Source organism: Homalodisca vitripennis, chromosome 7 (assembly GCF_021130785.1).
Source record: "Homalodisca vitripennis isolate AUS2020 chromosome 7, UT_GWSS_2.1, whole genome shotgun sequence".
NCBI classification, from domain to species: domain Eukaryota; kingdom Metazoa; phylum Arthropoda; class Insecta; order Hemiptera; family Cicadellidae; genus Homalodisca; species Homalodisca vitripennis.
The window spans coordinates 136,100,555-136,239,767 of NC_060213.1; the positions used below are offsets into that span (position 1 = coordinate 136,100,555).

Sequence of the window (139,213 nt, forward strand, 5' to 3'; positions counted from 1 at the left end):
AATGTATGATATCCTGTGTTTTCATGCTGTTTTTATTGTTATCTTAGTTTAAAAATTTAGCAGCCACTTTGGTTATTTTGTTAATATCTCATTATTTTCAAATACCATTAATGTTTTAAATCTACCATAACTTTAATAAAAACTTTTTACACTAAAAAGTTTTATAATTTTACAATTAGAACCCCAATGTAGTGTCACAGCAAATATTAGAAAAGGCAAGAAAATATACTACTATTTCATAAATAAACTTCATTGAGCCAGTTTTTAAACTGCTTATATCTTTTTAGTTTTAATATTTTTACTTTTTGTTTCTGTCAGTCTTTGAATGTACTTCTGATTTCAAATAGTCTTATTTATTTCAAAACTAAGCATCAAACGTTTTCTCATAAACTTACTTTGCTACAAATAATTCTAATATGAGCACCATCAGAAAGGTGATTAGCTTACAAGTTAATGCCACTTGAACATCTCATTAAACAGGGAGTACTTTTTTATTGGCCACAACAATTTGATTTATTACTAATAACTTTGTATATTTTGAGAGATAAAAATGGTTTGTAATATTGTAATGTTTGCTCTGAAATCCTTTAATGTGCAAATGCACAATTGTGAAAATTCACGTATTTATTCAAAATAACTATTTGACTTGTTTTTTTTTTCAGGTAAGCTGAACACGGTTTTACTACAAGGTGAGTATTTTGTCAACTAGTATTTCTCATTAACAGTTAATATTTTGTTTGTTTTTGCTACAGTTTCGTTATCGTTCGAAAGTTTGATAATGATGTCAAATTGTCAAATTATCGTTGAGCACATTTTTTGTTTGACAAAATTTCTGTACTTTCAATAATAAGTAGATTAGTATGAGTTTACAGAATGAAAATACAAATAGTAACATATCATGTTTTGATATATTTTTGTTTTTTTTTTCAATTATATCCATATCAACTATAATTGACATTTGAATTTGATTAACTCAACAATTTGCTGTTAACAGTTAACACAAGCTATATTTTGTTGTCCTTTTTTTATTTGTACAATGCAGTTTTTATTTACTGTAATCTTAAACCAACCTAAAAACATAAAAAATGTCATATTTCCAAATGAACGTAATCTTCTTAATGATGTTAACCGATGTCGAATTTTTTGGCTGTATTGTTAATATTTTGTAAAACACACTATGCATTCAAGAGTTATTAAAAAAAATTGTCATATTATTGTAAGAAAAGTTTGATGGGACATTTTATTACTTCATATTTCTCCACAATTTCTTACAAAACAAGTTTTATAGAGGAAATGTGCTTTGTATAGATAACTTAAATGTTCAAAGTACTTAAAGCGATTATAGCTGGTTAGTCTTAAAATAATTCACGTTTTTAACATGGTGTTTTAATGTATTTTTGTGTGTGAAAACTACCACAAAATTTTTTTACTTAGTCTAAGTTCTTGATTTTGTTGCGATGGAGTGAATTTTATATATGGACATTGTCTTTACACTTCATGTAGAATATGTTAGAATTATTTTATACCTTAGCTTTACTAGCTAGAGTTTATAATTTTAAATAAAAACCGATCTCACAAATATTAAATGTAATACCAGTTTTGAGACCCTGTCAGAAAACATTAGGTTTGTCTATATTGGATATATATTATTATATAATTAATATATTTGTACTTATTTAACTATTTATTATTTTTTTTACTATAACACTCAATACATGTTAATGTGTAAAGCTGTCTGCACGTAGCTGAAACTCTCAAAAATGTTATTATTTTTCATGAATTATAATATTACAGTATCAATATACCTAAAATAGAGTAAACAACTTTAATAACTTATGAGACTTTTGGATAAGTTCATGAAAGGAATTTTTTGGATTAATACGTAAAATGGAATTTTTTGGATTAGTACGTAAAAGGACTTTTTGGATTATTTGTGTAAAAAGATTTTTTTGGATTAGTACGTAAAAAGAATTTTTATTATTGCGTAAAAAGGAAATTTTTCGTATTAGTACGTAAAAGGAATTTTTGATTCACTAGTTGTTAAAGTGGTGGTATTATAATGTATTTTAGGATTATAGGACAAAAAAATTTAATTTATTTTATCTCATTTAAATTATTTTTAAAACAATTAAGAGTGTGCTCCACTGTATAATTTATTTAAAATACTGTTTAATTTTTCATTTAATAAAGAACTAACTCATGTATACGGAGAAAGGTATTTGACAGACGGGAGGATGTTGACCACTGGTTGACCAACAAACTGACCTCACTGTTTCTAGTCAATGTCGCTAGGTTTGCCACAATTATTCACAACACGTGTTGTTTGTTATATCGTGTTACCACCCCGAGAGTGGTGACGACGACGGTGAGACAGTAGTAGTCTGTGAAATGAGTCAGCCGTTGGAGGTGTGCTTGTATTAATACTCTTGTCGCGTTTTGCTCGGTGACGGTGTATTTCTGTGTGTTGTGTCCCACGAGAGGGTATCCCCGCATTCCAACCACGTGTCCCCGTCCTGCTGCAGTCTCTCTGTCGGCTTCGGATCTAGGAGGCAGTGGTGGTGGTGCCCGCGAGTGTCCGTGTGTTGCGTGCAGCGGACAGACAGTCTTAGAGGTTCACCGTTTCTCTCTCTGTCCTGTTGTTTGAATCAGTATTATAAAATCATTCAAAGTTTTGTTTTATTTCGTACTATTTTATAAAAAATAATGTTTAATTGAATTATTTTTCACTAAAACAACATAAATTTGTCTAGTTTTAAAATTGAATAATAACTTTTAATGTACTTTTTTCCTAATTAATATGAACTAATTCGAGTTTTAGTTGACTTTAAATAGACACAAAACGCTAATAGTAATTTCAAAATATACACTTTTAAATCTGAAGAACATTTTTTTTTAACTAAATATTAACTATCAAACAGAAGGCGTCCTGTATGGTTTAATGTGTCAATTTTTAATTTTCTGAGCTTTTTTGAACAAACAAAAATTCAAAGTTTTATAACAATCTTACAATTGAATGATCAGATTAAAATTAATGATTATTATTATTTAAATGTTTAGTCAGTTTTAGGTTTAGTACTTATCCTATGCATACTTTTTAAACATCGTGTTTTTCAAGGTGTGTCATTTACAGTTCAAAGTTTACAACCTCTTTATTCATTATAATATAAGGTCACAATGCACCCTGCAAGGTGTGTGCGGGACACCAAATCAGTATTGTACAGTTTAATTGCAATGATTTTGACATTTACATTTTTACTTTCTTTTTCTTTTTTTTTAATTTGACTTTACATTTGGCTACTGAAACAAAAAAACTGTATTTAATTTGAATTTATATAACACAAACCGCATGACGTATACACATACATTATACATATAAGCATACATATACATATGACACTAACAACTATAATCTGTATAAACTATAAAATGTATAACAATATAATATAATTAGTGTTGTAATTATAAGTGTTACTGAATTAGCAAGCAGTTTTAACATTTTACAGCTCAATACAATACTACTGATTAATATTTGAATAATGTATGTACCACTTACTATTCATTTTTATAATCACATACTGCTTTATACAAAATCTAACTTACATAATTTTTAAACAACAGACATATACACAATTATAACACTTGTAACAAAAAAAACATTGATATTCCCAGTCACGGACTCAGTAAAACCGCAAATTCTGTTCAAATTAATTCAATTTGGTTTTTTTTAATAAACTTCCTCTTTCAGCAGGAACCGTTTCTTAAAAAAAATTTTAAATAGTTTTTATATGATTGACTAGTAGAAAAATTCAATTCCAAAGCTTATGGATAGAAATGTGCATATAAAATATGATCTTTATATGATGTATGTGTAATTAGTTTTAAAGTTCTTACTTTGTGTACGATGCCTATTTCAACATTTAAATATGTGATCAATTGCAATAAAAGCATTTGATTTGAATAATAATCATTTTAGTAACTAGTATAACTGTGACTAACATAATCTTCTCACAAAAACACATTATTTATTACGGCAGTGTAGTAGTGTTTAAATGGCATGATGATAGTTTTGTGTACATGATTTTCGATAGATAGAGTGCAACCACAGCACAATTAAAACTACTGACTAGTCAAAGAAAACAAATCACTTAAGTTAAACTTAAATATATGTGTCATAAAATGAACCAAAATATCAAAATAATTTAATAAAACGTTTAAAAACTACATTCTGAGACTTTTGGATGACCCCAAAGAATTTTTCGGGACAACTGCTGTCAAGAAAAAACATAAATAGGACAATCTCGGGTTTTTCCAGGGACATTTCATCATCCTAGTATACAGGGTGTCCTGTAAATTTTCTCTGGACAAAGGTATACCACGTAATTGCTCAGGCCAAGACAAACATATTTCACCATATGAACATGGGTCTCTGATACTTAGTTTCGCATCTGTCTGTCTGTAATGGGTTTTTATGGAAACAATTAATGTCTAATATACCAATAAATTAAATTTTACCAAATTTGGCTCAAAAGTTTATGATAACAAAGGCCAATTACTGAAAAATATCATTATAATTACATTAATAATAATTTTTTTTAGTAATTGGCCATGTTATCATAAACATTTTAAACCAATTTGGTAAAATTAAACCTATTAGTTTTTTAAGATATTAATTTATTTTAAATAAAAAAACACATACAGACAGACAGATGAGAAACTAAGCATCAGAGACTTCATTTTCATACGGTGAAATATGTTTATCTTGGCCTGAGCAATAACGTGGTTTGTCCCAGAGAGAGTTACGTGGACACACCCTGTATATTAACATGGTGGTAGTGTTGGTAAATGAGGTAGGGTTGTCTGGTAGTGTTGGTAAATGAGGTAGGGTTGTCTGTAGAGTTGTTATATCATCAACTACTGCTATCAAACTTGTGGACAGGGTATTAGGCTACTTGGGCAGAGCCAGCCTAATCCTAAGGTACCTTTGGGCCATCAAGAGAGCTAGTACTAGTGGATGAACTTATTTAGTTTATGCAGAATTCTTGGTGATTACTGCATACAAAATAAGTGGAAGTTTTTGGCAGTCATAATGATGGGACCGTTTATTTGCTTACTTAACATTTTCATTGGCATTGGTACCTTCGGAGGTGGGATAAGAAGGTTGCTATGTACGGTTTTGTCTCGTATAGTTCCGACGGTCGACTTGCACTGTTACTGTCGATGCTGTCGTCTCACAGGTCTGGATCCTCGGCAGGCTGCTCTGGAGTCTCAGTGCATCCAACAATATCAGACAGAAATAACTCTTTCTCTCCGTCCACATCTGTCTGCTCTAGGGCTGGAACGCTTCTCTACGGCTCTGCATTTAACTCTACATTATGGTTGCTCTTTGTTCGTATCCGCAGCGCATCCAGTCCAAGTCGGACTCTCCATTAATCTTTCAACACAATAGGTTCTGCTTTTGTCGATTAATTTTTAAATTCAATGCCTACGTGGTGCTTTAGTTTCCCCTGGTGCAATTAATCGTTTTAAATTTTATTAGAGTCTTCTTAATCCCGGTTTCCTCTGAGAACGTTTTAAAAGTTTTTCGCCAAATCAGAATAATACAAATACACTCAATCCACCAGCTGGTGAAGTTTCTAATTGATGATGTATTTGCTGTCAATCCCATTTTGATTGTATTAAAAAGAAAGATGTCATTTACTTAATTAAAAATATTTTTTATCTGTTAAAGTATTGATACTTTATTTAAAACCATTTTACGGTATATATATTGTTAGCAAAGAATTCCCAACCTGAGTAAAAACAGGATTAAATATTGTTTTTGTAACATTAAACCTTTCACTTAATAGTACAATAATTTACTCGTTTTCCTTGGTGTTGATAACAAATGTATAAATATGAAGCTTGTATTACCACTATAGTATGTATTTTGCAGAAAAATGAAGATTTTAATAATCATAAACACACATTTTTAGTGTTTTTTTATATTTACTGTTAATAATTGTAATATTTATTTTTATTTTGTATACAATCTAAGCTTACCACTAATGTATACTTGCTTATTATGCAATATTCGTTTCTGGATGAAAAAGAACTGCTAGGCTGATTTTCATCTTTTGAGGAAGGGTTACAGGTTGAAATATTTAGGTAAAGCTGAAGAACATAAAATTCAAAAATTTTATAATTCAGTTTTTTCTGTAGGATAGAAATTATTTTCCTAAAGGAATGAGAAATTAAATAAGTCAAATGACACAATTAAGTTATCATGAAATTATTCAATTTTATTTTACTAAATAACTGTTGTACAATTACAACAATCAGACTAGTTATTTATAAAGAATTTTAAATTAATAAAATGTGATGAAATGTTATTAACTGTATATTGCAAGAAATCAAGTGAGAAATCATTTCAACCAGTTTCAAGTCAATTGGATGACTGTAAAACTTTCCTGAATGCGTAGTCGAGGTTTTGAAATATGATGGTTTTTCCAAGAATAGCTTAATCATTACATTTTTGCTTCCTCCATGAATTAGAATAAAATTGGGATTTTAAGCTCAAATAACTGCTAACAGAGCTAATTAAAATTCACACTGTGTAGTTGTAATTCTATATGCTGGGTAATAATTGCACTTAAAAACCGAACTGCTACAACTTACAGTGACTTAACTGGTGTAACAGCTGGTGATCGTTAAACTCTCACATTCTGTAATTGTCCTGTAACAAGGTCAGGGACACGAAACACAGTGCATAGCCTCATAAATCAATGTGTCTAATGTACTTTCACACTTCATCGAGTAAATCACAAAAATACAATCAAGTGAACAATTTATGTTTCGGTACTTTGGTATCATATGGAGCCATTTTGTAACTATCTATTACTTGTTACTATGCGATATAAGTAGGTAAATACATACAGACGTATTAGAAATAGAAAAAGTTAAACTTTATGAACGCTCATGTGATTTGAGCTTGAAGTTGGGTGCTATCTCGAGGATGTTTTGTTTTTTACACCGTTGGTCAGGGGCATTTCCAATCGGTACTTTCCCAGTGTCAAATCATGTGCCAGATCGTCCAATGTGGGCTTATGTCAGAAAAGTACCCCACATCAGTGCGGGCTTCAGTGGCGCTTTCTCGCGCATCTGGCAAAAAAAAGGAAAAATCCCTCGAGATAGTACCAAAATTCATGTGCAGATCACGTGAGTAAAGGTGAATAAAAGGTTAACTTTAACTTCTTCTATTTCTAATACGTACTTATGTATGTTCCTTTAAGTACAATATTTTTTAACTTTTTCATGACATGGTGCCTACTTCATTTACAGTTTATTAATGTAAAAATAATGCTCTTAATCAGCAATTTACTTCTACACTTGCAGTAATTTTGCTCAATTGTTCATTGCAGATGCATTGGTACCCTACTGTAATTATGGGGGGTGTCAAATTTACTTGATGTTTTAATACTCTGTAAAACAGAAAAGACACTGACTTGGAATGATATGTTTGTTAACTCGTAAAGATTAAACGTTTAGTTTTTAAAACCCAGCATACATTGCCCATGTTTTGCGGTTTAAAAAGTAATATTATATACCATTATTAGTTTCTAAATTTTGTATGTTAAAAGATATACTCATTTTTTTAAATTATTCCAGTCAAATTATTACATCTTTTAGGTTTTGTTTAATTTACTGTAACTGCAACTATATCCCATGACTTTTAAGTCTCTAATTGGTGTATTTCTTAAATATCTTTTACTTAGTAGTAAAATTTAAATTCAGTTAAAATTTTACTTATTTAAAAAATAATCATATGAACTGAACTGGATAGTTTGTAAAGAGTGTATTTTTGTTTTTAAAGTAGTTTTTTATCCATACAAGGTTTGCAGATATAAATTGTGTATGTCTTTCCATATTATTCTTGAAATTAGTTCAAACCGTTATAGCATAAAAATTTAAAAATTGTAGATGACACTAAAGTAGACTTTGTGAGTTTAATTTCTTTAAATTAATTCAAATAATAGTGTTTCCGTAATTTATCTTAGTAAGGAAATTTTTTTTATCTATGGATGTGAATGCTGTTACAGCTATGGATGTCTTGAATCAAAGTTTTCAACTCTTTCGTTAGAATTCTCCATGTTCATCCTGGATTACTAGTAGTGTATAATCTGCTGAGGTTGAATAGTTCTTTGAGGTTTTTATAAATTCTTAGAGTTCTGATAAAGTTCTTTTAGAAAAGTTAAAATATTACCTGAGATGGATCAAAGATCTAAATATGAAAATTGATATTTTTTAATACTTCCATTGATCGATCACAAATAATATTGAAGGTGCATAAGCTGCAAGTTACAGATTCATTGTGAATATCAAATCAGACTGAAGAAAAATAAAATAATATTAAATTTACTGAATCAAAGCTTGGAAATCAAAACTTTTTTTAAGGTTCTTTGACCAACCTTCAGTTATAATTAAGAACAACATCGATCCAAAGGCAATAAATGTGAACAAATGCCATTAAAAGAGGGCCAATGGCTTGGCAGTTGCGTTTCAAGTTCAGTTTTTACATTTTGTCAACCACCGCTAGTTGTACTTTCAGCATTCTTTGATCAAAGACTCGTATTAATCAATCTTTCTTTGTGTTATTGTTCTAAACGAAGAAAAGAGCTGTAAGATGTGGGAGGGGTTGGACAAAGTTCACAAGAATTGTTTGATTCTGGACCTGAATTCGGTAAACAGTTTTGTGGCCTTCGTCTTTTCAATATTTGTTATATTCATTTGTTAGTTTTCCAAAAGGTATTTTGAAGGGTTAAAAATAATTATAGATTTTAATCTTTATAATTAATGGTTTTATTTTATGCATTACAAGAAATATTGACATCAAGTTTTAAAAATTAATGAAAGAAGGGCGTTTTTAATGTTTATTGCTTAAGATCCTCCAAATTTTGTGTTTTAAGGATAGTTTAAACTCCGCCTGTATAGTCGTATCATTTTTTTTTTTTTATTGGACAGAAGTGGATAAAATTAAAAAAAAAATATATATATATACTTATGCAGTTCAGAATGTTTTTGTAATGGTGGTAATTTTGATAGTCCAAAATCGAATCGTTGACAGGTATTTCTTGTATTAATTGCGTTGTGAATGAACAAGCCAGGTATCAGGCTACAGCAGAGACGGAGCAGAACCAAAACAATACAACGCAATACTTGCGGATAAAATGTTGGACTTGAGCCATGATGTGCATTCCACACCTCCACTCTAGTGACCATGTCCGAGTTTAGTGGAGCACCTGTAGGCTACAACTGCAACTGCACGGATTTCGTCTCATACAATTCCTTTCTGTGTGCAAATTCAGGTGTCGACGTTAAATCCGATGATAAACGTTTGTCTATTATTTTATCTTCCGTAGTGAACTCAATTGTTTTATATTACATGAGTTGGTTCTGAATTTATTGTCTCTTTCAATCCAAAACACCAGCTGAATTTTATTTTTCCCTTTCCTCTTGACTAAGGGGTTAAAAGCAGAACATATCTGTGGGCAAGACCTTCTTGATTTCAAGTCGAAATTCACAATTTATTTTAATCGATTAATGGTATTTGTTTACAAGAAAATGGTACTGGATGTACAACACACTTTTTTGGGGGTGTAATTAATAAATTCCCATAAGGAAAATGAGTATTGCGGTTTTTCCTCGTAATAATACCAAAATCCGGGATGGTTAAATAATATTTTGTACTAATTGTAACCTTTGGTACATTTTTAATGTTTTAAACATTTTTTTTCTATGTGTACAATATATATATATATATATATATATATATATATATATTCAAAGCTAACTTCTGTAAATTTTTATTTCTTATAGAATAAAAAATTACAATTTCATACTAGATTAAAAGAAGAAAAAGTAACAACAGTTTTAGCTCCTAAGTCTTTCTGCCTTAAATGGTGTTGAAAAACATTGACATTGATTTTAGAATTGATAAAACTAATATCAAAGAACACGCTTAATGTTTGGAATTGTAATTTGCACCACTAAGCATGTAATTGTTACATTCCTGATCAGATAACAAAGAACTTAACACCTTTAAAAAAATGTATATCACAAAAGATTATGTAAGGTACAAATTGATTGAACAAAGATTGATTGATCTTATTTATTATTATTACCAATCTGTTTCACACACCTAGACATTTAACCTTTTAAGCGACAAGATCCTGTAACAAGGTTTTTTAAATTATATTCAGGTCCAATTTGAAGGGGATAGATCACACCCGATTTCTTTGAGTGCATAGGCCCACAGTGATGTTTCAACAGAGATGCAAGAATGTGGAATTCTGAACAAAATACAACACAGTAAAAATAAACCGTGTCCTACTTCTTTTGTAGTCTGACTCAAGACGCAGATGTTTTGCAAACAAAATTCATAACTCAGAAATTCAATGTTTTGGCACTCTGCTTTAAATGATTAACATCTTGTTTTTAATGATTTTAAATACCTATATCAAAAACATATGGACTCTTTCCGAACCATCAATTAAAGCTATAAGTTACCAACCAGTTATTCTGAGATAAAGTTAGGCCTTGATACTGAATTTCAACATTCAGCTCCGATGGTTTTTCCAAGTATTGTGACAGACAAAGCTATTAAACCCTTAATGAAGAATAAAAAAAAACACCTTACCTCAAAAGATTTTTGTCACTATTTTTTAACATCCAGAGTGTAGCATTGGCTAAGGATGGCTCGTGGTTTGATGTAATTGGACAAACGTCTCATAATAATAATCAACCTGTTTCATAATAATCTACCTGTCTCATAATAATCTACCTGTCTCATAATAATCTACCTGTCTCATAATAATCTACCTGTCTCATAATAATCTACCTGTCTCATAATAATCTACCTGTCTCATAATAATCTACCTGTCTCATAATAATCTACCTTCTCATAATAATCTCTCTTCTCATAATAATCTACATGTTTCATAATAATCTACCTGTCTCAATAATCTACCTGTCTCATAATAATCTACCTGTCTCATAATAATCTACCTGCCTAATAATAATGTACCTGTCTCATAATAATCTACCGGCTCAAATCTACCAGTAGGTAATTTTAACACTTTTTCTGACACACACCATAGCCTTCATTCTTGATAATCTCTGGTTTCCTACAGAACAAGGCAAATTGAACACCGCCTATGAACACTTGTTGAACTGATCGAACCTGCAATCAGGTGCCAATTCTGTGAATCGCGTTACCGAAGCACATGTGTGTAGAGTGATGGTGACAGTGTCGTGAGAAGTGACAGGACAGCAGTGATGTTTGCGCTGGTAGTGAACGCGATACACTATGTGTGGAACTACCATGAGTGGGACCGCCAGCACGACCGCCTGCGCCAGTCCATGCGGGACCGCCAGACCTGGGCTTGTATACTGGACGCTGACCTCAGGGTACACCCTAGGAAACGTTATCATGTGAGTAGTTACCCCCTATGGTTGCAAATATTTTGTGGCAAAATCTTGATGTGGATTAACAGCAGCAGCTTGGGGAGTCGGACACTGAATTTAATGTTTTAGGTGTATAAAAATAAATATTGGAAAGACTCAATTTGAGATTGACTCCTCTCCTCCTCCTTCATAACCAATATCTGTCTTTTAGTGCAGCTCCATAGCTCAGTCTATTGAAACATACATATATACAGGGTAGATTAAGTCCTGATACACCTGGATATATTCCAAACAGATAGAGGTAGCGATGTAAAATCTTCACCATACCTATTAAAATGCATAAAAATATTTCCCTTTTGCTAGGATCGTCGTAGAGATGTTTTGTTCATGCCATTGTGTTTTCCATTGAATAGACCTTTAAAATGACATGTCACAAGATAGGGGTTGCAATTTGACAAATTTAAAGTTACCCCCTTCTACCCTCCCTTTTGAAAAGGGGATGACTTTTTTGTTACCCTTAAACAAATCCAAAAAAAGTTGAATAAGTATGGTGAATCCGTTTCTAATATATCCAGGTGTATCCTGGCTTAATTTACACCCTTAGATGTAAGGGATTGTTTGCCCATAACTTTTTCTAGGATCGTCGTAGAGAAGTTTTGTTCGTTTCATTGTGTTTTTATTTTGAGTTTACCTTTCAAATGACATGTCACAAGATAGGGGTTCTATTTGAAAATTTAAAGTGATCCCCTCTTTGAAAAGGGGATAAATATTTTTATCCTTCGTAAAGTCCAAAAAATATTTTAATAGGTAGTATGGAGAAGATTTTTTTATGTATGAACATTTTTAACTGGTCCCCAAATGGGTGACCCTAGCAAGTTACACCTCATTTTAAAGATATTATTAAAAGAAGAATTAAATTAAAATTGAGAATTTACAACACCAAATTATAAAACAAGTTATTAAAAGAATCAACAACCATGAATAACATGGCATTTTATTAGGTTTTGTTTCGTCTGACCAAAGTCCAGTAGGCAGTCCTGGGAATACCAATAACTAACTGGTTTTGCCATGTCATATCTCTATTGGTTATCAGTTAGTATGTGAGACACATTCAGTCAATTTTGATACATTAACTGGACTGAATGTCTCTTACATTACTAAGTGTCACTTGCTAGGGGTTACTATTAGAAATTTTGACTTGCCCCTAAAATACCCTATTTTGGAGGAGTCAAAAATGATCTTACATATAAAAAAACTCTTCAGTTGGTCATATAAACATCCCCCAAAGTAAATCCACTGTATCTCTATTCATAAGAAAGTTAATAGGGGGAGGGGGGGACTTTAAGACGCATGGTATATATAAATCGTTATTAATTTTGATATAGTGTTTGGTTTTTTTATTTCATCCAGTTTGGAAAGCAAATAACTGAATGTTGATATAATTTTATAGTGTTATAGATATAAATGCAGATGCCAAGTTTTCTGGTGTATTTTGAGAACTCACGTGTTATTGAATTTACTATTTATTAAATGAAGGGACCATTTTTTGGTTGAAAGGATAATAGGGTTTTATACATTTCCCATTGTTTATGTTGCAAAAGTAGAAAGTCTGCAATCTGGCCTTTCTTCAGGTTTAAAAACCTAGTCATAAAGCTATGCATATATATATATATATATATATATATATATATATATATATTGTATTTTTATATACAGGGTGTCCTGTAACTTTCTGGACAAAGGTATACCACGTTATTGCTCAGGTCAAGACAAACATATTTCACCATATGATCATGGGTCTCCGATGCTTAGTTTTCCCATCTGTCTGTCTATATTAGTTTTTTTATAAAAAAAATTAATATCTTAAAAAACTAATAAATTAAATATTACCCAATTTGGCTGGAATGTTTATGATAACAAGGCCGGTTACTGGAAAAATCATCATGAAATTATCTTTAGTATTTTCAAAATGGAGGCCATTAAAACTTTTAAATATCTTAAAACCTGCAATTTTTATCAAGAATTACAGGAATTATAGTTTGTAGTGGATTTCATCACAAATCTAATGACACCAATATTATTGAAATAGAATAATAATTCACTGATTTAGAACAGATTTACTGTGACAAAAATGGCCCATATTGAGGTTCTAATTGAATAGCCAACTTATACAAGAACTCACCAAAGTCAAACTTGATCATGGCAAAAATATGTTGAAAGATGTATCCATCACAGATAAGAGAAACAAGCCATGCTACTACACACATTGTACAATGCTGATTCATTGTACAGCATCAGTATGTTGTATTGTAAAGGCCATTTTTTTTTCAGTAGTGATGTATGTCGGTCCTTTTGTGTTTTATGTTTTGACGCAGCATTTTAGTCAACGCTAGTTCTTATTATAATTTTATTTCATATTTCCATTCTAACAACTTTTTACTGAAGCGTACTGTGTGTGACTTGTAATTGAATTAAGTTTTTGTCAGAGATTCTCGAGATCGGGCCAGGAACCCGAATGGTCGGTAAGTTGGGATTGAGGCTCAGCTTCCCGCTTGTGGACAGGCCTTCTGTAATAAGATGCCGTTTGGTAGCATATAATCAATGGCGAGTGCCCGCAGCCTCTGCCCGCATTCTTACTAGACTCCCGGTGTAATTATTGTATAACCTGTAATCTGTGGGAGATGTGCCAGCCATTCATGCGTTACGGGGGTCTCAGACGTAATATTCCGCTCACGTACTTATAAGTCGTCATATCTGTCGATCATGTACTTATAAATGGTCGTATCTTTTGATTATGTACTTATAAGTGGTCGTACCTTACTATTATGTACTTATAAGTGGTCATATCTTTCTAACATGTACTTATTTGTGGTCATATCTTTCGAACATGTACTTATAAGTCGTCATATCTGTCGATCATGTACTTATAAGTGGCCATATCTTTCTATAATGTACTTATAAGTCGTCATATCTGTCGATCATGTACTTATAAGTGGTCATATCTGTCGATCATGTACTTATAAGTGGTCATATCTTTCGATCATGCACTTATAAATGGTCGTACCTTTCGAACGTGTACTTATAAGTGGTCATATCTGTCGATCATGTACTTATAAGGGGTCATATCTTTCGATCATGTACTTATAAGTGGTTATATCTTTCGATCATAAATCGTAGGCATCCTCCTCTGACCTTAATTCTTGTATTATTACCAATTGTGTTATTTTTGTTGGGTTAATATATTGATACATATTACTTTTGTAAAATATTTTAATTGTAAGTTTAGAAATAAAATAATTTTTTGCAACTATAAATCAATAAAAAGGATAGCAGGATAACGAACATTCGCCATCGTTATATATGTTACAAAAAAATAAAACACTACGTTTCGTGATTGCAAATTATCTTCTTCAGTCGTCCAAAACTAAGCCACATAATATTAAGTATACAAAAAAAATTAAAAACTAATTAACGTGTGGCGATGAACCAAACCGTGACACGGCACAGAAACAGGGTCACTACACAACGCATGGCACACGCACCACCAGGCAAGACGAGATACTGGGGAAATCAATGTCGGCACTTCCTGCGTTTTATCCGTGGCACATCATATAAACAAAGAGTTGAAGACAATGGTCGGAAAGGGTGTTAAAAAACACTTACGTTGTTGTAATATGTAAAAACGAAAAATGCATAAGTCTTATCATTCTTTCAACTCATTCATCGTCGATAAAACTTGAAACAAAGTATACATCAGCGTATTACGAAAATTCTTCATTTACACGCAGATCCCGGGGATTACGTAAGTATTGACTTTTAATTGTGATATCGCAGTGATCTAAGTTCCATAAATTATGTGTGGGGATGAATTTACATGATTGTTGATTAAGCGGCATTTCTGCATTGACTAGATATGCCCATCTCTCCTTTAGGTAGGAACGATATCTAGGTTGCCTTGGTGAGGCGGATTTAATTGAAGCTTGACCCAACAACGTAAGAGTTAAAGAGTCGTGTTATCATTAATAAATAATAAGTACTTGTATAATCAAGACCGAGCGTAATCAATGGCAACTGTTGCTACTTCCGTAGCCCCTTGTGCTATTTATTTATGGGGCTTCCATTAATCAAAATTTAAATTGCAAAGACTACAAAATGGAATCACCCATCTTTACAAATGCCTTGTCGCTTTAGAACTTATTTATTGAACAAGTCTTATAATTGTTTGTATCCATCCATCTACAATCGAAAGTTCTTTTTCACTCCAGTTATGCCTTTTGTGAATTTGGTACACATTCGACAATATGGCTCTGCCCCACGTTCTTCCTGAGTTCCAGCGTTTATCTCGTTGTTCCAATACACATTGTATAAGCACACAACCTGGGTTTTCATGAGATCGATAGACTCCTCGGAAATTAATCGATCGCTATCCGCGCCAATTTTATAGGGGTTAATTTGGGATGGTACCAAAAGGGGTTAAATTATAATTTATTCTCGTCATGTTTTTCTTGGCTTGAGACACTTAAAACCAGCCGTTCGAGACACAAATAATTGTTAAATCAGCATCAGATGACCGTATACAGATTTTTAAAGTAGCGAATTTTACTCTATTTATCTAGTTGTGTGGCAATAATACGAGGTCTGTTCAAAAAATATTGCTTTTTTTAATTTCTGCGAGTTACGTAAATCCTTTTTTTTTATTTTTGTGGCGTTATGTTGGTTTAAATGTCTCTGACGTATGCCAACAAGTTCGGCCATTTTTAATGTCCAGTTGACAGCTGATTTGTTGTACTATTGAGAAAGTAAAAAAAAAAACTGCAAAAGGATATTTCTATTAAATATGTTAAACAGTATCAGTCATCTTACTAATGGACTATTTATTTACAACAGCACGGGTGCTGTGATGAGAGAGGAAGGTTTAATAAATAAACTATATAATAAGCACTCTTGGTAAAGTATTGTACGGAATATCTCTGCCGTTATGCAATAAAAGAGCATTGTGACCCATATCGAAGAAACATTATCAGTATCAAGAAAGATAGCGAATCGACCGCAGTTGGGACTCTAGGCTGTGTGAGAAGGAACGATGGAATCGGGTTGTAATCACCTCACCCGGTGGCCGGAATGTGACCTGATCTGGTGCTGTGTGGGGGGAGTGGGGGGGGGGCTGGCAAGGGAGAAGGGTGAGAAGGGGGAACCTTGTGTATGCATCTTTTCATCTTCCTGTCGATGCGGTAATCTTCCAATCCTGACCTTCTCTGGCAATACTGGCTGGTAATCCGACTCATTCCGCGGTTCCCTGTGCGGAATGAGTATCGACCGATGGAACGATGGAATGAACCACCAGACGGAAAACGAGTCATCCTGACTACATTTATTTTACGTGATGCCTGCCAATCTTCTGGGCTATTTGCGTATCTTTCTTTTTCCGCGCGATTTCGGTTCTGTTTTCGGACCTCCCTCCTCTGATGGTGAATAATTTAAAATCTAATTCTGTTGTGTCAATGAACTGATTATGTCGATAAATTAAAATTTTTGTTATGATTCGCCTACCTCAAAGTGTTCGTTACCGTTTTATTTTTTCAAACTTCAGATTATATGATTATATTTTAACATAAAAGGCATTTGTATTTCTCCCACAATTTTTTAATTTATTTTAAAAGCGCTTTCGCCGGTTGAGGCATCATCAGTTGTTGCTGTTTACATTAAAACATGTATAGGCTATAAAATAAAAACATGATAAAATAGTTAGAATACAATTTTGAACCAATTGTAAAGACCAAAAACTAATAAATTATAAAAGTATATGTAGAAAAATATGGATGGCAATTCATAGTTTTTGAGTGGATTTCCTATTTTACTAATGATAGTGAAATTTACATAAGGTTGGGAAATCTTTTAAAACCGTCATATATGCACTTTCAATTTTGTTTCTTTTCGCCCAGGAAGATTCTTTAAAAACTACACTTGATGATTAAAAATTGATATGGTGATTTTCCTTTGTAGCATGTTAAACTAATTTAGATTGTTCAATGTTTTTTTTTTTTATAATTGTAAATATGTTCTTTTAGCCTCGTTTCCACAGGTGATGTTTGGCCGATATAAGTCTTTTTGCATCCACAGTCAATTTTACATATTACATTCTTGGTTTCCTGTTGTTTGTTTTTTTGTTTTTAATTTTGTTTAGTAACTTCTTAGATTATTTTGTGACTTAAAAACAGTACGGATGTTAAATTTAGAATTTATCTTACGATTTTTTCTCGTGTTCTTTTTACATAAAGAATAGTTACAGTAGTGATATAATTAGGATTGTCTTTTTTGTTAATTTGCTTGCAACTTTTGTTTTTAGTTTTAGCTCCTTCAATAATTGACCTAGGATGGTTATATTTTTAATCAAAAGTTCTGTAGTATCATTTTCCTTTAAAATTTTTTCTTTGCCACCAGTCACCAAATTATCAATCTTTTGGAACAAACTTTTTACCAATTCAATTTTTACACGTTGATGATGACGTGAATTATAATTAAGGTACTGTCCACTGAAAGTCTTCTTGTAAAACAAAAAAGGGAAGAAATAAACTTTTATATTAAAACCTGATGACTTCCATACAAAGCAGAAATAACGCGATACAGTTATAAAGTATATTTATGTGTCCTGTTCTTATATTATTATCGTCCATTTGAAATTGTATTCTTGAACTCGAAAATGTAGCATAGAAGAATGATGAAGGTTGCTCAACAATCAACGTGACGACTCGCTTTCGAAACAATGCGACATTCCTCGGCCGGCAATAAATTCATTGGAAGTATTGGCACTGTTGTCCGAATAAAATTTATGGATACCACATTCTGGAGTGTGGTGTATTACTAGTAATAAAAACAATTACAGGCCAAGTTCAGTTATTCATTGATAACGGTTGGAAATTACATGCTTGAACCAGGATTCAAACCCAAGACTGAGAAATTGTAGCTGTTTAGATGTATATAACGAAATTGCTGGATCTGGAATAATTTTTCGAAGCTTACTATTTGCCAAACTAGGTAGGATCATTTCTGGATCCGAATGGATAAGTAATCGACAGAGTACCGTTATAGAACGTTATCAGTTAAAATTCCTCGAATGTTAGTCAAAAATGTGATTTCCTGGGTTCCAGTTTATTCTAAAGATGGATCACCCATCCGCTGGTATCTATTTTTTATATTTCCGTATCAAATATGTCATTATAAGCGTTTTTAAGACCGTTGACACAATATAAAATTTCCATAGCTATTTCGCATTATATTATTATTGTGATTGTATTAGATTTAGAGGTATTATCAATGTTATTGGTGTAGGCCTAAGCAAGGTAAATATTTTAGCTAATAATTGTTTGGTGTAACCAAAATATCAACAGAGGGACAAATAAAGTTTTGGAAATTTTAGCTTGCTCAGAAATATTGGTAGAATTTTACAATGTATCTATTATTAATAATTGGTATTATTCATGTTATTATTTTTATATATCTATTATTATTGTTATTATATATATATATATATATATATATATATATATATATATATATATAATAATAATTTCTTTGGTTGTTTTTGACGATGGAAGGATTGTGAAGGAAACAGGATTTTTCCGAACATTTGCCATCGTTCAGTGAAACAAGAAATCAGTAACACCATCAGTGATTTCTTGTTTCACTGAACGATGGCAAATGTCAGGAAAATCCTATTATAATTTATTATTAGCTATTAATTTTGTTCTGTTTTTTATCACATTCAGAGTAACTTTCAGTATTATTAAATTAATGTATTCCATTCTTCGTATCAAATTAAACTAAAAATTAAAATTCTAACATCTGAGAGAGAAACTAATTTGGACCAAATGTTTTATAAAACGATAGAAAATGTGGAAGCAATGGGTGACACGTGACAGCGGCAGACCACGGAAGTAGAGGGTCGTGTTGACGGAAACGTTTTAAGCAATATCTGGAACGCACTCGGCTATTTTCGACGCCTCTGTTTTGGCGTCCGTTGGACAAATTGGATTCGACTCATTTAACTTCGACTTCCGGGCAAGGAGTGCGGGCTGTCTGAAGTGGGTAAAGCCTTTTGATGAAAATGAGTTACACATATGAGTGTCATAAAGAAATAAGCTGATCGTAAGTTGGTTAGTGGATAGAGAATAACTGTCTGATCAACACGTGTGTTATCAGCTGCTTTAACATAGCCGAGAGTCTAGGAGTCTAGAGCAACTTATCAACTTTATTTATCAATCTCAATTTTGTTCCCTTAAAAGTAATCCCCAATAGATGTTTTACGCTTGTGCGAACGTTTATTCCAGTCCTCGAAACTCTTCAAAAATTCATTTTGTTATCTTGTTCAGCTCCTCCTTCGATGCCGTCTTTATCTCGTCAATCGTAGCGTAGCGTCGTCCTTTCAGTTTTGGGAACAAGATAAAATGACAGGGGGCCAGATCTGGGGAATACGGTGGCTGCGGCATCATTAGTGTGTTTGTTTTGGCCGAAACGTCGCACACAAAGTAACGATGTGTGAGCAGGGGCGTTATAGTGGTGCAAAAGCCAATTTTTGTTCTTCCACAAATCCAGGGCATTTCTGGCGAATCCCATCGCGCCAATTGCGCACAACTTGTATATAATATTCCGTATTGACAGTTCTACCCTGTGGCAAGAACTCGTAATGCACCACGCCCATGCAATCGAAAAAAATCTAAGCAAAAACTTTCACATTCGACCGAACTTGGCGCGCTTTTTTCGGTCATGGCTTGTGCGGCCGCTTCCAGTGAGATGATTGACCTTTGGGTCCTACGTCATAACCATAAACCCATGATTCGTCACCAGTTATGACCCTCTTCTAAAACTTGCGCGGATAGAGACTAATTAATTTCCGAAAGGAAATTACTCTATCGATTTCATGAAAACCCAGGTTGTGCGCTTATACAATTCAAATTGGAACGAAGAGATAAACACTGCCACTTTGGAAGCCCGTAAGGTAGATCCATGTTGTCGGCTGTGCATCAAATTCACAAATAGAACAAATAGAGTGAAAGAGCTTTACGAAATCTGTTCGTAAAATAATAGTTTTCCTGGACCGACACCAGAAAAGATAAAGAAACTCCAATATCAAGCTGTATTACCACACTTCACGTGCCTCGTTTCGGTAACTAAATTGATAAGTACAGTCAGCCAATACAACGTAGCGTCCAGATATCTTATCTTATAAGACAAGACGAGATAAGGTACGTCCAGCACGCCAAGTCGTTCACCGCACTTCCTCGTGCTTTTGGTCCACTTCATGCAGGGACGTGCGAAGCACGTCTATGATCCGCAGGGGGGGAGAACTCAACTCAATTATTCGTATTCTATATTTAGTCCAACAAGTGCAAATACATAAATAATCGAAATACAAAGCTAAATAAGTATACATTTTTAGTGCGGTAGTGTTAAATTGCCATAAATACCAAGAAAGGTTGTAAGCAAGCAATATTTCTATGATGTATATGGACGATAATATAACAACAGAACACAGAAACATACTTTTCAACTGTATCGCGTTATTTTGAAAACACATAATCTGAAATTTTGAAAAAGAAAACAGTAGCGAAACCCTTGAGGTTGGCGAATCACATTAAAATTTTAAATTTGTCGATATAATCTACTAAGAATGCGGACAGAGGCCGCGGGCACTCGCCATTGATTATATGCTACCAAACGGCAACTTATTACAGAAGGCCTGTTCAGACAAGATCTTCACAAAATATTTATAATCTCGCGATTGCATGATTAAGTTTAGATAAGGTGTCTACAATTTAAATGCTTCAATATAATCAGACATATCTAGTTCTACTGACACAACGCGTAGGGACTATGTATCAGGTACAGTATCTAAAGATTTTTAATAGCTTACTCTGCTACCAACTCTGTGAACGTAATATCTTCGTCAACTAAAAATAAAAAGCCAGGGAGCCTTGACAGTCAAATTACACTTTCAAACATTATATAGATAATAATAATAGTATAGTTTCTGTGGAAAAGGCAATATAAATATTGTATCACAACCGTCCTACATCTAACCGAACCATGCTCGCTGACAATGATCCACTCAAACACACATGACCTCATTCAAACTTCTCTCTTACAGTTTACAGGTCTGGCAATAAGATTTTGTGAACTTTTGTGCTCTTAATTATTGTTCCAGCGATTCATAATAAACTCGTCAACAGAGTGAAAATGCCTTTGACGAGACACATTCGTATTTAATTAATTACTATACAAGATATCTCGTAATCTGTTGGAATACGCCTAATTTGTAGGTCTCATAAAAATATTTCTCTGAGTTATTTTCCTTACGCTCAGAGCTATAATTAGAACATTCGGAGAGGAGAGGAATTGTTATCGCTCTGATTTCATTGGAATTGATTAACTGATAAGTGCGTCACGTAGCCGCTGCAATTGTACTGTAAGATAGCAGGAAATCTAGGGCTAATCATCGTACAATCGTTGCATCCTGTGTTACGATCAAGACGCCGAGTGATCGTTTACGATGCTATGACGTCACTGGAGCCTCACTTGAAGTACAGTACAGATGGTCAAGTGGCGGAGACCTCACCAAGACGAGGTTTCACTCTCGCCCCCCCCCCTCCGGTGTCCGGTCATCGTGACGGGGCGAGGTCGGGCGAGTGTTGATGACGTCACGCGACCTTGTGTCCGTCCGTCTGTCCGCTTGTGGCTGATGTCATCGCTCCATTCATCCTGGCCGGGTCGGGACTACTCGAGCGTGTCTCTAGCCGCAACTTCTGTGATTGTCCGGAGGCTTTCCTTCCTTCAGTTGCAGACTTCGCGCGTCCCAAGCAACACAAGGGTAGGATCATTTCTCTCAGTGACCAATGATACCGCAATCAAAAGTAGAACAAGTGCATTTCAAACAAGCCGAGTGACCTCGAATGCCTGTCTTACGCTTCGTAATACTTTCAAAAAAGTCGTAATATTTAAAGTGTACATTTTTAAAAGTATCTGTTACGCTAGTAAATTTAATTTCCGAAATGCAACTTCGAAACAGAGATTAACGATAGATACGCTCGTATGAAAGGTGAACTCCGAAGTTCAAAAACCTGTACAGTATTTTCTTTTCTGGTGGCAGGGACGTAGCTAGCGAGGGATCCAAGGGGTCCGAAGCTCCCCCCTAAATTTTCAATTTTTATTTTTAATTATTTATTTAGTAAACGATTATTATTACTTAAATAATTCAGTATTACAGAAATATACTGCTGAAAGATCGTTCTCAACAAAGAAAAGGGTCAAGAACTTTTTAAAGAACAAAATGGGGCTTTACTCTCCGTCCACTACGGGAAAATATCAGTTGTCTGAGCCCCCCCCCCCCCCCAAATGTTTCCTGGCTACGTTCTTGTCTGATGCATGATGACAGTGGCGATAAGATGGTGCAAAATTTGAGTTTGGGGGGGGGGCAAAAACCTACCAACTTAGATTTTATTTAATAATATAATTACATATATAGGATGCTTGAATCGGAAACTTCAGAAATAGTTTTATGGGTTTGGTTAAGTAAAGGAGTTTCTTCTGCCATTATAAATTGCATCGAAGTAGCGAATCATTTTCTTTCCATATTCCTGTGTACGTGGCATATGGCTTTACCCTTCCGGTATATTTTCGAATCTGGTTCTAGCTGTAATACCTAACACGTGTGTGGTATTAGACTTGAATATTTTCATAAAAGGAGAAATTCTGACTGAATAATACATTTACGAATGCAAAATACAACTATCCTGGTAATAAGACCGACAGTATCACAGTTTGGCGGGGCAACCCCTTCGAAACCACTTGGGAGATTTTTATTTTTATTCCTGTCTTCATTTAGTTGAAAATAACTCAGCAAACATATCACGCAAAAGTCATTATTTAAGTTTTTTAGTTACAGAATTAACCATTCATTTAGTGTATAATGTGATGTGATTATGTGTTTAATGTGATCTATTATCTCGTGTATTATTCAAAGAATTACTTGATCTTCGTACGTTAGTTTTAGGCATTCAAAACTGTTACTTTACATACTTATTTGGTATCAATCGAAAGCTCTTGCACTCTAGATGCGCCTCTTCTGGGTTTTTAAAATAACTCCGTCTAAAGGGCTCTGCCCTACTGGGTTCGAAAGTTCCAATGTCAATAAAATGGAAAGTACTAGCAGTTATCCGCGGCTTCTTATGCAATTTTCGTAGGTTTGGGATCTGTATGAGCATTTCTGGTTCGATTGAATTATATATCCGTCGCCAATGTTGAATTTATCTTGGTTTCTTCTTTCAAAAGAAGACTAAGATGGGTTTTATGTCTTTTATATCCAATACTTAAAATTTGTTCAAAATTTACAGTTAAAAGTACATCAACAATGACACAATTTACGCGATTGTTTCTGTACAAACTGAAAAATAATTTAGTATTTTAGAAAACGTATAGCTGGATTTGTTACATTAGTTCAAAAGCACAGTCCAGCGAACTTTCGTCTAGCACAGTTCGTGCCAATTGCATGTAACACGTTATGGGACATTCTCAAAGATACATGAGTACTTACCTACTCGCTGAAATAACAGAAAAACTGCGTGAAAACTAATGGTTACGCCTTAGAGAATTTACACCACTTTAAATGCAAAATTGAAAATAATGGTTAAATTAATCAAATATATCGTTGTGCTGTCATGAAACAATGTAGACGCAGAACAGTTTATTGCATTTGACAGGCTCTTTCAATTGATATTTAGCAACTTTAGAGACCAAGATGGATTGGTGCTTTATAGACCAGTGGGGCGTAGCTCTACGGGATTTTCGAAATAAGTATAGAGATTCATCTCAGGTACCGTAAGGATGTCCATTAAAATTTCAGTACAATCGGTTGAATAGTTTATGCGTGAAAGCAAAACAAAGACAACACAAAAACTACTAATATCTACAGTTTTATATTGGATTTTTCGACTTTACAAAGATTGAGCTGCCGCCCCTACAGAGTGGTTTCTCTCTACAGTAAATACTTGCTAATTGATAACCATTTGGTATATACAAATCAGATTCTTCATAAAATAACCAGTGTTCATTAAGAGTTTAGGATATCACAGTCATAGCTATCTAAAAATAAGTCTAAAAAACATCTACCTTATTTTTTATAGATTGAATGTTAAGATGAAAAAGAGTTAGGGGTTTGGATGAGTGCTGTCTGTTTTTGTTCTTCTATTCGATGACCGTGAAGAGGAGGCTGCACATTTCCCGTCAAGGTTTTCGACAGTAGGTTGTAAACATGTCTTCCGTACTGGGTTCTCCTGCGCTGCTCGGGTCCATGGCCGAAGGGAGGTCGAGTGCTGTAACTTTTCACGGCCTCATCAATTTTACCAGCCAGCCAGTCCTTACCTTTGGCATTGAAATGGCATACCGTGCTTCGTGTGCATGTCCTTTGTAGCAACACTTGCTTCCACCAAAGACACATTGCCAAAACCATTGCTCAGTTCTTTTAGCACTAAATTGGTTTTTTCTTGTTTCCTTATTCACAAAAGACCACTCAGCAAAGATCGTACCTATTTGGTAGATCAACGAGAATTACCTTTTTTTCTTTCACACTTTCTAATGTATTTGTTATGTTGTTAATTAAAACCTCCGCTTCGTTCCGTGCCTCATCATTTGTTCCACACATAATAACTAGAAAATCTTCTTTGGAAACCACTTCACCATTGATATTGTCCATGTTTAAAATTTGTTCAGCTCGGCCGACCTGGTCTTACAAAGCCAACAGAATTTAGAGAGTGTTTTGTTATTTAAGACCCGTGATCTCTAACCGAGAGATCACGGGTTTAAAATCCCGGAGAGGTCCAATCATGTACTTAAATAAACCAGTGCACTTCGAAGCCGGCATAGCTGACGCTGAGGGTTAACTTAGTATCAGCTGATGTCTTTATGGTTTTTTTATACTCTTGCCGAAGTATATTGTCTCTATCTCAAAGGTTTTATTGTTATTTTTAGCGAGTGGTTGTTGAGGGTCCTTCCCCCCAAATCCCCCTCCTCGAATACGCCTCTGGATCGTGACATGCAGGGTTTTACAGAGATACAGTTAGTGTATCATAATACGACAAGATGAAACATCAGGAAGTTGGAGCTCCTTTCGCAATCTGCTGCAACCAGATTTGGAAACTTGCAGACCGTGGAAGGAATTTCCTGTGCGTAGCCTCGACAGCCACGTGAGTGCAACACAGACTCCTATTCCAGACAACGGTGACTCAAGTATTAACAGAGATGAACCTTTGTTGTTGAAAAATCACCAGTGTTGCCAATGGCGTAGTTTGCGATAGCCGGATCAAGCAACGTCGAGCGTGGCTGCTGCTGGGATGGGTGACCGCTGAGCGATCCTGTCCTTGCAAGCAGCCCGCCTGCCCGGCCATTGGTGGTGGTTCGGAAGTCACCTTTAACCCGTTGGCCCCCAGGTTAAGTGTTAGAGAGGGCTTCTAAGCCCCAACTTCGCCTGGTAAAATAAGACTACTTTACTTGTACTTTTAGTGTTTGGGAGGAAGTTTAAATGGAACAAATAAAGTTTTTTTTTGTACTCTTGGATAGGCTGTAACATGGGCGTACATAAGTAGGGGGCTTAAACCCCCCCCCCCAAGACATTTTTAGACAAACATTAAAACTGCACCTAGTCGTTTGTGTTAAGCTAGAACACATTTATGAGGTCTTAAAGCAATTATTATGTAGGAATATTTCTACATCTAAATTGCCCGGTCACACCCCCCCCCCCCCCCGAGATAATTCTAGATACGCCACTGCAATGTGAGCTCATACAGATTCTGTATTTAAGCATGGAAGAGCGGGAAAGGATGTTTAAATATTCGCTATTTCAAGAACAGTCAGGTAGATGTGTGTAATGTACCATCCACCACACCTCCACTGACTCAGTTTACGACGCTGTGACTCAGTGTTGGTCGTAAACCACGGCCGGCAGTCCTGGCGCAGTCGTAACCGCAGCCGTAAACAGTTAGCAAAATGTGAATGCTTCCGTTGTCTTTTCACGCTGGCTTGTTAATGATAGCAAAGCGAATTGGAGAAGAACTTTGTAATCCTTGTGTTATTGGGAATTCAAGGTTGGAGGCATGCTCATCGGAAGTTGGCGTGGTTGATTCAAAATGTTCAATTACCACCTCCCTTCCCTGTGCTGAACCATTTAAAGGGGGCAAGAAACCAATCGTCTTTATACGCGTTTTATATACAGGGTGTAAATTAAGTCCTGATACGTCTGGATGTATTTTAAGCGAATTGATACATCGGTGTGGAATATTCACCGTACTTATTACAATACTTTTATGGAGGATAAAATAGTTCCCCTCCTCCTTTCAAAAGGAAATAGAAGGGATCAACTTTAAATTTTCAAACCCCTATCTTGTGACATGCCATTTTAAAGGTCCATTCAATACAAACACAATGACACTAAGAAACAACTCTACGCCGTTTCTAGCAAAAGTTATGGGAAAATAACGGGGAGGGGGGGAATTATAACCTGTAGGGACAATGCCAAGGTCGAGCATATCAACACAATGCATGCGTGATATCTTTCAGTTAGACTTTGAGGTGCCCAGCTTATCCCTTTACGTAGTATCTAATTTTTGTAGTGTGGATAGTTTTGGTAAGAGGTGTCTTTTTCTAGGCGGTATTACAATGTAAGGGTTGTTTTATCTATAACTTTGCTAGGAACGTCGTAGAGAAGTTTTCTTCGTGTCATTCATTGTCTTTCTACTGAATAGACCTTTAACATGACATGTTACAAGATACGGACTCACAAACGGACTCACAATTTGTGAAGTTATCCCCTTCTGCCACCCTTTGAAAAAGAAAGGGGAACATTTTTTTATACTCCATAAATTCAAAAAAATACTTTAATAAGTATGGTAAAGGTTGTACATCGATACATTTGGAATATATTCATGTATTTGGCGTAAAATGTACACTTCAGAAGGACGTGTGGAGCTGGGTCCCTTGTGAAGCAGTCTAGAGAGCAGAGCTGAAGTGTTACACTGTGTGCAACACAATTATAGTCCCACACTCTCAGTCCAGATTTGAGAGTACTACAGTGTCTGGTGATACCGCCCCTAGGGTTTGTTAGGACCCCGATGTTTTCCGATGATTCAGGTCTTAATCATGACTATCCTTCTCTCTTAATAGCCTTACTTTTTATTATAATATTTTTTATTGCATAAACGATCATACAATTATATAGCATGCGTTAATACTAATATAGGTAAATAAGACTATTATACTAGTTATACTGGCGCCTTTGACACCAGGGGAAGTTTTAATTCACATTTGCAAGTTTTAGGTTTATTTAGAGAAAATACTCTCAGGCAGCTCATTAATAAGTGTTTCGCCAATTTCAGCCGGCCTAATGATCATTGTATCATTATCCAATTTACGATGGCGTGTGTAGTCATACAATTTAGGACGGCGTGTATTATCATTGTATCGTCATGCAATTTGAGATGGCGTGTATCATCCATCGTTCTGTCGTCATGCAAGTTTGAGACGACGTGTATCATCATTCAATTTGAGGCGGCGTGTATCTTCATTGTATCGTCATACAATTTGTGATGGCGTGTATCATCGTTCTGTCGTCATGCAAGTTTGAGACGACGTGTATCATCGTTCTGTCGCCATGCCAGTTCGAGACGACCTGTATCATAGTTCTGTCGTCATGCAAGTTCGAGACGACGTGTATCATCGTTCTGTCGTCATGCAAGTTCGAGACGACGTGTATCATCGTTCTGTCGTCATGCAAGTTCGAGACGACGTGTATCATCGTTCTGTCGTCATGCAAGTTCGAGACGACGTGTATCATTGTTCTGTCGCCATGCAAGTTCGAGACGACGTGTATCATCGTTCTGTCGTCATGCAAGTTCGAGACGACGTGTATCATCGTTCTGTCGTCATGCCAGTTCGAGACGACATGTATCATCGTTCTGTCGCCATGCCAGTTCGAGACGACATGTATCATAGTTCTGTCGTCATGCAAGTTCGAGACGACGTGTATCATCGTTCTGTCGTCATGCAAGTTCGAGACGACCTGTATCATCGTTCTGTCGTCATGCAAGTTCGGGACGATGTGTATCATCATACAATTTGAGGCGGCGTGTATCTTCATTGTATCATCATCCAATTTGAGGCGGCGTGTATCGTCATGCAATTTGAGATGGCGTGTATCATCCATCGCTCTGTCGTCATGCAAGTTCGAGACGACGTTTATCATCATCCAATTTGAGGCGGCGTGTATCTTCATTGTATCATCATCCAATTTGTGATAGCGTGTATCGTCATACAATTTAGGACGGCGTGTATTATCATTGTATCGTCATGCAATTTGAGATGGCGTGTATCGTCCATCGTTCTGTCGTCATGCAAGTTTGAGACGACTTGTATCATCATCCAATTTGAGGCGGCGTGTATCTTCATTGTATCGTCATACAACTTGGTACGGCGTGTATCATCGTTCTGTCGTCATGCAAGTTTGAGACGACGTGTATCATCGTTCTGTCGTCATGCCAGTTCGAGACGACATGTATCATCGTTCTGTCGTCATGCAAGTTCGAGACGACGTATATCATCGTTCTGTCTTCATGCAAGTTTGAGACGACGTGTATCATCATACAATTTGAGGCGGCGTGTATCTTCATTGTATCGTCATACAACTTGGGACTGCTTGTATTATCATTGTATCGTCATACAATTTGTGATGGCGTGTATCATAAGTGTATCGTCATACAATTTGAGATGGCGTGTATCATCGTTCTGTCGTCATGCAAGTTTGAGTCGACGTGTATCATCATCCAATTTGAGGCGGCGTGTATCTTCATTGTATCGTCTTACATCTTGGGACGGCGTGTATCATAAGTGTATCGTCATACAATTACCTTTCGAAATTATACAAAATCTTTGAAGTAATGCATTTCGAGACTGCTGTTGTGTTTGAATTGTAAAAATGGCATCTGCTTTAAAAACATAGGAATGCGGTTTTTTTATATAATGCACCCTAATGAATGATGAATGACCAGTCCAAAATTGTAACAAGTCAAAATTAATATTTCGAAGTTTTTGGAACACCACTCAGAAAACTTAGGCATTTCGAAGCTTCAAACCTAGGTTTACATTTATTGCGCGTATTTGTGGTGCATTGAAATTTTAACTCTCCACATTTAAAACACACAAACTTAGTAGCCTACTCTATAACAATTAGTTATTGGTTTTTTGTTCCCTTTTCAAATGGTTGTCCACAAATTAGTGCTAATATAAAAAAGATTTTTAATTAGGATGCAAAAGATCGGCATAATGAACCTATGCATAATACTTTATGAGTTTCGTTAATTTAATCAATTGTAGGCAAGATGGACATAGATTGATGGTCTGACAATAGCGAGTGACACAGAGCCAACACTGCAGCGTAGAGGACAAGTCAAGGTCAAATGGGAAAAAGGGGTGAGGTGTCATCAAGATGCCATCGCGTTTCCAATCACGGCAAGAGATACTGTCCGTTGTCATGACAACAACGCGTTGTCCGGTTGTAACTTTTCCAATCCCCCCTCCCCCCACTCCTCCAGAATTCATCACAAGACGCTACTGCCCATCGGCGTCGCGACGCTTTGTGACGTAGCTCTATAGGTAGCATAAGTGATTGCAGTGTTTGATTGCACGCAATCTGGTGCTTTTACCAAGATATTAATCGGACTGTCATTCTTTCAAATATTGAATTAGGTATGAAATGACAAATTAACGAATGGGTCAATCCATATGATGTTACTCAATGATGGTTGCTTGAACATTTTTAAATACGTTTATTTTTTACAGTACTCATAAGAGGTACAATAAAGTTTTTTAACGAATTTTATCTTTCACCGTTATTTTTGTTCGCGAGAATTTTTACATTAGCGTGAAATTGATTATCTCTAGATTGGATTACGCTAGGCCTGTGATACCAACACTGCTCTTTCCAGAAAGATCTATTCTACAATATTTGTTATCTTTATAGCTCTAAATGCAAAGTTTGCTGTTAAACATTGTGAAATCTAAATTTTGGAATCTTAAAAAATAAAGGGGTGATGATCATAGTTCAATTTTTTTCAGTTACATGGCATAGCTTATTCGTATGAAATAGAATTTTAGCCTTAAACACGTTTCCTTGATTTGTGTCACGTTTTTTTATATGAATTTTTCAATTTCTTTTACGTGTACTAAAGTAATGTAAGGATTGCAACTAATATTTGACTCAGAGCAAATTTATGAATTTTCAAAGGTAAGAAAAAAACATTTTCGTTAAATTTAATATAATGCGAATTACTTAAATGAAGGTGTTATTGGAAAGTATGTAAAGATGGAGTGTTGTGTTTAGTTAAAACATGAATTCCAATTTATTTTTTATTGCATCACTTCATATGGGTTGACATGAATAACAAAGTGGCTAAAGATGCAAGGAATTTGTTTAGTCCCTCAAACTAACCGTTCTACTTTTTCCTTCATGATAAGTAACAATAAATTGTCTATTTAGAGAGTGAATTAAAACAGCCGTTTTAGATTGCTGAGCGTAAGCGAAGCCTTTCACTCGAAGGGTTGAAAAACTTCTATTTCTGTCTGTCTGTCTCCAGCACAAACTCCCTTATAGACTTCAAATGTTGCCTGAAGCTCCATTTCTGTACAGGGAACATCAGTTTGATGATGGCCCATGTCACATTTTGCGAACATTTTGACATTGGTCTTATTGCCAACCGTGATGGCATCGAGGAAATCGCAGAATAAACTAATTCGTAAACTAACTGATTCATTTGATATTTAACATGTAATATAGTAACTACAAACGTGAATTTTGCATGCGACCTCAGCGAAGCTGGCTACGAGATACGTGATGTGGGTAACTCCTATCTCTTACAGGATTTGATTTACTGCTATTTAAATGATCTACTAATATTACGAGCGCTAACTTGAAACACAATTGTAAGGTCTCCTCTAACGCGCTATGCTTCGCATGTTGGTCTAGCCTTGTCTGTAGGTAGAAGCAAAAGAGTGGCACGCAACGTCATTTCAACTTTACCGTTTCTGCTAGGGTTACACAAGTCGGGCTAGAAACTTCCTGGAAGTTGAGCAAGAAACCCTTCCCGCCATGCCGCGTGGCTTTGCAACACATTCCGCTGCATTATCTGCAGTTCCAATCGCGATCTCTAACGACTGCAAGAGGACAGGAGGATTGTAAAATTACTGGACTCTTCCCCAACTTCCCATTACTTATTGTGTTATCCAGCTGTCAAGACGGTAGCACGGCCCAAGGCTTTGGGAGGATTTGTGGTTTAGCTATATTACCGAAACTCTTTTCACCTTCCTCTCAGTACATTGTCTGAAATATGACACTGTCACAGACTTGACTCCAGGAAAGTCCACGTCCGCCTGGACAGACCCAGAGAAGTTGGCAATGGAGACGTTAAAATTAACTCTGCATCGTTTCCATACAGAGAAACCTAGACTACAAAGAAAGACTTTCTTGTTTTACCCGACAGCCGTCCAGTGTAATCTAGATAAAGGCGATCTCATTGTCTCGTCAGGCGCACAATGGAAATTAATGGCCTGTTGCCATCAGTTGTGCAGTGGAAATTGGCTTAAGCTCAACATTCACTCTAGATAAAGATGTGTTCCCATTGTCTTATCAGGTACACAGTGGAAATTGGTGTAAGCTCAACATTCACTCTAGATAGAGATGTGTTCCGATTGTCTTATCAGGTGCGCAGTGGAAATTGATCTAAGCTCAACATTCACTCTAGATAAAGATGTGTTCCCATTGTGCTATCAGGTGCACAATGGAAATTGACCTATACTCAACATTAGTATAGAATGGATGATTTATTTTAATTTTCTTAAGGAGAGAGAGTTTGTGTATTGTCTTTCGAGCATTGTTTAGGGGCAGTACACGGCATATTTGTGTAAGGGGCAAGAGAAAAATCATCAGTCCTATGATAAAATTACGTTACAAACAGTAAAAGTGTAACCTGTGTACCGAATGGACAATACACATGGGGTTGGATACCGCTGAGGTTGTAGTAATGAATACTCGAATTTCAAAATTTACGTACATGTTTAATATTGGCAAATAAACATAAAAGCACCACTTCTAGTTGGTAAAATAAAATAAAGTAATGCCACGTTGCTGCTAGTAGTATGCTAGAGTAGTATGAGTGAATTAAAATATTATGATACCATGGGATAGGCCTAAATATTTCAATGTTCTAGTGATTGTACCTTCGAAATTAATAATTACTAAAACTTTAAAAATAACTTCCCTTTACGATGAAATGAACTCACAACCGCGGGCGTCAGCATTCTTGGCTCGACAATGCAGCTGTAGTCGGTAAAGGGGAAGATTAGTAGACTCGAAGTCTAAACATGAAGTAATTAGGCTTGAACTCAAGAAGTGAGCTTGAACTCAAGTGAAAATCGCGACTGTATTAGCCATGTATCGAGACAACTTATAATCACGACAACGTGGTCTCGTCAGAAGGACATATATATTATTGGCCACAAATATTATCCAATTTGATTTGGAAAATAAAATGCATTCAATGCATCCACCATGTTGTGTTTCAGTAACTTTAAAACATGCACTTAATACAAAACTAAACACAAACTAGTTTAGTTTTTACCTGAAGAAGAGATCAGACTGATTTTTTGTATCACTGAACGACGGCAAATGTCTCGGAAAATCCTTCAACATTTTGCAGTGTACTTGTACATAAGCTACGTATAATGACATGGACATTTTGTGTATTAAATACCTATGTTGGTTTTTTATGGACTCTTAACTTGGTTTTCAATTTTAAGTTTGCTATTCAACTTTAGATTCCTGCTCAGGATACGAAACATTCGAATGCAGTTTTCTTCTTAGAATAGCGGGAAAGATTGTACAACAGGATCTGACATTACGTACTGTACAGCATTCCGTTATGACTAATCTTATACCTAGAAGTTGCAATGTTCTTAGGATGTGTATTCACCAGTACTCTTAATAGCTGATACTAATATTAATAAGTGCGAAGAAATTTCAGTTTTCCTAGGAATTTACAGTTTGTGGTTTATTGGTATTTATTTAGTTAGTAGCTTAAACAAATAACTGTATTAAAGTAAACATTGTTGATAGCCTGTAGTCGCTTGTGCTTTACGAGTAAGCCAGCGCCTGCAAAGTCGTGACTGCAATCTATGTCCAGTATTGCTTTGTTTGCCGCTTACGAATTGCAGGCGCTCCGGATTTCAGACTCGTAATGTCACTTGTAAAACTAGTAACTTTAGTGTTTTTCTTCTAAAATTGCGACATATTACACCGAAAACGAATAAAAATAAACTTGTTTGCTTTATTTCCAATTTTGGGATCGGCTGATCCAAAAAGTAATGATTCAATATCAGCTTCAGTGTAATCTAGTCAGCGTGTAGATTGTTACAGATGTAACAAACGCTAGTTCTTGTTTAGTGGCTGCATTGCTATCTCAGAAAAATAAGTATTTCCGTAAATTCACCCCGCTCGCTCAACACCAGTTAAAAAGGGTTAAAACAGCTTTCGAAGTAATTATCCTGGGTACCTTAAGAATAGATTTGTATATGTTTATGACATTTTATTATCAATTTTAATCTGGCTACTTGACTTCAAAACATTTCAGTTTGGCTTTTCTTATCATTTTAGTAAGAGAAATAAGTAAAACTAATAAAGGTCCACAACTGAGTTTTGCACGTATTATGATGGTGACACTCTGGTATTTTTTTGTTTTAATCAACTTTAGCTTTGAAGTTAAAAAGAAAAACTGTTCAAACTAATGTTATTAGGTTTATTTTAATTTTACTTCAACTTTTACTTAGGCCTTTTTAAATATGACGCGGGAGTTTACAGAGCACATATTTATTTACAATTCGTCACTGTATAGGTTTATTTATTACTTTTCAAGACATGTAAATTTAATAGCATAATCTGTAATAATATATTATCTTTATATCTCCTCAAAGTTTGAAGAAGATTTCTGTATTGGAATTGTCAGGTGAGAATTTCAAATTTAAGTGGAATGAGAAACATTATTTACGAGTGTATGTAATGTCAAGATTTTTATTGGTTCTTCTTACAGTGTTTAGTTAAATGAACTGTGGGTTGTTTGGTGAGCGTCTCGCTTGAATGATGATGGTGCGGCGTCTACATAGAGTGGGAATGTTATCTGGTTAGTCAAGGTCATTCAAGGACGTTTCCGCTCCTTCCAAAATACTCGAGGCCAGAAATGCGCTATCTCTGGTTGGTTATCTCTTTAAATACTATCGCATGCCGTCTGAGATTTCGTTTATGACCTCCTTAAAATGTGTTTTTCTGTTTCAGGTAAGAGGAAGTGTTGGCGCTGCTGTGCCATCCGAACGTGTGGTATGTTGGTACTTGTGATTAGCTTTATTTTGATAACGTTAATTTTTGTCCGCCATGTTTTAAGAAATATGACGGTTCGTCAGAGTTATTAGACGATTTGCTTCGAAATGATTCAATCGACGTGTAAGTCTATCGCGGTACATGGAGAGTTACGATTTGTACACACTTTATGCTTTCATGTTTTCCTGTATCTTATTACGTACTCTCTCTCTCTCTCTCTATATATATATATATATATATATATATATATATATATATATATTGTATAGGTGTGTGATATTTTTATGGAGTTATTATCGACAGTGTATTGAAACTCCCACTTACGGAGATTGTCGCGTCTCAAACATTAGTACACCTTAAATGGTCTTTCAGGCCTAAACAGTGTTCGCTCCAGATATACACAAGGTCCTCGTATAAACCTTGAGAGTAACAAACAAATTTCTAGTAGTGGTTGGTATATCTGAATCATTTTGATAGCCGTTCCCGGCCTAGAGATTCAGATGGTCTTCTGTAAAAAAATTGTTTGCATAGAAATATTCAGTTTATTTACTATTCCTTGCACTAAATCATTGATTGTGTTATTGTGCCCTCTGGTCTTCACAAACTTTACTGATAAAGGTGAGATCGTCTCGAACTGGCTTGATTGCAAATGATATTGTCAGAAACCACTGTGAGACCGAATTCTATTAGTGTCAACAATCGATTGTGTTATCGAATTATATTCGTGTTGATTTGAAGAGTTCCAACAACGTACATAAACACGTTTCTTTAGTCGGCTGTTGGTCAGGCCACATCTGTAGACTTTATTAGCGGAGCAAATCCTCAATATTATTTAGTAATTTTATTAACACCTTTGTACGATAATTTCCCCTATCCACTCGTGTGTCTATGATCAGCGATAATTGCAGGTCGACCGGGCACATTGTGGACACGGCCGGATATGACTTGTCATATAAATCCTGCTGCGTAGGACGGAACTGTTATGTGCGAATGATAAGTGCGGCCATCTACCGGCGGACGGGGTGTAGTGACCTTGGCAACCGGTTGGGGGCCGGCCGCCACAAGCGCTAGCGTGTACCATCAGCTGTGTTCGCCGTCAGTCTGTGTGGCGACGCTGCGGTTCTAGCTTCTAGCACGAGCAGCTGTGCTTTCGGGTGGAATTGTGCTGTGCTTGTGCCTACCTGTGCGGTCGCGAGTGGACGGTGCTCAGTGAGTGAGTGGTTGTTGGCGGATTTGATGTTTTTGTGATTTTGCTTGTGGAGTTTGTAAGTAGAGCCCGTAGTGTCTGTTTTCTTTCCACCGGCTTTTAAACGGTTCTTGAAATTATTTGTGAGGTTGTTTAAATTTTTTTTACGAAGATATAATTGTATGTTTTTGTTTTTATAATAATTACACAATTAATTGTAATATTCTCATTAAAAAATGTTTATTGGGCATAGATTGAGTCTTTACTTGTTTTACTAATAACATTTATAAGGTTATTGAGTTGCATGGAAATGCAAAAAAATAGTTTCCATCTTATTTTGGATTTTTTTAAATTTTGTATTTAGAACACAAATAAATAAGTAAATATTTAAGATTTATATATGATTAATTTAATGAGTTATGTTGTGTGATGATTTTTATAATAGCTTTATCATGATTGAAGCAGTAAATCGTATTAAGATATTGGACCAAAATACTGTACCGCCTTATAGGAATATATCCGTTCCCTGATCAGCAGTATGTTGAGTTACCTGGGAACGAAGTCTGAAACAACTTTAGATGTAGGCTTAAATGTTCACGTTTCGATTACTGATAAGTAGTAAGGTGCATTGGTGAAAAGGGGTCCACGGGGGGTGGGGGGTGGGATTGGGAGACACTTTGTGAAGGAACTAAAGGCAAAAACGGGTGAAAAAACTGACCCGGCCGCATAAGTGACGTTCATTCGTGGTGGAACAGTCAAGGAATTAGGTTACGCTTTTTGTAATGTGGGCATTGCTTACTAGTATATTCTCAATATTGGTAGACACGGTAAATAAATGTATTACGTTTTACACATCTCATATGTTTTGATGATTTAGTGGTCTTAATCGAACATTTCGGATGACAAGCGCTAAATTTGCACTTTGAATTCACCATTTGACAACGTAGTGTCTGTTACGTAAATTTCATTGAACAACGATTGTTTAATGGGAAGCCTACCAGATAGTGGAATACGGAAATGTTATTACAATTACATCACTATCTTAAACTAATGCAAAGATCGACGGGGCTGTCAGTAAACTACGTTTTATATAATTTTGTATTTAATTTGTATAGGAAACGTTCAAAAGTGCAACAAAAATATTTAAGACCTTTCTGAAGAAACTTAAAATTGTTCCGATTTCATCCAAATAGCCCTACAATATTAACAGTATCAGTAGAGTAGTACCAATCGTTGAAATCAGTAATAATACTCGCGAGTTGTAATACTGGCCATTAGAAGAAGAATTCTTGTTTTGAAGTTTTTTTGACGATTAAGGGCTGTAGTGGAAACAGGACTTATCCGAACATTTATTATCGTTCAGTGATACAATATCAGTACGTTTCGAGATCTGCAATCCGATCTCTTCTTCAGGTAAATTACCACGCTATTGCACTACTGCAATGTAGGTTGAAGTAACAACACATACCAGAGCATTGTGACACGCATAAGCCAGAAACCACAACAGCTATCTTTGTGTGTCTATTCCGTGCACACTAACTATAAAACGTGCACTTATAAAAACTTTACTTTAACGTAGATTGTAGTCATGCAGTAGTTTACATGAAGAAGAGATCGGATTGCAGCTCTCAAAACGTAGTGTTATGGATGGTATTGTATCACTGATCAATAGCGAATGTCCGGAGAATTCTGTTTCTTTCAGAAGAAGAATGTCATACGATAGTTCACGATTTTATCAACTAATTACAGTGGTGTCATCGTAATTTTTTGCAGCATTAAAATTCGGGGGTCTTGGAAATCATCTTGGAAACAGGAGGTGGATAGCATATAGGAGTAGAAAATGTAAGCATTGTAGATCCTCCAACACAATCACTATCATTTAGTGTCATTACTTAATATGATTGGCAAGCGAGGGTAATCCCATTTTTTTTTCGGTAGATTATTTATTTTTCCGTGCAGTATAATGTATAATGTATTCTCGACGGTGTTAGGGTGGTAGTCTTTTGTTAAAAATCTCCACCATCCCCAACTACTGCGGTATTTAATGGGGTTTTTGTCTTGAAACTTGTTTCAAAATTATAATATTATATTGATTTATGAATAGGAGATGACAGGTAACGTGGACGCCACTTAATTAGGTATTATGTGCCAAATTTCACGCCTTTCTCGAGCCCTCACTGTACTATCAGTTTGTAATTCGGAAACATCTAATTACCCACTCGGCAGGGTTCGCAGGAAATATAGAACTGAGTGTATGAGCTTTTAACACATGAATACAAAAGGATGTATAGAGAAGTTCCTTGAGGGATTTGTTTAATAGTGGAGGGTTCTACTGTAAAAAGGGATTTACCAGTGAAAACCAGTACCGAAACGACGATTTGGCCTAATGAAACCCACTTAATTGATATTTATTTAATCCCATTACAATTCGTAGGTACGTTCTCATGATGTTGTAGAGTGTGGATGGATTTTTTTCAGTTCAGTTATTAAAGTTTCCTATTAGAGAAAGTTTCGCCGTACGAAAAGCTTGTTCTTAGGGTTTATGACCATTTTATTTGAAATCATATAAACGTTAGAAAGTGGTAGAGTTCTAATTAAAAAAAGGTTCTTCAAATCTTAGGCACACAGGGAAAATTTCAACGAGAAACCCTCTATTTTCATTTTATGGGTGTCGGCTTCAAATAGTATTTCAATACGTCCATACAGGAAATAATATTATGTATAATTGGCCCATTAAAACGTTTTCATTCTTGTAAAGAATGATGATTGGCGTATTAATACGTGTCGGGAATTAACAAGAGAGTATTAATACAGACATTAGAATTAAAAATGTGAGTTAAACTAGGTGCTTGTTTACTGTAATGGGCTGCACTTCCAGTGGCGCAGGCTTATGACCAGTCTTTTTCTTTTGTTGCATGCGAGCTTACGTGCGTGAATGAAGGGCGTTAATCGTCCACCTTCTTCCTCCTTCGCTGGGCGGACAGAGTGCACGTGTAGGAGTCCCCTCCCCTTCAGCGGCCGTAGGATAACGAAGCGCTTCTTCGCGTGCACGCAAGGTCCTTGGCGAATTTACCCCTCTTCAGACAGCAGCATATAGTCCAGAATGATGAAATGTGGGCCGGGAATATTGCCAGTGGGAGGAAACTTTTGAAATGGGAATATTGCCGCGAATATTTCTTTGGCCCGGGAAAATACCCAAAAATTGAGAATTTATGAAATGTTCTAATATTGAATGTTTTAACAGTTAAAGAACCGTAAACTAGGTCAAATAAGTGAATTTACAAATTTTAATCCGAGAATTATCATTCCATGCATTAATTTCCTTTATACACGATATCCTGGAAACTTATAGAACTTAATCGATTTCGATTCCAAAACATTATTACAACTCATGCATTTTTTGAAGAAGTAATTTCATCTTGAAACTCATGTTCAGACATCCTAGACCTAAAATATTTAAAAAAAACTAGTTTTTTTTATAAATTTATTGTTATTTTTTTCAGCTTAACAATTTACAATTGTTGAGGCAATAATTGCCAATATTCCCATTTTTATATTATTAGTTTTACTTAAAAATATATTTCAATTTTAGAGTTTGATGTAAACATATAATTACTTACCTTTTACCTATTATTTCCGTTTTTGAGCTCCTTTTCATCAATTTGCAGGCAATATTCCCTGGGAATATTTCCTCCATTTTAAATTCCCGAGAAGTTTACATCACTACGGCTTCCTGATGCAAGATGTGCGAACAAAATAAGACCCTCACAAGCCAGCTTTGCCTTTAAGGTTGTACTTGTTTAGTACTTCGATTGTATCAGGTAGGCTACACAAGAGATAACTGATCCAGAGATATGTACTTCGATTGTACCAGGTACACAAAAGATAACTCATCCAGTGATAAGCACTTTTATTGTATCAGGTGCACAAGAGATAACTCATCCAGTGATAAGCACTTTGATTGTATCAGGTGCACAAGAAATCACTGATCCAGTGATAAGCACTTCGATTGTATCAGGTGCATAAGAGATAACTCATCCAGAGATGAGCACTCTGTTGATTCGTGATCTAGAGTCAACAGTTTGCAAGTTTGAAGACTGGTCGGCACGACTCTCTGAAATTCATGTTAGCAATGACTCGAATCGCTTTCTTTTGAAGTTTGAAGTCTCTCAAAAATTGATTGCTTGCACTAGAGCCCCACAACAGCGATCCGTAGGTAAGATGTGGGTAAATCGGACCATCTTTTACCTGTACTTCTTGTACAGTACAGACTTTTTTTAATTGTCTCCGTAAAAGGGATTGTTTTGCTAGTTTACGCCGTCTAGCTGAACAATTCTATTGTCTAAGTGGCCGTGTTCCGTTGGCCACTTAGATCGATTAATTAAGAGCGTACACAGTCCAGATTACGTGTGCGGCGTTGGCGGTAAATCGTGAGACGTCCGTGGGATGTTTAGAAATGAAACGCTCGTTTAGTAACGGGTCTGGGAACAGGGTCTAGAGTCCGAGGCAGTTGTCAGCTCCTTCACCGACATGATCCTCACGCTTGCAGAACACATCGTATATAGGGCGTATGTCACGCGGCAGCTGCAGTATTTGCTCTATTATAACAAGCCTGACTAATTAGTCAAACTATAACTTCAACAGAAGATTTTTAAGACGCAAAAATAACACGGCATTTAGATAAATCAATAGTGCCGGTTTTCTAGTTGATTACATATTATAATGTACATTGAGAAATATAATCAATTCTGAATATTACGTCGTTTACACAGTAGAAACTCTGTACTGATGTGTATAAGTACCGCCCCAACATTTTATGGCGGAATTCCAAGTTATATGCGTATTGTATTTAATTACGATAATCCGGTTTTGTTCGAGTACGATAATCCGGTTTTGTTCGAGTACGATAATCCGGTTTTGTTTAGTTACGATAATCCGGGTTTGTTTAGTTACGATAATCCGGTTTTGTTTAGTTACGATAATCCGGGTTTGTTTAATTACGATAATCCGGTTTTGTTTAGTTACGATAATCCGGTTTAGTTTAGTTACTATAATCCGGTTTTATTTAGTTACTATAATCCGGGTTTGTTTAATTACGGTAATCCGGTTTTGTTTAGTTACGATAATCCGGGTTTGGTTAATTATGGTAATCCGGTTTTGTTTAGTTACGGTAATCCGGTTTTGTTTAGTTACGTTAATCCGGGTTTGTTTAGTTACGATAATCCGGGTTTGTTTAATTACGGTAATCCGGTTTTGTTTAGTTACAATAATCCGGTTTTGTTTAGTTACGATCGTCCGGTTTTTTTGTGTTCATTTTTATTCCCTGGTATATTTATGTGATCTAGTTTAGTTATTCATCTTGAAGGAACAGTAAACAATCGGGTATTCACATTAAATTTTATTTTACATTAAGTATAAGTGACGTAGTCGTTAAATACGGGCTATATCTATATATATAAAAATGAAACTGTTCGTGTGTAACAGCATCACTCACAAACGGCTGGACGGATTCGCCTAATTTTTTTTTTTAATTTGTTCGTCTTGATCTGTAGAAGGTTATAAGATACTTTTTATCCCTTTCCCGATTCAGGATTCCGCCCCACTGGTTACAGAAATACCCGTAAGAAATGCATTGCAGCAAACATATGTTATTAAGTGAAAGAGTCTTTTCAAATTTTTAATCAGCTGTTCTTTGTAAACATATATAATGCGACAAAAAATATATTTATATATAATTTAATTACTACACTTATAGTTTTAAAGCATAGAGTAAGCTTAAGAGAAACGACAAATTTTGTTTAAACTGTTTCTGCAATCACTGTTAAACATAGACTTTACTATCCAGATAATACAATTCAAATTTGACGTAAAAATTCACCTTTAACTGCAATATTTATTTAATATAAACCATGCTCATGCTTGATCAGAAGAGCAATGCAGATATCATAATTACTATCTTACGTTGGCTACAAATATAAAGAATGTTATAAAATCAACCTTAGTTTGTTTTTTTTGACAGAAGTATCAGGAATGTGGTACATACCTTCATAATGCGCCCAAGAAGCTCACGAAGGAACGACTATCAATTATCTCAGCAATGTTTAGAATGTGATAGAAAATGAATAAGTGAATATAGTGTACTGTTTTCAACGGGAAATTGCGTGCGAAGCCGCGGGAAACTTATTGAAATGCGCAGCGAAGCGCGCCGGGTCCGCTAGTACTGTACAATTGTAGCCTACTGACTTATTATACGTTAGAACTGTAGTTGTCTGTAGATTAATGATGCTAAAATTCTCCAAAGCAGCTTGTCATTGTTCGTGTACAGTAAACATAACAAGTTATAAAAGTACTTAAAATCCATAATTGTAGATTGTAACGTGTTTGGATTGAAACACCGTAACAACAAGAGGCTGAACCGTCACTCATTTCCCGTAACTGGGTAGTTACGTCAGTTATTCCCGGCCTGGGAATGTACGTGTAAAGATTCCCACCGTATGCAACTGGTTATTATATCACGTGGTGTACGTAGCTGCGTACCTATATACTTCCGCCTTCAAAATCGATCGTAGACGAAGGTGGAAAAGGTCATTACAAATGCAAATTTAGCGTATATAAAATATACTATCTGAAATGTTTGATTCAATCAAAATCATTTATTTCTCATGGACATTTACATTCATGAAGATCAGTCAGTACCGCTGTACATAACGCAACTAAATGTTCAACGTAATCTAGAAATGTGTTTATATTATCAGTTAATAATGACTTTTGGCTGACTAATTGAAACTAAGTAACAGATTGAAATGCCAGTACTCTAAGATATGTTTTACTTGTATGGGTGGGTGGGGCAAAAAATTCAGAAAGTGGATTAAAACTGTGTTTCACAAGGAAGTCTTTAAGGTTATTTCTTTAAGCTGGTTTTGAAATAATATAGCAATCTATTATAAACTTTAAATCCTAGATATTCTATTGATTTTCGGAACATGTTTTTATTATGCTGGGGTATAATCAAACTGTTAAAATAATATATGTGCTATGATTGTGGAAAGTAAAATCTGTTTAAAACACATACAGGGTAGATACAACTTGAGGGAAGGTTTACGATACTAAGGAAAACCAGTATTTAGAAAATTTGAGTAACGGCATCAGTGGTGAATTTAGATGGAACAAATCCAAATTGAGTGTCACTCAAAATTGGATTGCTGATCAAGAAGTCAGTGAATCTGTCAAGACGTTCGAACACTTTAATGAAGGTTGGTAAAATAGATATGGGACGGTACTGTTGAGGAGATGACTTTCTGCCTTTCTTGAATACCGGGATGACCTTTAGAGAGCTTCATATCCATCGGAAACTTTCCCTGAAGAACTGAGTTGTTGTTAAAAGAGCGCTTAGTGGTGAAGCAACCCGTTCAATTACTGAAGTAGTGATTTGAAAAACGTCAGGTTATGAACTAGTTTTAAAAGATGAAATTTTATACATTTCAAGAAAAGTTGTTGGTCTTATGAAGAAATGTGATGGACTTTTTTTATTTTTAAGAGCTGTTTGTGCAACGGTCGGTATATTCCACTTATATATATCTGTCCAGTGGGCACTTATGACAAATATTATTGAACATTTAAATTATTGAATATTTAGCTTAAGAAATATCTGAGTACATACTATTTATAAAACGTAATAGGTTAATTTGTGTGCCAACGTTGAAAATATACTACTAAGAAACATCCTCATTTGACCTAACGTAACTCAATTCCTAGACTGTGTTCCTCCATGACTGAACGTCACTTATGCAGGCGGGTTACTTTTTATACTAGTTTTTGCTTTTAGTCCCTTCACAGTCTGTTTCCCAATCCCAAACCCATCCCCCTGACTCCCTAGCGCACCTTGGACTTGGAACATGAACATTTCTTCCTCGTTTTGTGCTCGCGAACTAAAGATACTACAATATGTAACCTTCTTTCATAGTTCGTCTAAAATTTTTTTTCCAAAAACATATACCCAAGATATTACATTTATTAACAGTTGATAAATTGTAAATTACCCTTTCACTATACTTACTAAGCGGCGATAAAATAATACAGTTTAATTTTAAGTACAGTAGTTGAATAAATATTATTTATATAATTTAAGTATGAGTTATTAAACTATATACTATTACAGATTAACATATAGTCTACAATGGAGATTAGCCTACATGGGCAAGCAGCCTGTGCGTCGGCTAGAGTCGTACTAAAAAGTTAGATGTTATCTAAATGTCGAATAAAGTGTTACTGTTACGTGTCGGTGTGTTTTAAGGCATAAAATGTAGAAATATTCAGTTGTGTGATGAAGGAGATAAGAGATAATACTGTCGTATTAAACAAAACAATCGGTAGAAGTAAGACCACATACACAAGACCGCTTCGTAAGCTAAACTCCTTGTTTTATGCGAAATTCTCTTAAAAGCCCCACACATTAAACTTTCGGACCCCCCTGGATCATAATTCGATTTATGGTGTACTACTGAAGTCCTAGAGCCGATATCGTTTGTGTCACGTGTCCAATAGCGCAGCTGTGCAAATAAACTTTCTTTGTACGTTATCGTTTAATTACTCGAATTGTATAGATGTTGCTTGATAACTAAGTTTCCGTACGCATTATCTCTCACAATTCTACGACAAAAATAAGTACGTAATAGTGTTTTAAAACTCGAGGTCGATTCTTAACATCCGAAACGGCTTTTATCTAGATAATCGAATGACAATAGCGATAATGAATAGTCGATGATCAAAAGTCGATGAATATGTCAGACTCAACTTGTACTGCCTTGTTTTGCAGATAAAAGAAAACGATCCGAATATTCTAACGATCTGTATTTTGTGGTAGGAAATAGTTGAGGAGTTTGATACTGGCCTGATGTTTAAGATGGGTATTCGATTAAATAAAAATAGTTTTAGTGTAATCACTACTTTTGCCGGCAGTCTATGCCAAATTGTACAAGCAGCTGTTCTGCTGAGCCTAATTTTGCTACTTAAGCAACCGCTTTTAGTCTCGACGCAAGAAGTAGGCGTATACAAACAAGCATAAATACAGGGCGTTCTCAAACAGTTGTAAAACCTCTCGCGAGCGTATTCTACTGTCGAAACAAAAGGTCTTTCCCTCAAAGTGCTGGATTATATGCGCTTGTAGCGCTACAGGTCTTGCTAGCAAATGTTGAAAGTAAAAAGCAAGAACGTTTAATTAACTAAGCGTTACATTGAAGGAAGAGCTTTTCTTATTGGAAAACACTACTTTCTATTATTTGATAAAAGAAAAGTCAATAATTATCCAATAATATTATTTTTTCACCCGAGGCTTTCGACATCAAAGATGCCATCGTCAGGTGTGAATCAATAATTTGAAATAGTATAAATATTTTACAATTTAAAACAATTTTCAGCTGAATAATGCTTAATACAAGATTTGTTTAGCTCTAAGTAATATAAAATAAATATTTATATATGTATACAAGTTTCATTAAAAACAATTTAGTTATTTATTTCAAAGGAAGGGTGAATTTTGAATCGACAGAACTTCTGTTAATTTTTTATCTTTATGTTTTAATATGTATAATGTTTCACAAGCGTTGAGTTCTAATTTATGGACTTTATGTGAAGTTTTTAAAGGTGTGATTTGTATTTACATTATTTAAAATTCTTGATTCACACCTGACGATGGCATCTTTGATGTCGAAAGGCGTCGTGTGAAAAATTAAATTATTGGATAATTGTGACTTTTCTTTTATCAAATAATAGAAAAAAGTGTACCATGTTATATATTACTTCCTTCGGCAAAAACTACGGAATAAACTTGCAATTACTTAAGTAAGTGGAAGTTGAACTGGAGCTCCTTAATCGTATTATGTTAGAACAAAATTTCTCTTCTTACCCATAACACGTAAAATCGGAGGTTTAGTTTTAAATTTGACATTTTGTTCTATAAATTGACTATCCAAGACTTGTCACGGCTATGACAGGCATAATTTTGTGGATGGCATCCTTTATTAGTATTATAAAAAAATTGTGATTCGTCACAAATTAAAGGTTAGCTTTGTGATCATCGAAAGTTTGGGTGACTCTGAAGAATTTTTCATAATCGAAGTCGATTAGAAAGCGAACGATGTCCCAATGCTGTCAAGTGGCGATGGTTTATGGGAGATAATTAATGAAAATTGCGACACAAATGTTAATGCGTGGCTGAGCCAACACAGGCACTGCGCAGACTCTGCCGGCCTGGAATGTTGACATTTACCAGATGCAGGCAGACACACGCTCCTGTCCTCTTCCTCACAGTCGCCTACCTACACTAGTGGCATTGCAACATCGGTGTGGAACTATACGTGTGCAGTCTGGTCGTTATAGAAACTTATTTCGGGTGGGGGGGGGGGTCTGACACACTATAGGAGGTATAGAATATCCTCAGGGATCTTCCACGAAGAAATTGTAAATTTTAAGACCTTCTAAATGTGTTTTAGCTTAACCCTTTGAGTGCCACAGCATATTTTCCCAAGTCATACGCATAAATTGCCGGAGCATTTCCTTCTGTTTTGCAAGCTTGTGTGGAAAAAACTATATTAAAAAAATTATTCAACCGATTTGAATAATTTTTTTTTTAGTTTGTGTGTTATAAAACAAGGTATTTTTTCCATATAATATTATAATTTTATTTTTATTTACACAAAAAGAATATAGGTTATAACAAAAAACTAAAAAATGAAAAAAATAAATTTCAAGTTTGAACTAAAATTTTATTTATACAATATTTTTTTTAATTTTTTTTAGCTATACCATATGAAAGAGCATGAAAAACCGAACAAAAATCATGCATAATATGGTGTTTTACAGTAATATTTAACCAGATACTGCAATATATACAAAATACAACAAAAAAGCAATTTTTGTTCAAGTTTGTCAAAAGTTTAGAAACAATATTATAACTATCCTATTTCACTCAATGAAGTAAGACGACTGTAAAATACTAATTATATAAAAATATACACAGGCCTACAATATAACCTTACTTCTATAACCTTACTTCACCTAAAATCAATAGTTTGATTGGAACTTGCGTTTTACTTCATCACCAATCCAACAATAAAATATATGTCACTAAACACGAAAAAAGAAGTTTATAAATGCATTGTAAGTTTTACTGAACACAATTGCAGAATAGTAATAACAACAGTTTTCAGCATAAACACACGAAACTAGCACAATGTAAACACACAACAAACGAAACTGTGTAGTTAATGGCAACAAGTAGCAGCTGACCAACTATTGCGTCATCTGTTTTTTTTCTGATGGCAAATAACTACAAGGGGGCGGTGAACAATAAAAATCAATCACAATCGATTGTTCGAAACTTGTAGATTGCCGTGAAATAAGTTATTTGTCAAAACAAAAATGAATTATATGTGATATTAATTAAATACAAATCGTCTACTGGGTAGATGCCGGCAATTTATGCACATTTAACAACATCTACTATCTTCCCCGAAGAAATTGTAAATTTTAAGACCTTCTAAATGTGTTTTAGCTTAAAACAAACTGCTGGCTGCAATTTTAATGTTTGTCTTTCAGCATTTCGTGCCCCCCCCCCTTATATATTCCCATGAGTCTTGTCACTGTATTTATTTCTCATAGTCTTTACCCTTAACCCTTTATTTTGTAGGTTTCAATTTATGTTGAAAATGGAGCTTGTATTGGTTATTATTAACTTAATCACGACATTTAGATCGACTTTTTGTGTATTCACTTTTGTGATGTGTGTGATGAAAGATAGCCTTGTTATCGAAAGGCGTCGCAAACATAAAAAAGTTTTAAGTATTGGTTGATGTTTTCGAAATAAGTAAAGTAGTCTTATTTTACTCGCCAAAGTTCTAGTTTTTTTTTTATAAGTTTGGAGGGCAAATTTGTACATAACGCGGGACAACAATGTAGTTTGTAAGTGGATCTTTGGGGATTTAAAATATGTCAGATTTTGAACTGTACCATTATTTTATGCAAAAAGAAAGCCAAAGCGCGTCGAAGCATAAAACAATATAATTGACAATTGAATAATATCGGCGTTAAAAACAACATTTTATGTACGATAAGTACAGACCACATAAATTGACATCACCATTTGTGACTAATCACGGCGGTACATTGATTTTCCGCACTATAGAAGCAAATGTGCAACAGTAACAGTGGGACCAATCGAAATTTATCCGCCGATTACCAAAGTGAAAAGATTTCTAATCGACTGATTGTCACGGCCTCACTGAACCAATAATTGTATCGATTAATTATGCTGGGTCTCGATTTTCATGTTGAGACTCGGTGTATTGTAAGCATTCCTGAGTCGGAAATAGAGAAAGTGGAAATAGATTGGTCAGATCACATCTGCTTATCTCTTGACATTCCCCTGTATCTTTTTAGGCTAAATGCACCGCAATGCCTCTAATTGTCCTTACTTTTCTTTTTCGTGGTACTAATCCTTAAATTCTACATTGGTTTTTTTTTCTTCGCAGAGAAGAATTTGTTGAAATTAGGAATTGATCAGTCGTATAGGTGTTTTTAAATGCTATTGCAAGATTACTAAACAGCCATTTGTATATTGCTATTTTCTTTTAAGCTAGTTCGAGTACTCTTATAATCGGTGTTTTCTTGAGAAAATGTTTATGTTTTTTAATAGTTGCCTAAAAAATATTTCTTCGGAGTACAATACATATTATTTGAAACTAAAAATAAATAGTTTTGCCTTAAAAACATTGGAACATCTTTAGATTGTCTGCATTGGTCTTCACAGTTTTAACAGAGCCACGTATTCGTGTCCTCTACTAAACAAAATTATAACAAATGCCTTTAGCATTCAAAGTTTTGTAGGACCATAGAAATACATGTGCCGAAGAAGTATAACAGAAGATTGTTCTATGCCCATGAAAAGATAATACACATGGATCCAATAATTGCACTGGAATATTGCCCTTTACCCATGGGAAAGATACACGTAGATCCAAGAATTGTACTAGAAGATCGCCCTTTACCCATGGAAAGACAATACACATGGATCCAAGAATTGCACTAGAAGATCGCCCTTTACCCATGGAAAGATAATACACATGGCTCCAAGAATTGCACTAGAAGATCGCCCTTTACCCATGGAAATATAATGCACATGGATCCAAGAATTGCACTAGAAGATTGCCCTTTACCATTGGAAAGATAATACACATGGATCCAAGAATTGTACTAGAAGATCGCCCTTTACCCATGAAAAGATAATACACATGGATCCAATAATTGCACTGGAATATCGCCCTTTACCCATGGAAAGATAATACACATGGCTCCAAGAATTGCACTAGAAGATTGCCCTTTACCATTAGAAAGATAATACACATGGATCCAAGAATTACACTGGAAGAACGCATTTGTCCCATGGAAAATTTATACACGGGTCCAAGAATTACACTGGAGGTTCGCCTTTTGTCCATGGAAAGATGATACAAGTGATTTCGGAGGAGACATAGATTGAAGAAAGAGGGTGTGACTTTTGAAAGTCAGTTGAAAGCCATTCAAGATGTTGAGTGTATGCAAAATGTTCCAACAATAAATGTCAGGACTGGCAGAACAGAAGAGGGCGAATCCACGAAATCCACTTGTGTCAGTAGGCGGTCGTGACTGTAGAAAGTGGAGATGACAGTTAAGCGGGCGTGCACGACACCCGTCAGTTATCACAATGAGCAGTGACTACAGAAGTTTGTATACCGTCACTGGGTCTGAGTGGTCTAGCTTTTTCTCCTGCGTCCCCAAATTCAGCAGTCCTGAGGATAGCGGCCATTTGTGAATGGTTCAAGGCTATAGCCTGTCGTGTTTCCAGTGGGAGCCTATGGGATGCTGATGTCCATTTGGAATGATTTTGAACATTCTTGTGGGGTTGAACATTTTCTGAAAGTTCTGATACACACGGCTAATAAATGTCTTGGAAGATACCGAGTTGGGGTTTCTGGACGATGGAGGCTTTCTACAAATGGCATTCCTTCTCTGAAAGGCAATAAAGATATTCAAGGTCACATTCCGACAAGACGGCCAATCTTGGCGTATAGACAGATCTCTTGGTATGCCGATGAGCGTGTCTTTTGTAATGCACAATTTGTGATGCAAGCAGTGTTGCCCGTCGTTAGTCTATTGGGCTCGCTGACCTATACCAATCCCACCTTTTCCAAAATGGTCGCAACGCCCAGTTTTGTAAAGTAATGAATTTTCTATCTTTGGCTGCATAAAGTCTTTTTCTAGACGTTATTAGTACTAATCCTCCACAGGTTAACGTCTTTCGTGTGAGGAAACCAAACTCTTTGTGTTTTTTTGAGTTCTCAGTATCCTCGGGAGACGGAACCACGATTGTTTGACGTTAAATAGAACATCCTAACGATAAAGCGAGGGTTCACTTTGGAACCACTAGTCCTTGGTTTGTCACGACAGTTCAGCGAGAAAAGGTCGATCTCACCTAATGGCAAGGGCACTATTCAATCCTCCACCAAACTCCACAATTCACAATCTTCCAAGAATCTGACCAAACTCCACAATTCACAATCTTCCAAGAATCTGACCAAACTCCACAATTCACAATCTTCCAAGAATGTGACCAAACTCCACAATTCACAATCCTCCAAGAATGTGGCCAAACCCCATAATTCACAATCATCCAAGAATGTGACCAAACTCCATAATAATTCCTCAAAGAATGTGACCAAACCCCACAATTCACAATCCTCAACGAATGTGACCAAACTCCACAATTCACAATCTTCCAAGAATGTGATGACTGTTCCCCGCCAAACATATCTTTAGTTATCACCGTTGTGTAAGCCGAATAGTAACTTTATACCTAAATAACTTAGCATTAAAAAAAATAATAAAAGAACAGCGCATTTATATACTGGATGCGCTTCAGTAAAGTTTGATTTGAATTTCCTATTCAGGATCACTCAGGAAGTCTTGTGACCAGTTTGAATCGGCTATGTGATGTGTTCCAGAAAATTTCCCTCTCTTGTTCCATGTTGTTGGCGGATGCTTCAGAATAATATTTTCCAGAGTGTAGAGACATGGTAGTTAGCAGTTTAATGGTTTAATTCACGAAATTCTTGATGAATAATCTTAATTCGGCAAACGATTTTATTTCCAAATAGTGATGTTTTTTAATTGGTTTAATTTCTTCAGTACTAAGAATCGTACCGTCAGAATTTCGGATCACCACTCACTTTGGGGAATAACTGGATTCCCATGAACCGTAATTGACGTGAATAAAGAAAATAGTCGGCCGTGAATAAAGCATCGATCCCTGAGGGTGTCCATAGGACATTTCGAGTTCCTCTAATGTATTCGTGTCTTTTCTATTGGCTTTTGTAACTGATATATAGCTGTGTATCGCTGGCTGTAGGAGAAGCGAGGCAAGAGTGTTCTGTGACCGGCCCGGTATCGGGAGTTATCAGCGATACTGCGGCGCGGCGCGGCAGCGGTGAGCTGTGTATCGCTGGCTGTAGGAGAAGCGAGGCAAGAGTGTTCTGTGACCGGCCCGGTATCGGGAGTTATCAGCGATACTGCGGCGCGGCGCGGCAGCGGTCAGCACCACCAGTAGCGGTCAGGGTGCCGTTAGCCGCCATTAGCAGATCCCACTCTCTCCTCTACCTATCTTCTCTTACACATGGGCTACCCTACCATGTATCGTACAGGGGACAAATTATTAATCTAACTTTGATTTTCAGTAGAAACATATCGTTCATTCAGAAGAAAAGTGACACAACTCAAAAAAAGTAAATTTTACAGGAGAGCGATTTGAAAATTGTGCTTTTTGTAATTAGTTTTTCGTTTAACAGAACTGCAACCTTTTAATCCAAAAGTCATTTTATTATTTATATCAGTTTAAATATAGGGCATTTAAATTAGCTTAATATAAACCATGAAGTTTGTGTTTATTATTTTTTTAATTATTTATTAATTTAATTTGAGTTGTGTCAATTTTCCTGTAAAACCGCTTTTCATTAAAAGGTTAACTTTGAAGATGGTAATGACACAAAAATAAGTCAAACGGGTTTTTAATGACAGTTAACTTTAATTGAAACAAAAAAATCAGTTAGTTACTTAGAACTAAACCTCCAAACATCATTGGACCTATTTTAGATGTTTAGAAAAATAGTGTTTTCAAATATTAATAACAAAATACATTCATTTACTACCACTAGTTACTACCAATAGTTTGGTCTTATATAAAGTAACTAATGCAGCACTTTTTAATATTTAAAGAAGTATTTTCTAATGGAAATAAAAAATCATTACACAAACATAACATTGTTGCTAAACACAAACGTTTACTGCAAAAATTTAAAGTGAGTTATAAAAATGGTGCATAGCAACTTGGAATAACATGTTTTTCAAGTAAGTATTGTAAGTCTTTTTTTCTTGTTAACTGAAATTCCCAGTCTTTGCTCGTATAATTTTTTTAAAGCAACATCTGAACAATGCACAGGAAAAACCTGTTGTTTCTTCTTTGAACTTCTGGTTTTCTTCTTAGTGTGACTCTTCTTGTTGTCTCCGAATAAATCCTCGTTTTCTTCAATATCAATCTGCTGGATGAAAATTTCTTGAAAGTCAACTGTGTCATCATAAGTTGTCTTGTACTTGATTTTAAAGGGAGAATCTTTCTCAACTTTAATTATTTTTGATGTCATTCATTGCAACAGTACATCCTGAAATGAAAAGATAACTGTAAAATGTTTAATTATTATCTTTTTAGATAGAATAGGATAAAAAGTTGGATTTAAAAGTTTTAGTATGTTAACAAAGTGTAGGAAATTAAAAAATAATCCGTTCGAAGTAGTTAAATATGCGTTTAGGAAAAAATATTTAAAACGTAAGAAAATGCAATTCTTCCATCTTGATTGCCATATCTATGTGCCATAAATAACTACTCTTTAACATACATTTTTCAGATTAAATATGAAAAGGAAAGATGGTTTAAAAACGTAAAAGAAGATAGTAAGTTAAAAGATTCTTAAAAATTGTGTAAAAAGTATTAAAGTTAAATTATTGGTTTCACATGGTAAAGGCTGAGTAGGGTTAAACTATGTTTGAACCGGTTGAGATTGTTTTTGCAGTGAAATAATAGATGAAATCCCTTTATTGGTCTGCTCATCACTAGAATTATTTTATAACTCTCGTTTCATAAAAGTGTCTAAATTATATTATAACAGTAAGCAGCTTACCTGACACATTAAACTGTAGAGTTACATCCAATGTTTGCCCATAGGTCTTTAAAATCCAAGAAATCTTCATGACTTAGTTCATTGACTTTATACGGATTCCCAGTTTTTTTGCAGTTTTGATCAATGAAATGTATTGAGCCGGGTGGTAAATTGGTCCAGACTTCAGACATTTCTTAATCTGCTTCTCAATCATTGCATGTACATTGTCCCCCTCGTTTTGACTATGCCCTTTTATTAGGAAATTGTGAGTTATAGACTTAATTGGCAGTTTGTCCACTGCATATAAGTACATAGAAAACAAAATACTTGTTTTTTCTGTTGGCCGCTGCAATTATCAGAGTAAATATAATTTCAATATCGTTTTCGCAATTTTTAACTTTTTCACTGAGGTATTTGTAAATGCATGTTCCAATTTCGCACGAGCCTCTGGCTCCTTCCGCCTTCATGCCAAGTATAGCAGAATACGGCATCATTTTTCAGCTCACAGACAGTCAGGTTTAGCATATTTAATTTAGATTTATAATACATTAGGGACACTTCCCCCTTTGGACACTGTAATACAGCTTTGAAGGTCATAACAGGCAACAATGGTGTGTTGACACTCACTGAGTCTTTGTCAGAATTTTTTTTTCAATCGAGATAGATCTTTTTCCATAATATGCTTTTCATATTCCTCTTGCAAACTGGTCTTTCTCTCACCTTCAGCTGTCTCATATGCATGGCACAGCTCACAAAGGTCTTTTTTTGGAACAAAAAAAGAAATATTATACTCTTTGGTGAATATATCGTAATACTTTTTTATAATTTCCATGAGGTTTTTGCAAGCTTTTACAATGTTCAACATAATCACGATGTTAAATCACTAATTGTTTTACCACCTTCTATGAAATTCTCTGGTTGTGTTTGCCCGTAGATAGTGGCTCTCAATTTTTAGGAATAGATTTCTATATGACGCCTGATGCCTTCATTTATTAACTTGTCTTGATCAGTTTGATGCTTATCATGTTTACCCCTCAGATCACCAGCAAACAAAGCCACTTGAGGCGTCTTTCTTATCAATAACGGTTCTAATTGGTCTGGTCATTGATCCCTAGGGTGTTTCTGAAAAAATCTTTGCATACACGAACTCGCTTATCAGCAACATCAAAATAAAAGGCTTGGTTTGGTTTTCTCTTATTTCCCTCTCTCTTGTACTGGTAAGTTGGTTGTATGTTCTGAATATGTGATGCTATGAAATCTCTTTGGCGGGAAGGTCACCAAGTGCCCAATAGTTTTTGAAAATTGTTTGACGTTCATCAGGGTTTATTTTGGTTTTACACTGGATTCTACATCTATCATTGCATGGTGGTTTTATTTCCTTTTTCTCAATTAGTTTTCTGGACTTAGATGATGATTTATATTCCTCTCCAGAATTTCTCAGCTTTTTTGCTTTACATTTCAACCAGTTGTCTTTGTTTAGTGACCTTTTCTTTCCTTTTTTCTTTTGGAGATCAGTGTTATTTTGTTCCAAGAATTCAAAAACATTATCATTTTCTTCAAAGATCTCAGGCTCCTTTTCTTTAGTATTTACAACAACTTTGTTTCTTCTAGGTATGTTAAATATTTTGTTGGATATTGTTTGTTTTTTAGGGAAATTAAGGTCATTTTTTGGCTCGTAATTTGGATCCTCGTCAGAATCATCCACGTCATAATCATTTTCACTGTTAGGGTCATCTGAAAAAAGATCTCCAGTAGCTTCGTTATCGGTTTTACACTTTCGTTTGGGTCTCGAACATTTTCTTGGTTAGACTGAGCTGATGTCGTTGGCAAATTAAGTTTTTTAGGCACACATTCCCTGCTTTTGTTGGTATTTTGTGAAAATTCACTAACACACTGTTTTGATGTCGAAGGTTTATGATTTTCTTCACTGTGAACTTCTTTAGAAGTACATTCTTAGGAATGACATCAACATAACCCTGAGTTTTGTCTTCAGGTTCAGCTTCCCGGGTTTGTAGGATCGTTGAGATTGGCTGGGTTTCAATGTGTTCAGTTAAAAGTTCATTTGTAGTTTGAAATATGGCTTGAAACTCATTAATTTGGGGTTGTATTTGGAATTTCCTCTTCATTAACACTGTCCACTCATTACCACATACAACACTATTATGTGAATGAGGAGTAGGCCTATAGTCTGTAGAATTGCCTTTTTGTTTGGCTAATTTTAAAATCAGGGATGTTCTATTGCTCATTCCTGAGACTTAAACTGGCTGTTGTGATGCCTTCACTAGAAAAAAATGTGTAACCTAAAAAAGTTCATAAATGAATGGCACACACAGGCAAGGCATTTTGTCTGTATGTGGCATTCATTTATGAATAAAATGTAATATTGTTTACTGATAGTTTAACAAGAAAATAAATCGTAATAGTACTAACAGTGGAATATTTATAATAAATTATGAACTATTTTCGCAATACAAGTGTCACAACTCAAAATATTGCACTGTTGGTATAACATTGTGATTTAGTTTCTTGCAAAAGTTCAGAGTTGTAATGACACATCTCAAAGTCTGCCACTGTGGAGGTATAACAAAATGAAAAAAGTACAATGATTTTCAAGGAAAAAGTGACACATCTCAAAATTTGGACTTGTGGATGACAAACAAAATTGAAAGTCAAAGCTATATTCAAGGAAAAGTGACACAACTCAAAATCTGTCATTATTCTAGTAAACAATATAAACATGTACTTACAAAATATTACAACCAAACAGGCACAACTCAAAAAGTGTCACTTTTGCAGAGAAATTATAGCACTTCACTCCTAGACAGTCAAGTCACAACTGAAATGTGTCAGTTTTGCTAGAAAAACATAAACCTAGAATGTTCTAGAAGAAAAGTGACACTAGTGCACTCTAGTGGGAGCAAGCAGAGTTTGAGTTGTGACGTTTTTGCAGTGAAAAGAATAACTTATTTCAAGACTATTAAACCAATAAAACCCATTTAAAAAAATTTTGAGTTGTGACACTTTTCTTCTGAATGAACGATATAAAGACTCTCTTAGGTAAATAAACATTAGTTCTGGGTGATGTCAATCAGTATAAGTATCGGCCAAGGCCAAATGTGGCGTGTAGTGAACCGCCTTGGAATACCTTGGATACGTTTTTTTTTTAATGATAACCAATACCAGCACGTTTTACATGATATTGTAAACAAATACATGTTTCGGTTGATGTTTAAACTGTTGGATTTTGAATAAAAGATCGTTTATCATAGTAACTCCTTTAACTAGTTTAATACCATTTTTATTTGTAACTTTTTTACATGTCTCACACATGCTATGATGGTTTGAATGTAATTGTAAATTCAATTGCAAAATGTCCATCATAGAGATCACACAAAACGTCTGATGTAAGTATTATTAAGCATACAATTTTGCCCAGAGACGTTTGATATTTTTAAACAATTTCAAAATCCAATTCGTGAACTTTGTCTCAAAAATCGAGTTTTGGATCACAAAAACGTTGTTTTATCTGTGGCTATTTGTTTTTTTTTTTCAAGGTTTAAACTATTTATGGTTCATTAATCAGGGTGGCCACCATACCGGGAATTTAACTCACCTCTAAGAACTTATTGAATTAATAATTAATTTGCCAACTCCGAATACCTGTCGGATAGAATTAACCTGTATAACCGGTCATTTCACCGACTCAATTCCACTAATTGATCGGTCACAGACCCGACTTGCAGCAGCTGTGACGTCACGGCCGAGGAATGTGGAGAGACCTGAATATTTAGCACGGGCTGAAGTACAGCAAGGTATGTGTATTGTGTGCATTGTTCTATATCGGGCGTACGATCTAGCTCCGGGCCTCTGTGGACTGACATGCTGCATGAACTGGGTGCCGTGCTTGCGCTTCTCACTGCCATTCACCTCGCACTTCCGTTTCCGTTCTCCAATTGGAGCCTGACTTTGCATATCTGATCCCGGTGGTTACCGGCTGATACGCTTTCCCCGTACTGATAAGCTCTTGCGCTCTCGGTTGTTTTTGGCGACTTGGCCCTTTTTTGTTTGTTTATCACTCATTCCAAGTATTGCGATTGGAAACCGAAAGTCTGATAAGAATTCACAGTTCCTTTCTGCCTTTAGGTTAACCTCGTTAAAATGGTGAGTGTGCAGATAAATAATGTACAACATATTAGTTTCGATTTTTCACTCACACGTAGGTTATTCATCACTGTAGAAATATTGCAACGTGGGTCGAAACAAAACGTGACTCCTTTTGGGATCGAGTACATAGAGACCTGCCGGGGAAGTTGGATGACAGTCGGGTGACACTATCCATCTTGCCGCTGGCGAGAAGGGTCAGTGGCCGAGCAATTCGCGACGGCACATCACACACATTGCTGTCGCGGTGACACCTCCTGTACGCTCTTGCAGACTCATATTTCGCGTACGCCTGGGGATTTCATTCGGGTATGGTTTTTCCCGTACATAAATTTTCAATACATTCTTGAAAGCCGATGTTTGTACTGTTGATTGTCAATGTTATATAAGAATCATGTGTGTTATTCTTCCTTGACTTAAAACAAGAAATCAAATTTAACACCTGGCTATATGGGAATAAAAACGAACCATCAATAACAACAATCTTCAAGGAGAGGCTCCGTGAGCTCCTCATGGATGGCATGTTCTTCTCAGGAGGCAAATTTCTTCGATGACGCTGGTGGGGCTCTTGACTTTCCGATACATAAAATGTCATACCTAAAGTTTGTCGAAATCTGGAAAATATGTAAAATTTGTTAATTTTATTATTAAATTAATTATTATTGTTAAGTTTACCTGAAATTTATATTTATTATTTAATACCATATGATTCCATTACTTTTATCTGTTGCATATTCATTCAGTGTCACTAATAATAATATAATTTCTATACTAGTACTTAAATCGAATAATATTATATCGACGAATTCTACTTGTATGATTAATACAGTTTACAATAGTGGACAATATCACCTGTTACTATAGCACTGCTGTAATATGAACGTTTTGTGAAAAATAAAGATTTGAATTTGAAATTTGAATGGATTTACATCGATTGGAAGGGAATCGATACAAATACGCGATATTACAGACTCGATTTTAATTCAGAGCCCAAAGCGCATAGTGTGTTTTTTCTGAAACAAAGAGGGACAGTGAAAGAATACATTTTAAATTCTCAATGTGTACTTTGATTTTGTCGCCCATAAATGCGCCGTAGTCAAATTCAAATATTCCTTTGTCACAAAACGTTGCATATTACAGCAGTGCTATAGTAACAGGTGATATTATAAACCGTATTAATTATACAAGTAGTATTCGTCGATATAATATTATTCAATTTTAAGTGCTAGTATGAAAATTATATAATTATTAGTGATACTGAATAAATATGCAACAAATAAAAGTACCTAATGGAATACTATGATATTAAATAATAAAAATTCAGATAAACTTATAAATAATAATTAAATTTAACAATAAACTTAACAAATTATACATATTTGCCAGACTTTGACAAACTTTAGGCATGAAATTCTATGTACCGGAAAGTCAAGAGTCGAAATTGCCATTCATGATGAGCTCACGGAGCCTCTTTCTGAGATTGTTATTGATGGTTCGTTTTTAAGGTGTATTTGGGGTTTATTGTAAAGTTTACTTCCCATATAGCCGGTGTTTCTTTGTAAGAAGATGTGTTACGAAGTGGAAGGATTATATTATTTCTATGTCTTGTATGGTAGAATGATTTGGGGGAAGCTGAGAGAGTTCTGTTTTACAAATGATAGTGTTTGATAGATGCATGCATGGGAGCGGAAGTATGTTTAATTTTGAAAAAAGAGGTTTGCGTGATGATCTATTTGTGACATTAGCAATTACACGAATTATTCTTTTTTGAATTTAAAAAAATGGTCTGACTACGGTGTGAAGATCCCCAAAAATAATAATAAAAATGTGAGAAGATGTGTATACATGATAAAAGTTCTAAATATTGTTTCACTTCAGACTGGAATCTGAGGAAATCCTGCATTGCTTTTAGTGTTCAAAGGAACTTTCCGGTTACTTGTTTCCGGAGTGAAAGGATTTTCAAGAGGATAGGGGACTGCAGGATATCATTTAAGAGCTAGGCTTGCAGTTCGCTTGGACCATCTGTTACTGGACCAATCTGAGGGAGCAACGTGTGTTGCAAACCATTTATCGCTTTGTCACCTTTTGATTTATTGCAGTTCCCCCCTCCCCACCCCCCTACGGCCGCAGCCACGTGAAGATGAGGTCACCGGAGTGTTTAGATGTCGGAGAGACGCGTGGGGTACGGGCTTAGAGTCAGCCGTCATTGCCTGTCTGTTTTTATTGGCCAGAAGCGGTTTTGTAAGTCGTACTGCACGGTACAACCCGTTTATTTTGTTGTTGTCGTGTTTGCAGATTAGTTCTTTATAGATGGGAATGCGGTATATTCAGAGATTGAATCATTTTATAAAACATTTCAAGGTTTATTTTAAGGGTGTCAGGTAACTAAAAATTAAAAAAAAATCAGTTTCCAGATTATTTTTTTTTAATATTCTTGAATTATTACTGTGTATTTTACTGAAAACTTCATTCATTTATGACCATTACTTTTTTAGTTATACATTTTTGAAGTTGCGCTTGCTCAACAAGTGATTGTATAGTTCTTTTAGTTAAAAAAATAACCTAGATCAGTCGGTAAAGTATTCAAGAAGCTTAAAAGGGTGTATATTGGTACACCAAAATGTTGCGTAGTTAGACTAGAAGTGGAGGACAGTATAAACAACTCTACTTGTGAAGTTAGTCGTAGGCCCAGCATACCTAATTGTGAACCTAGTATTTCTAGCCCTACGCGTTTTTTTGCGTTTTCCGGAAGTTTACATTTTTAAGCTTTAATGCGCCTTTTCTCAGGAACCATATGAGGTATCTGAATGATTTTTTAAATTTTGTTTAGCTCATTGTGCTCTTCAATGTGTATGGAGAATATATTTTGCAACTATTTTATTTTATTTTTTAGAGAATTTAAATACTAATTTACATAAAATAAAAAAGTCAATAAAAAAATCATAAAAATACCAATATTAACTTAAACAGTAAACCATGCATGTAAATTATAGAGAAAGGAGTAGGCTTTCGTTTAAAACAAAAATTAGAATTATGGTATTTGTATTTATTTCAAAAAGGTACATCAAAGACAGTCAATTTAACATTGTAAGGATAGGTACACCCGACTCCCCTTAAGGGGACCCTTTCCCCCACCTACCGTACGAAGTAAATATTTACTCTCTCTGAACAAGGAGTAAAGAAAGGCATACACATGTTTTAATTTTAAAGAACCACTAAAAGATTTACAAGAAAAATAAAGTGCGTGTGCCAATGGAAAGTTATGGTAGAAATTAATGCTACTCGAAATTTGAAAAAATTATACCAAATGTGGATAAATGTTACTGATAACAAGGTCAGTTACTGAAAACAATATCATGACATTATCTTATATTTTCAAAATGGCGGCCGTAAGAACTATTAAACTTTGAATATTTTAAAAAACCAGCGGTGTTATCTTAAGAACTACAAGAATAACAGTTTGTAGAGGATATTATCATAAATCTAATGACAAGAAATATTTTAATGGAATAAATAAATAATTGGTTTAGAGCAGATTTACTGTGACAAGACATGGCCCACTTTGAGAGCTGCCTTTATTCAGTTTGTATTGTTGGCTGTACACTGAGAACCTCAATGTGGGCCATGTCTTGTCACAGTAAATCTGCTCTAAACCAATTATTTATTATTCGATTTAAATTATTTTGGTGTCATTAGATTTGCGATAATATCCTCTAAAAACTGTTATTCGTGTAATGTTTTAGAAGAACTGCTGGTTATTAAGATATTCAAAGTTTAAAAGTTTAATGGCCGCCATTTTAAAATACTATAGATAATTTCATGATAATTGTTTCGGTAATTGGCTTTGATATTAATAAATATTTCAACCAAATTTGGTATAATTAAACGTATTACTTTTTAAGATATTGATTGTTTTCTAAAAGACACATACAGACAGACAGATGGGAAAGTAAGCAACAGAGACCCATTTTCATATGGTGAAATATATTTGTATTGAAATGAGCAATAACGTGGTATACACCTTTGTCCAGGCAGTTACGGGATACCCTGTACAATTTGACGAGGGGTATTCCTAGATCCCTTTCTCCATCAATGTATTTTTACCTCTGGTCTGTAAATGGGCATTACTTAAATAACCCTGTATAAATAAACTCCTAAGTGAAATAGTAGTAGAGGTTCTAAAAATATGTTCAAATCTTCATTAAAATTTTTCTTTCATTACTTTGCAAAACTTACACAACTCATACCTCCGGACCTTACACCCTCCCCCCTCCCGGTCTACACCACTGATTATACTACCTCACACGCTTTGGGTCACAATAAAAATTACCGTTGTTCACGATATAGTTTGAAGAATTCGGTAATGTGGCCTTTTGCGGTATTTCAACTCATTTACAGCTCGGCTGTAACAAACCCATTGTTGTTGTGAATGTGCAGATCGTGCCTTATCAGTAACATTAAACCGAGGTTATCAGTTTCTGCAAGCCGAGCGAGCAGAATGTCTGCAGTGGTTCTCGGTAATACACCAGAGTGAGTCATCCAGTGTAACTCTTATTTCGAGATCATCGTGTTCTTTTATGGGTCAACAGAAAACTAGTGTAGCCCAGTGTCGTGCCCTATACGGATATATTATACACACTTTTCATATCCATTATGTATATATGATTTTTAGGATAACGGATTTTTTAATCGTATTAGTCTGCAAAATTCTAATTTATATGTATGTAGTAAACTTATGTTCCTATGGAGTTTAGTTTTATCCCTACTAATATTATAAATGCGAATGTAAGTTTGTTTGTTACGCTTTCACGTGAAAACTACTTAACCGATTTTACTGAAATTTAACATGGACATTTTTGCGGTTCCTGGAATGAATGTAGGCCTATTCTTATTTCAAAAACCCTCCGGGCTATGCCCCACTGGTCTTAAAACAAACAAAAAATAAATCGCATCTTGATTTCTACAGTTGTGTAATATTATTGAATGAGCCTGTAATATGAACCAACTGTTCTATGTAAACATTCTCAATTTGTTGTAATAGTTTGTAAATTTTCAGTAACAATATATTTTAACGCCGATTCAGATTTCAGCGATTATGCAAGTACTAATCTACCTTAGAAACTGTCCTAACACATAAGAAGGACAGGCTTTGACTCCGAAGTCACCCTTTGAAGCAGTCGACAAGATGAAATTTTGCTGGACCGTTCTTTTGAACTAATGTACCAATTCCAGCTCTAAATGTTCTATAATATTTAAAAACTTTTACTATAAATTTAAAGACTTATATAAAACCCTTCTTAGTTCTTTTTTGACAGAAGTAAGCTTCTCTGATCTGTGATATATTTTCTTGATCAGGAATCAAAACAAAACGAACTATGGAACAAAACATACTTAGAATGAAAGAAAATACAATGGTCGTAATTTTAAAATTTTTGACGTATTTTTTTGATTGTGGCAACAAGGCAAACTCAAAATTGGCGCCGGAAATATAATTCACCTAAACTAGCAGTAAGTGCAACGCCTACTAAATTGCGTGCAAAACAGCGGATAACTGCTAGCAATGCATATATAAGAGACAATGTCTAACCTTTACTTTTTATAGACTGTTATCGAACCTAAATTATTAGTTGTGTTTTGATAAAAGTAGGGTTTTTAGAGCATATATATATATATATATATATATATATATATATATATATATATATATATATATATATATATATATATATTATCAGCAATGGGACAAAAATTAATAACATCGAAGTAAATTGCAATCACCATAAATATACACTTTTAAAAACATTTTCTTGGTTTTGGCAACAAGGGAAACTCAACATTGGCGTCGGAAATATAATTCGCTCATACAGGTGCAAAAATTGTGTGCGAAGCCGCGGGTAACTGCCGGTTATACTACTTTTCAGTTAATTAATATCATATGTATTTTACCAGTGACAAACTTTATGTCATAGCGTTTTTTCATATTCTATGAGTTCAGATCCATGGGTATGTATGATTTTTAGGGTTACGGATTTCTTACTCGTAATAATTAGTCTACAAAATTTCATTTTATATGTATGTAGTAGTTCATATGAAATTTAGTTTGATCTATATATAAATAAAGGAATTCATAAAAGTACTTTTCACACAATCTCACAAATAACTTCAAGGGTTACTTGAATACCAATACATTTTGTAGAACTCCCTTGCCGGATTTCTCAAGAACAGTTCTCGCAGGTTGGCGACTCTAGCGACACTAATGGAATGTTTACCCGAGAAGAGACTATCCTAGCGTGAGTCGTGAAGGTGATTGATTGCGCAAGACGAGGCGAGGCTGATAACCACGAGTGTGTGTGACTGATAGCTGATAGCGATGGGTGACGAGCAAGGCAGTGAGGCGGAGATGGGCAACAGACACGGGCCGGGCAAGAAGAAGAAGAAGGCGTACGTGAGTAACGGCGACGGCGAGGTGAGCGACGCAGAGAGCGACTACAGGTACGTGTCGATCATCGACGTGAACCCGCCGCCGTCGCAGTACGGCAGCGCCGCGGAGGAGTCGCTGTACCGCTCCATAGAGGTCAACTCGCCGAACGGACACAACGGCGAGGTTTCGGTGAGCGCGAACAGCGGCGAAGTGCTCAAGTGCAGTGTGATCATAGGCGAGCAGCCGCTGGAGAACGGGCACTCAGTCAGTAGGATCTCGGTGAACGGTGATTTCGACAAGTTCATGATGGATCCGGCCGAACACTTCCGGACGCCCAACGGGTCCTCGTCGTTCATCGAGGGCGTGTCCGACGGCGAGCCGTCGGAGGAGATCAATGGGGTGCAGGAAAGACTCCCCGGACTGGACTCCGTGGACGGTTCGCTCCAGGAGGAGGTGGAACGGGTGGTCCGGGAGAAGCTCAAGAGACAGCGCAGCGGCAGCAGTGACTACTGGAATCACGACGACTCCGACGACCACTGCATCGTCGATTTCCTGGACAAGATAAACGACCACGTATGTATAAAAATTGTTGAATGTTTTAAAAATACGTTCTATCTTGCCTAGACGTAAACAGTATCGTTTTGTTGCTAAAATATCGTGAAGGAAACAGGATTCTTGCCGGACATTTGCCATCGTTCTGTGATACAAAATATCAGTAACACTACGTTTCGAGATATGCAATCTGATCTCTTCTTCGGGTAGTACTTGTTAATACAGAAGAGGTCAAATTGCAGATCTCGAAACGTAGTGTTCATGGCAAATGTCCGGAAAATCCTGTTTCCTTCCTTCACAATCCTTTCATCGTCAAAAACAAGCTTCGAACAAAGAAAAATACATTTGTATGCCAAAATAACATGAAAGTAAAAAAGCATCTAATAGGGCTGTAAATCGCGTTTCTTCCCCCCCCCCTCGCCCCCTTCTTTTATCTTTAAGTCTCAAACAATCTTAACAGTTAAACCTTTGTTGTCCTACCTCTGTTCAAATTATGTCTAAACAACTTGTCCAGCTCTTGATTCGTTCTAAAATTAGTCCTAGTTGCTTTAGAAATTTAATATAGCAGGCTTGCAACCTGCTCTTTTAATAAAGTATAATACTAAAGTCGAAATGGCTGTACGATGAAAAGGCGAAAGCTTTATTGATTGCAGAACAACCAGATTCCATATTTGTTTCTCTTTAATTAGTCATGCATTTAAACTTTAAAGTTAAGACTTTTCTGAAATGTAATTTTTTTGTGATTTGAAGCCCTGTAGCCCCAATCCGAAATTGTTGGACCACATTACTTCAGGCTTATTTCTTTGCTTGCAAAAAAGTCGTGCTTAAACCTCGGCTCCCCTGGGTACCCAGTTGAGAAGTACTGGTTTCTAACTTTCATTCATGAAAATGCCCGATTCCTTAAGTACTTGTTTTGCAACCTTTAAATGCAACTCGGTGCAAGTATTGAAGTATCTTAGATGAATGCAGGTGTAATCAAACCCCTATTCATGCCAGATGTGAAAAACAACCCAATGCTCCATGTAAGGTATGGAAATACACATTTCCATAATCGTTGTGCTGTGTTGTGCACACCTGTCGTAGTGAGCTGACGGCCGGACGAGGTTGTGCTAGTTTTGCAATGCAAAGCATAGTGAACGTGAACGTCATTGTCTCGAGACGTAGCGTAGGCGTCGAGAGTTGACGATAATTGGCTGCATGGTTCCGACTGCCTGCCTGCCCCATGACACGTAACAAACAGCTGTTTTTTGCTATCAGCTGATCGTCGCCATACGGTTGTGCAATCTTGACTCACAGCTGATCATTCTGCAGCTGCGTTAATATAGTTTCTGATAATAGATAAGCGTAATTCTATAGTCAATAGTTAATTATTTATTGCGGAAATAAAATACACATTTGTGTAGGAAACGTCAAACAATCGTGGACAAATCGTGTGTGACTTGCTGGGTAATAATCATCTTTAAAACACAAATAAAATAAAATTTATTTCAGAATTTACAAGCAAACATAGCGACGAGTTGATTTTTTTTGTTGCTTTGCACAGCGGTATTATAATAATGAACATATTAATAATAATAAACAATAATTTTGTATACTGTTAAAACAGTTACTGTATCTCAAATCTAAAATATAAAAAAACAACTGTATTTTGTTGGCCGCAGACCTCATAAATTATTCCACAATACTGAATAATCTGGTTATTTTAATATCAAATCGTTATAAAAACTAAATAAGGTATGTTATTTGCTATAGAATAAATCATTGAATTGAACATAATTAATTACTAACGTTAATTAAAAGTTAAATTTAGGTTATTAGTGGTGTTAAGAACCATCGGAGATAGGAGGTGAAACGGCATTAGGCAGTCATAGTATTAATTAATATGTAAATAATACGAAGCAAACTTAAAAAACTTAGTTTTTCGTCAGTTAAACAGTGCTATGGGCGACGTAATGTAACACTGTTACAGTTGTAATGAATAAGTAACAACGTCAGAATTCAAACTGAACTAATCATATTAGGAATATAGCTTAAAAATGTGTTTAAATGAAATGAAATGAAATATGCCTTTATTTAAGAGGCGGAGTTAGGGCTATTTAGCCCTCTCTACCACTCAACCTCCCCTTATGGTCTACCCTTATGGTCAACCTGTAATGGTTTTTGTTTTGTTTAATACAACTAATAAGAATAAGATAAGATCTTTAATGATCATTAGACATTACATGCAATAGATCACGTCAGAATAACAGCAAAATAATATCAAAACAATGTAAATTATACAGTCCATCGATAGAAGACACAATAGTCTACATGCAAAAGTTTATTATAATACAATATGTTAGTGAGACAAAAGTGTACTATTTTAGCAGAACAATACACTAAACAACTATCCCATTGATGTCAAATGAATAAAACTCTGATAAGTCATAAAATGGCCTTTCTACCGGCCACTTATAAATAACCGTTTTAAATTTACTCTATGTAACACTCTGAGCATTAAAAGGTAGTTTATTGAATAGATTAATTCAAACGGCCACATATGAAGTTTGAATTTTAGAAAGCCTTGTGAAAGGTTTGCTGATCAGGTTAGCGCCCCGAGTATTGTGAATATGAATGTGCTTATTTAGTGTGAGGTTTTGAAAATGATTTTTGACATGGATCAAGCTGTAAGAAATCTAAAGATTGATAACAGTTAAAATGGCTTCTGTTTTAAAAATCGGATTACAATGAGCTTTGAAATTAGCATCCGCTATAACTCTCATGGCTTTTAAAATTTGCGACATTAAAATTGTATCAATGCCAGATGCATTGCCCCACAAGAGCAGACCATAACTACTGTAATGATGCTCTGAAACAGTGCAAAGTAAACCATTCTTAACACCTTTAAACACTTTTGTATTTTTTTATTGGTACAATCTACATCTCTTCAGGTACTTGTAAAGGTTATGGTCTACAATTACCTGAGATGGATTCTTCAAATCTGAGATGAACGTTGTACCAAAAAAAGTGTTCAAAGGTGTATTCTTATTAGTTGAACGATTCAGGTTCACCTGTCTCTAAGCAAACAATGTTGGATTTGTGATGTACATAGATAGACACAATTATCTTGTTTCTAAAGATAGCAGGTTATTTTCAGCTCCGATTATCTCGTTGCGATAGCGGTCAGCTGATGGCGATTTGAACGGTATGGCGTCTCGCACTTGACCTACTTGTGGTTCCTTTGTCAGAGCTGTTGGTATTGTTGCTTGTAAGCGCTGATAAACGGCACAATGGTTCGACCGAAACGACAAATTATTATTGTTCGGACGGAAACTTTCAAAGACGACGTGACACTAGTCAGTGTTTAAATTGTGTTCGTTTTGATTCCGATCCATTCAGCCCCTAAGAAAGTGCTGAATTAACATTACCACATTTCTGTAAGCATACCTTTTTGAACTCAGTAGGTGGAAAGGTCCTGTCTCAAAATAAGTACTGGTGAGAAAAGAAAGAAAGAAATTCTTTATTTAAACAGTTATTAAAAGCCACATATTATTGTCAATTAAACGTTTATATTACTTTTTGCACGCGTAAAACTTTTGCATGTAGGTTTAAAATATATTGTAATTTCTCATATTCTAATTATTAATCTGAGATATTTTTCATGTTGTTAGTAAAGTTCGTTATTTGATTGGTTAGCACTCGATATTTACGACCTTGTTGCAGAGTGTTTTACGTATCAGCTTATCACCTTCGAGAGAGCCTGGGACGTACGTATTCATGATTATGACGCGAAATTTTTACAAATAACAATAACAGAATGTTTCCGAGCTAGAGTTTTGCGCCCAAAAAAATAATCCTATCTATACGTGCTTCATTGTTTGTTATTAAAAGTTGACCACGTATTCAAGAATTATCCTAAACTTGACGTATAGGTAGGTACTGAGTAGACTAATTGTGATTTGTTCTTCAGTCTGAAATAAATTTAATATTTTTATTTTTCACATATTTCGACATATTGGAACTGTTTTCTGATTGAATGTAGCAGTGGTACAGAGTTATAATTATTACAAGTATCTTGTAAACTTATTTTGAAAAAATAAGCTTTTAACGAATGGGAACGTTTTTATAGGAGAAAACTCTGCGACTTTAAAAGCATTTAAAATTGCAATAAGCTGTTGATTTACCATTATTGACGTAGCAGGTAAAGTGCACGCGAACATCTTGTTGTTGCCATATCTGCATCGTAATCGTGTGCAGTAAACCCAGTTACGGGGCTTTGTGACCTCAGGTGCCAGATGGGACATGAAACAGTAGTCACTTGTTTATGGAGCTCCTGGCGTAACCCGTCTCTATGACTATAGTAGTACGGCCCTGACCATCCTTTGGATGGAGCAAGATTTGGCAACACTGGGCATTGTTAGTGTAGATACGTTTAAAGTATAGAATTAGTTACATTTATATCTAATCGGTGTTTACAAATTGTGAGTCCAAATTCAACATTATTTCAAAAATCAAGAGTGCGTTTCATACCAGTCACCTGTGTTGAAGTTGAATTTAACGACTATTCATTTGATTGTAGAACGTATTCGAACTTTGATTTCGATACTCCGGTATCATCGATACAAGTTTTACTATCGATGCTGAGGTGGTAATCGAATAATGCGTATTTTATAGTTCTCCGATTAGATTATTATTGCATTAAATATCGATACAGAGAGTCCAATTTTCGAACTATATGACTTCGTGTTCAGTAAGGCATCAATGTAAACGTATTTTTGCGTAGTTTTTGACGCGTAGACGTAATTTGTACAAACTAGCTGAGTATTGAGTATTCTGTAAGGCTTGTGTACGGCATGTTATGAGACGGTGACAAACTAATGCGCAGGCCTGTGATATGCAGTCGCTGCGCAGTGCGTTAATGACGTCATCTGCGCACGCGCAGCGCGCCTGACGGTCCGCGTAAATTTTGCAACACTTAGTACAAATTTTTAATTGGCTCGAGCATGGACGATACTGACACGACTGTGGTTTTAAGTGCGTTATTGTTAATTTTGGCTGAGGATTCTAAACGTTAAAGAAAGCTCCATAAATGGTGAATAATTAACCTATATAAGAAACAGGGCGGCTCAGAACTGTTACTTGATATGAAATCTACGGAAATTATCAGACAATGCAAGAACTTTACACGAATGTCTAAGTCTTACACGAATGGGGAAAGATACTTATGGAACCGCTCTTGCTGGTCTATTCCCAGCAGCGGCTAAGAAAGTCTGGATAATTAGAGGGATGACTTCCTAAGTGACTTCGAATATCATCTTACGAAGAGCAAATTGAGTACGAGAAGAGCAAATTAAACTTTGCTTCTGCAACACTCCTCTGTTTCTATCTCCGACCACGCGTCATCTTTTAATTCTTTTCTAAAATAATTAACGTCACCTGAATTTCACAATACTGAATAATTTTGCTATCAAATCTTCTATTGGTCGTACAATTTCACGTATCATGGAAAACGTCATAATTTATTCTAAAATTTTGAACACTCGCACTGCATTTCCCCCAATTCCAAACCTACAACATTGGTCATTTATCCCTCCCCAATATCAACCCACTTCCAGCGCTGGAGTCAGTCATCGAATTGGGCGGTCTCCCAGTTAAACGCCAGAAACTCGTCAACGCTGTAGAATTCATTTGACACCAGAAAGCGTTTCAAACGAGCTTTTGACGCCTTGGGCGTTCGGGAAGTTTTCATAGAATTGGGCAATCTGTTCATGAAATGAACACTTGCTCCTAAACCACCGTTCTGTGTCTTCCAATACGGTAGCTATCTCTGCCTCGAGTCTCATACCTGTTTACGTCATAGCACATTTAGACATACTGAACTACAAAGTTGTTTCCGAAATGTAGATACTGGGCAAAGTCAACAGTTGCAATTTGTTGAATAACGTCTTGCACGAGCCTCTGAAATTCAATTTTGCGATAACGCAAATAGCTTTTTTTGGCTAGTCTAGCGCCGGCTTTAGAGTCAAGTCCGTCCTGACTTTGTATGAGTGAACTATGACTAACTAGACAGGGTCGTGCGTTGTTGCCGAGGTTGCAAATAACAGTGATCTCCGTGTAGAGATATACCGGCCTTACTGTGGCTACACTCGCCTTGGGTATTTATCACAGGCACTTTCACCCCACACTCCCTTATACGGCGATGCCCTCAGTGAGTGTACTGAGTGATATATCACACTCGCCGTTTAGAGTCTGGGTGTACCTGCTTTCATAGTCTTAAACATTGTTCGACTCATAAAAGAAGTTATTAGCCTTCCACGAATGGCTGTACATCAGTACGTAGATATAGTATACATACAGTGGTGGCCAGAGGCGTAACTAGTGGGGGGGGATGAAAGGGATAGAACCTCCTCCCCCATAGTTAAAAAATTGCATCATTATTTGTACTGCATCAGTGAAATTTGTTTGGAAAAAACACACCACCAAAGACAAGACCTAGCTACACTACTGATAATGGAAATATCCTGTACCACTTCTCTCTTGGAATTCCACACCAAGTATTTGGTAAGGATTGCTTTTTTTAGTTTTTAAGGCTGAAATTCTGGTTAGGCATAGTTAAAATTTGCTTATTGTATCCAGCAAATAAAAGTAGGAACATTCATCAGCGGCAACCACTTTTACTTTTTTATATAACACTAAATATTGGCAGCAAAGAAAAGCCAACATTGAACAGTGGTAGCTTCTTTAAAGGTTAACAAATCCAAATGATTCTGGAAGTATGGGAGTGCCGATGGCCGAGTGGTCTGACGTTGGGGACTTTGGGTCTGAGTTAGAGATAGCGTAGGTTGAATCCTGTATGTGACCCTTGCACTTTTTATCAGTACCATGTACTGTATCGACTCTTCCCCTTGTTCTGTTTGATAAGATCCTCGCACAGGCCAGTGGCCTATGAGGACGGGCAGAATAAGGCTTAAGGCTTAAAAGGGGATCGGCTTCTCCTTAAAATAAATTGCTGTAACAGCAAAATTAATAAACTGGAATAACATGTTAATATTCCAATGATTCATATTATTGTCAGTGAAGCAAACTTACATTTTTGCATTTTAATTCAACAACAAAATAGAGTTTTATAGATTATGTTCTCTCTCTCTCTCTCTCTCTGTAGTTTTATTTCATCTTGTGTTTAGTTTTGGTTGATGTCCTCTTTAGTTGTCTTGGGCTGAAATCATGTTACAGAATGAAATCTAGGAGTTCGGTTAGCACTAATTTAGTATTACTAATAGTAATAAAGTATGCTCTCAGAAATTGATAGGTTGGTTATCATGAGTCAGATAAAGGCCTAGGAGAATTAATTCAGAGGAATTAATACTGATCATTGACCTACCTTATGAATCAAGTTAAAAACCTTTGAACCTATTCTGCAGGTCAATCCTCTAATTTACCACATACAGTGGGAGGAGCCAATTGAAGTTTGCAATGACAAATTCAAGAATGACATGTTCAAGCATTGACCCACAGATGTCTAAACTTAAAAGTGTTAGATATTTCATTGAATGACACAACTTTCATTGTCCAACCATGTTGGCTCAGAGGAAATCTCAGGTCATTGAAAACTGACTGATTTTACTAAAATTATGTCTATGAGTAAAATATGTTCCATGTTAAACATTTCCATGAAAGGTAGGCCACCCACCCCCAGTCTGTCTACTGGATTTTTACAGTGCCTCATCACTTGAATAGATTTAGGTGCTCGTTCCAACCTGAAATTCTTTTCTGGATTCAATTCTAAAAGTTAGCTGTGATTTAACATTTGAGGCTAGTTATTTTGATGATATTGCCTTCTTTAAATACAAATTCACTGTGATTTTTAAACAATCAAAATCCATTTGACCAACTGATTGTTCTGAAAAAGGTAACGCCTATGAAATATTGCTTAGTCCGAACAGCACTTGTGAACCTCTTTGTGAATTCAGTTGATACTTTGGTATTTGCAATGAGGCCTGTTGGTTTCACTTGGCACATCAGTACTAGGCTCAGCTGCGTATTTGTGTCTTGGCACCCACATTGTCGAAAAAAAAACCTGGAAGACTCAATCATTGTGAGGGCTTTCAGCGTAAGTCACTCAAAGCTCAATTCTGTCCGGTTCTAAAGTCAATAAAATATTAAGTTTTGGACCTTGATTTTGGTGTGTATCAACTTTAACTGTTGCAGAAATTTTAAATGCAGATATTTAATTAACAGTATTGTAATAAACAATCTAATTAATTGGCTGTGAATTGTGTTACTAGTTACAGCCAAGGGCTATCCTGGGATTTTAAGTTTACAAGTCCATGAGACTCTTTGAATAACTAAGGCCAGAAAGAAATCCAAACCTCAGCAAAATCATTTTAAGCTTCTCAGAATGTAGCAAGTTCCTTCTTACAACAATCAGAAACATTAATAGAAACAAGGATCCACTATCATTTAGTATAGTTATAATGACACAATACTTTATTAGTTGGTTTATTTGTGAGTTGACAGAGTGAAATGGCTAAATCCTGGTATTGTGTTCAGTTTTATTAGAAATCCATTTGTGTGTTCATCCAGATGTTAATTGATGGGTCAGTTGTCAATTGTGATTTTCAAAAAGCAAAGGAATTCTGTGGGAAAAGTAGAGTAGTATATGGTGACAGATAGGTGAAGGTGCCAGTTTGAGTGTTTATAAGTAGGTCTGCCAAGCTGATAGAAGTGGGTTGAGTGGGTAGGTGGGGTCAGATAACAGCTGATAGCTGAAACATTCTGCCTCTCTGACTCTGACCCTCACAGTCTGTCACTCCCTCTCCTCTAAGGGTGTCCTGCAAGGTTAGTTTAGTTTACACTTCACTTTTAAGCTGATGATTTAAGTTATATTACTTGTGTAGAGCTGATTTTGTGAAATTATTTTTCCTCTGAAAGTGATTTGATTTGTTCTATCCGAGCAGGAATGATCCCGTTTAGGTTTACCCAATATTGCAATAAGTTAAAACCAAAACGTTGAGTTATGAACAAACTGTCTCGTTCAAATAATGTTAAAAGAAACTAATATTATTATTGTTCTTTGTATAACAGCTTTTAAAATTATTTATTGTTTATACCACCTAAATGGTTTTGTTCTCGATAACGTTTTGACTTTCTATAATTGTGTAAGAAGCGTTCGTAATTTTTTCAAGATTTATATGATAGGCTATATAATACTTCCTTTGAGTATATACATACAATGTATACTTATCGTGGTAGATATAATTCTTCTATGATAGATTAATCAAAGAAAATAAATAAGGAAATAACTAATAAATATATTTTTTAATGCTTATAATTGGTACGAACTAAAAAAATTATTGTTTTTTAAATGTCAACAATAAAAAGCGTTTCTTGTTAAATTACTTGTCTAAACATGTTAACATACCAATAACAGTAATGTTGATGTAAAAGACATTATTTACTTATTATCAATTATCTGTATTTTTTATAACATTAGTTTCTATTTTAAAGTCCAAAAACAAATTTGACTTCCATTCATACAGTGTTTTTTACAATATCTTTGGAGGTTCAGGTCAGTTTTAGTAGAAACCCAGTGTATAATTCATTTCTCAATTTTTCAAATTCATTGGCACTATTTACATGTGATTTGTTTCAAAAGCTAAAACAATAAAATTTTCCTCAGTATCAAACATTTTCAAATGTTTTCAACTTCTGGAAATTTTTAGTCTCAAGTGTATTGAAGTTAGTTATATGATTGTATAGTTTAAACAAAAAAGACAGTATGCTGTAGATGGAGCTTATATTGGTCACTGTTACATGAATATTTATATTGATAGGGTGTGATTGGGTTCATATTTCTGTTTAAACACTATGCAGCCCATTAAACAGTATTGAATATTATTAGTACAATTTTATAATTATAATATTTTGTGTCAATAATTAAAAAAAGTATAAGGAATTGGTTTTATTATATTTTTACTAGTTGAGTTAATTATTGTTAACCACTCTAGTACAAGATGTGGCAGTGAAATGCTAATCACTACAGTACAAAATGTGCCAGTGAAATGCTAACCACTCCAGTACAAGATGTGCCAGTGAAATGCTAATCACTCCAGTACAAGATGTGGTAGTGAAATGCTAACCACTCCAGTACAAGTTGTGGCAGTGAAATGTTGACCACTCTGGTACAACATGTGGCAGTGAAATGCTAACCACTCCAGTACAAGATGTGCCAGTGAAATGCTAACCACTCCAGTACAAGATGTGCCAGTGAAATGCTAATTACTCCAGTACAAGATGTGCCAGTGAAATGCTAACCACTCCAGTACAAGATGTGGTAGTGAAATGCTAACCACTCCAGTACAAGTTGTGGCAGTGAAATGTTGACCACTCTGGTACAACATGTGGCAGTGAAATGCTAACCACTCTGGTACAACATGTGCCAGTGATATGCTAACCACTCCAGTACAAGATGTGACCGCAACTAAGTCTAAATCAGTGGAGAGACTTCCATGTGATGGCCAGATGAGCAGATTCTGCCATCAGATGTTTGCCATGTGGAGGTACACAAATCTCCAGTCCAGCTGGTTTAGATATGTGTGTGTGGTCCGAGTCCTTTGATGTTTCTTGGCCGACAACTTCTGCAGTGGTGTTATTGGGCCTTGCTTCACCTCCTGGGCAGGTTAATTTTCTTTAGGGCGAAGGAAAATAACCTTAGTTTAACTCTGCAGCAGGATCAAACAGGCAACATCTTGCTACTTCCTGATGTGAATCAGCTGGACACAAGTTTAGCCTACTAATTCAACAGAGATATTTGTTATCAAAAGAACGTGTTTTTACTTTCTATTAAGAAATCAGTTTTAGAGCAAAATAGCTGATAATTTGGCCAAAGAGGATTTAAGGATATGGGCGGTGTCTTACTCATGTTGATTTTAAGAGCTGAAGAAAAAATCAGGAGTTTGCTTTCATATTTTAATTAATTTTAGAGTTAATAATTAGTTTATTTAGTGAAATTGCAGACAAACCCAATAGGGTTTTTGCATTTTTGAATACAATTATTTGTAATCGTTGTTATTTCAATGAATAAATAAAAAAAATATATTTAAAGATTCTAGAGTTACTAAGAAATTGTGATGAGGATATACTTCATGGTGTAAGAAACTTTGCAAAAAAATTTAACAAGAATATATTGAAGGATATTTAAATGTACATTCAGAGAAGAATGTAAGTATAACATGCCTTTTGGAATGCTTTGAAGTATTTAAAACTGACTAGAAGAATGCTTATAAAAGTAGGAGTGTGGTGTGATAACCTGTCCTAGATCGATTCTCTTCAAGTTATGGGAGAGTCAGGATTGGTTTAAATACTATTAAGCATAGCTGTAACAGAAGATACAACGGATTGTAAGGGTTGTATTGTGTGAAACACCTCAAATATTTAATAAATTCGTTCGATTCCTCTTCCTCCACAGTGAGTACAAAAATAATTGTCAAGTGAATACGTTTCTGTTTTGCTGTCCAACTTAAAACATTGATTTAAATTGTTGCTACATTGAAGTATTTCCCAAGGCTTTTTCTTCTATTGCAAGCAATTTTACCACTTTGTGGGTATGATAAGAAAAGAAATTGTTTAGAAATTCCATTAGAATTGTATCTTTACTCACCTGCACTGCCAAGAGCTACTCTATACCAAGTAAACTTAAGTAGTTTTAAAACTACAGCACACGCACTATGGTGTCTGCCTCAGTCAATGTTTTAAGGGTCATTTTCCACACAAAAAACATCTTAAGAAACTGAGTTTTCAAGTTAATTAGCTCGTATATATCGGTGCATAATATTGTCAATGACAGAGCTGTAAAGAGATTTTCTGAAACCGATGAGAGAGAATTATGACAAATTTTACTCATAAGTTATTCATGTTGAATAAAGTTAATGTCAGAGTTGGATGTACAACATCCAATCTGATGACTAAGAATAAATCACAGTGACACAGTTAGAGAGAGGGTTGGTTGGACTTTGTATGAATTGTTAGCAAACACTTAATCAATATGTCATACATGTAAGATTATACCATCTTATATACTCAAAATTAAAATGATTATTATCTTTATTAGATGATTTTTCATATTTGAGGTACGTTTACTGAAAATCTTTACTGTGAATGTGACATTAATGATGTTTTATACATGCTTCTTTTGGCCAGCTGTTGCATTGCAGCCTATGTTCTTGTACATTTCATAATGCTTTTTTTTTGTTGCTATGTCAACAACAGATATATGCACAGAATTATTGGGTCTACTATCAAAATAATATTCATATCCTCTCTGTTTACATACCAGGAATTGTATTTCTCTTTTTTCACGTTAACAGAGAGTTGCGGAGGACATAAATTCAGGTGTCAATTTGTGTTTACAAAGTTACAGGTTTTATCTTCTATATGAATTTTTACATGTAAGAAACATGCAGACGAACTGGAAATTAATATTTTTAGGACCGGTGTTTATTATTGAGCCTTGTTTCTTTTGTTGTTGTAAGTAATACTTTCTTAAAGGTTTCTTGGCTACATACAGGGACACCACTTGGTGTAATGCTGGCACCACTAAACTTGGTATAATGGTGGCACCACTTGGTATAATGGTGGCACATACCATCATTTTGGGCTTGTGAAATCTAATTAAGAGAAGGGAGTTTTTTTATTTGCAAAAGATTTGAGTTTTTTGAGCATTTTTCTTATAAGAGAATAAAAATATACTTAAGCCCTTGTTTAGCATATATAGGTAGCGTAGTTTTGAAAAAAATGTTAAATTTAATTTTCCCATAAAATTTCGATAAAGTTGTTTTGTATATATTTGTAAGACAAGTAGTTTTCTACTATGTATAAAATTACAAAAATGTTAATAGTCATTTTGTATATGTTTGAAAGAATTTGATACAGCATATTTCCACCAAATTTAGCAAGTAGTTTCTGAAAATTTTAATATTCAATGTCAGTTTTTCTTTTTAATTGTCATTAAGCCCCTTAAATAGTTAAACATCTGCGTAGAAAACTAAACAAAATGTTTAATATGTGTGAGGAAGTACCTTGTACTACATTTGGGCACAATTAGTTCTGTGATAGTAAACTGATAATACTACACAATAGCTATATTAGGTTTAATTTCATTTTAACTATTCTTATTTAAACTATTGAAACACAAATAATTCCCATTGTCTTTTATAAACTGCGAGTTTTTTATGCATACTTTATAACCCAGTTTATTCTTGCCCTAGTTGAGACAATGGACGAGATTGACAAAAGTAATTGTTTCCGGATGATAGTTATGTGGGTTGCTCACTCACACACATGAAAAACTTTGTTTGAGAACAAAGCACTTAACAGTTTGAAATGTTGCATATTACTTTGTTACTTTGAGATAAAACGTATCATCCTATTTCATTCTATACCACTGTGTAACATTGTTCCAACTAGTCGATACATTCTCTGACATTATTCCCGCCAGTCGATACATTCTCTGGCATTGTTCCCACCAGTTTATACATTCTCTGGCATTGTTCCCGCCAGTCGATGTCATTCTCTGGCATTGTTCCTGCCAGTCGATATCATTCTCTGGCATCGTTCCCACCAGTCTATACATTTTCTGGCATTGCTCCCACCAGTCGTTATCATTCTCTGGCATTGTTCTCACCAGTCGATACATTCTCTGGCATCGTTCCCACCAGTCGATACTTTCTCTGGCATTGTTCCTGCCAGTCGATATCATTCTCTGGCATTGCTCCCGCCAGTCATTATCATTCTCTGGCATTGTTCCCACCATTGTATATCATTCTCTTGTATTGTTCCCACCATTGGATATCATTCTCTAGCATTGCTCCTGCCAGTTGATATCAATTCTCTGGCATTGTCCCTGCCATTGGATATCATTCTCTGGCATTATTCCCGCCATTATATATCATTCTCTGGCATTGTTCCCACCATTGTATATCATTCTCTTGTATTGTTCCCACCATTGGATATCATTCTCTGGCATTGCTCCTGCCAGTTGATATCAATTCTCTGGTATAGTCCCTGCCATTGGATATCATTTTCTGGCATTATTCCCGCCATTATACATCATTCTCTGGCATTGTTCCCACCAGTCAATCCCAGTCTCTGGTATTGTTCCCACTAGTCAATATTATTCTCTGGCATTGTTCCCACCATCGGATATCATTCTCTGGCATTGTTCACACCTGTCAATACCATTCTCTGGTATTGTTCCCACTAGTCAATATTATTCTCTGGCATTGTTACCACAGAGCTATATACAAATACAGGGAACCTATTATTCAACATGAAGTTCAAACAATTCAAGAATTGTTAAGTAAACACCAGATGTAATGTTACCAGTATGTTTTATATGGTGTGAAGTCTTCTTGCTATGATTCGTTTTACTAAACAGCCATCATCAAAGCACAGGTAACACTTTGAAACCAAATGAGAGATAATTAGTATAGTAAAACATAACACATAAAATGTTTGTGTACATTGAAACCCCAAGGTGTCCAGAGATCACTATATACATGTTTTTAATTTAATAAATCTTGCAATGATAAATTTTTATTTCATTGTTTGCAAATGAGAGAGCACAGCAAGGCATGTGAGGTTAGGAGTATCAACCCTCTAAGTGCTGTTGTCGCACTGTGGTATCTTTTTGTTTTGTCTTGTTACAAATGAACATTCCAGTCAATATTTGTGTTTTCTGTCAAGTAAAACATAGTAAAGACTTCTTGGAATATTATGAGAAGTACGAGAAATACAAGCCATAGTGTTGTGTGTCAGCTGACTGTCAAATTTGTAGTTTGTTCAATAAGCTTTGTTACAACATTTAATCTTATACAGAATAAAATTTGAGATGTAGTGTATATATTGAAATTTGTATTTTTACAGTAGGCCTATATTATAACAAATTATACCTCATCAATTAAAATAAAAAAATATTTTTACTCTGTAAGTGAAAAAAACCATCTTTATTAAATAACAAATATTAGGCATTTAGCTTTTCTGGAAAAAAACTTGTATAATGCATGACATTTTAACTCATTTTTGTATTTAAAGCATAATAAAACATTTTTTTAACATGTCATACTACGCTTGAAAATGGGCCAACACTTTATTTAAATAGTACTTGTAGGGTTATGAACGTGGCAAATAATTGTGTTGTCTGTCTGTCCATCTGCGATTTTTCTTGGTTTAAGGAAGAACTCTTGATTTTGGGGTCAAAAGGTCAAAATGATATAGGTAAAAAGAAGTAAAATTGTAATATTTTTTCATTTGCCTTATGGGTAACCATTACGGCAATGAGAGAGCAAATTTGTAAACAAACTAGTATACTGTGGAAGTTAATCATATAACATTAACTGGATGGTGGTGTTTACTAACACATGCGATACAGTTACTTTATTCGATTGGTTCTTTTCCGGTTCGGAAAAGACTTTTGTTACGTTCTGTCGGGTCATTCGATACTCTGTTGTTTCGGAATATTCTTAATGTGAATGTTTTTAATAGTAACAAAACCAACGTGAGGTATTGTGTGACAACCTCATGTTATACAATCAGCTCCTGTCTGACTAGTTTTATTTATACACAGTAGTACCCACCCATCTCTGAGCAGTCTGGCCTTGGGATGTGTGACAACTTCATGTTATACAATCGGCTCCTGTCTGACTAGTTTTATTTATACACAGTAGTACCCACCCATCTCTGAGCAGTCTGGCCTTGGGATGTGTGACAACCTCATGTTATACAATCAGCTCCTGTCTGACTAGTTTTATTTATCCACAGTAGTACCCACCCATCTCTGAGCAGTCTGGCCTTGGGATGTGTGACAACCTCATGTTATACAATCGGCTCCTGTCTGACTAGTTTTATTTATACACAGTAGTACCCACCCATCTCTGAGCAGTCTGGCCTTGGGATGTGTGACAACATCATGTTATACAATCAGCTCCTGTCTGACTAGTTTTATTTATACACAGTAGTACCCACCCATCTCTGAGCAGTCTGGCCTTGGGATGTGTGACAACCTCATGTTATACAATCAGCTCCTGTCTGACTAGTTTTATTTATACACAGTAGTACCCACCCATCTCTGAGCAGTCTGGCCTTGGGATGTGTGACAACCTCATGTTATACAATCAGCTCCTGTCTGACTAGTTTTATTTATCCATAGTAGTACCCACCCATCTCTGAGCAGTCTGGCCTTGGGATGTGTGACAACCTCATGTTATACAATCAGCTCCTGTCTGACTAGTTTTATTTATCTACAGTAGTACCCACCCATCTCTGAGCAGTCTGGCCTTGGGATGTGTGACAACCTCATGTTATACAATCAGCTCCTGTCTGACTAGTTTTATTTATCCACAGTAGTACCCACCCATCTCTGAGCAGTCTGGCCTTGGGATGTGTGACAACCTCATGTTATACAATCAGCTCCTGTCTGACTAGTTTTATTTATACACAGTAGTACCCACCCATCTCTGAGCAGTCTGGCCTTGGGATTTTTTTTTTCACGGTGATTCTTCACCCAGGGTTTTCTTCACTTATAATGTCTTGCATTATAGTATCACTCCTGTTTGTCCATAGGAGCCGGGAATCAATTTGCACAGTACACGTAAACAACTTGGTTTTTCTTAAAATCAATATACGAATGTTTTCCTAAAAAGCAGCTTTAAAAAAAAAATACAATGTTGTGTCTCAAATGTATCTCTAATTATTCTGTTGTTACTATGAACAGATACAAACAAAATTCTCACATAATTTAGATTCAAAAAGTTATAAAATTCAATTTTTACTGAAAAAATACGAATGATTTTGGATATTAAAGGCCACAGTGCTGGTGTATTCGTGTGAATACTACAATGAAGCCTGTAGAAGATTATACGCAAAGTCAATAGATTTCCACTTAATGATATTTAATTTGGTTGACGAATTCAGTGCAATTCCATAAATGATCCAATGGCAAAATCTTCATTTTTGGATTACAATAAAATTAGGAACTTTTGGGGCATTTCTTTTGGTACGTTATAATATTTATTTGTTGTTTGCCAAATGCACACATGTTGGAACTGATTAATCCACATGAACAGTTATATTTTGTAAGTGAAATGCTAACTTGACAATATTTAATGTGGGGTATGTATGAGCAAATGTGAGGAAACTATGCTAAACAGTAATGGGTTTAAATTGCCTTGAAAACTTCTGATAATCTATTTCGATAATCTCCTGAACAGTTAGTTCTCCATCACATCTTACTATTCTTTGTAATAATTATTTTATATTACAATTAATTTAACACAGTAGTGATAAAAAAGCACTCAATTTAATAATCTGCCCTACAATAACCAGTGTACAAAATCATAAATAGGCATGACTTAATAAGGTTGTTATGTTGTAATTCAAAGGGGTAGGCGCTGAACCCCCCACTAGCATAATTAATGTGTGAGGTAATCAAATTATTTGTAACCTTTATGTGTAATTAGCATTTAGTAACTTTTGAAATAACAACATTCAGTAGGCCCTGGAGGTTATTTTAACTAAACAAATTTTCTTTTGAGTTTCATCTCTGTTTCAACTAAAAAGAACTTAACAGATATAAATTTCAGTATTATTTACTAACTGATGTAAGTGATGTACACATCATATGTGAGTATACTTCAGATTAGATTTTCTTATTTTTAACCCAATTTTAAGGTTGAATTTGCAAAAATATTGTGTATATATGTTGTAAAATGTAACCCTCCAAAATGTTACACTTACAAACATTTAATTAAAAGCTGGTAACGCCCAGATATCGAATAGCGTAACACAAAGTCAATGAATAGTAAAAACCATTTTATGGTATATAATACTTTTAAATCAACAATTAAATATAATTGTATAGAAAGTTACTATTTGAAAAGTAATAAAAAAAAAAAAAAACAAGTATATTACACTCCATGTAGTAATATTTCATACCTGTTATTGTTTTTTTATAGAAAACAGCTGTTTTAGTAAATAAGACTCAGTTAATTTTAAAAATCAGTGATACAATCAATGTATTGGTTTTCAAATCAACAATTAATTTGAAATCATTATTACATTTTTTTTTTAATTAACTGCCTTACATTTTTATGATGATCATTAGAATATGTTATCTAGAAGATAATTTACAGGAAATATCTGAAGTTATAACCTAATTTATAAGCCTGATACTGAAAACTTGTGTCAAATATTAGCTTGAGTATGTTTTCTTCTTGTATGATTTTTAGCTGTGAAAAAGTATATAACATAAAATGTGTCTAAGGTAATTTTCCAGATTTGTAGTATGAACATCTTTGTATCTTTCTTCTGCAATATTAGCAATTTTAAAGGTAATGATTTGCAAGTTGAACTAACAGTCTAAGCAATTCCATCAGTATTAACTTGCAGCTGTATCCAGAGTAAAGTTTAATCAGCTGTTCCCCAGAGATAGCTATGTAGTTGTAAGATAGTGGAGTGTACAGTACAAGAAGTAAACCACCTGGACATTTTATCTCCATAGAAGATAAAGTGTTTTTATAAATAACAGAAGGTTATTTGTACTGAGAGCTATTGATATCATTCATTTCTCCTCAAGGAAAGGTTGCCAACTTCACCTACTGCTGTATTATTCATCAGTTAGTTTCTTGGAATTCAGTGATCTACATGGACATTGGAGATTTATCAGGTTACATATTGCTGCAACATATTTTATAAAACAGATCCCAAAAGGGTTAGGATATCTACCTTAAATATTTGTTGTAAGTATAGTTTTTTAGAATTTTAATTTTAAAATTGTACCTATAATTAAATAGGTGTTTGTATTTTATAGAATTTGAATAAACTGCTGTGATTCTGTCGGCTCGTCAAAAACTAAATTGGTTAACAATTGTTCCATTTCCTATCAAACTAGAAAGGGAGGGGGGGGAGGAAGAAAAATGGAAAATACCAACAACATTATCTATATATATAAAAATGAATGTTTGTATGTTTGTCCTTTATGGAATCGTGAACTATTGGACCGATCATGATGAAAATTTGTACGTATATGTATTTTTCCACGTATATGTATTTTTCCACGGAGAAGGTTTATAAGCTATGCCCATCCCTTTCCCGATTCAGGATTCCGCCCCACTGGTTACAGAAATACCCATAAGAAATGCATTGCAGCAAACATATGTTAACGTCTTTTCAAATTTTTAATCAGCTGTTCTTTGTAAACATATATTACACTTATAGTTTTAAAGCATAGAGTAAGCTTAAGAGAAACGACAAATTTTGTTTAAACTGTTTTTGCAATCACTGTTAAACATAGACTTTACTATCCAGATAATACAATTCAAATTTGACGTAAAAATTCACCTTTAACTGCAATATTTATTTAATATAAACCATGCTCATGCTTGATCAGAAGAGTAATGCAGATATCATAATTACTATCTTAAGTTGGCTACAAATATAAAGAATGTTATAAAATCAACCTTAGTTGTTTTTTTTGACAGAAGTATGGTTCTCAAAACTCCGTGTGTACATATTCTCTCGATCGAGGACAACAAAGCAAGCTCAATCGTGGCATCGGAGAGATAACTAATTTAATCTAAAATTTATTATAGTAAAAAAAAAAAATTTACTAAGTAATATAAGGACTTCGGTTCTTAAGATTTGCGTGCGAAGGCGTGGGTAACAGCTAGATAGAGGCAGGAATATGGTACATACCTTCATAATACGCCCAAGAGGCTCACGATGGAACGACTATCAATTATCTCAGCAATGTTTAGAATGTGATAGAAAAAGAATAAGTGAATATACTGTACTGTTTTCAACGGGAAATTGCATGCGAAGCCGCGGGCAACTTTTGCAAAAAATTATTGAAATGCGCAGCAAAGCGCGCCGGGCCCGCTAGTGAGTTTATATGTCTGGTTACAATTTAGGCCCTGTTTGAAATTCTATAACCGTTTATAAAGTTTGGATAGCTTCAAAATCCAAAAACAAAATTTAGTGTCCTATTTATCGTATGTTGTATGTTATAATAATTTAAAGTAAGTAAGTATGTTAAGAATTTATTTCTTAAACACGTACATGCAATGAATAAAGTCAAATTTTAGATAAAATAATTTAAACTAAAATTGTAAAGGCAATCAAGACAATTTCTCTTGGCTCTTTAAGTATCAAACTGGAGATGCGTTATTAGTTTTCAAAGTTAATTTGTACGACTCTTAAATGGTTGGAATGTTATTATAATCCTAGTTTCTTTTCAAAAGTGTAAAAAAGCACATCATCATGAAACTTTACAAGTTTTAAAAAATTATACAGGTTTTGTATTGGTACCAAATAAATAAAAACCAAATAAATTTCAAATTTCATTTAAAATTTGGATTTAGTTCGGTAGTAGTCATTTGCAAATTATCATACTTTTGTTCAACACCCATCTGGACACCTTACTAGACATTAAAACTTGTAGGAACAATAATTGTCGTAAATGACCAAGAATTTTTAATTTTACGTTTGGTCTATGAGGCATAACAGCTCTGGTACAGCCATTCTTTTTAAGCTTTTCAGCTGCCATCTTAGTTGATAGTTAACAAGGCATGTGTAAGTACCATTTCCATACCAAGCATATTTTGAATCAATTATGGCAATTAATAATACTTATTCTCATCGCTGCTGTATTATTTTATACTTCTCAAAACATTGTCTATCTTCTAACCTTATGCGATATTCAAAAATTGTGGAACAAACTTTGTTCTACAATGTATAATAACGGAGGTGTAACAATTTACTTTTGAAAATTTGAATGGCTGTTACCTTAAAGCTTTTAGATGATATTGAAAAACATGGAAAAATAATACTTAGTTGTTTTAATCATGAAATGTTAATGAATAGTTTTATTTTTTATCTATCCTATATAATAATAATAAAAGGCCTTTCAGAAGTGTGAACAACTGTTTGACCGTTATCTTGAAACATTTTGTTGGTTGATAATGGCTAATGTACCTGATAGCTACAGTACTATCTTTCTACCAAGTTTAGTGTCAATCATTTAAAAATCACAGGAGTTTGTTTTTACAAGTTTGTGTTATATTGCATAGACACTGACACATAATATGTATACATGAAGATTTTTTTGCGTTTGGGGGTTGGTAATTGGTAATTGGTGAAAAAACAGATGATCGTGTGAAAACTTTCATTATGAGAGCGATCGCTACATCAAGATTTCCATCCGCTGTATTTGATCTTTTTATGAATAGACGGGCAAATGAAGTTATTAAAGCATACATAAGTACTATATCTGTTCCATGTTTAGTTTGAATGAAATAAAAACATTATGATGGTATTTATCATGTTCACATGTATAGCTGCTATGTTATTGTATGGTTTTGAAATTTGTACAACTACCATATTGAAACATAAATAGGTATGAAAAATCATATAAGAATAAGATTGTCGTAAGTGACACGAAAATTCTGACGCTTTTGCTTTTTTATTTCTAAATACTTTACATTTCTTTTTGAAATTTTATAAATGCAGAGAAATATGTAATTAGATTTGTTTGTAGTTTTATGTTGTATAAGCCCATACATACAGTACATTTTGTATATTTTCTTTTGTGTTATAGTGGTTTTGAGTTTTGAAGTCCGTAATTGAGGAAAATGCCAAAAATCTTCCAAAAATGTTATTATTAAGGTTATTGCAGTAGACAGATATAATTACGAAATCTAGCTAAAATTATTTACACAGTGACAATACATTAGTTAATTAATAACACAAATTATGACAGAACGTACGATTTATGACAGAAAATAATGTCAAATTGTTAGGTAATGATTTATTAATCTCTCATCTGGACTAACATGACTACTACTTGCATTACTTAATCTACGAAACGGTAACTCTTAATTATTTCTGGTGGGTCACAGTAATAAGAACATTACTGTAAGATATTGTACATTAACGGAAAGCAGACCACATGTACTTTGAATGTATAAAACCACTCTAAGTTTTCATAGTGAGTAAACAATTCTGCTCACGTTTGGTAAAAATTACGAGTAAAAGACGAGTTATTATGATATTATAGACACCATTAAAGTGTTATGATTATGTAATTATTGTGGCAGGGTAAACTAAATGTGTACATGAGTTTTTGCACGTGCGTGCACGTTTTGTTTATTTTGGAATGCACAGTTGGACAAGTGCAGGTTTAGTTGTGAGAGAGAAGGAGAGAGTAAGCAGTCTGAGAGTGAGTGCCCTTTCATAGGACCTGAGACAATATTGACCTTGACGCCCTTCCATATGACCTGAGACAATGTTGACCTTGACACTCCTGGCGCAGGTGACTTATCTCTTCTGCTTCAAGGTGAGCTTTCTGTTAAGTGCTGCCCTGCCCATCTGTTACAGCTCCCTGTAATTGCTGCCTTACTTCATGTCACTTTGGTTTTCAGCCTGTGAGTTGAAATAAATTTGATGTGATAATGGTAGTACGCTTGTTTGTCTTTCAAGATCGTGGACATGGAGGCTGGGTGGCCTCCATCAGACAGACCACTTATTTACATTCTTGAACACATTCTTCATTGTTTTATTGAAGATTTGGGCAAGTTTTGTTTTCATATTCTTCATCTCTCGGAAGGTGAGACGCTTTTAATCACACTCACAGAATATTTGTAAATTTATGACAAACCTGCTGATTGATCCTTTATAAATAGGTTTAAGGGAGTGTGTTGGCAGAAAAGCGTTCTTTTGGCAAATTCCAGTATGAGTGGTACTTGCCATTTCAAATAGTTGTGGAAGGGAGGGAGTGTAAATGGGAAGGAGGAGTGGTCTGGTAGGGCTGAACTGATATAATACTGCAAAAAATTCCAGGTCTATTGGGAAGGAGGAGTGGTTTGGTAGGGGTTGGACTGAAATAGTACTGCAAAAAAGCTTCAGGTGTATTGGGAAGGAGGAGTGGTCTGGTAGGGGTTGGACTGAAATAGTACTGCAAAAAAGCTTTAGGTCTGTTGGGAAGGAGGAGTGGTCTGGTAGGGGTTGGACTGATATAGTACTGCAAAAAAGCTTCAGGTTTATTGGGAAGGAAGAGTGGTCTGGTAGTGGTTGGACTGAAATAGTACTGCAAAAAAGCTTTAGGTGTATTGGGAAGGAGGAGTGGTCTGGTAGGGGTTGGACTGAAATAGTACTGCAAAAAATTCCAGGTCTGTTGGGAAGAAGGAGTGGTCTGGTAGGGGTTGGACTGATATAGTACTGTAACACAGCTCCAGGTGTATTGGTGTTCTGATGGTCTCTGTCTTCTCTCAGTAGGCATTGATTGTTTGGTTGTTTAGCTTACTGGATCAGTTGCAAACTTTAGCTGACCCAGGTACAATTTTTGAAAGCGGACATCAATGAAGGATTGTTGTACAGTTGGATAAATGATTTGTGTATACCATTTTGTATTCATGTGGTTTTGATATACCTTTGTTACTACCGATACGTAAATTTTACGTAGCATGTTTATTTTTGTGTTTTAGGTTATGTAAAGGTTTATTTTCATGCCTATGTATTGTGTTTGTGTATATTCTTGCCTTTGTACTTACTTAAGGAAGATGCGTGTGTCTAAGCATGTGTGCGTGTGTGTAATGCGTGCTTGTGTGATACATGGTGTCTTCCTAACTTTATCTTCATATCTACAATGCCATAGAAACTCATCCCTTCCAAAAAGCCTACAAATTGTCTACTAACTCCAAGACTTTTATTTACCAAAACACAACCTAAAATAGTTTTAGTTACTTATTTTACCATACACACTTATACGTAAAATATACGTATTTTTTATCAAGCAATACTACCGCTACGTAAAATTGACGCACGGCCTAAATAAAAATCAATATTGAGATAAGAAAAAGAACTACACACATCCTTACACTTCGGAGGACGAACGACCATTGATCAGTAGAAGCACTGCCCAAAGCTTAAACCGGAAGGTTGGGGGGGAGAGTAGGTGTGACTATAAACATGACGCATATACGTAAAACTTGCGCACGGTAGTGTTCTAGGGTTAATGCATTGTTGTAAATATCTTTGGTATATATGAAATTAAAATTGTATACCAGCCTTTATTTTGGAATTTTGTAGTACCAAGGGCAGAATATTAGCTAGGTTAATTCCAAGCCTAATAGATTTTCAACTTTTTCTTTGGTATAAATGTCTACAAATTTAAATTCAAATGATTTATTTGCACCTAACACTCTTATACAAATGTCACAAAGCAACCACAAGTGTGGTGCACATCATTATTACATTGTAAAAATTAAAAAATAATTTTTATTTATAATATCATATAATTATATAACATGTGTGTTAGATATTCAAATGCAATTGTTTATATATTCATATAATATGGAACAAACATATATTGGAGTTTGATTGAAATTATCAACTAACATATTATTAACACTATAGTAGGCGTTTTCCAAAAGCAATTCTTTGTTGATAGCTTCATGATAACCCTACAAGTGCAGCTCTATGCATTTTACACTCCCAGGTATGGTAATTACTGCAAGAACAATGACAATTGGAATGGAAATCAATGTGATTTTTTTTAGATATTATTTCACACCTTGAAATCAGTACGACGCCTCACTCTGGTTTTAGTGTTGGACCTGTCATTGTTTTGATGTTACCTTGGGGCAATCGTCACAATTAGGACATCAGTACCTGCCGATAAGGATTTGTTTTTGCTGATAACAACATGCCTCACTCTGTTTTTAATGTTGGACTTTTCAGTGTTTTGATGTAACCTTGGAGCAATCACCACAATCAGTAAATACTTCAGTGAGTGTGTGATAACTCGCCAAAACACAAACAGTGAGATATAGGCCACAATGTGAAATTGTTGAGTAATGTGTATGTATTTCTAAACTTTTCAAACTGTTTTGAACTCACTTGAAATAAAAACTGTTTCATTTTTTATTTGAGCTAGTATTGTTTGTAATTTTGTCACCCTTCAACTTAACCAACACCTTAACACACTTGACCTACTTATTGTTCTATAAATAAGCCTATTGTTTTTCTGAAAAACAACTTTGTACCTGCAGTTCTTGTTAACCCTGGAAATCGTGGTAATTTTTTCTGAAATGCCAGGTGATTTTCTCCGCTATTGCTAGCTATTTATTTCAAAATTCATTTTAAATATGTCATTTTTTTCTTTAAGTAGTATTGAAGTGATTTTTTAGCTTAAGAAATAGATTTTAACAGTGTTTGTCTCTTACCAGATAAGTGTAAAAATTATTTTTTTCTTCGAAAGAGTATAGCATTTTTTTCAAAGTTTTTAGTTACCTGAAGGATGTATAAAATCTGAAAATCAATAGTCCAAGATAGCCAAAATGCAGTAAATATTGTGAACTTTTTGGGTCAGTAATAAATTGAAATAATGGATAGAGTAAAAACTATGACTTAATTCCTCGGCCTCATATATGTGTCCTGCCTCTAACTAGTATGCCCTCTTAAATTAAGCAAACATAAATATTTCATTTGTATATATTTAAATTTTAATTCCACCAAAATCCAAATTACACTTCCCATGACTATGCTTTTTTCCTGTTCTTTGTATATCAGGAACTTAAAGGGATTGAAGATTTAATTAAATGCCGAACGTGAAACTACTGTGCGTAAACGATTTTTCAATTATTTTATACATTTTGATGAATACAGTACCGGTAACCAATTGGTAGGAGTATTCAGTAACCACATGAATATTTCTTCAATACTGTACCAACTTACCGTTGCTGTGCTTAATATGTTACTCGCATGTATATTTTAATTAAAGGGAACACAAAAAACAGAGCCGGTAAGATGTCATAAAATCTACACTTGTATTTGGAGAAATGAATGTTTGGAATCTCAGTGCCAATTGATGCTGTAGGACTAGCAGCACGTGTGGGCTGGGCGGTGGTATTGTATCACGTGTTTATGTGAGTGTCCATGGCCCGGGAGGATGGGTGCAGTTAGTATTGTCCATTGTGTGTTGTCGTCCATCAGTAGTTCCTGCGATTTGCACATGGCCGAGTAACGCTGACATTGTCATTGTTCAATACAAATTCACATTGTCAATTGAAAACAGGTACTTGTCAAAGCTGTGATAAGAATGAGCTTGTATTGTTGTCTTTTTGCGTATTCAATAATTCCACAGCGATCTGTCTGAATTTGAAGACAAAAAGGAATTGCAATGAAATGGACTTTCTTTCTTTAACAGGAAGAAGTCTGTATGACTAGAAGTGTTTGAAATGCTTTAAAAAAATCAGATTTCTTCTATCTATGACCAGAAGGTCATAGATAGCAGAAGCTTCCAGAGCACTTGAAAATTGAAAACCAAATGAAAAAGATATTATGGAAACAGATGCATGACAACGTTTTCAATACCCTAACGAATTATTGTCATAAATAGTACATGGAAACTGATTTGTTCATTTATTTAGTGTTAATAAATTGACAACGTAGTGTTAATAAATTGATTGTTAATGTTGAGTACTGACTAAAATTTGTTTACTTCCATGGCTGTTATCCTGCATAAATAATGGCTTTTTTAAATTGTGGTCATAAGTAATTAAAATAATAGTATATTCTAAATTTGTGACCATTTTACAGTTAATGGTCACAAAAATTTTTTTTTTGTGGGTGTCTTTGTCAAGATTTATTAGATATAGGACCCCTACCTTTTAAGGTAACATATAATTAGATACAGTAGGTAATAAACGGAAACCTTTATTACTGAATACAAACTAATCAGATTCCAAAGAAAGCACATTGTGTTATATTTGTTAAATATTTCTAAAGTGTCCGCCATGTCTCATCTTGTAATCATCCAGAAAATAATAGTTCCGTTTGTTCTTTACAGTGCTTAATCCATGGGTGTTTATAAGGGGAGGTTCAATGGGCTATAGTCCTCCCTCCCCGAAATTTTGAAAGACAACCATTAAGATTACACACTGTAGTTTGGGTACAAGAATAGAAATACAATTTTATTATTACAACAACAAAAACAGCACATTATATTTCTGGTATTGGTTATAAAGAGTTATGAAAACAAAAATTTCAAGAACTTCATATTATGACAGTTTCTTGTTTAGTTGTGTATAATAAACTGTTGCTTTATATTGCTACGTAAAACAACTTAACATAGCAAAATGTCCACCAATATAACACAAGGGGTGCAAACAATATTGTAACAAAAAAACTGACTTCCAAACAATATTCATTAGCAACATTATCTCTTGAACCAAAATTATGGAATGTACTGCCGGATAGATTAAGATCGCTGCCATTTGGTATTTTCAAAAATGATGAATTAAAAAATTATTGTTGATCTTAGGAAATATTTTTACCTGTATTGTAAAGGGCGTTTTGATTAATTAATTTGTTTTAATGGATTTTTTAATCTATTTAATGTATTGTTTCTTTTAAAGGTTTGGACGAACTGGAGGATTGCATTACTCCTGTGTACAGTAATGTGTTTTCAATGTGACAATGTATGACACACTGCCATGTAATCTTTACTAGTAATAAATGAGTACCATTGAGTTTGTTTTAAAGTAAAACACATTTATGACGTCTTGAAGCTCAACGAATTCGTGACTGAGGGAAGATTTCCAAGCCGCTATTTTTTGAGGGTGTTTTATACCTTCTAAACTACCCAGTGTATCGGCATCCTCTCATCAAAATAATTTCGTGTCTCATAAGCATTACGTTGTGGCTTTGCTCGTGTCTCATCAGCATTATTTTGTGTTGCAGGCTGAGGCACGGTTGGCGGCCAAACGTCAGGCTCGTGCAGAGGCCCGAGAGATCAGGATGCGAGAACTGGAGAGGATGCAGCGGGAGAGTGAGGATGGCGACAAGGTCCACGACATCTACTCGACTCCAGGTACGCATATACTGCCATTAGACGAGTCAGAACAGTTAACAGATCTTCAATTGAAACTCCTATACTGTGATTAATTTCTATTGGCTTACTGCTTTTCACGCTCAGTATGGGTTCTTGTCTCTCTCCAAGCCTAAACACATTCCTGTGCCTCATCGTAGTTAGCATCTGAGACAGTGCCATGTTTCTCGAGTAATATGTCGTACTTTTCTCTAAACCAGCTGGGAAATTAATTTCTTGCTATAATTTTAGTTCAACCACAAAAAGTACACCTAAAGAAACTGGCTTTTAGTATATATTCTGTCCATGTACATAAATTGATTTAATTTTGCATGTACCAGTGTTCAATTACACTAAGTATTGTAATACATCAAGCAAGTTTACATTATTCACTGTCATGGTTTGATCATTCCTTGGTTTGTGAAATGATACTTTCACTATAACTTGGACTGAGACACAAATCTGGTGTCTTGCGTAAATATTATTCATACAATTATACCTCCAAATTACACAAAAATCCAGAAGAATTTTGGACATGCCTCAAAAAATGTAATGTTGTCGGAAATAACAAGTAGAAGTATCCCACTCCTATTACATATTGAAGATATAAACAAGTGTTTTGTAGAAATGGGGTGTGGAAAAGAAGCAAGTGCAGAAAAAATTAATTTATTTAAAGGAAAACAGACGAGAGAGACTGGGCAATGATTTCATCTTTTCAACTGTAACAAGGAACGAAGTGAAATCAGCAATAAATTAAATTAAATCAAAAGCAGTCGGGAGTGATGAAATATCAATAGAAATGATGAAGGCTGTGAGTCCGTACGCCACAGGAGCCATTACAAATTTGATAAACAAGTCATTGATGGACAAGATTTTTCCTGAAAACTGGAAAACTAGTCTTGTACACCCTTTGTCCCTATAAATGTGTCGAAGAGTTAGGGTCCATATCGATATAACCCGCAATATCCAAGATTTTGGAGAATACTGTAATAAGACAAATCATCAATTATATGAAAAGAGAAAACATTTTGCCAACAACACAATCTGGTTTTATGGAAAACCACAGCACATTCACTGCTGTGGTAAACTTATTCAGTGATCTGATTGATGAAAGAAACCGAGAAAGATATAGCTCAGTTGTAATGCTTGACTATTCACAAGCATTTTCAATAAATCATGCACTGCTGATGGCCAAGATGCATTATTATGGATGGATTTGGCAAAGGTATAATCAATTGGGTGAAGCTGAGAGCTGAGACATCTGCAGTCTTGTTTAAACGCAGAGGTGTACCTCAGGGAAATTGTCTGGGCCCAATTTTTTTCAACATGTACCCGTTAGATTTTTCTTCATGTGTGCAAAACTCTGGAGTGCAAATGATTCACCATTACACTTGTCAAATGGGTCTGGAAACACTGTACAGGCATTTCTGATGATTAACTCTGATCTTGAGAGCGTCAGCCAGTGCTCGCATGAATGGTCTTGAGAGTGTCATCCAGTAGTCGCATGAATGGCCTCAAATTCAATGTGAGCAAGTACACTGTGATTCATCTTGCCCCACACGACCTGGTAGAGGCTCCAAGTGGCAGAGGTCTGAGAGTCACAATTGGTGGCAAGAGTTTGGGGTGTTTGTAACAGTGTCAAGACTCTCGGCTTGGTGCTGGATAGAAACCTTACGTTTTCTGACCATGTCACTTACACCATCCAGTGATTTTGGGCATTAATCTTAGGCATGTCTCCTTGGAAGAAGGGGAAGCCAGCTCTGTACCAGCCTCTTCAGTCAAAGCAGGCAGGGGGTGGCACACCCTTATGTCTAGGCTAACAACTGCCCTTAACACGTAGGGAGCCCCAGCAACTTCAGAAGTCACCTCCCGCAGTAGACTATAGATCTACCCTTGCACCCCAATATCTCAATATTTGCGGTTAGTGATGTACCGCTCCTGGACATCCATTAGGATGTCCAGATTTAACTAACACAAGTTTTTGCTTTACTCAGTGTTGGTTCAACTGGAAGGTATAAACCAGCCAGAAGTAAATCCTGGGAATATGATAAAAGTTAAATAAATTAATCCCAATTTTGTAGTTATTTTGGACACATTTTTTCATTCATTATCAACTTTAACGGTCCCTTAGCTTTTATTCAGAATTTTTCAAAAATATCTCATCTTCTAAACAATATTTCATAATTTTTTTATATTTTTTAATAAAAAATCTCTTATAAGGAATGTTTAATATTCTGTACTTTTAGTGCAGCAACATAGATTGCACTCACTAGTAATCCACTATCTTGTTAACCTTCAACCAGATAGCTTTATCAGTTCAGTTTACTGCAGCAATATTTTAATAACAGCCAGAAACATCTGATAACAGTCTTTTACTCTGCAATTTCACTTGGTATCATTTAGATCAATTCTAATAGTGTTCTGGTCACTACCAGAACAATGAACAAGACCAATGGGTTAAAAGTTGTTTCTGTACTATCCTTTAGTCTTGGTGGTTTTTTTTATAACCCCCTCTCCCTCTGCTACAAACCGTGAAAGTATAGCATTTTCTTCTAAGGCATGTTACAAATCTTTTATTACTTTTATTGTATTTGTTTTTGATACTGATCAAATTATAACAAAATTTACTTTTATTATTCAACTGAAATAATCAGGTACTCAATCAATTGTGTTTTTAATATATTTTACTACAACTCAAATTTAAATCTTGTGTTAGTATTTTAAAAAGTAAAAATAAACACAATTTAATGCTTTCTTCTTTTTAAACAAATTTTAATATGTAACACTGTGTCACCAAAGTTTTTTTTGTTTTATGTGTACAAAGTATTTTTTGCCAGTTTCTAGTGATATTTTTTAAGCCCAGTCTCCGAGACATTTAAGATTCAAGATCTTTATTGGCTATGAAAAAATTGAAATAAAAACTAATTTACTTACTACTAATTTAGTTACATTAACCAGATGTATTTTGTAACAGATCAAACATGTTGCACTTCATGTACTCGTCAACAGAGTAAAAAGCTTTTGTCTTAAGCCAAGTTGAAATCCATAATTTAAACTTATTAATTTTTTGGTAGTTCTCTTATAGCTAATGGTAGTTTATTGAATAATCTAGTTTGTTGGGAATTATAACAATTATAGGTCTGAGTTAGTCTTACTTGAGGAGCTACAAGATTATATAGAAACCTAGTGTTGTAATCATGTACTAACTCATGAGAGGTAAAGGTGTTGATATTTTCTCTGAAACTTTTCTGTAAAAATGTTTATATGCAGTACTGAATTAAAAGTTAAATAAATGCTATATTATAAAGAAATTGTTAAAACTGTGTATATTTTTCAGGGTGAACACTTACAAAAACATATTTACTACTACTAAACTCTTTGTGGTATGCAAAATATACTGATCTATCCAGCCATTGTTTAGTTAGACTTAATACCATTTGCCATTTTTGGGTGGAAGATTTAACTATTCTTCAACAATATCTTAACCTACTCCAGTTCAAATGAAATGTTAGCAAATTTTTCATGAATACAAGAGTGGATGAGATGGAGCTTAGAAAGTGAATACAAAAATTATAAATGAAAGCGCCAGCTATGAACAACATATTAAGTGAAGGCAACAGGATTTTCCCAACATTTGCCATTGTTCAGTGATATAAGAAATCAATAACACCATGTTTCGAGATCTGCAATCTGATCTCTTCTTCATGTGAATAACTAACCTAACACATAATTATAATCTAGTTTCAAAGTTTAAAATCATACCAGAGCATTGTGACACGCATAAGTCAGGAATCACAACCACCATGTTATGTGTCAACTTCACCAATTCTAAAACATGCACTTAATAAAAACAAGACACTAATTATTAAAACTGAACTACAGAATACAAGTCAAAATAGGTCTGGATTCCCCGACCAACCTCCTTATGCGTGTCACAACGCTCTTGTATGATTTGTTTATCTTAATCTAGATTATAATTATGTGTTGGATTAGTTATTCACTTGAAGAAGAGATCAGATTGCAAATCTCGAAACGTATTGTTACTGAATTTTTGTATCACTGAATGATGGCAAATGTCCAGAAAACTCCTGTTTCCTTCACAATCCTTCCATTGTCAGAAATAAACTTCAAACAAAGAAGTGATATTAAGGGTTTAGACATACCCAGCAAGGATCACGTCTGGCTGGCTGGTTTATACCTTCTACTTGAATCTTCCACTGGGCACAGCAAAAACCGATGTGTCACTTTAATCTGGGCAACCCTATGGATGTCCAGGAGTGGCACATCACTACCGCAAATGTTGAGATTCCGGGGGGACATGACTTTTGAGATTAGTGCCTTAATTCTTCCTCATGGATCTCGATAGGAGGCGACCCCTACCCCCTAACCTTACCCATCCTAAATATCCTGTCACTCCGGAAGCAGCGCTAAGGTTCTTACAGGTCTAAGTGCAATTTATAAGCTTCTTGTCCTAAGAGAACAGAAAAAAATAAAGGGGTTCAGATAGTATGTGCAGTTTCAAATTTTAAAACTTTGAATTATGTATATTATGAGTTGTAATGTATTTTTATCTGTATGGAAAGACTGCAGTTGTGTATCTTTGTAGATGCGGTGAACCGGTCAGTGCGAGCAGGGTCGGTAGCGACACCTCGCTCCTTGCTCTCGTCGAACAACAGCTACCACTCTTCACGCCGCAGTTCCGAGGACTCCCTGGAGGAGGTCAACAGTATGCGAGATGTGCGGGTCAGTAGCAGTATACAATATACGAGATACATAGTTTAGTACCCGTATACAACATACAAAACTTGTGGCTCACTACACTACCAAGATGTACAGGTCATTCACTACCAGTACATAGTACACAAGATGTGTCACTACCAAATAAACAAAGTAAACTTGCATGTACAGTTAATGTCAGTCTTCATTATAAGTTAACATAGTGTAATTTTGTTATAAAAATAAATTCTGGAGTTACTTTTAAAAAATTGTAGTATAAAACACCTGTTTTGTTTCACAACAGGTGGATTTGGGCACGAGAGCAAACAGTTGATGGTGAAGGTGAAATGTAAAAAGCTTTCTGTAAACATAACACAGTACAGAGTGGCCTTCTTTCTTGAAATTAAACATTTCAATTCTGATTTATACCCCCTGTGCCACATTCTGTTTCAATTCAGTTTTCATAGTTAATGGTCTATTATCACTTTGAGAACCATGGCCATTTTCAAAATCGTATATTGTAAATTTGCCAGTTTTTGAGGAAAAAAATATTGTACAGCAACTATCCAACAGATTTTTGTAATTTTGTTTTGTGTTTTAGCAATAAAGTGGAGATGATACTTGTTTTATTATCGTTAAAACATAACAAAATATTTAACTTCGATATATAAAGGTTAACAGTATGGAAAATTAAGGGTGAAAAATTCTACCTATTTAGGTTATTTACGTCAAAACTTCAATATATAGAGGTAAAGTTAGCTTTAAAGTAATTGACACATTCTAGGAGAATGACAAAATTTCAATTCATCATTGAATTCGATATATTGAGGTTTTTTTATATATATATATATCAAAGATTCCATTAAATTTAAAATCGTGTTATTTAAATTATGTTATCAATTGCAAATCATAATATCGGTTTGTTTAATTTTAAAGTTTCGATATATAGAGGTAAAATTTATGTTTAAGAAAATGGCACATTCAAGGAGAACGACAATTTAAATTAGGTTATCAATTGCAAATCATAATATCGGTTTGGTTAACTTTAAACTTCGATATATAGAGGTAAAATTTATGTTTCAGAAATGGCACATTCAAGGAGAACGACAATTTAAATTAGGTTATCAATTGCAAATCATAATATCGGTTTGGTTAACTTTAAACTTCGATATATAGAGGTAAAATTTATGTTTAAAAAAATGGCACATTCAAGGAGAACGACAATTTAAATTAGGTTATCAATTGCAAATCATAATATCGGTTTGGTTAACTTTAAACTTCGATATATAGAGGTAAAATTTATGTTTAAAAAATGGCTCATTCAAGGAGAACGACAATTTAAATTAGGTTATCAATTGCAAATCGTATTATCAGTTCGGTTAATTTTACCTGTTTTTTAACTCAGGTATAAACCTACAATTTTTTTTAAATTGGAGGTTCTAAAGATCTTACTCGAATGTAAAATACCCAGAGCCACACAATTAATCAAGCTCTGTGTAATATGCCATCCCATATGTGACTGGAACATGTGTGTTTGTGTAACATGTGTGTTTGTGTAACATGTGTGTTTTGTGTAACATGTGTGTTTGTGTAACATGTGTGTTTGTGTAATATGTGTGTTTTCTGTCAAATGAATTGATTAGCTGTTCCTGTAGAGCTGTTTACCAAGCAGCGTGAGTAAATGTTTTATGTTACACAAAATACATTTTTAAATGAGTGGTGAAAAACCGAGTGTTTCTAGTAGTCTGAAAATACATGGTGTATTACGTAAATATGATTAGTATGCGCATATATGTTGATTTTGATGAGTAATCAGATCATCGATATGAACAATCAATCAGTGAAATGAACATTTAACCACATTCAGTTCACATTAACAACAGGATGGTTGGGAAATTTTCGGTTTAACTTCTTTATCAATATTTATTTTACCGAGTAACAGTGTTATAGTTAACAAATATAAATATGTAAATTGAGTCATCCATGCAGTACATGGAGAGTCTATTATAGATAATCGGTGTAATAGTAAAAGTATTAAGTTTAAGATTTTAACTTCAAGCAGTTGAAAATAATCGAAAACTAGCAATTTAACCTCTTAACTTCATCTATTCAATTAATCAGTCAAAATATGTCAAGAATTTTAAAATTGCAGTTAAGCAGGTAGACAAAAAATTAACTATCAAAATTCTGTACCTCAAACTATTTAAATGTACATTTTTTTATTTTCTTTATTTACCCAAAACCTTCCCCCCCCCCCCTAAATAATGTTAAGATTAACATTGTTCTTTTACTCAAATAAATAACTCTAAAATTTATATTTCTTTAAAATGTTTGATTAATTGTTTTTAATCAAACATTTTAAAGAACACAGACCTTGAAAAACACTAAAAATCTATTTCTTGTAAGTATATTGTACATATCATGATTGACTTTGAATAATTAGATGCAGATAGCATAAACAATATAAGGTAGCATCTTATTGTTTGGAGCACTGTTTAGTATGGTATATTACTGTGAGTTGTCTTTCTCTATAATCCCTTATCTGTTATTTAGATATCTTTTATCTCGTTTCAATACCATTTAAGGTTCTAGGTTAGGATATATCTTGAAGTGATTAAAGTTAGCAAGTTTTTTAAGAATTCTTTGTTTTAGGATTTGTGTAATAAGTTTGACATCACTATTGAGATACAGGACAAACTAAAAATATTGAACATTATTTTGTTCCAACCTGAGCGAAATTAACTTCAATTCATGCATCAGAAATATTAATTTGAAATCAAATTTTGAGTAAGTTTTTGTGTGTATATATTGCTTGTGGTATTGAAGTGCCAAGAAACATATTTTGGAAGTATATATTTTGGCACCTTTCAAACTAGTATTACTGAGGTCTGGAATACATGCAGATAGAACTGGTAGTGGTTTGGTACTCAAACCGAAAATAGCTGCACTGTATAGATTGTATCCATGACACTGCCTGTGAACTGTGCAAGCCGAACCCTTGTTTGAAGAGAACAACATTCTTATATATCTTCTTTTCTTCAGCAAAAGCTACAGATTGATTACATTACAAATTTGTAAACTAACTAAAAAAATGTTGATGTATTTTTTAAAGCTAAAACAAATTTTTGTTTACTTTTTTCGTATTTAGCAAAGTGTAGCACTTCACTGAACTCACTCAAATCAAAATCAAAATGATTCAAAATAAAGACAAATTTATTACAAATGAAAAATATGTTGTACAACTTGCACATTTATTTTTTTAGAAAAAAGCACAAGAACAAAAAGTGCAACTGTTTACCAGGGGTTGTTTATACACCTAAAAATCTGATAGTCAAACTATTTTTTTTTTTTTTTTTTTTCAACATATAAGTTTTGTAGCACCCAAAAAGAGTCCATGTCGGTATTTTATATATTTTTGACTGGTACGATTAAAAAAGGCTATAAAATATTTAAGGAAAGTAAAAAACTACTTTAGTTATAAAAAATGAGAACTTGCTTATGAGCGATTTGTGTATGCGATAAGGATTCCACCTTACGATACACAAAAATAACTAAAATCGTCTGTAATCTAATGACAGCATTTAGGTCATAAATAGGATGGCATGGGAATAAATTACTAGTATCATTTTTCTGGTTCATTAATATATAAAATACATTGCGAAATATCATAATTTATCCATGCTACACCGTTTGCCATAAATATCAACCTAACCTCACGCAACGTGATGTCAGCAATACTAAGCAGCTTGCTGACATCGTGCCTTTTGTAAATTTGTATGATTATCTCAGTTTTCTGCTGTTAACAGTGTGGTGCTTTTTATTTCTTTGTTTATTTTTTTTTTTAATTCATTTTAACATTTGTAATGCTGCCCATTGTTATATACATTTTTCATTACATAATAATGTTACTTATTAATTAACTATGCAACGCATTAAACCTAATTTATGTGGTTCCATTTCTGAATGTGTCAGATTAATGTTTAAACAAGTGTCCGATTGTGGAATTGAAGTTGATGATATTTGATTTTTCCGTGCAGCACGAGCTGAAGGAGCTGGAGGAGAAGTTCCGGAAAGCGATGATCGCCAACGCTCAGCTGGACAACGAGAAGGCGGCTGTAGCGTACCAGGTGGACCTGTTCAAGGATCGGTACGAGGAACTGGAGGAGCAGAACCTGCAGTTGTTGGTAGGTGACAGTAGTTTGTCATAGTGCAGCGATATCTTCGCACCCCATTCCATGTACAATATGATATCTTTATTTCCTGTATTTCTTTACAGTTTTGCACTCGGAGAACAGTCAGTTATTGGCTGAGCGTTAGTGAAGCCCATCACTCGAAGGGCTGACAAAATTTTATCTCTTTACGTCTATCTGCACTATATCTCAAGAACAAACTGATGTATAGACGTGAAATTTTGTAAAAAATTACATTTCTATGTAGGCAATATTCAGTTTAATAATGATGGACCTCACTCCATGAGATTTGGCTGAGCACTGCAAACATTTTTACTTTGGTTTTGTTGGTAACCATGACAGCAGTGAGAAAATCGTTCCTCCTCTGAAATTCCAAATACCTAAGGTGCCGTTGGACAACCCGTCCAACACACTGACCCAACAACTTCACCCCACCCGATTACCCTCTCTATTGAACTCCTCCTTACAAGCGCTTCATCAAAAGGTTAGCCTTTAACTGCAAGCTGGGAGCGTTATCTGTTCTGCAGCCAATGGAAGTTTTTCCCCAGAAACTGCCCCTAGAGAGAAGTAATATCCCCGTTCAGCTTTCTGGAGTCGGGAGATAAAATAATATAAATAAATTTTGTTAAAAAACTGAGTACTGCCCGTTGACTTATGAACATGCAATATAGTAGCACATGTACATGTAGTTAAGCATTTGTTCTGTTCACTGTGTTTTCAGACTATCATTAGTGTTTTGAATAGGAGTTGAATGAAAAAAGAATGAATTAGTTTACTTCCCATGGATTGCTGAAAACAAGTAGGACAGCTCTTTAACTTTATACAGTGGGAAGTATTCTTTATGAATCCTCTTCCTGTATATAGGTCATTACGTAATTTAATCAAACTTCAAAGTCTCTATATTTGTTACTGTTGTCTGAATAACAGCACATATCTATAAAGTAGATCAGTTTTAATGTGTTAAGCAATGGACACTAATGTAACGTGTTGGTTAGTAAAAACAGAGATCTAAATATAAAATGTTTAGTTCTCTACGTGCAGCAGCTGGGTTTGTTATTAATTAAGGAATTTTGAGCCAACTTTATGATTATCTGATCAATATATAAATTACATATTTTTATAAAACAGCCTGTTATTTTATTTAAAATAGCAAATACACCAAAATATTTCCTGTAATTTAAAATGCTTTACGTACATTAAACAATTAATGATTTAAATTGAAAAGGAATCAATTCATATAAACTTGTTATTATTATTATTATATATATAATACACAAATTATACAAATTACAAATATATACAAATTAATTTACTCCACTTCGGTTTCCACAGTAGATGACATCTAAATCTTACAGAAATAATTTTTTTTATCAGTGAGTATGTCTACCTAAGCACTGAAAGCTATGTTAGGGATAAGTTTGGTAGTTAAATATATATATATATATATATATATATATTTAACATACCTGTAATTTACTACTTAATTAATTTTTATTTTATTTATTTATCTAAATTTCAATTTTTTCTAAATTCTTGGAAAATCTGTTATTTGTTCTTTCAAAATGTATCAGTTTTACAATCTTATACTTATAGTAATTGTTTTTCCTGCAACGTCAAATTTAATGCATTTACAATTTAAAAAATAATTTTAGGCAATAATAATAAAGGAAAGTAAAACAGGTTACACGCACGTGTCCAGATTGTAGTTTTTCAAACATACTGTTATGAAACATAATTACAATACATTCTATTCCATTGGCAACAGACAGTTGGTGTAAACTTAATGTTCTAGACTATATAAGTTGAAGGCTATATTCTTGTGATGGAAACTGTTATGGGTAACTTGAACGCAGGTTCTAATTGCCTTGCTTGTACAGAGGGAGCACAAAGAGACGTGTAGACAGCTGGAGCACACGAAGAGACACCGTACCAAGCTACAAGAGGACCTGGAAGTCACCAACACACAGCTCACGGAGCTAGTGCAACTGATTCAGGTATCTAGTATATAGGTGACTGACTAAGCAGGGTGATACCTAAAAAACTAAACTAAAAAAATGCTTGATAATTCCTGAACGATTACATATAAAGCAATAAAACGTGGTACATCATTATTGCACCTATAAATCTACTTTTTGAAGTAACTACAAATTTTTTGTCATGTCAGGGAGATGACCTGCAAGGAGTCAGAAGGAAATCTTAAATTAGAGCATAGGTCGAGTAGTATATCAAATTAAAGGCCTCTATTAGTAGAGTACAATGCCGCAAATCCGATCTGAAAAGGTTGACTCTTTAAAAAGTTACGCTGGTTTAAAGTTTGAAACATCTACAATGTAGGTCCTGTCCTAGGTGGATTAATATTCTTATCTTAGCTGAAGTTGTGAAACTTAGTTAATGAATACTGGACTTAAAAAAATAGTTTTTAAGGTATTTATTGACTCTTCATATTCCATGGATGGTCAACAAGGAGTTCGGCAAAACATTTTAATGTAAGCATAGCTCAAGATGTACGTTATTTTAAACGAACAATATTGCACACTGGTGTCTATAGGACTTTGTTTTTCTTATTGATTTTTGTTTAGAAATGTTTAGAATTAACACTTAATAAAATCCCACACTCAGTGAAATCAAGCACATTAAAAGAATGCTTTATTTTTTTTAAATCTACCAAATGAGCTCTTAAAATATAGCTCTTTTTTGCAATAGAAGCTGCCTTGGCAGTATAACAAGTTTTAGAGAAAGAAAGTTTTCTCAGTAGTATATGAAATAGACATAAAAATCTTTCCAATTGCTCCAAGAGTCTTCAAATTTTTAGTTTGTTTATTTTTTTTAACATCCAGGAAACTTAACATTGGAATTTAAGTATGTTTTTAAAATGTCTACTTACTCGGAAATTGGCACTAAAAGGGTTAAATTACAAATTAATTTACTCCACTTCGGTTTCCACAGTAGATGACATCTAAATCTTACAGAAATCATTTTTTTATCAGTGAGTATGTCTACCTAAGCACTGAAAGCTATGTTAGGGATAAGTTTATTTATTGGCAGTTAAGGAGTGAAAGAGCATCAATGATGTACGCTGGGTTAAAATAAGAACATGTCAATTTTGTAGTTAGTTGCCATCTACATACTATCTAATCTATTTATATCATCTAAGTTTTATGGTTCAAACCGAGTCAAAACATAGCTAATACAAATAATGCCTTGAGATATATTGTTTTGGGTTAACATCTGTTTACTGATGTTATTACTTTTAACAAGCAAAAAGTAATAACATCAGTAAACAGATGTTAACTACATTGATAAAATATCCAAATGTTTTAATTGTATTAGTGATGTTTCAACATGGTTTGACCTAACTTGAAAACTTCAATGAGAGTGAACTAAGAATAAGAACTAAATCAAGTTAGTTTAGTTGATTTTATTTTATTTGGTAAAAAAATTTGACACATATTTTGAAGCAGTTATATACGTTTGCTACGTAAATTAGGCAAAAGAGCAAAAAATTGACTAGATTTTTTGCAATAAAAAGTATTTAACGGCAGCTAAATAATAATGTTAAACATTAAGTACTTTTACACCAGGATAAATCCGTTGACATTTTTTACATGTCCAGGAGAAGGGGTTGGTGGTGGTGGAGGGTGACTGTTCGTCATCTGACGAGGAGAGTGAAGAAGCTGAGCCTCGCCCTAAGAAACGGCCAAAGAAGGCTCTGGTCTCGGCAGAGGTGGCAGATGTGCTTCAGCAGGGTTCGGGCTCTCTAGGTGGGTGCTAACTGTTCGCATTAGCTGTGTTTAATCCATTGAGGAATCAATTAACCTAACCTGTCTAAGAGGACTGAATGTTTGAATGGATTTTGGCCAAAATGCATGGATGTTTTAAAATATTAATAGAATGAGTTTGGATACAGATAAATTAGTAAAATTTCAGGACATTTTAGTCTATTTGGTGGCTCTACAATAGCCTTTGCTGCTTTCTCCAAATAATTTTTTGTTTAATTTTAGTATATATTTAAAATATTTTAGTAAGAAAGCTAAAAATCAAAAGCAACTGTCAATATTTTATTACTTTTCTTGTTTATCAGTTTCAATAATGTTTTTCTACAATACAGCTCAATTTTTTATACATGGAAAACCAGTCTTTATTAGATTACTTAATTATAAAGCATAATAATAAAAGAATCAAAATTCACTTACATTTTTTCACTTTTTTATAATTTTATGACAAGCTTCTGATTTAGTTGTTTGGGAGATGTGATAAAACTGGTTGTTACATTAAAATGATAATTAAAATAAACTATTACATTACATTATATATAATGACCATTAATTTACTTTTTATAATTAACTTCTGTGTCAGTCTCTGAATATTCTCTCAATATCACTGTACAAGTATCTGTCTACTTCTGAAGTACGCAAATTGTTTTGTTCCATGAGGTAGCGTAAGAACTAAAAACTCATTCAACAACTATAAACAGTTAAACACTAAACATTGAGAACAGGATACAAGAATGTAAACAGAACATTGAAGTGACGAAAATTGAGCATATGGCAAAATGTAAACAATAACAAAACAAGCTATTAGTTGTGGTTCCAGTGTGCAAACCTAATGAATCAAAACAGAATAATATCTTAACCCATTGCGGATCGTATTGTTTTGGTGCGCGGGCACGAATTAATTTACGGTCAGTGGCCGCACGAACAGCAATGGTGTGCCACATCGTATCGCTATTGTATACTAGAAAATTCAGCTGTGAAGGTATTCGTTCAGATGGAACATGGGCCTGCTGGGGTATCCATGATGTAGGAACGATAACACGCGAGCAAGGTTCCGGGGTGGCAGGGATGATGTCTGAATCATAGTCTAAATAAAGCGGCTCGGGCGAAGCGATTACAACATCCGGGCCATTGTCTAGACTGAACCCACCAACATGTACATCTGCGTCGTTTAGTTCTGTGTCACTAACCTCAAAAGTATTATAATAACAACTGAGGAAAACACCCAATTAGAAGCACTAAAAAGCAGAGAGTAAACTCATATGAATGATTTTTCAACTTCGACATACAACTGTGATCTGTAGGATATATTATATAACTTTTGAAAACTCTAAACGTAGACCGTTGTTAAACACTCTTAGTTGACAAGTGAAGACGATCGCCCGATCTATCAGACATTAATAGAACTATTTGGAGGGAAACTGAAAAGCAGGCCGCTTTTGCGACCTGAGCTCATCATAGTGCCGTTAGGCCCGGCCGCTGCAGGCTCGTCACTGATCCGCAATGGGTTAAAGGAATGCACGAGAACACAAAACTGCGATCTAGCGAAAAAAAAAAAAAACATACGTGATCGTTAGCGTCTAGAAGGAGTACGAGTACCCTCGGGCAAGTTCCCCAATAGGTTAAATCTTACGTGTTCATAAAACTGATCTATCTACATTCCATATTTTTACCCTGGTTTGTCTCTATTGTAGTTCTTTTAACCCATCGCACACCACTAATAAATTTATTAACTTTCCAACACCAAGGCAGGAACAAAATTTGGTTTCTTTGAGTTCAAAGCTCAATTTTGTTATAACTGAATAATAAAAGGCAAAGGCACAGGGAATTTTACTTACAATTAGCATATTTAATGATAATAATTAAAAGGAACTATTTAAAAAACTGTTTGTTTCAAATAAATTTCAATTTTACTTTAAAACAAGATAAATATTTTAAACTAATCACAACACTACCACACGATGAAGAGTAATAATGAGTTACGTAGTAGACGCGCTCATGAAAACCGAGAAAGCAGTAATACACGCCACGGATATGTTTGATTATGGCTCTGTAGGAGATGCAGAACTGACGATCAGGTGGTCGGAGTTAGACAAAGGGCGCTCCCCTCCCCCTGCCGCTGGGTGAATGTCGTTTATAAATACTTCCTTGTCAACCACGATAATCATGGAGTGTACACCGGGCATTTCAAAGGCCTTTTGTGAACTAAAAATCTCTCCAAGAGACATAATCTATAATATCGGAAATAACTGTATTTGGCGTTTTTACGGTGTGGGAGGGTTACCGTAATAATTGATAATTTTATTCCTCTTTTATGTTGTTCATCAACATTCAATTTTCTTTTCTGCTTGCCCTTATATGGTGGTGCATTCGATTTTGGTTTTGGAAAATTTTTTTATTGTAATCCATAGCCCATTAACCCAAGAATTGTAACCATTCGCGCTGTGAGATGACGCGGTTTTCAAGGAAACAAGGTTCCCAAAATCTATTAAGCCGCCGTAACACTTACCCTGAGCCTTTAATATATGTCTTGGTGAGGTTCCCTGGATCTTTTATGTATAATATATCATACTTATGTATCGTTTTGTGTTATTAGTTGTTTTTTAAACACTCACTTGACAAGAATGTTTTAGCCATTAGAATGACTTAATTTGACTCAATTTGTCAAATACACAGTAGACAAATGAGTAAAAGACTCCAATCTATAAGACACTGTTATTTAGCACTAAACTTGTCCAATACTTGCAGATGTGCGACTGAAGAAGTTCGTCGAGGAGCGCAACGAGTTGGTGGATGAACTGCGCAGGGTCAAGATGGAGCTGGAGGAGGAGCGAGCGCACTCCCGCGGTCGACACACCAACGGTCCCACTGACGACTCGGAGGACATCCAGCGTACGTATCCATCGTACCAGTAGAATACTGTCAGTTTAGCTCATTAATATGGACGCTCTTCTATTGGCTCATCGGCAGGTCGGAGTCCTGATGAGCGAATGACAGCGATGTCGGGACAAACTGTTTATGAAATCTGTTACTGTTTTATACATGAATGGATATTAACAGCAGAGCAGACAAGAAGTCAATCGAGTACCTAAGTGGCGTGAAATCTGCAAATTTGGCTAAAAAGTTAGAGAATAGTAAGAAATTGTAAAACTAAGATATCAATTTAACATTTACAACAGTTGGACACACACAGACTTTTTATGTATGTTCTAGAAAAGCAGACAACACCTTAATTGTCCAGTGTAAATTAACCCTTTCTAGTACAATTATATCTAAAACCTGTTTTCCCTCTTGTGTGCATTTAGTTTTTATGTAAAACTGCATATTTCATATGATTATTTAGAAAACATGAATTTGTTTAGTTTCTGGAAGGCTGATGCCATTTTGTGTCATATTAATTAATGATAGTTGTGAAATTTATAATCTGAACGTAAAGGAAGAATAATTGTTATAACATTTTTATCAAACTTTGTAATCAATACAGTTTGTAAGGAAATCATTGGGTAAGCAATAAAAAATCATTGTAAAATAAAATGGGTGTTAATAAAATAAGTATTATAAAAATCAGTAATTTTCTTGGAGGTTCATCATCTATAAAAACATTTCGTAAGAAAAAACAAAACGAAGTTTGTAAAAAATAGCCAAGAAACAAATAGTTATGAACTAAATCTTAAATGTAAAAGCCTACCAAACGGCACTACCACACTATAGAGTCCTCCAGCATATCTGATGATAATCACTCATGGCCTCGGACCAGAATCTTTTATCGTTCTTGGTATTTTAAATTTATTTGTACCTGTAAAAGAAATAATGTCTCTTATATGTGTTTTTTTTGCAAACCACCAGTTGTCAGGGAATTACCTTTTGATTATAAAATTCTCCAATTTTCTTTGTTGTCTTTAATTTACTGTGTTTATTTAAACACGAGTGAGCAGGTATATCCTATTAAATATTAAACATTGAAATCTCATCTTTTAGTTTGTACCGAAAATATTGTACACTCATAAAAGTCGTTTCATAAGTGTATTTTGAGAACAACCCAAAACGTGAGTGTTGTCAAATCTAGGAATATACAACAATCCTTTTGACATATTTTGTACTGAAATATCTTATAATCTTTTTTAGTTCCTTATAATCTTATATCCCACACAATTTTTAGTTCCTGCAACAATTCTTATAAAGAAAACAGAGAAATTTACAAAATTATTTAACAAAAAAATAAATTTTTAAGATAAGTTTAACTTGCCAAACAAAATTAACTTTCAAACATCTGTGGTCCAATCAAGTCCAAACTGATGAGAAGTATTTTAATTTTTTTTTTATTGAAACGGATCTATAACTAAGCATATGAAAGCATAAAATCGCTAAGAAAGTTCATGAGCATTTTCACGATATTATAACAAATTGTGAATGTCTTTTCCAAAGAATCACCATTATAGTGAAAGTGAAATAAATAATAGCTACACTGGGAAATAACGGTTATAATAAAACAGGTAAATGCACTTTTCGTTATTAAAAATCTGAGTATATTTTGAGTCAGAGATTAAACTTTGCTTTAAGGCCGACATGCTTAGTTTATTCTACTATACATTAATAGAATGATACCGGACATGTATGCATGCTGACAGATGTTTCTTGGCTGACAGGTTTTTACCAAGACAGTAAACATTTAATTTTTTAACCCTAGTAGTGGCAGTAATTTCACTTGTTAATGGTAAGCCGTTTGTGTGTGTTGCGTAAGGTATTTTTCTTTTTATTTAAAAAAAATACATATATAACAGCAATTATGCTGTATTATACATTTTTTTTTATTTTCAGAAAAGATTGGAGAATAACATTTTGTTCAGATAACTTGAATTTATAATAGGTCTAATTTTGTTATATGTAATTATTTGTATAATTTACCCAAATTTTAAAATTTTTACATTAATTGCGTGGGGTCATGGTTTGGAAATAATTTTGTTTCCTTGAATTTTGAAACTTCAAGATAGCCAAAAGCTGTCAAATATTATGTAGTTTTTGAAAATATATAGGTTTTTAGGAATATATACAAAGAAACTAAAAATATGTGTGAAAATTTGAAAACGTGCCTGAAACCCAACTGAATAAAACAGCAACTATCAATTTTAAATTTAGTAACCAAAAACGTAATTGTTTTAAGCCATAGTAAAAAGAAACTTTTTAAAAATAACAAATAACGTATCAATAATATATTTACAGTGTTAAAATAAATCAATAATTAGCTTTTTTATTGCTTGTAATGGTTTTACTTGTGACTTGGGCTAAAACAAAACTACAATATGCATCTAAATTTAGTAAACAAACATATCACTGTTAGTATTGTTTACTAAAACTACTCACATCACAGGATCATAATAAACAAGTTTTATGCAATAATCAATAAATATTTACAGTTAACGAACGTAATAAATGAACAAAATAACCAATGCAGTCAGTAAACAACTGTGCCGGGCTGTAGCAACAGAGTTGAAAATAAATTCCACTTTATAAACAGCTGATTACCTCATCCGTCCACTCGCTACAACTATTGAAAAAACTGTCTGTAGACAGGACGGATTCTGATGTTTGCAATGGTGCCCGAATCATGTTGATATGACGAGTTTACGTACTATAATAAGTGAAATAGTGACATCATGACTATTGACGACTAATCGTCAATAGCCAACACTAGGATTAAAATTTGAAATGACGACATTGAAAACACACGGTGACAGTTAATTTTTTTAATAGAAAAAGTGAATTGCTTATATCCATTCTCAATTAAAAAGGTTCTGATGTTGTTTTTAGGGGAAGCAAACAAACTGCTCGGAGACTACAAATTCAAGCTACAAAAAGCCGAACAAGATGTCAACACCCTGCAGGCCACTGTATGTATTCATGTTTGCCATAAAGAATAATAGATACTCTGTCAAAACCTAATGTTTGTAATCAAGTCAAATGTTTTTTTCATGTTAATTGATAGAAGTTATTTAGTGGGCAGATTAAAATATGACGTGATTGATATTAATTTATGAAATGTTTTGACTTTGTGGTTTTTTTTTTCCAGGTGGCCAGACTGGAGAGTCAAGTAGTTCGGTATAAGTCTGCTGCGGAGACTTCTGAAAAATTAGAAGATGAATTAAAATTAGAAAAAAGAAAATTACAAAGAGAGGTAGGTTTAAGATTCCATTGAAATCTTATTTATTTATAGAATTATACTCTTGAATATTAACCAAATGGTCTAATAGTCGCTTTAGTTTTGTGCTGTTAGTCATCGTTGCAGTAATTACAAATTTCAAATCTTCGATACATAATTGTGGATAATTGGCATCATTGCTTATTTGCCATGAAGGAAATCTCTCTTCATAGACTGTAGGAACTGCTTTTCAGCTGTTTTGTTACAGATTATGAGGAAGTGAAGAACAAGTTTTGTCCTTCATCACTGACTTGACAGATGACATACTGTTGTCGTTTCTGCTTCAGTTATTTGCACAAAAGGACTCTAACTCGGTTTGGAACGTTCATGGCTAGATAGATTTTTTTTTCTTGTAAAATACTATTTTTAGGTGCCGAATTTTAAATACATAGAAACAACTAAAAATGACAGTAAAGCTTCTAGTTTAGGACTGGGATTTAGCGTTACATTTACTCTCATTGTTGTCTTGTAAAAAAGGGTGTTTGGAAACATATTTGATACTCCGGAAACTTGACTTAGAGCCAGCACACGCAGCAACAGACGAACAGACAAAAATTGCTCCCCAGCTTATCATATGTGCCAATGCACACATAAATTTATCTGTCTGCATGAATGTTTTGGAATCGCTTCGGGACGTTTTTTTTAGAATGTCTGAAAACAAACATTTTTTCTTGTGCATGCACTAAACTTTGTTTCATTATTTAATTAGGTGTGTTAAATTTTGTATTAACCAGTTTGAGGACATTATTATTATGTTCTTTTAAAAACTTTCCCTAATGTCTCCATCACAAAAAGGTTGGCTGTTGTTTTGAAACGAATCAAACATTAAGTCCCGTCATGTCAATGGTATTAACTCCTGTAACAGAGAAGGAAGCGGCTGACGTGTTACGTTCACCAAGGGTGTCTGAGTCAACTGACGTAAACTGTGTGTCGTCTTGGCTTTTCAAACAATTTTACATGCCTTACTGAAACCACTGATTATGATAATTAATACATCTTTTCAGTGGAAAGATTAGAAATATTCCCGTGGCACTGAAAAGAGCTGTAGTAACTCAAATTTTTAAGAAACACAATCCATTGAAAGCAAATTATTATCAGCTAATCTCAGTCGTACCAGAAATAAGTAAGGATTTGAAAAACTTTTCTTGAGTAGGATACTACATTTTTTTATCATGCCATTTCTCATAGACCTTTTTCTCTGACTATGTTGTTCAGTTATAATGACTGAGAGAGCTTACCACTTCAAGCATGCGTAAAAAACTTGTTTTCTTTAACCCTTTCAGTCCCATGGATACAGGAGCTGCAATATTTGTCCTGGCTTGGGTATATTTGCACAAGTGGTAGTTTTAAAATGTATAATTATTTAACTTTCACAATAAGTAATACTTGTTGTTTGTTACTGTCATCATTAAAATCTGGTATATTCTAAAGTTCATCCTAAATCGGACTCTAAAATTATATAAAATGTATGCTGATTTTATTATTCATGGCAAATGCAAGGTTGCTGGTACACATCCATGAAATGTCTAGTACATGAGTTTTTTTTTAATTTGATATTTTTATAATCAGTCGCTTGATTCTTCATGTGGATGCTAGAACAGCCTGCACTAAAATAGTCCGCTGGTGACTTTTGATGTTGCATTTCAATCCCCCCCCCCCGTACACTTTGCACCCAACACTGTTGGGAATTTTACGTGATGAAAAATTACTCATCTGACTAAACATCTGATTTCGTAACGAACCCCATTAGTTGTTACAGTAAACATATTTGCATATGTTTGGTTGATTTTGTTCAGTAAGTTTTCAAACACATACCTAAATAAAGCAGGCAGTAGTGGCCGTAGATGGGAACAACTGGTGGGTTGCTCTAGCTGTGATGTTGCAAAAAAAAAAATTGTCAAAATAAAGTTGATCAAACATCAGAGTATAATTTTAAACACCGTTGATTTGGAATAACTGGTGCAATATTGAATGAAGGATGTATATAATTCTTGAGGTACTTGAAGAGAATAAATGCATGAGAATGTTTGCAAGTTAACAGTGTTTTTGCGTTGGTAACAGTTGCGGGAGGCGCAGGCCAGAGTCGAGGAGCTGGAGACCTCACACTCACATCTACAACGGAGATTGGACAAGCTCAAGAATGCAAAGTCTGCACTCCTGAAGGACTTGTAGCACCAAGGAATCGCCCCCCGCAAGGTGAGTGCATCGACTCAAATTCTGTTCCAGTCCAGTTTTGTAACGTGAAGTAGGTAAGAGGTCTCTACGGATACTATGGCTTGTTGCCAGTTACAAAAAAATAAGACACGTAATGGCAGAAAAAGTTGATAATATGATCCACACCATAATTTTGCATGTCCGGTCTAGGTTTTGGAAAACCCACTTTTTTGTTTGTTTGTGTCCATAAAACTGTTTGTACAAATTTTAAGTTGAAGTTATTAAAAGAATTGGTAAAATGACACTCTGCACGATTGCTTGATGGAAATTATTCCAGGCACTAAGTATTTGTGTTTTTTCAATCGCTTTTCAATTAGATGGAACAAGTGAAATGGGCTGGTAATTGTTTGAACCATGACAGTTTCCTTTATGCTGGATATGCTCAAATAGTGAAATTTTATCATGAATCTATTATTATGCCATTGAATAAAATATCAAACAGTGTTTTTATACACTTAATTGAAAAAAATGTCAAATACAAAACTAATGATTTAAGGAGGGTATGATTTTGAAGCAATAAGTAGCAATTATTATTTTCGAATGCATTGTTATGAGTTTATTGTAAATTGAAGTAAGTATTTTAAAGTTAATAACAGTTTTATAATTAAAATTTTCACTTTTCAAAACTAAATTTCATACAAATATTAATTTCAACTTAAACTATTAAAAAGTCGATTTGTGTTTAACATCTTTCGACGTGTGTCAAAACATTTCCATTTTATTTCAATTTTTTGTTTTAAACGTCAAGCTGAGCTTTAATGATAATTTGAATACACGAGTATGCTACCATGAGATAACAAAACAGTGATTTCTATTTTGTTTTCACATTTGGTCTTTGCATCTACATCTCGATTTGTTTGATTCCACTTGAATAATTTAAAACTACTAAGTAATGATTTTCATCCTTCATTGCAGAATAATAGATTATTCGATTCAAAATCTTAAATTTTCACACATCTGTACTTGTTTGTACTTTAATTCACAAGATGTACTGAAGAACAATCATTGTTTAGATTCCTGAACGATATCAATCGGATTGTGAAGAAATTTTTTACAAACTCAGCAAAAATGTCACCATTATCTTTATCGGATGACTCATTTTACAGACATATTTATTTCATTTTTTACTGTAATATTTTTAGGTCTCTAATTTTACTTTGTCAAAACCGCCTTGTCCTCCTGAATCTGAGGGTTATAACATGTTGACTAAATTCGTAAAACCACATCGAGTCGACATACATATACGATCAACGATCATTGTATAACGATCTGATACAGCATGTCACTGGTTCTGTTACAGATGGGCGGCAACTCCTCGTGATAGTTCCGGTCTCAGCCACTGCCACCCAGAGCTGTCCGGACCCGACTCATGTACATGGTGTATATAGCCCCAGACTGTACAGTCTCAAAACGCTGTTGCCAGTTTTGGGACAAAACATAACCGCATTGCCAACTCGAGTAAATAACGTTAATCGAAGTACTGCCAAGAATTATTTGAGATATGCTCAAAACGCTTTATGGACTTGATGTGTTAAAATCAAATAGTTTTTAATTTTTCACGAAACCTTACCCGTACGAGACTAGGCACCATTGCAAGATATACCGTCTGGTCGGCAATTTGTGCAATCTTGACAGCAGATTATATTACTTATTGTTCTGTATTAGGCATATTAAATACTAAATCATATTATCTACTGTAACAAATTTTAATTGGTGTCAGAAAAGTTTTAACCCAAAATAACATCAGAGGGATGGGAAGCCCTAGTGTGAAGTCTCGGATTAAACTAATTGTTAAACTTATTTATTGTACGGTAGGAGATTGTTGTAAAAAGTTGAGATGAAATGTTTTTAGAACTTTATTTATTAAATGTAATATATTTTGTTGATTAAATTATCTTTAAAAATGTTAAGGTTTATCGTAAGATTATTTATACTCTCTTAAGGTGTTGAATTTCAAATTCGTCCTTACTTTGGCTTTAAATATTTTAATGATTTGTTTGTCAGTAAATCTTATGTTAGTAATTGTCCTAAAATGTTAGTTTTCTTTTGGATAGCAACATGTTTGGTGTGTCTTTTTGTACCGGATATTATTTCAGTTTAAACCCTCTGTTTCTAGAAGTACATTGTGTGCAAATTTCAAATGTATATGTTTAAACCGTAAAGATCAATTGTTGTAATTTATATTGTAGAAAGCCACAAATTTACGTTAACTAGAAAGTATATACAATTTTTTAAAGTGTTCAAGTTTAAAAATCGTATAATTATTTTACAAAAAAAATAGTAAAACCCGTTTTTATAAAAGCCTTTTAATCCAATCAGTTGTATCAATGTTCACATAGTGTTTTTAGACTTAAAATTTTATCAAGTGGAATAATATTTGAATATTTGGGTACACATGTCAATTATCATGCTAGAATATCCAATGAACGTTTAAATTATATTGGCTGTGGAAGAAAATGAATTTGCTGGGCCAAGTAGATTTGTATGTAAAAGCAAACATAACCCAACCTAACAGAGACCTACTAATCTATGCATTGTTGTAAGCTTATGTGTGCTTGTGACTGTACATTGCAGCACAGGACTGTTTGAACTGCCTGTCAGCTTCTATTGTATATAGCTATCAATATAATGTTTATACTGACTTGACTCTTTCATTATTTTACCTCTTGTGAGTGTCCTCTGTAATGCTTACAGTAGTATTATAAAAACAATTGGAAAAGTTATTTATTTTTGGGTGTAAAACTAGAAACGTATGAGTAAAAGTTTGGGTTTAAGTGATTTGAAAAAAAATTATCCAGACTTGATTGCCGAAAACACAAAGCAAAACAATAATATTAACCCTTTCCACTCGTGTGTCGGACGTCATCCGACATTGCAATGACGTCAGCTTTACTTTATTTTAGGCGGACTACGATGTTTCCGATTTGTGCTGCGATCGCACGGCATTCTCAGAAACTAATAAAATGACAGCTGAACTACAATTGGTCGGCTGCTGATTTATTTTGCTTTGTCATTGTAGTCACGTTTCCTAACCAATTTTCGAACGCGTTCGCATTAGTGACTCGATATGTCGTTACCAAGTACATCTTTTCTTTCTGATTCAGAAGTTATTGCTGAATTAGAATGAAGAGGCAAGGAACATCAAATAAACATACAAAAGCCAACAGTTATCTGTCAGTATAACAAATATATGGGTGGCGTGGACCAAGCAGACCACTATATTGCTTCCTACAAATTTTCCCCGTAAATCTCTGAAATGGTGGAGAATGCTATTTTTCTGGGATGTTGGAAGTGGGAATAGTAAATAGCTTTTTCTTGTTAAACACGAATGAACAAAACCATGGGAGAAAAAACTATTCAACACAGGAATTTCAGAGAAATCCTCATCACTGAACTTGTAGGCCATGTCCGTAACCCTATGAGTTTGAAGCGGGGTCGTCCTTATTCAATATCAGTACAAAAAGAAGAAAGGCTAAACAAACACCCAGCTCATCCAACAACAAAAAAAATCTAAAGACTGTGCTGTTTGTAGCAATAGAAAGGTGCCAGGAGGAAGAAAGGAAACACTTTACTATTGTAAAACCTGTTCAAAAAATCCTGGCCTTCATCCTGCAGAGTGTTTTTGAACGATACCATACCGTGCTAAAATATAAAATTTATTAGTGTAAGTATCAAATTATATATCTCTATGCTATAAATTACAAATAAAATAAAATTATTATACAATATAATAATCTATATACTTTATTGACTTCCAGTTTGCTAAAAATGGGTTTTTACTGAAAATATGCTAAAATAAATACGAGCTGAGGGGGCAGACTGGTGAAAAAAATCCGAGTGGAAAGGGTTAAGTACAAACAAAGGCACTACAACAGTGTTATTAAGTGTAAACAAAGGCACTACAACAGTGTTATTGAGTGTAGACAAAGACGCTAAAACAGTGTTATTGAGTACAAACAATGGCACTACAATAGTGTTATTAATTACAAACAAAGGTACTACAACAGTGCTATTGAGTACAAACAAAGGCAAAACAACAGTCTAATTGAGTACAAACAAAGGCACTGAAACAACAGTGATATTGAGTGCAAACAAAGGCAGTACAACAGTGTTATTGAGTGTAAACAAAGGCAAAACAGTGCTATTAAAAGCAAACAAAGCCACTACAATGGTGCTATTAAGTGCAAACAAAGACACTACAGCAGTGCTATTGAGTACAAACAAAGCCACAACAGTCCTATTGAGTACAAAAAGGCACTACAACAGTGCTATTAAGTACAAACAAAGGCACTACAACAGTGTTATTGAGTGCAAACAAAGCCAATACTGTTTTTTAGGCAGGGTAAAGACCAATAACAGATAGTTTTCTTAAAGTTAACGTATTCCTTTTTATCACTCACTAGCATTATGGGAAAAGAAAAGTATATTTATAGTATCACATTTTAATAAGAGTATATTAACAAATACGTTTGAACTAATATAGTTGACAAGTTCAGCGAGCTCATGATGACAGGATCGAAGACGATTTGAGATGATCGGTGGACGTGATGATGACATGGTGCAACAACCAATGTACAAGAAACACAATGAGGGACTCAGAACAGCACATCGGTTTCATTCTCCTCGATGATTTCTGTTGAGCCCTGGAACGTAATAAAATAGAATTTTACTTGCATAAAAGTGAGCACAAAGGGGGTGGGAAAAGGGAAAGGAACAAAGTTTTAAAACAGTGACGATATTTGATACCACAATTCACCAAATATCCACATCTGAAGATGATAGCTTGCCATATTCTGGATTTTTTGAATAGGATCCCTTAAAGGGAAAGGCTTATGCAGCAGTATAACAAGCGAAGATAGAATCTCCGTTTCAACTGTATTCCCTCCATATTGTGGCCAAATAATCCGATAAAACTATTTTGAACCTCCCACAAAATCTGTAAGTGGTATTTTTGGGAATTTTTAAATGCAAATGTAAAAATGAATTTTTAAACGCCCCGTTTAGTACCTCATTTTAAAAGTATCTTGAAGCACCATTTCAAAAAATTTTAATTTATCTTGCTGTAAATGTAAAAAAAAACATCTCTAACAGATTTTTTATTGAACTCCAAATGTTACCCAAAATTAGTTGAGGACCTACCCTTGCAGAAAATAACCAGGAAAGTTGGTTTTGAAAATACTTTAACATTTAAAGATTATTTACACTTCAAAAATTTTGTAAGGCTTTTACTGTGTTAATATTAATTTATTCTATTCTTATAGTTATATAACCTCTTGTGACCTGCTGTTTTATAGCTCTGTTAGAGAGGCCTAGGGATGTTTGCAAAGTATGTAGATGTGTCAAAATTTTTTAATATTTATGTAAAACGGTTTTAAACACCAACTGTTAAACCAAACTGCACTTTAGAAATAACACCCTTGTTACATTATACAAGCTCTGTTCTTATTGGAATTAGTTATAAATTTAAAACAAACACTCCAATAATGTACTTTTTTTATTTCTGTGAGGCCTTTAGTACTCAAAGAGCACATCATCAGACCCACATGACTGAATAAAAGTGGTTACAATAATAATATAAACAATTTTGTGCTAAATAAAAACATATGTCATTAAAAATACAAAGAGATAATATTCTATAACAGGACAGTATATCTATGTATATATAAAAAAATAAAGATGATATTTAGATAGATCAAATAAAGTAACAGTGAATTTTGGAAAGGTTCGTTATTTACTGGATTATTTTGGTACTTCTTTATAAAAATTTTTTCATATGCATCAAGGAATTTTTTTATTTTGGACTTTTTAGTAATTTTTCATTGGAAAAAGAGTGTCCAGTTTGAAGTGCATGTTTTGCCATGGCTGATCTTTCTTCTTGTTGGTATTTTAAACATGCTCTATGTTCCTTAGCTCTCTTTTTTAACTTTATTTTTGTTTATCCAATGTATTTTAAATCACAATAATTGTTCCAATTAATTTGATAAATTCCAAGATTTTTCTTCTTCATTTATTCTTGGGATTTCCTAATATTTTCAAGAGAAATCTTATTATTATTGTAACCACTTTTATTCAGTTATGCGGGTCTGATGATGTGCTCTTTGAGTACGAAATGCGTCACAGAAATAAAAAAGTATATTATTGGAGTGTTTTTTTTTTTTTTAATTTGTAACACCCTTGTTTGACAAAAATATTGAACCGGTAACGCAGCAGAAAGACATGGAGGCTGCCGTACCGATGGTGACTCACCCAGGCGTATCATATGGAAATTTCCGAGCTGGCCTCAGGATCCGAGTCGTGGATGTTATCATTGTTCGCCTCAAACGACACTTCTGCGGTCTCCACGTCGCTCATAGGGTTGTAGTAGGGCCTGTCCAACTGGGAGCCAGAGGGCGTGGCGTGCAGCCTCTGCATCCCTTCCATTGACCTCCGATTGTTGGCATCCATACTGCGGACATGAACATAACGTACTAATGCTACAGACCCGGGCTGAGATTAGGGACTGTCACACTCGGCAGGACGCCATGCTGGAGGTGCCCAGGGTCAGGCTGGAGATGGGAGGAGGAATGGATTTCAATACTTTGGCCCCCAGATATACAACAGTGTCCCTCACAGTCTAAAGGCTTATGGATATTCCTCGTTTAAGGACAAATCTGAGACTGGCTTTGGAGGAGGAGTGTTTCACCTCTAAATAGCTGTGTAATGTATTAGATTAGTTTTAAGTTAGGTTAGATTAGTTTAATTTTATATTTCTCGGATGATGATATAGATTTGTATGTGCCTTGATTTAAAATGTATGACTTCAGTTATTTTGAAAAACAACAATGTAATGTTGAAAATCATAAATTATTATTATTATTATTAATCTAGGAGTAATATAAATATACATCAGAACTGTTATCAATAAACTGTACATGAGCTGTCACCAAGAACATGGTATATTGTAGTCAATTCAGAATAACGAGAAAGGACTGGTTGTTTGTGTTGTTTGCAAGTTGGATATATTAACCCTTTGCACGCCACTAATAAATCCATTAACTTTCCTATAACGCCAAGACATGTAAAAAGTTTATTTTTCTTAAAGTTTAAAGCTAATTTTTATTATAACTAAATTATAAAAGGTAAAAGCAAAAAAGTATAAAACAGAGCATTTTACTTAAAATTAGCGTATTTATTGATAAAAATTAAAAAACTATTCACAAAACTGTTTATTTAATAATAAATTTAATCTATTAAATTAAATTAAATTTAAATTTATTTTAAATAACACCTCATCGCATAATAAAGCAAGATAAGTATTTCCAACTAATCACAACACTACCACACGACAAAGAATAATAATGAGATATGTAGTAGATGCACACTCGTGATAACCAAGAAAGCAGTAATGCACGCCACGGATATATTTGGTTATGGCTCTGTAGGAGACTCACAACTGGGGAGCAGGAGGTCGGAGTTAGACAAAGGGTGCTCCCCTCCCCCTGCCTCAGAGTGAAGGTCATTTATAAATATTCCTTGGCAACAGCAATAAGCATGGAGTGTGCACCGGACATTTTGAAGGTCTTTTATGAACTTAAAACTCTCCAAGAGACATAATCTATAATATCGGATATAACTGTATCTGGCGTTTTGGTCATAGTCTACAATTTTAATATATCCATCTAAAACGTGGGAAGGGTTAAGATCTATTATTTTGACAACACTCTGAACCACATTCACTCTTCACATCATATAAACTTCATGTCAATGACATTCGGAAAAATAAAATTACTTGCTAAATTCCAGCAATTGATATTGTTTCTTTAACAAGCAAACCAACTAGACCTGATGGCGCATTACCATCTTTACTGTGCAGCATTGAAACAGTCGATCTTCTATGCACATACACATTCTCATTTATCTTACAGGTTGGCCATTTATGGTGGAACATCTAAAAAAACGTACTTAAAAATATAGTACAAAGAATTATTTTAAATTTAGAAGAGCGAGCATCTGTAAAAGACAAATTTCCTACTTTATAAATTCCAACAATACATGATCAATACTTCTTAGAGCGCATTATGCGTGTAGGAAGTAAACTCAACAAACTGGATACGCAGATTAATATTCATTCTTATACAAGACAGAGAACAACCTCCCCCCCCCCCCACCCCCCCCCCCCCCCACCCCCCCCCCCCCCCACCCCCCCCCCCCCCCACCCCCCCCCCCCCCCACCCCCCCCCCCCCCCACCCCCCCAAACATTCAATCTATAAAAAATAAGGTAGATGTTTTAGACTTATTTTTAGATAGCTATGACTGTGATATCCTAACTCTTAATGAACACTGGTTATTTTATGAAGAATCTGATTTGTATATACCAAATGGTTATCAATTAGCAAGTATTTACTGTAGAGAGAAACCACTCTGTAGGGGCGGCAGCTCAATCTTTGTAAAGTCGAAAATCCAATATAAAACTGTAGATATTAGTAGTTTTTGTGTTGTCTTTGTTTTGGAAGCAACAGCTATATATTTAAAGGAGATTGATGTTGTTATAGTTACCATCTACCGTACTCCAAAGAGTAATATTTTTAGTTTCTTTGACTATTTGGAGTCTTTAATGATATTTTTAAATAAAAATTTTGCAACTGTGATACTAACAGGTGATTTTAATGTAGATGTAAGAAAAGATTCTTCTGAAAAATTTACTTTTTTGAATTTATTAAGATCATTTAATATGTATTGTCATAATTTTGATACAACTAGAGAAGATGCTTGTCTTGACAATGTTGTTAGTAATTTAAGCAAAAACAAAGTAAAATGTCAAGTTATCGAACCAAATGTATCTGATCATGCTGGTATACACAGAGTTTTATGAGTTGCATTTTTTCAAATACAGTACCAGACCAAAATATTCTTAAAAGAAAAGTGAGAGATCTGTCTTTTTGGTGCCATTGAAGGTTTGAAACATAGACTGAATCAGACTGACTGGTGGCAGCTTACTTTTTTTCAAAACTGTTGACGATGCTTTTGATTTTTTTATACAAATATTAACAAGTTCACTTAAAGAATGCTGTCCTGTTAAAGATGTCAAAATCAAAAGTAGAAATAGACCAAAGGTTGACTGGTTTACACCTGAACTATATAAACTTAGAAATATAGTAACAGTGTTTTATGATAGATTCAAGATAAGTAAGGGCACAGAAAAATGAAGCTGAACACAAAAAAAATGTATATAGAAATAAAAAAGATGTATAAAAATAGAATTAAAGAAGAAAAACGATTAGCCACTGACAGATATATTATGAGAGCTCCAAATAAATGTAAAGCTGCTTGGAGTATAATAAAAAAGGAAATTCATTGTAAGAAAGAAAGCGTTGAAGAATTAATAAAGCCTGATGACTTTAATGATTATTTTATAAATATAGTTAGTACTACACATTTGAAGCAAAATAATTTTGACACTGCTATTGAGCTTTTGAGTAATTATTTATCTAGATTTAATAATGCTAGTAAAACATTCCAATTAAATGTAATAACTGAATTTGAAATTATAAAATATGTATCTAAGTTGAGTGGATCAAAAAGCGAAGATTATTTTGGGTTTTCTAATAAAATCATCAAGGATATTATACCCTACATAGTAAAACCATTGACATTTCTATTCAACTGGATGTTATCTGAGGGGATTTTTCCTAAAGCACTGAAATGTTCCAAAGTAGTACCAGTATATAAGAAGGGCAGCAAGGCAGATCCTGCTAGTTACCGTCCCATTTCTTTGGTTCCCATACTGAGTAAGATTTTTGAGTGTTGTTTAAAAGACCAATTGTATGATTTCTTTTCTCAAAACAATTTGCTCTGTAAAGAACAATATGGATTTATAAAAAAATCAAACACTGTGAAAGCAATAGGAAAAATTGTGGAAAACATTTTAAATAATTTTGAGAAAAAGATTATATCATCTGCAACATTGATAGATTTAAGTAAAGCGTTTGACTGTATTAATCATGAGTTGTTGTTAAAAAAGTTGTTTAGTTATGGCATAAAACATAAAGCATTACAATTGTCATCTTATTTATCTGACAGGAAACAGATGGTTGTCCAAGGGGAGAACAAGTCCAATTTCAGAACAGTGAAATTGGGAGTTCCGCAAGGCTCTGTTTTGGGACCTTTTCTGTTTATTGTTGCAATCAATGATTTTTCATCTAGCCTACCTTGTAATTCTGATTTGTACGCGGATGATACTACACTTTTTTTAAAACTTTAATAAAGACTCACAAACCTTAAAATCTGATCAAGAACGTTCATTTAAATTAGCTCTAGAATGGTTTTAAAGCAAATGGGTTGGCAGTGAATCATAATAAAACTGAATATTTAACATTATCTCTACACAATAATACTAAATACAGTAATGATTCTGTTAAGTTATTGGGTGTTATCCTAGATAGTAAATTAAGCTGGCAACATCATGTTAATTATTTATGTACTAAACTATCTAGAGTTATATACCTATTATGTAAACTAAGGAATACTGTTACTCAGGAGATGTTGATAACTGCTTATTATGCATTTTTCCACTCACACTTGAGGTATGGTGTGACTCTTTGGGGAAACAGTTCCAGTGCCAAAAAAATATTTTTATGGCAAAAAAAAGCTATTAGGATTTTAAAAAAATGTTTCTAAACAAGAATCTTGTTCACCTTTTTTCAAAGAACTTCAAATTATGACCTTGCCAAGTTTTATATACATCTACTGCTCATTACTTGATGTAAAAGAAAATTTGAATAGTTTCATAAATAGACAAGATGTTCATACACACTGCACAAGAAAAAAATATTTACTCGATCTACCCCCAGTCAGACTCGAAAAGACCAAAAACAGCCAGATATTTTTCAGTATAAAATTATTTAATAAATTACCAGAGAAAGCATGGAATGTTACACTTAATAATTTTAAAGTTACCATTGCAAAGTGGCTGAAAAATAAAGCTTTTTACACTGTTGAAGATTACCTAGCCTGTGATATTAGCTCATTAAGTTTTTAATCCATTGTTAATTTAAGATTAGGATTGTTAGCACATATTGTATAGATTTTTAAATTATTTAATTGTAATTTAATTGTTTTTATACACATTTATTATATTGTTATTTAGTTCTAGCTGGCAATACTGTATTTTGTCCTATAACTGTGCCTAGATTAAAGATTAGATTAAAGTAGGCTATATAATATGTTGACTTTGTCTATTGCATAATATGTATTGTGCTTAATGACAATAAAATATCTTGAATCTTGAATCTTGAGACTATAATCATTAGTCTACGGAGGAGGACTGATACTAAGTTAGTGTATTGAGAGTAACAGCCTCAAGAGAGAATCGCATGTGTTTTAGTAATCAGCTGTTTTAAACCAAACAAAAATCCTAATATTATAAAATGCGAAAGTGACTTTCAAGCGTAAACTATTCAACCGATTGTAATGCTTAAGGCCGCTGGGATGAATTCCAATTCTTATTACGAAAATCCCTTAGGATATATAAAGCAGTGAAAACCCAATCTTGGTTTCTAAGTTTGCTAAATATTAATTGAAAGAGCCTGTCAAATGCAATAAACTGTTCTGCGTCTACATTGTTTCATGACAGCACAACGATATATTTGATTAATTTAACCATTATTTTCAATTTTGCATTTAAAGTGGTGTAAATTCTCTAAGGCGTAACCATTAGTTTTCACGCAGTTTTTTCTGTTATTTCAGCGAGTAGGTAAGTACTCATGTATCTTTGAGAATGTCCCATAACGTGTTACATGCAATTGGCACGAACTGTGCTAGACGAAAGTTCGCTGGACTGTGATTTTGAACTAATGTAACAAATCCAGCTATACGTTTTCTAAAATACTAAATTATTTTTCAGTTTGTACAGAAACAATCGCGTAAATTGTGTCATTGTTGATGTACTTTTAACTGTAAATTTTGAACAAATTTTAAGTATTGGATATAAAAGACATAAAACCCATCTTAGTCTTCTTTTGAAAGAAGAAACCAAGATAAATTCAACATTGGCGACGGATATATAATTCAATCGAACCAGAAATGCTCATACAGATCCCAAACCTACGAAATTGCATAAGAAGCCGCGGATAACTGCTAGTACTTCCATTTTATTGACATTGGAACTTTCGAACCCAGTAGGGCAGAGCCCTTTAGACGGAGTTATTTTAAAAACCCAGAAGAGGCGCATCTAGAGTGCAAGAGCTTTCGATTGATACCAAATAAGTATGTAAAGTAACAGTTTTGAATGCCTAAAACTAACGTACGAAGATCAAGTAATTCTTTGAATAATACACGAGATAATAGATCACATTAAACACATAATCACATCACATTATACACTAAATGAATGGTTAATTCTGTAACTAAAAAACTTAAATAATGACTTTTGCGTGATATGTTTGCTGAGTTATTTTCAACTAAATGAAGACAGGAATAAAAATAAAAATCTCCCAAGTGGTTTCGAAGGGGTTGCCCCGCCAAACTGTGATACTGTAGGTCTTATTACCAGGATAGTTGTATTTTGCATTCGTAAATGTATTATTCAGTCAGAATTTCTCCTTTTATGAAAATATTCAAGTCTAATACCACACAAGTGTTAGGCATTACAGCTAGAACCAGATTCGAAAATATACCGGAAGGGTAAAGCCATATGCCACGTACACAGGAATATGGAAAGAAAATGATTCGCTACTTCGATGCAATTTATAATGGCAGAAGAAACTCCTTTACTTAACCAAACCCATAAAACTATTTCTGAAGTTTCCGATTCAAGCATCCTATATATGTAATTATATTATTAAATAAAATCTAAGTTGGTAGGTTTTTGCCCCCCCCCAAACTCAAATTTTGCACCATCTTATCGCCACTGTCATCATGCATCAGACAAGAACGTAGCCAGGAAAAAATATTTGGGGGGCTCAGACAACTGATATTTTCCCGTAGTGGACGGAGAGAAGATTCCATTTTGTTCTTTAAAAAGTTCTTGACCCTTTTCTTTGTTGAGAACGATCTTTCAGCAGTATATTTCTGTAATACTGAATTATTTAAGTAATAATAATCGTTTACTAAATAAATAATTAAAAATAAAAATTGAAAATTTAGGGGGGAGCTTCGGACCCCTTGGATCCCTCGCTAGCTACGTCCCTGCCACCAGAAAAGAAAATACTGTACAGGTTTTTGAACTTCGGAGTTCACCTTTCATACGAGCGTATCTATCGTTAATCTCTGTTTCGAAGTTGTATTTCGGAAATTAAATTTACTAGCGTAACAGATACTTTTAAAAATGTACACCTTTAAATATTACGACTTTTTTGAAAGTATTACGAAGCGTAAGACAGGCATTCGAGGTCACTCGGCTTGTTTGAAATGCACTTGTTCTACTTTTGATTGCGGTATCATTGGTCACTGAGAGAAATGATCAGGTGTAAGGTCAGCGGGAGCTTCACGATATAAAAATCGGACCCTATAAGGTCGTAAACATTTTATAGTTCATCGCGCGGAGATTTAGGAAAAAATCACATTAGCAATCAAAAAATCATAATTTTTAAATATTTAAAAGTTTGTTTGAAAACGATTGATTTATTCCTTTTTCAAAAATTCCTTATTTGGTTAATTCCTATTTGACCAATTCACCGACCGACCATTAGTACTGTGCAAAACACGAGGAGATCAGCTGATACAACACAAGAGGGTCTCACCTGCCCTTGTGTTGCTTGGGACGCGCGAAGTCTGCAACTGAAGGAAGGAAAGCCTCCGGACAATCACAGAAGTTGCGGCTAGAGACACGCTCGAGTAGTCCCGACCCGGCCAGGATGAATGGAGCGATGACATCAGCCACAAGCGGACAGACGGACGGACACAAGGTCGCGTGACGTCATCAACACTCGCCCGACCTCGCCCCGTCACGATGACCGGACACCGGGGGGGGGGGGGCGAGAGTGAAACCTCGTCTTGGTGAGGTCTCCGCCACTTGACCATCTGTACTGTACTTCAAGTGAGGCTCCAGTGACGTCATAGCATCGTAAACGATCACTCGGCGTCTTGATCGTAACACAGGATGCAACGATTGTACGATGATTAGCCCTAGATTTCCTGATATCTTACAGTACAATTGCAGCGGCTACGTGACGCACTTATCAGTTAATCAATTCCAATGAAATCAGAGCGATAACAATTCCTCTCCTCTCCGAATGTTCTAATTATAGCTCTGAGCGTAAGGAAAATAACTCAGAGAAATATTTTTATGAGACCTACAAATTAGGCGTATTCCAACAGATTACGAGATATCTTGTATAGTAATTAATTAAATACGAATGTGTCTCGTCAAAGGCATTTTCACTCTGTTGACGAGTTTATTATGAATCGCTGGAACAATAATTAAGAGCACAAAAGTTCACAAAATCTTATTGCCAGACCTGTAAACTGTAAGAGAGAAGTTTGAATGAGGTCATGTGTGTTTGAGTGGATCATTGTCAGCGAGCATGGTTCGGTTAGATGTAGGACGGTTGTGATACAATATTTATATTGCCTTTTCACAGAAACTATACTATTATTATTATCTATATAATGTTTGAAAGTGTAATTTGACTGTCAAGGCTCCCTGGCTTTTTATTTTTAGTTGACGAAGATATTACGTTCACAGAGTTGGTAGCAGAGTAAGCTATTAAAAATCTTTAGATACTGTACCTGATACATAGTCCCTACGCGTTGTGTCAGTAGAACTAGATATGTCTGATTATATTGAAGCATTTAAATTGTAGACACCTTATCTAAACTTAATCATGCAATCGCGAGATTATAAATATTTTGTGAAGATCTTGTCTGAACAGGCCTTCTGTAATAAGTTGCCGTTTGGTAGCATATACAGTAATCAATGGCGAGTGCCCGCGGCCTCTGTCCGCATTCTTAGTAGATTATATCGACAAATTTAAAATTTTAATGTGATTCGCCAACCTCAAGGGTTTCGCTACTGTTTTCTTTTTCAAAATTTCAGATTATGTGTTTTCAAATAACGCGATACAGTTGAAAAGTATGTTTCTGTGTTCTGTTGTTATATTATCGTCCATATACATCATAGAAATATTGCTTTCTTACAACCTTTCTTGGTATTTATGGCAATTTAACACTACCGCACTAAAAATGTATACTTATTTAGCTTTGTATTTCGATTATTTAGGTATTTGCACTTGTTGGACTAAATATAGAATACGAATAATTGAGTTGAGTTCTCCCCCCCTGCGGATCATAGACGTGCTTCGCACGTCCCTGCATGAAGTGGACCAAAAGCACGAGGAAGTGCGGTGAACGACTTGGCGTGCTGGACGTACCTTATCTCGTCTTGTCTTATAAGATAAGATATCTGGACGCTACGTTGTATTGGCTGACTGTACTTATCAATTTAGTTACCGAAACGAGGCACGTGAAGTGTGGTAATACAGCTTGATATTGGAGTTTCTTTATCTTTTCTGGTGTCGGTCCAGGAAAACTATTATTTTACGAACAGATTTCGTAAAGCTCTTTCACTCTATTTGTTCTATTTGTGAATTTGATGCACAGCCGACAACATGGATCTACCTTACGGGCTTCCAAAGTGGCAGTGTTTATCTCTTCGTTCCAATTTGAATTGTATAAGCGCACAACCTGGGTTTTCATGAAATCGATAGAGTAATTTCCTTTCGGAAATTAATTAGTCTCTATCCGCGCAAGTTTTGGAAGAGGGTCATAACTGGTGACGAATCATGGGTTTATGGTTATGACGTAGGACCCAAAGGTCAATCATCTCACTGGAAGCGGCCGCACAAGCCATGACCGAAAAAAGCGCGCCAAGTTCGGTCGAATGTGAAAGTTTTGCTTAGATTTTTTTCGATTGCATGGGCGTGGTGCATTACGAGTTCTTGCCACAGGGTAGAACTGTCAATACGGAATATTATATACAAGTTGTGCGCAATTGGCGCGATGGGATTCGCCAGAAATGCCCTGGATTTGTGGAAGAACAAAAATTGGCTTTTGCACCACTATAACGCCCCTGCTCACACATCGTTACTTGTGTGCGACGTTTCGGCCAAAACAAACACACTAATGATGCCGCAGCCACCGTATTCCCCAGATCTGGCCCCCTGTCATTTTATCTTGTTCCCAAAACTGAAAGGACGACGCTACGCTACGATTGACGAGATAAAGACGGCATCGAAGGAGGAGCTGAACAAGATAACAAAATGAATTTTTGAAGAGTTTCGAGGACTGGAATAAACGTTCGCACAAGCGTAAAACATCTATTGGGGATTACTTTTAAGGGAACAAAATTGAGATTGATAAATAAAGTTGATAAGTTGCTCTAGACTCCTAGACTCTCGGCTATGTTAAAGCAGCTGATAACACACGTGTTGATTTTTCTTATTTCTTTATGGCACTCATATGTGTAACTCATTTTCATCAAAAGGCTTTACCCACTTCAGACAGCCCGCACTCCTTGCCCGGAAGTCGAAGTTAAATGAGTCGAATCCAATTTGTCCAACGGACGCCAAAACAGAGGCGTCGAAAATAGCCGAGTGCGTTCCAGATATTGCTTAAAACGTTTCCGTCAACACGACCCTCTACTTCCGTGGTCTGCCGCTGTCACGTGTCACCCATTGCTTCCACATTTTCTATCGTTTTATAAAACATTTGGTCCAAATTAGTTTCTCTCTCAGATGTTAGAATTTTAATTTTTAGTTTAATTTGATACGAAGAATGGAATACATTAATTTAATAATACTGAAAGTTACTCTGAATGTGATAAAAACAGAACAAAATTAATAGCTAATAATAAATTATAATAGGATTTTCCTGACATTTGCCATCGTTCAGTGAAACAAGAAATCACTGATGGTGTTACTGATTTCTTGTTTCACTGAACGATGGCAAATGTTCGGAAAAATCCTGTTTCCTTCACAATCCTTCCATCGTCAAAAACAACCAAAGAAATTATAATATATATATATATATATATATATATATATATATATATATATATATATATACAGGTATATATTTTATGTCTTGGGAAACACCCAAATATATTCCTTTTAAATAATTTATAAAATATAAATTTGAAACCTCTTACAATCGTGATAGAGATTGGGCATCTACTTTTTGGGAAACAATATGGTTTTTTGTTATTTCACACCAACGGGGAACGTCCTGCCACGCAAACACGAGGGTATCGTGGAATATTCCTTAATGGAAGCCTATTACCTTGTGATAAACAATAATTTTTAAAGGGTAATCAGCTTTACTGAAATTGAATGCCACAAACAACAAACCGCATCTCCAAAGGAATTATTCTATCAGAAAATAGAGCATTTTTAGTATTGAAAATTTACTGATGTTCAACTGCAATCATGTAATTTTAACATGGTTCTTTGCCACAAAATGTGTTACAACTAATTGTTTTAGCATTTTTTTAAATGTTTAAAGTTAAAAATAAAATTAAACAATATTATTTTTAAAGCTTGGTTTCCATTAGTACAAATTTTCCCAGTTTTTATTACAATGAATAAAACTTATGAGATCACTTTTACTCTGAATTACTTATGAATCTGTACTTGGTGTTTTACCAGACAGCAGGAAGGTTTAAAGAGACAAAGGTCACACCAAGCCTATGAGAAACATTATTGAGTGTATATTCATCATGCTGGCGTCTAAACAGGTTTTCAGTTTTGTTGAGCATGGAGCTTTCACAAGACAGGTCTAAGCTTGGAATTTACAATGGACAAAGGTCATAGTCATTCCTGTCGAGTTAATCATGTCTTCCTTAAGGCATTGCTGTCAACAAGTTATCTAAATTAAACAGTAAGTTCAGTTTTTTATTTGGCATTTTAATGGAAATTGTCCTGAAAGAGAACGAATTAGCTCTGTTTGATGATGAGCGAGGATATGGCGATCGTCAAAGATCTTAATCGGGAAGTTTGTAATTTGTTTAATAACACTGATCCCAGAAAAGAGAATCCCATACAGTTTTTCAACAATATCAAGAAACTAATCGAGCGTGTTTTTGAAATGACAGGGAGTGTACGTAATCGGCCAAAGTCGTGTAGGATACAAATCTGCAACACAGATGAAGGAAACATGCACTAGAATGTTTTATGCAAACATTTATTGCAAGACCCACATACTTCGCTCCGACAAAGCCTGCACAGCAAACATGATATGTCAACCTATGTCTGTGAGTAAAGATTTTGAAGAATTAATGATCAATATACAATCAACCATATATAAAGTATTCATTATAGTCCAACAGTTAAGTGAGGATGAGTACGACAGAAGAGTTGAGTTTTGTGACCTTGTTGATGCGCAAATGTGAGTGAAACAATAGAGCTTTTCTCTGAACCAACTATACTGATTTTCTGATGAAGGCAACTTTTTTTCCTAAAATGGCAAAGTATTAACAGGCACAATTGCCGATACAGGGCTAGTGAAAACCCACATTGGGTATACTGTGAGGTTCCCCCCCCCCCCCCCCCCCATTCCACAGCAACCCACAAAAACTGAACGTGATGGTGTGAATTTTAGGTAACAACAATTGTTGTGACCCTTTTTCATCAATGGAAATTTAAATGCCGAACTTTTACTACAATGATGCCGCAAAATGAAATAATCTATCCCTAGCTATTCAAATTGCATCAGTGAGAAATAACTTTGATTAATGTATGGTTTCCAGTCAGGATGGTGCTCCACCCCATTTATGGGAGACAGGTAAGAGAGTATTTTGAGATTTAATGGTATCCTCATAAATGGATTGGCCGAAAGAGGAGAAATCGAATGGCCTTCCAAGATCTCCGGATTTGTCGACCAAATTCGATTATTTCCCTATGGGGTCATTTAAAATCCAATGTTTTATAGAAGAAAAGCCTCATAATTTGGAAGACCCTAAGAAACAGGATTATAGAGGAGAATTGCTTTGAGAACTGAAGATATGTTTAGTGGCAACTAACTCTGTCGAATCATTTTTTACACAAGATTGGCTCTTTGGTCAAAAACCGTAGAAGGAACACATGTTCGAACAATTGCTTTTGACACCAAAATGTCAGGTAAAACGTTTGTTGTAAGCACATTTTACTAACAGCATACATATTTTTTTATTTTGTAATAATGAAATCAATAACATACATTATTTCCATAATTTGTACTGTAATAAAAACTCGGCCAAATTTTGTGGGGTGGGGGCTAATAACAGAACCCAGCGTTAAAATGAAATTTTTGGTTTTATATTTAATTTGAACATTTAAAAAAATGCTAAAAAATTAGTGTAACAACATTTTTGTGGCAAGAACCACATGTTAAAATTTACATTGTATGAAAAACATCAGTAACTTTTCAATACTAAAAAATGCCTCTATTTATCAGATAGAATAATTCCCCTGAGGTGCGGTTTGTGGCATTTCAATTCAGTAGAGCAAATACCTATAAAATCTACAGGGTTTAGTCCGGAAAGTAATAGGACTTGAGTCAAAAAAAAAAATGGTATTGAGCAAATCGTTGACAAATCTTTAAAAAACTTGTCAAAATAGGCTCCTTTCAGGCGTCGATGCAGCGCTGCCAGCTCGAGATTTACTCCAAGCATTGAAGGCGTCCACAGACAGCATTCTCTCCTCCAGAATAGCCTTGATGAGACCCGCGGTACAAAGCAGCTTGGAACTCCACTGTCCGTCTCAAAATGCTTGTCCTTTTCCAGGCGAGAAAACAAAAAAAGTCCTGGTGGGGCGCACATCTGTGGCCTGTAGGGTGGCTGTGGAAGAAGTTGGGATGCCGGCCCTTGGTCAGGTAGCCTGTTTCACAAGAAAAAGGCGGTTTGTGAGCCACAATTTCTGGTCGCCCAGTGAGCAACTTTTGGGGACTACAATCTTCGCACACACTTTGCGCCATGTTTCAAAATGCTCCGTCTACGATTTCATGAACGACAGATTTCGGTAAATGTACACATCTGGGCAATTAAAACGAAATACTTCTTTGACGGTCTGAGTTCAAAACTTTGGGCATCAACGATCACATTGTCCGTGTTTGGTCGAAGTCGAAGGTCTTCCAGCACGAATCTTCATCAGCGACCGCTCTTTCCCGGCCCTCCCACAAAGGCCTGGTGCCCACCGAAACACACAGACCACTTCCTTGCTAAAGCAACATCTGGGTAAGCCTGCTTGTATTATATCAAATGTCTCTGTCCGCAGATTTAACCGAAGTTTTCACACTGAATCCTAAATCGTGTACCTCTTCTTTAACGAAACGCTGCATTTTTCAGCTTGCACCACTCACAGAAACACGTCACGTTAAAGTGCCTGTTTCTGACTCTTCAGAGTGCTCGGAGACAACTGACCAGCAGTCCCCGCTTGTTCGTTAGCTTATGAACGCCCTCTTAACCGAATCCAGTCGTTGCGCGCCACGCCTCCGAAGTACAGTCCCCTCCGGCGAAAGAAAAATCATTCCTATTACTTTCTCGCGTACAAACCCTGTATGTATCCACACAAGGTATGAGGCATCCATTAAGAACTATTCACGGATACCCTCGGCAGGACGCCCCCCCTTTGGTGTAATAACAAAACCATTTGTGCCCAAAAAGTAGATGAGATGCCCCAATCTCTATCATCGATTGTAATGAGGTTTTCAAATTTATATTTAAATTATTAAAGGATATATTTTTGGGCTGTTTCCCCAGACATAATATACACCCCTGTAATATATATATATAGTATATATATATATATATATAATATATATATATAATAAAAATAATAATAGATACATTGTAAAATTCTACCAATATTTCTGAGCAAGCTAAAATTTCCAAAACTTTATTTGTCCCTCTGTTGATATTTTGGTTACACCAAACAATTATTAGCTAAAATATTTACCTTGCTTAGGCCTACACCAATAACATTGATAATACCTCTAAATCTAATACAATCACAATAATAATATAATGCGAAATAGCTATGGAAATTTTATATTGTGTCAACAGTCTTAAAAACGCTTATAATGACATATTTTATACGGAAATAAAAAATAGATACCAGCGGATGGGTGATCCATCTTTAGAATAATCTGGAACCCAGGAAATCACATCGAGGAATTTTAACTGATAACGTTCTATAACGGTACTCTGTCGATTACTTATCCATTCAGACCCAGAAATGATCCTACCTAGTTTGGCAAGTAGTAAGCTTCGAAAAATTATTCCAGATCCAGCAATTTCGTTATATACATCTAAACAGCTACAATTTCTCAGTCTTGAGTTCGAATCCTGGTTCGAGCATAATTTCCACCCGTTATCAATGAATAACTGAACTTGGCCTGTAATTGTTTTTATTACTAGTAATACACCACACTCCAGAATGTGGTATCCATAAATTTTATTCGGACAACAGTGCCAATACTCCCAATGAATTTATTGCCGGCCGAGGAATGTCGCATTGTTTCGAAAGCGAGTCGTCACGTTGATTGTTGAGCAACCTTCATCATTCTTCTATGCTACATTTTCGAGTTCAAGAATACAATTTCAAATGGACGATAATAATATAAGAACAGGACACAGAAATAAACTTTATAACTGTATCGCGTTATTTCTGCTTTGTATGGAAGTCATCAGGTTTTAATATAAAAGTTTATTTCTTCCCTTTTTTGTTTTACAAGAAGACTTTCAGTGGACAGTACCTTAATTATAATTCACGTCATCCTCAACATGTAAAAATTGAATTGGTAAAACATTGTTCCGGAAGATTGATAATTTGGTGACTGGTGGCAAAGATAAAATTTTAAAGGAAAATGATACTACAGAACTTTTGATTAAAAATATAACCATCCTAGGTCAATTATTGAAGGAGCTAAAACTAAAAACAAAAGTTGCAAGCAAATTAACAAAAAACACAATCCTAATTATATCACTACTATAACTATTCTTTATGTAAAAGAAAAATCAGAAAAATACGTAAGATAAATTCTAAATTTAACATCCGTACTGTTTTAAGTCACAACATAATCTAAGAAGTTACTTAAGAAAATTAAAAACAAAAAAACAAACAACAGGAAACCAAGAATGTAATATGTAAAATTGACTGTGGATGCAAAAAGACTTATATCGGCCAAACATCACCTGTGGAAACGAGGCTAAAAGAACATATTTACAATTATAAAAAAAAAAAAACATTGAACAATCTAAATTAGTTTAACATGCTACAAAGGAAAATCACCATATCAATTTTGTACCATCAAGTGTAGTTTTTAAAGAATCTTCCTGGACGAAAAGAAACAAAACCGAACGTGCATATATGACGGTTTTAAAAGATTTCCCAACCTTATGTAAATTTCACTATCATTAGTAAAATAGGAAATCCACTCAAAAACTATGAATTGCCATCCATATTTTTCTACATATACTTTTATAATTTATTAGTTTTTGGTCTTTACAATTGGTTCAAAATTGTATTCTAACTATTTTATCATGTTTTTATTTTATAGCCTATACATGTTTTAATGTAAACAGCAACTGATGATGCCTCAACCGGCGAAAGCGCTTTTAAAATAAATTAAAATTGTGGGAGAAATACAAATGCCTTTTGTGTTAAAATATAATCATATAATCTGAAGTTTGAAAAAATAAAACGGTAACGAACACTTTGAGGTAGGCGAATCATAACAAAAATTTTAATTTATCGACATAATCAGTTCATTGACACAAAAGAATTAGATTTTAAATTATTCACCATCAGAGGAGGGGAGGTCCGAAAACAGAACCGAAATCGCGAGGAAAAAGAAAGATACGCAAATAGCCCAGAAGATTGGCAGACATCACGTAAAATAAATGTAGTCAGGATGACTCGTTTTCCGTCTGGTGGTTCATTCCATCGTTCCATCGGTCGATACTCATTCCGCACAGGGAACCGCGGAATGAGTCGGATTACCAGCCAGTATTGCCAGAGAAGGTCAGGATTGGAAGATTACCGCATCGACAGGAAGATGAAAAGATGCATACACAAGGTTCCCCCTTCTCACCCTTCTCCCTTGCCAGCCCCCCCCCCCACTCCCCCCAAACAGCACCAGATCAGGTCACATTCCGGCCACCGGGTGAGGTGATTACAACCCGATTCCATCGTTCCTTCTCACACAGCCTAGAGTCCCAACTGCGGTCGATTCGCTATCTTTCTTGATACTGATAATGTTTCTTCGATATGGGTCACAATGCTCTTTTATTGCATAACGGCAGAGATATTCCGTACAATACTTTACCAAGAGTGCTTATTATATTATAGTTTATTTATTAAACCTTCCTCTCTCATCACAGCACCCGTGCTGTTGTAAATAAATAGTCCATTAGTAAGATGACTGATACTGTTTAACATATTTAATAGAAATATCCTTTTGCAGTTTTTTTTTTTACTTTCTCAATAGTACAACAAATCAGCTGTCAACTGGACATTAAAAATGGCCGAACTTGTTGGCATACGTCAGAGACATTTAAACCAACATAACGCCACAAAAATAAAAAAAAAGGATTTACGTAACTCGCAGAAATTAAAAAAGCAATATTTTTTGAACAGACCTCGTATTATTGCCACACAACTAGATAAATAGAGTAAAATTCGCTACTTTAAAAATCTGTATACGGTCATCTGATGCTGATTTAACAATTATTTGTGTCTCGAACGGCTGGTTTTAAGTGTCTCAAGCCAAGAAAAACATGACGAGAATAAATTATAATTTAACCCTTTTGGTACCATCCCAAATTAACCCCTATAAAATTGGCGCGGATAGCGATCGATTAATTTCCGAGGAGTCTATCGATCTCATGAAAACCCAGGTTGTGTGCTTATACAATGTGTATTGGAACAACGAGATAAACGCTGGAACTCAGGAAGAACGTGGGGCAGAGCCATATTGTCGAATGTGTACCAAATTCACAAAAGGCATAACTGGAGTGAAAAAGAACTTTCGATAGTAGATGGATGGATACAAACAATTATAAGACTTGTTCAATAAATAAGTTCTAAAGCGACAAGGCATTTGTAAAGATGGGTGATTCCATTTTGTAGTCTTTGCAATTTAAATTTTGATTAATGGAAGCCCCATAAATAAATAGCACAAGGGGCTACGGAAGTAGCAACAGTTGCCATTGATTACGCTCGGTCTTGATTATACAAGTACTTATTATTTATTAATGATAACACGACTCTTTAACTCTTACGTTGTTGGGTCAAGCTTCAATTAAATCCGCCTCACCAAGGCAACCTAGATATCGTTCCTACCTAAAGGAGAGATGGGCATATCTAGTCAATGCAGAAATGCCGCTTAATCAACAATCATGTAAATTCATCCCCACACATAATTTATGGAACTTAGATCACTGCGATATCACAATTAAAAGTCAATACTTACGTAATCCCCGGGATCTGCGTGTAAATGAAGAATTTTCGTAATACGCTGATGTATACTTTGTTTCAAGTTTTATCGACGATGAATGAGTTGAAAGAATGATAAGACTTATGCATTTTTCGTTTTTACATATTACAACAACGTAAGTGTTTTTTAACACCCTTTCCGACCATTGTCTTCAACTCTTTGTTTATATGATGTGCCACGGATAAAACGCAGGAAGTGCCGACATTGATTTCCCCAGTATCTCGTCTTGCCTGGTGCGTGTGCCATACGTTGTGTAGTGACCCTGTTTCTGTGCCGTGTCACGGTTTGGTTCATCGCCACACGTTAATTAGTTTTTAATTTTTTTTGTATACTTAATATTATGTGGCTTAGTTTTGGACGACTGAAGAAGATAATTTGCAATCACGAAACGTAGTGTTTTATTTTTTTGTAACATATATAACGATGGCGAATGTTCGTTATCCTGCTATCCTTTTATTGATTTATAGTTGCAAAAATTATTTTATTTCTAAACTTACAATTAAAATATTTTACAAAAGTAATATGTATCAATATATTAACCCAACAAAAATAACACAATTGGTAATAATACAAGAATTAAGGTCAGAGGAGGATGCCTACGATTTATGATCGAAAGATATAACCACTTATAAGTACATGATCGAAAGATATGACCCCTTATAAGTACATGATCGACAGATATGACCACTTATAAGTACACGTTCGAAAGGTACGACCATTTATAAGTGCATGATCGAAAGATATGACCACTTATAAGTACATGATCGACAGATATGACCACTTATAAGTACATGATCGACAGATATGACGACTTATAAGTACATTATAGAAAGATATGGCCACTTATAAGTACATGATCGACAGATATGACGACTTATAAGTACATGTTCGAAAGATATGACCACAAATAAGTACATGTTAGAAAGATATGACCACTTATAAGTACATAATAGTAAGGTACGACCACTTATAAGTACATAATCGAAAGATACGACCATTTATAAGTACATGATCGACAGATATGACGACTTATAAGTACGTGAGCGGAATATTACGTCTGAGACCCCGTAACGCATGAATGGCTGGCACATCTCCCACAGATTACAGGTTATACAATAATTACACCGGGAGTCTAGTAAGAATGCGGGCAGAGGCTGCGGGCACTCGCCATTGATTATATGCTACCAAACGGCATCTTATTACAGAAGGCCTGTCCACAAGCGGGAAGCTGAGCCTCAATCCCAACTTACCGACCATTCGGGTTCCTGGCCCGATCTCGAGAATCTCTGACAAAAACTTAATACAATTACAAGTCACACACAGTACG

The 139,213-nt window shown here is 34.8% G+C and overlaps 1 protein-coding gene across 2 annotated transcripts; it reads left to right on the plus strand.

Moving 5' to 3' along the window:
* Positions 1 to 36,009: 36,009 nt before the first annotated feature.
* On the plus strand, positions 36,010 to 116,082 carry LOC124366384 (leucine-rich repeat flightless-interacting protein 2). Of its 2 annotated transcripts, none has more exons than XM_046822900.1 (12): positions 36,010 to 36,162; positions 63,681 to 64,478; positions 92,226 to 92,355; positions 96,959 to 97,095; positions 101,106 to 101,252; positions 103,136 to 103,252; positions 104,872 to 105,019; positions 107,780 to 107,923; positions 110,840 to 110,919; positions 111,099 to 111,203; positions 113,289 to 113,423; positions 114,742 to 116,082. In XM_046822900.1, exons 2-11 carry the CDS (start codon positions 63,855 to 63,857, stop codon positions 113,397 to 113,399), a joined length of 1,743 nt encoding a protein of 580 aa, XP_046678856.1. In that variant the 5' UTR covers positions 36,010 to 36,162; positions 63,681 to 63,854; the 3' UTR covers positions 113,400 to 113,423; positions 114,742 to 116,082. The 2 variants fall into 2 exon arrangements, with proteins under 2 accessions (XP_046678856.1, XP_046678858.1); XM_046822902.1 differs by having other exon boundaries at positions 63,719 to 64,478.
* The last annotated feature ends 23,131 nt before the right edge of the window (positions 116,083 to 139,213 follow it).

What these genes read in the sequence shown, in the direction of transcription:
- LOC124366384 (XM_046822900.1), top strand. Translation starts at nt 63,855, where the DNA reads ATGGGTGACGAGCAAGGCAGTGAGGCGGAGATGGGCAACAGACACGGG. An exon ending in GCAGGGTTCGGGCTCTCTAG is followed by an intron (nt 105,020 to 107,779) that starts GTGGGTGCTAAC and finishes CAATACTTGCAG; the next exon opens with ATGTGCGACTGAAGAAGTTC. An exon ending in AAAGAAAATTACAAAGAGAG is followed by an intron (nt 111,204 to 113,288) that starts GTAGGTTTAAGA and finishes CGTTGGTAACAG; the next exon opens with TTGCGGGAGGCGCAGGCCAG.